Raw genomic sequence first — 144,179 nt, 5'->3', positions numbered from 1 at the left:
TGAGTGGTGAAACATTCTCTAGACAACAGAGCAATTTCAGTTGCCTTGATTTACTAATGCTTGATATACAATAACCTGGCTGACTGAGAACCTTCACCGAGATATCTGTCTGCCGATATTTCCACTGATTAGTATCCTGCCATACCTTTTGACTGCTTTTCTCTGACAATTTTGGTTCGAAACTTCTTAATCAGCCCTCCTATATTTTTGCCCAAACCTTTGTTATCAAGTGGAACTGATTCATGTGAAATGCCATTAATACAGTCCTCGAGTCAGAATAACACCCCTCCCCACCCGACTACTTTCCTCTGTCTTCTATGGCCAGGCCAGTTTTGAATCTAATCTACCAAGTCATTATAGATCACATGTGCTTTGAATCAGAATCAGCCTACCTTGAGGGACCTGGACAAATGCTCCACTAAAGCCTAACATAGACAACATCATCTGCCCTATCCTCATCAATCATCTTTGCTATGTCCTCAAATAACTCACTCAAATTCATTAGACATGCACAAAGCCATTAGTGATCTATCAAAATCAGATTTAAACTTACTAGACCTAGCATCTATCATTGTTCATGGACTATTTATGCTATCTTCTGCAAGCGGAAGTAATTCGTAACTTCCTCCTCAGAAGGCTAGCTTTAATCTTTAGATTCAGCTACCCTATTTCCAGATCCTCTGTGAATAGCAATGCTTTCTCTCAATCTAACCCAATGGTGTATTATAATATCTTGGTGGCTTCAATTAAACAATGCCTTTGCATGATTCATAAAATTCACAGTACACGTTCTTCAGCTCATGATGTTGTGCCAAACTTTTAACCTACTCTAAGATTAATCTAACCCCTATGGCATTCCCCCTATACTTTAATCACTTTAAAATTATGCCCCTTCATATTGGCCAAAAAAATTTCTCTTAAGGCAAGTTATCACTTTGGTATATCTAGCCTGTGTGTTCTCAAAAGTGAAAGGATCTTTTTACTGTGCAAGTGCAAGCATTCCAGAAGTCCTTTAACCATGACCAGGTATGGCCGGAGCATTATCTCACTTTCTTTAAGCTTGAATTCTCAAACTAACAAGGCCATCATTCTTTAGGGTTTTTGATCATTTTCTCCATCTGACCATTACATTTTAAAAACTAATTACATTTGATTCCAGTTAATTGCACTATTGGTTAATCACAAAGCCAGTTATTTGGGCCAACTCTTAAAGAACAAAAATGAATTAGATAATACCTGGGATTCATTTGTTTATGTGGGACACTATCACACTTAATTGGGAGAGATGACTGCTGCCAAATAGTTTCTAACTTGTGTCAGTCGCACACACATTAGACAGTACACCATCCCTGGAGCAACAGTTTTTAAGTAGCATCAGTTGTGTGTGTTTATTTTTTAAAAAGGAGTTATTTTTGTCACTGGCAGTTGGCAAGAAGTAAGCAGTAAGATAATTCAGAACTGTTTTTCTCACTGCAGTTTCAAGCATTCAAGCTTGGAGAAGCCAAAAATATCCAGGAGTGAAGACAATTCCACTATTTCAACAAGTTAGGAACTATAATATATTTGAAGGTATTGCCAAACTGGAATGATAGGGCTGAGGAAGGGGAAAACAAATAAATCAAAGATAGCGTGAAAGAGAGATGATGGAAAGGATAGGCAGGAGATGAGGCATAATCACAGCCAATGGGATGAGTTACAAGGCAATGGAAGCATGGTGCAGTTAAAACAGAAAGCAACAATTACTGGACTGAAAATGTTATATTTGAATGCATGCAGCATAAGAAATAAAATGGACGATCTTGAAATTCAGCTACAGATTGGCAAGTATGACATTGTGGCCATCTCTGAAACTTAGCTAAAGGATGGCTGCCATTGAGAGCTGAATGTCCAAGGGTATACAGTGTATCAGATAGATAGGTTAGTAGGCAGAGATTGTGATGTGGCCCTATGTATAAGAAACAATATTAAATCAATAGAAAGGGGTGACATAGTGTTAGAAGGTGTAGAGTCTCTATGGGCTGAGTTAAGAAATGGCAGAGGTAAAAGTACCCTAATGGCAGTTGTATTCAGGCCTCCAAACAGCAGCTGGGATGTGGATTACAAATTACAGCAGGAGATAGAAAAGACATGCCAGAAAAGCAATGTCATGATAATTGTTGGTGATTTTAACATGGAAGTAGATTGGGAAAACCAGGTCAGTACTGGACCTCCAGAGAGAGAATTTGTAGAACATCTAAGGGATGGGCTTTTTAGAACAGCTTGTTGTTGAGCCCACTAGGGGATCGGCTGTGCTGGATTAGGTATTGTGCAATGATCTGGAGGTGATAAGAGAGCTTAAGGTTAAGGAACCCTTAAGGACGTGTGCAAAGAAGTGGCAAATGAAATACAATGTTGGAAAGTGTGTGATCATGCCATGCACTTTGGTGGAAGAAATAAACAGGTAGACTATTATTTATCTGTGGAGAGAATTCAAAATGCAGAGATGCAAAGTGACTTGGGAGTCCTTGTGCAAGATACCCTAAAGGTTAACCTCCAGGTTGAGTCGGTTATGAAGAAGGCAAATGCTATGTTGGCATTAATTTCTAAAGGTATAGAATATAAGAGCAGGGATACAATGTTGAGGTTCTATAAGGCACTCATGAGACCACACATGGAGTATTGTGTGTCGTTTTGGGCTCCTTATTTTATAAAGGATATACTGACTTTGGAACGGGTTCAGAGGAGATTCAAGAGAAATCTGTGGAATTTGTTGCAACAGCTGTAGAGACAAAGTCATTGGATGATTTAAGGCAAAGGTAGATGGGTTCTTGATCAATGGATATGGGGAGAAACCAGGGGAGTGGGGATGACTAGAAGAATTGGATCAGCCCATGATTGAATGGCAGAGCAGACTCAATGGGCCAAACAGCCTATTTCTACTCCAATATCTTATGGTATTATAATCTAATTTTCCAAGCTACAACTTGTGCAAACAACATCTTGTGAGGCACTTTATTAGATAGCTACTGTAAATAAAACTAAATAACATCCACTCCCTGTGTACAAAGGCATTATCCATCTTCGTCATAACAAATTACCATATTAGGTTTTCATTCCACCTTTCCCATCTCACGTCCTTTGGTGCCAAGATGGTAGGAGCATCATTCTGGTGTTTTCATAACAGCCTTATTCTCACAGGTAGCACATACTTTATAATGACTCCATAGTCATCTCTTCAAAAAGTCTGTTCAGCCATGACTTACGTTTCACAAGTCCATGGGGGTCTATCGAATCAACTAGAAGTAAGCAAGAAATTTATTTTGACTATCCAAAATTTATGACTGCTGGATTTTGCTGACATATGTTAAACAAACCAGATTGTAACTGTCTGCGTTATCTTTCTTAACTTTGTTATATGCTGTTGCAATATATAGAAATTTTCAATCTAAACAGATGATTCTTGAATTGATAGAACTTGGGAATAATGGGCAAATCGAGCTGGATTCAATCTGGTGCCTGGGCTGAGGAGAGTAACCATCAGCCCACCCCTACCCATACTTACCTAGATTGGACAAGTTGTCTCTCTGCCACAGGGAGGTGAGTGGCTAAGTCACTGGTCGCAAGTTCTGCTCTCACAGAACATCCTGACAACACTTCAAAAGGAAATCAACGTAGGGACTCCTTCAAAGCTTGTCAAATTTTGCGAGTTTATAAATATCACCAAATATCAGCCACAGTTAAGAACATTAAAAGTTATCATATGTATTTTACAACATTTCAATTATAAAAATAAAAGCAATTTAAAACAGCTAAATAATTAAAATATTTCAGTGAAATATAGTACTTAAAAGTTAATTTTTTTCCCTCTTGATTTTCTGACTGGGAATGTCCTTATAAGTGTGTATTCCAATCCCATTCCTGATCTGACTAGTATCAGATCCCAGAAGTAGATTCAGCAGCTTAACATCACTCGGTTCATCTTGGATCCAAAGAGCAGTTTTGATTTATTGCTAAGCAGCTGAAAGCCATGGTTCCCTTCAAAATCATCACCTGCCTGTTAATACAATGCACACCACTTTCTGCAAAGTTCCACCTATGCTGTTGCAGCTTAATTTGTGACTGTAAATTGCCCCTTGCATAGGCAGTTAGGAGTTTATTGTTATGTAGAGCATAAGCGCAATAACAATCTTACTTGCAGGAGCATCACCAGCATATATTCGGTTATTTCGAAAAGGTGAGAGAGTGAGTTGGAAAAAACATCTCAAAGTTCAAAGTAAATTTATTATCAATGTATGAATATGTTACCATATATTACCTTGAGATTTATTTTCTTGCAGGCATTTACAGGAAAAATAAAGAAATACTATAGAACTTATGAAAAATACACATAAACAAATACTGAAAAACAACTGAAGAGCCAAAGACAAATTATGCAATAAAACATAATGTAAATGTGAACATGGGACAGTACAGTACAGTACAGGCGCTTCATCCATGGTGTTGCATCAACTTTTTAACCAAGTCCACTGTCAATATAACCCTTCCCTCCTACATAGTCCACCACGAGCCTATTCTAATACGTCTGCCTCTCCCATCACCCCAGCAGTGTGTTCTGCACACCAATCAGAATCAGGTTTATTATCACCAGCATGTGACGTAAAATTTGTTAATGTAGCAGCAGCAGTTCAATGCAATACTTAATCTAGCATTGAGAAAAAAAAAATCCATAATAATAAGTAAACAAGTAAATCAATTACATATATTGAATGGGTTATTAAAAGATGTGCAAAAACAGAAATACTGTATTTTAAAAAAAGTTAGGTAGTGTCCAAAGCTTCAAAGTCCATTCATGAATCAAATGGCAGAGGGGAAGAAGCTGTTCTAGAGTCGCTGAGAGTGTGCCTTCAGGCTTCTGTATTTCCTACCTGATGGTAGCAGTGAGAAAAGGGCATGCCCTGGGTGCTGGAGGTCTTTAATAATGGATGCTGCCTTTCTGAGACACTGCTCCCTGAAGATGTCCTGGGTACTTTGTAGGCTAGTGCCCAAGATGGAGCTGACTAGATTTACAACCTTCTGCAGCTTCTTTCAGTCCTGTGCAGTAGCCCGTCCATACCAGACAGTGATGCAGCCTGTCAGAATGCTCTCCACAGTACTATAGATGTTTTTGAGTGTATTTGTTGACATGCCAAATCGCATCAAACTCCTAATAAAGTATAGCCACTATCTTGCCTTCTTTATGACTACATCAATATGTTGGGACCAGGTTAGATCCTCAGAGATCTTGACAACCAGGAACTTGAAGCTGCTCACTCTCTCCACTTCTGATCCCTCTATGAGGATTGGCATGTGTTCCTTCGTCTTACCCTTCCTGAAGCCCACAATCAGCTTTTTCATCTTAATGAAACTGAGTGCCAGGTTGTTGCTGCGACACCACTCCATCAGTTGGCATATCTCACTTCTGTATGCCCTCTCATCACCACCTGAGATTCTACCAACAACGGTTGTATCATCAGCAAATTTGTAGATGGTATTTGAGCTATACCTAGCCACACAGTCATGTGTATACAGAGAGTGGAGCAGTGGGCTAAACACACACCCCTGAGGTGTGCCAGTGTTGATTGTCAGCAAAGAGTATATGTTATCACCAATCCACACAGACCATGGTCTTCTGGTTAGGAAGTGGAGGATGTAATTACATAGGGAGGTACAGAGGCCCAGGTTCTGCAATTTCTCGATCAGGATTGTGGGAACGATGGTATTAAATGCTCAGCTATAGTTGATGAGCAGCATCCTGACGTAGGTGTTTGTGTTGTCTAGGTGATCTAAAGCCGTGTGAAGAGCCATGGAGATTGCGTCTGCCATTGACCTATTTTGATGATAGGCAAATTGCATTGGGTCCAGGTCCTTGCTGAGACAGGAGTTCACTCTAGTCATAACCAACTTCTCAAAGCATGCCATCACTGTCGATGTGAGTGCTACCGGGCGATAGTCATTAAGGCCTCCCACATTATTCTTCTTTAGTACTGGTATAATTGTTTGCCTTTTTGAAGCAAGTGGGAACTTTTGCCTGTAGCAGTGAAAGGCTGAAAATGTCCTTGAATACTCCCACTACTTGGTTGGCACAGGTTTCCAGAGCTTTACCAGGTATTCCATTGGGACCTTCTGCCTTGCGAGGGTTCACTCACTTTAAAGACAATCTAACATCGGCCTCTGAGACAGAGATCACAGGGTCATCAGGTGCAGCAGGGATCTTCACAGCTGGAGTTATATTCTCCCTTTCAAAGTGTGCTTAGAAGGCATTGAGTTCATCTGGTAATTGATTCATCACTGCCATTCATACTATTGGGTTTCACTTTGTAGGAAGTAATTGCAGTCTTGCAGTCCCTGTCAGAGTTGCCATACATCTGATATCACATCCAACCTCATTTGAAATTGTCCCTTCATCCTTGAAATAGCCCTCCGCAAATCATACCTGGTTCTCTGGTTTAGGCCTGGGTTGCCAGACTTGAATGCCACAGATCTAGCCTTCAGCAAACGACGTACCTCCTGGTTCATCCATGGCTTTTGGTTTGGGAATGTACAGTAAATCTTTGTAGGCACACACTCATCCACTCAGGTTTTAATGAAATCGGTAACAACTGCAGCATACTCATCCAGATTCAAAGATGAATCCCTGAATATGGTCCAGTCCACCAATTCACCTATCACTCTCTTTGTAAAAAAGCCTGCTTTTGTCATTTCCCACTGATATTTTCCTTCAAACACCTTGAAGTTATGCCTTCTTGTATTAGGCATTTCCGTCCTGAGAAAAGCCTCTGGCTGTCCACTCTAACTAAGACTCTTATCAACTTATACACCTCCATCAAATTACCTCCCTTTCTTTCTTTTTAAATCTTTTTATTGATTTTCAAACAAAACATAGTAACAATAGAAATACAGAGAGATTGGGAATACAAAGTTACTAGAGCAATATAAACAAGTATAAACTATTGATAACACGAATGTAACAAATCTCCCAAACTCATCCTGTATTTATACAGTAAGAAAAAGCCCCAAATTGAAAAAATATATTAAAAAACTAACTTGCAAACTGAACTGAGAAAAAAAAGCTGGGTTATTATGTTATAACAGATATAAACAGTAGTGTCAATAACTCTGCTCCTCTATCCTGTTACAAAATTCCCGTAAATGGATCACTTACCAGCAAAGATAGGGAGGTCCGTTGAAGTCTGATGGTACTATTTTTTAAAAGTATTTATTGATAAAGGGCACAAAAAGAAGATTAATGCAAACATACAGATAATATACGTCGTCAATATTAAATCTAAGCGCGGGTATAATAATAACCAATAAGACATAACTCTATCGTTGTTACTGTATTGTCCGATGGAAAGATAAGTCACTATCAGTTCGTTCACGCTGCAGCGTTTTGGGTTTAAGAGAGCGGCGGTTTAAAACTTGCCCAGGTCTTTTATGATGCCAATCCGTTGAGTCAGGGGAGCGGGCTTCCCCGTTGTTAGATAAAAGCTGTTTTCCGTGGTTCCAGCCACCGATTCCAGCCACGGAATGGAACGCACGTGGCTTCCTTCAGATGACTTCCTGCTGTTACGTGGTCGCTTAACGTTTCTTCTGGTGCGCCTGAGGGGTTGTTCCTACAGCCCCTCTTTTATTCTGACTCGCAGGGTCGTAGATGTCAATCAGGTTGGGGGTGATGCAATCTCTCCCTCAACCAGCCCACTTTGCCCGAGGGCATTCACGTAGCAGAGCATCTCAATCCACAAATCTGTCTCCAAGAGACAATGGCCATGTCCCGTAGCTTTACATCGCTATGGGGGGGAGAAACGTGACATCCTGCACGTCTCCCCCTCATGTCTTGGGCCCCCTTTTGACTCAACCCAACAGTGATCTGGCGATTCTCATAAAGGAAGGGGCTACGGACGTAACAATCCAAATATTTAAAGGTAATAGAAGAGGTTCAGGGAAGGTCGATTTAGCTCATATGAAAGTGTTGCATAAATGGTCTCCAGGTTTCTTCAAATTTAATCAAAGTGTCAAAAATAACATTTCTGATTTTCTCTAAATTTAAACAAGATATAGTTTGGAAAAACCATTGGAATGTAGTTGGAGGATTAATCTCTTTCCAGTTCAATAGAATGGATCTTCTAGCCCTTAATGTAACAAATGCAATCATCCAACAAGCTGATGGGGATAAATAACTATTATCCACCATTGGTAAGCCAAAAATTGCAGTAATAGGGTGAGGATGTAAATTAATACTCAACACTGTTGAAATAATACCAAAAATATCTTTCCAATATTTCTCCAAAAGAGGAGAAGACCAGGACATGTGAGTCAAAGAGGCTACTTCGGAATGGCATCTATCACAGAGAGGATTAATGTGGGAGTAAAAGTGAGCAAGTTTGTCGTTAGACATATGAGCCCTATGCACCACCTATCAATGCATGTTTAGCACATATAGAGGAAGAGTTAACTAAATGTAGAATTTTCTCCCATTTCTCTGTAGTTATGAAAAGTTGAAGTTCTTTTTCCCATTCATTCTTCATCTTATCTGATATATCTGACTGCATTTTATATCATATCATAAGTGGTTGCTATTAAGCCCTTCTGATAAGAGTTTAAATCCAAATTTTTTTTCCGTGAATCAAATTACATCTCATCCAAAGAGAAAACCCCAAGCTTGTTCAACCATTCCTCATAAGACATGTTCTATGTCCTGTAATTCCTCTCTGCACTCCCCTTAAAGCTTCCACATTCTTCCCATAATGAAGCAACCAGAAATGGATATAATACTCCAAGTATGGTCTAACCAGACTTTTATGCAGCAAAAGCATTACTCCATAGCTATTGAACTTAATCCCCTGAATAATGAAGAACCAACACAACATGTACCTTCTTAACCACACTATCAATTTGCACAGCAACTCTAAGGAATCTATGAATGAAAGCCCCAAGATCCCTCCGTTCCTCCACATTGTTAAGAACCCTGCCATAAACCTGTATGCTGCCATCAAGTTCAACCTTCCAAAGTAAATCTCTTCACACTTTTCCAGGTTGAGCTCAGTCTGTGACTTCTCAGCCTAGTTCTGCATCCTATCAACATCCTTTAGTAAACTACTGTATGACAACCTTCTCATTATTCACAACACCACCAACCTTTGTGCCATCTGCAACTTCCTAATCCACTCTTCTATTTTCACAAAAAAAAACTCACAAAGTTCAGGTCTCCCAGAACAAGTCTCTGTGCAACTCTCTGGAGTCCTGTCTGATCCTTACTTCTTAAACCTTTAGTTTACTTCTTTCTTCCTCTTGACTAGATGTTTCACATCTCTTGTTAACCATGAATTCTTCCCACTGTGATCCTTTCCCTGCCTCAATGGGACAAACAGAACTCCATGCAAGTGCTCCTTAAGCTACCTCCACATCTCTGCTGTGCATTTCCTTGAGTATATAAATATACGCACTGAAGTTACTGCTCAATACCATTATAATCCACCCTACCCCAATTAAATATTTTCCCTTTTTTCTGCTCCTCTTCCTCTCCAAGGTTATGGTAAAGGCCCTGGAGTTGTGGTCACTGTTCCTGAAATACTCACCCACTGCGAAATCTGTCACCTAATCAGGTTTCTTGCCTAGTTGCAGATCTAGCATGTAGACAGGCCTCTCTCCTATTCAGCCTGTCTACATAGAGTGTTAGGAATCCTTCCTGGACAAACTCCATCCCATCTAAATGCTTTGCACTAAGGAATTGTAAAGAGTCCTTGAAAGTGAGACTGTAGGTCATTGAATCAGTACAGAGTTGAGGCGAGTAAAGTTATCCAGTCAAGTTCAGGAGCCTGATGGCTACAGGGTAATAACCATTCTTGAATCTGGTAGTGTGGGACCTAAAGTTTCTGTACTTCTTGCCTGATGGTAGAAGCATGAAAAGAGTATGACCTGGATGGTGGGGGTCTTTAATGATTGATGCTGCTTTCTTGTAGTAGAGCTCCATGCATACATGGCATTTCCTAGGATAGATCCTGATATGATAAACAAATAAGAAATTTAAAGCTACTGACCCCTTCCACCTCTGATAGCCTAATGAGGACTGGCTCATGATCTTCTTCCTCCTATAGTTGATTATCAGCTCTTTGGTTTTACTGACACTGAGTGAGAATTTGTTGTTGTGTCACCACTCAACCAGATTTTCAATCTCCCTCGTGATTCATCACTACCTTTGATTTAGCCAATGACATTGATGTCATCAGCAAAACTTAGATATAGCAATGGACCTCTACTTAGCCACACAATCATAGGCAGAGCAGGAGTAAAACATGTGGTTAAGCACACAGCCTTGTGGTGCACCTGTGCTGATTAGTAATTGTTGCCAATCTATACTAACTGGGGTCCACCAGTGAGGAAATGGAGGATCTACAAACGCTTGTAATTGCCCAGGTCTTGGAGCTTAGTGATGAGTTTCTGAGGGATGATGGTGTTGAATGCTGAGCTGTAGTCAATGAGGAGCATATTAATCTATAATATGCATCACTGTCCAGATGCTCTAGAGTTGAGAGAAAAGAGAATGAAATGACATCTGTTGTTGACTTCTTGTGACGTTAGGAAAACGGGAGCAAGTCACTCAAGGCAGGATTTGATATGATTCATGACCAACCTCTCAAAACACTTCATCACAATGGATGCTAGGGCTACATTCATCTTGAGCACCGGTATTATTGAAGCCTGTTCGTATTAGGTGGATACCTCAGACTGCAGACACGAGAGGTTGAAGATATCCCTAAACTCTTCAGCCAATTGAATAGCACAGGGCTTCAGTACTCAGCCAGGTACACTGTCTGGGTCAGACGCTTCTCACGGATTCACCCTCCTGAAGGATGCTCTTATGTTGGCTTCAGAGCCTGAAATCACAAGGTCATCGGGGGCTGTGGATATTCATGAAAGTAACTCCACGTTCTGTCAGCCAAAGTGAGCATAAAAGACACTGCGTTCATCTAGGAGTGAAAAATTATTGATGTTTATGTTGCTTGGTTTCACTTTGTAGGAGGTGATGGCATTCAGTCCTGTCAAGCATCCCTGTGTGATTCAAGTTACATCTGGAATTGCCACTTTGCAATTGTATGATGGCTTTTCAGAGATCATACCTGGACCTCCTGTACTCTCCTAGGATGCCAAACATGAACATTACCAATATAGCTCTCAGCAGATTATGACTCTTAGTTCATCCAAGGCTACTGTTAGGGGAAGATCCTGAACGATCTTGTGTGGACACGCTTATCCATGGATATCTTTAAAAAGTCTGTGACAACTAAGAGACTTTCAACATGGCCCAGTTCACCATCTTAAGGTAATGCTGTAGCCATTCCTCAGCTTCCTGTAACCACTTCTTTGTTGTCCTTATCTCCGGTGCCTTGCTGTTTAGAAGGGAGGTCAGATTTTACAAAATGTGGTCAAGAACTGGAACAGTAGGCATTCTTGATGGTAGTTTAGCAATGATCAAGTATGATGGGTCCCCTAATGCTATTGGTGATGGTATAGATGGTAGAGATTTCTTCAAGCCAGCTTGACTGAAGTCCCCAGCAAGGATGTGAAAGGCATCTGTCATAAGGTGGGCGCTGGGAGTGGACCCAAATGCAAGACAGACACTGAAGTACTAGGAACTGGACTGGACTAGAGTTAGGGACAGGACAGGACACAGACTTGGAGCTGGGACAGGAACACAGACTTGGGTGAGGATTTTAACTAGGAAACCAGGACCAGGACAAGGAACTGGGAACTAGGAGCCTGGGCTCAGACTCCGAGTCAGAGACTGGACAAGGACCCAGAACCTGGGTCATGACTTGGGCTCGGACCCCGGAACTAGTCAAGGCTGCAGGACTGGACATGGAACCTCTGCACAAGACGAAGCACATGGACAGGACAAGAATACAAAGCCCTGTCTGGTCTTGAGAGAACAGGAACATGGAGCCTTGGTCTTGAGAGAACAGGAACACAGGGACATGGAACACAGAGCTGGGACCCCGCCTTAGGAACAGGTCTTGGGGCCGGGTCTCTACACAGTTAAGACCCCTCCTGGGGAGCAGGACATAGAACCAGGACTTGTACACAGAACACAGAAAGACAGTTCCCAACCCAAGGTAGCAGCAAACAGCCGGACCTAACTAGTGAAGGTGTGGCCACAGAGATGGTTCCCAACACAAGGTAGCAGCAAACGGCCAGACCTACCTAGCAAAGGCATTGACACAAAGACAGTTCCAAAAGACAATAGACAGTTCCTTATCTAGACATAGCACGGCTCTGGTCTTGCTCCAGCAGTAGAACTTGGCAGCGATACAGGGAGAGGAGGAGGAGGAGAATACCTTCTAAAACTGTGTTTCTACTGCTGGCCACATGTTCCTCATAGTCCTGCTTCAAATCTCCACATATCCATGGGACACCTCATATCCATGATAGTTAGTCCCTGTTATGAGTGATGAACAGACCTGAGTCTGTTGGAGTGAGTTGGAGTCTGTTGTTACAGGAATTCGATATTAAAATACAATATGTAAAGGGGAGTGACAATGTAAGTGCTGATTGTCTATCCAGATGTTAATTTGAAAATATATCTGTATTACTCTTGTAGTTAAACCCGCTTCTGTATTTTGTTAAATTCTGTAATTCAGTAATGTGCTTTATTAGTTAATTTTCACTTCGGTAAAAATTTCCAGAAGTATGGGGGTGTTATGAGTGATGAACAGACCTGATGGACAATGGGGTGCAGAGTTAACCATTCCCAACCCCCCCCCCCCGAGAACTACGAACTATTGCTGTTGATATGCTGCTCATGATAGAGAGAGGCGAAACACAGGCACGAACATTCGCTACAGATAAGAGAGAGAGAAACTGTTGAGTTATTATGACTCTTCCTGGATTATTTACTTACACTACAAGGGCGTTACTTTGCTCATTAACATTCCCCAGGAGACTGCAGGAATGGGCTGATTTGACAAACACAGTCATTCAGAGTTGATGGATAGCTGAGACCCCGTTAGCAGGGATACTAACACACCAGTCAGGCACACCAGTGGACACTGATTGAGTGTTGGAACCCACGGGAAAGGTGGTGGGCTTTGGAGACTGAACTAGGAGATCGGTCAGTAAAGCTCACAGTGTTACAGCAGGGCTGGTGGGGACTTGTGTGTGTGTGTCCACTCATGCCAGAGTGACAATTCCACCACAGAAGAACGGTCTAGCAGAAGGATGGAGGGGTCATAGCTGAATGACCACCACAATAACAGTGCAACAGAATCAAAAGGCAACAGGGTTTGCTGACTGCAGCTGCTTAATCGCTCTCTCTCTCTCTCTCTCTCTCTCCAACGATTACGATACAACTAGCATAACTACCTCAGCACTCATGAACTGAACTGAACTTTATACTTTTCTATGACAATTCATTTAACCCTAGACATTGATAGAGCTTGTTTATTATTGCTTATTATTATTCCTACACTTTTAGGTTTATTACTGCTAATTTGTGTTATATGTATATTTGCATTATTGGTAATGTTTTGCTTATTTTACTAATAAACACTTTTGAATATAGTGTCACCAGACTCCAACGTATACTTCTGTCTTTGCTGGTCTGACACCCAGTTATGGGGTACATAACAAATTGTGGGCTTGTCCGGGATTTGATAACAAAATTGTGGGGCCAGTGAATCGGGAAAATAGTCCCTTTTATGCTCTGGCTGTGTAGATAACCAGAAGGGAAACCAGCAGAAATGGAAATAGACAAATTTCTAAAAAAAAACACATTAGAGGATGCCAGGAAGGTGGGATTGGTGAGTGTTGCGAGACGATTGAGTCTCTCGGCGGTGAAACTGGCGATGAGAAAATTGGAAATACAGAGAGCAATAGCTGACTATTATGTATCCCAAGGTGTATTTCCATTGGGGGCATTGGACCTGTTCCCTGAGAGGAAACCAGCCAAGGGTGAGGTTCAGTTACAGATGGAACAATTAAGGTTGGCTGAGGAGGACAAAAAGAGGGAGCATGAACTCCGGATAAGGCAGCTGGAGGTAGAGAGGTAGAGGGAGGTGGCTGCAAGGTGGAGAGAGGAGGCTGAAAGGGAGGAAGAAGAAGCTGAAAGGCAGAGGGAGGAAAGAGAGAAAGAGAGGCAGCATGAGCTGGAAATAGAGAAGTTAAAGGTACAGCAGGGAAGAGACCGGGCTGCAGACCCAAATGAGGGGTTCAGGATTGGTCAGGAGATCCAGTTGGTACCTCCATTTGAGGAGATGGATGTCAATAAGTTCTTCCTCCATTTTGAGAAGGTGGCTGTGAATCAGAACTGGCCTGAGAGTAAATGGGCTGTTCTGGTACAGAGCGTATTTAGGGGGAAGGCTCAGCAAGCATATTTGGCATTGTCCATGGATGGGTCTAAGGATTATGAGGAAGTAAAGAGGGCTGTACTGAGGAGTTACGAGTTGGTACCAGAGACATACCGGCAGAAGTTCCGGAACTTGAGAAAGCCGTGGAACCAAACGTATTTAGAGTTTGCCCGTGAGATGCAAATGTATTGTGAGCGTTGGTGCGCCTCAGAAGGGGTTGTTGGAGATTATGATAAACTGTTACAGTTAGTACTGATGGAGCAGTTCAAAGGTTGTATCCCTGAGAGTATGAAGACGTACTTGGATGAGAAGGAGACAGAGACTCTGTCTGCAACTGCCAAGTTAGCAGACGAGTACGTTTTAACCCACAAGTCAAAGTTTTCCTCAAACAAGAGCTACCTGAGAGGCAGTAGGGACAGTAAGGAAAGTCCACCGGCTAAGGCAGAGAATAAGCCGGGAGCTAGTGGAAAAGGTAAGTAGGAGGAAAAACAGGCTGGCAGGAAGGTTCCCAACTTTACATGTTATAATTGTGGGAAAGCTGGTCATATAGCATCTAAGTGCTTTGCTCCGAAGAAGGAGACGGGAAAAGGGAAAACAGCAATCCCTACAGGTTGCATTGAGTCGGTCAGCAGATTGATGAGGAACGCAAAGGTAGATAGAGCACAAGAGGGGCGTGAGAAGTTTATCTCGGAAGGGACAGTGTCTGTGAAGGAAGGAGAAACCCCAGTTCCAGTGCGGATCTGGAGAGGTACTGAGGCTGATCAGTCATTGATTCTAAGGAAAGTGGTAGATTTCTGTCCTGAGACTGAGACTGGGGAGGTTGTGTTAAGAGGTATCAGAAAAGGGACAGAGGCTGTACCTTTGCACAGGATATTTCTGAAACGTTCCCTGGTATCTGGACCAGTCAAAATAGGGGTGCGGTCGAAACTACCGATGGATGGTATGGACGTCCTACTTGGTAACGATCTGGCAGGTGGTGACGTGTATTCAGCAGTGAAGCTGACAAGTAAGCTTGTAAGTGCTGAGGACCCGCCCACAGATTCCAACCCTTATCCCGCATGCGTAATCACTCGCAGCATGTTTAGAAAGGTGGCTGAGAAAGGAGATAGTTTAAATGAGTCCACTGTTGATTTAGCGGAGACATTTTTGCTGACCTTGTATGAAAAAGGGTTACCAGATGAGATGGAAAAGGATAGTGGATCTAAGGAGAGTAAAGTAAATGAGGTAGAACTACCATTAGCAAGGAGGGAGTTTATAAAGGAACAGAGTCATGATGAGGAGCTTGAGGTGTTGAAAGAATCAGCTCTTTCTGAAGTAGAGATTGATAAAGAACCAGAGGGCTACTGTCTGAAGGAGGGAGTGTTAATGAGGAAGTGGAGGCCGACCGCGGTGCCAGTCAATGAGGACTGGGCGGTGGTACACCAGGTGGTAGTTCCGAAGGTTTATCGGGATGAAATTTTGAACTTGGCTCACAAGGGACCTCTAGGTGGAATTTGGGAGTAAGGAAGCCAGTAGATAGGGTTATGAAAGATTTTCATTGGCCAAACATGAGGAAGGATATTGTTGACTATTGTAAAAGGTACCATACTTGTCTGGTGGTAGGAAAGCCAAATCAGGTTATTCCTAAGGTACCCCTCAGACTCATACCCACCTTTGGGGAGCCTTTTTCCCAAATCATCGTGGATTTTGTGGGTCCTTTGCCTAGAACTGCGAGCGGGCGACAGTATGTCATGACCATGATGTGTGCTGCTACTCGATTCCCAGAGGCTGTGTCCCTGGGGAACATTAGGACTCCTGCGGTGGTAAAGGCCCTCATGAAATTTTTCACCACGTTAGGGTTACCTAGAGAGATACCGTCAGATCAGGGAAGTACCTTCACATCCCGTGCATTTCAGCAAATGTTGACACAGATAGGAGTTAAACAAATTCTAGCCTCTGCATACCACCCAGAATCTCAAGGACTGTTGGAAAGATTCCACCTGACTTTAAAGACCATGATTAAAACTTACTGTCAGGAAAACACTTGAGACTGGGATGATGCATTACCACTTCTGTTATTTGCAGTGAGGGACACGGTTCAGTAATCTCTGGGGTTCAGTCCATTTGAGCTCGTTTTTGGTCCACTCATGCCAGAGTGACGAGTCCACCACAGAAGAACGGTCTAGCAGAAGGACGGAGGGGTCATAGTTGAATGACCACCACAATAACGGTGCAACAGAATCAAAAGGCAACAGGAAGGTTTGCTGACTGCAGCTGCTTAATTGCTCACTCTCTCTCTCTCTCTCTCTCTCTCCAACGATTACAACACAACTAGCATAACTACCTCAGCACTCATGAACTGAACCGAACTTTATACTTTTCTATGACAATTCATTTACCCCTAGACATCGATAGAGCCTGTTTATGATTGCTTATTATTATTCCTACACTTTTAGGTTTATTACTGCTAACTTGTGTTATATGTATATTTGCATTATTGGTATTGTTTTGCTTATTTTACTAATAAACACTTTTGAATATAGTGCCACCAGACTCCAATGGATACTTCTGTCTTTGCTGGTCTGACACCCAGTTACGGGGTACATAACATCCCCTACTTGAAGCATCTGTTTTTATATTCATTCCTTAACAAATCAAATGTTACATTCCAGTGTCATTTGGCTATAAGTCATGTGTCTAACCTATAACACCTTGTTATTGGCACCTCTGATCCAGGCCAGCATCCATTTATCGCTCTCTTCCCAGCAAGTGACTATCGAATCGGTAATTTATGACTCTTTGTTCTCAATCAGCAACCAGCTTGAATCATGCAGAACAGATCCAGAGCCCAACAGTCAAAAACCTGCATGTTATTTCCAACCAAAGAACACCTCACAAATAACTTCTTATTTGGTAATTAACCCTAGTTCAGTAGATTACCTGAGACATCACTGTGTCTGCTTTAAAGCACTGATCAAGCCAAATGACTTGAATAAATGAAATTAATTTATTTCAGTCAGTACAAACATAACAAAAAGAATCATTTACAACCATGATTTCATAGGACTAAATTACAACAAAAAGCATAGATATTCTTTAAAACAGACCAAAAGGCTGAAGCTACAGCTTATTATGCTTACCCCTCTTAATTATACAACAACATATTTGGCATCAATCATCACATCAAAAACAAAAAATCTTTTAACACAAAATCCAATTCCAAATATCATTTATTTACATTACTCACATTCATTTTAAATCATGTAAATTATTTGTTCATTAAATAATTTCTAAATAATGTTTTAAAATTGTGAAGTGTGGTGCATGTTTTTAAATTCTCACTACAACTGTTCCATAGATTCACCCCTTTGACTGAAATACAATGATTTTTTACATTTGTTCTTACCCTTTGTTTTTGAAAAATACATGTTCCTCTCAAATCATGTTGACTTTCTCTCATTTTAAACAACCTTTGGATACTTTGTGGGAGCTGTCCATTTTTTACTTTATACATAAATTGAATTATTTTAAAATTTACAAAATCTCTGAAATTTAAAGTGTTTAGTTGAATAAATAGTGGATTGGGCAGCTCATAATTCCCTGTCTTATTTACAATTCATATAACTTTCTTTTGGAGTAGAAAAATGAATTTGTATGTATTTCCCCATACCTCTGCACAGTAAGTCATATATGGGACTATAAGTGAATAGTATAATGTATACAAAGATTCCTGATTTAGGAAATCTTGCACTTTGTACAGTATTGCAATAGATTTTGACATTTTTGCTTTGACATAATTTATTTGTGGTTTCCAGCTTAATTTACTATCTATTACCATTCCTAAAAATTTTGTTTCAAATACCTTATCAATTTCGACATCATTTATTCTAAGTTTACTATATGAGTTTGGTACGTGGTTACCAAAGAATTTGGTTTTACTTAGATTCAGTGATAATTTGTTAGTGTCAAACCATTTCTTTATAATTCTTAGTTCCTTCTCCACTGTATCCAAAAGTTGTTTCAGATGTTCCCCACTGCAAAATACAGTTGTATCATCAGCAAATAATATACATTTTAATATCTGAGACACCATACATATATCATTTATATACAAAGTGAACAGCAATGGGCCAAGCACCCCCAAAAGTTTTGAATTTGAGTTGTTTATATGTACATACTGATACCTGTCTTCCAAATAACTACGTAACCAGTTATGTTGCACCCCTCTAATACCATATCTTTCTAATTTTGTTCATAATTATTTATGGTCAATGGTGTCAAATGCTTTTGTTAGATCAAGGAATATTTCCTCTGTGTATTCATTTCTTTCTATAGTGTTTGATATTTCTTCTACAAAATTTATTAACACTATTGTAGTGATTCTGTTTTTTTCTGAAACCATATTGCTGTTCACAGAGAATATTATGTTTTGTTATAATATCACTTAACCTTCTTACAATTATTTTTCCAACATTTTGGAAAACTCTGAGAGCAAAGAAACTGGTCTATAGTTTGAAAATACATGTTTATCTCCAGCTTTGTATATTGGAATGACCTTGGCTATTTTCATTTTGTTGGGAAATTCTCCAGCAATCAAAGACTGATCACAAATATGAGTCAGTGGTTTCACAACACAGTCTATGATGTTTTTTTCAATTAAATACATATCATATCCATTCCAATCTGTTGATTTCTTGCTCTCTGGTTTATATACTACATCAATTTTTTTAACCCAGTTGCTCTAATAAAGATAGTGTAAGTGTTTATATTGATAATAATACTATTTACTCCATCTTTATTGCTGGGTTCAGTAATTGACTTAGCTAATTTAGTTCCCACATTAGCAAAAAATATCATTAAACCTATCTACAACCAAGTTAGTATCCTTAATTACCGTATTATTTTTTGAATTAAAATAACATGGGTATAACACCGTATCCTTTTTAATAATTTCACTTAAAAATCTCCAAGTATTTTAATATTATTTCTAGTGTTACATACTCCATGGGTAAAGTTGGAAAAGCAAAGTTCCTTACAAAGATTGATTTATTAAAAGGGTATTGGTTTGTTCCATTGATGGATAGAGGGAGAGAGAGTTCAGCATTTGTAACCCCATCTGAGTTATAAGAATATAATGTTCTTCCATTTGGGATGAAGAATGCCCCAGGTACTTTCCAACCAATGATTAACACTGTGATTCAGGGGTTAAAAGATACAGATGCTTATATTGATGATTTAGTTACAGGAAATGATACTTGGGAAGCACATGTTACTACGGTGAAGAAACTATTTAAAAGACTTTCAGAAGGTGACTTAACTATTATCTTAGCTAAAAGTGAATTTGGGCATGCCACTGTGACTTACCTTGGTTCTGTTGTAGGTTCAGGCTTGGTTAAGGAAATACATCAGCCTCCAATTTAGCAACATAAATTTGAATGTTACAGGAGTATAGTATTTTGATAACTCATATTAAAGGCAAAGGTAATGTGATTGCTGATTGTCTATCTAGATGTTGACTGTACAATGTAACTTTTTTTATGGAATGATATTTTAACATTTGTAACACTTCTATTGTATAGTAATTTGTAAGGTGCTGTATGATAATACTATGTATATTGTGTATGTTGTAAATCTTATATATTTGTGTCTTTATTTTTGTAAATAGTTAATTGTTAAAATTTTGTTCATGACAGACCAATTTTTTTGGAGGGAGGTGTTACATACCCCGTGAGTATCTTGTGACTGGTGAGCTTGCTGTAATGGCCTTGTAATGGTGGGGTGATGTAATTTCCTGCTAGTGTGAGGTCACATGATGTAATTTTCCTGCCAGTGAGAGGTCAGGTGATGGCCTGTTTCAACAGGTATAAAAGGGGAAAGCCTTGCTATGATGCAGGTCAGTTCATGGTTTAATTTATCAGTCACTCCGTTATGCTGTATATTCGTCTCATAACGCAGTTTTGTTATAAAGTGGAGTTTTACTTTCTTCCTTATGTCTCGAATGTTATTGCCGACAGTCTCGCCAAATGCTGCCAGTTTTGATTCCTACCTTTGCAGTCCAGTCAGAGAGTGAAGAATTTATTGAAGAGCAGAGATCCGAAGGATCAAGTAAAGTTGTTGTCGTCAACAGTAATACAGGGTCGACCTTATTGAATCCTCATTCAGAAAGTAGTAACCTGCATCCGAGATAGCTCCTGCATTGTGGAAGCAGAAAGAGCTGGACGCAGCATTTCACCAAGTAAAGGTCAGTGCCTTTAAGCCATTTTATTTCCTTCGCCGTAAATCCTTCGGGCAAGGCATATTTCGGCTGGGATCAGCAGTAACGTCACGTCTTTGAGGAATTCGTTACTTCAGGGAAGTCTCTCCTAATTGACTGTGTAAATTATTTCGACTCTTGCAATTACCACTTTTAAGAACTGTATTCGCATTTATCGCTTTAAGAACTGTTCGAGTTGCTGTATAGCCGTTAACTTCCAGTTAAGTTAGTTGTTTGTTTACTTTTGTTTTTTTTTATTGATCAGTGTTTAATAAATGTTTTATTTGTTTATAAAAAACCTGTCTTGATTCTATATTCATTGTTGCCGTATCATAATACTAGTATTCTCCAACAAATTACTATAATAACTCCTTTTACTAAAACTCATGATACTTGTTAACTTATTTGTATTTAATTTCAGCTTCCTTTGTTCTATGTTTTAAGAATTTCTTATGTAATAAATTTTTCTTTTTACAAGCATTTTGTATTCCCTTTGTTAACCAAGGCTTATCAATATAGTTCTCTTTGTCAACATTTTTAACTAGTGGGCAATGCTTATCAGACAAATTAGTTATTACAGAAACAAATGCTTCATAGGCTTCATCTACATCATCAACATAAACTGTATTCCAATCTTGTTTAATTAACTCCTCCTTAAGAGTAAGCATTCGGCACAGACTAGGCCAAGATGGCCTGTTTCCATGCTGTAATTGTTATATGGTTATAAGAGATTTAATGTACCTTCAACATGGAAAACACAGTCACTTCATAAAATGGCAACCTCTTATGGCAAGAACAAAGGAAATTGGTCTGCCAATTTCCACTGTCCATGATTCATTTGAATTCACTGATTTGTAGACTGGAGTTCTTCCAGATCAATAACCTCTTACACCCAGACCACAGAATCCATTCCCTTGTTACCTTGTCTCAATTGTTGTTGTTGTTCAATCTGACTTACCTTGCGGCAATATCTTTATCAGCATATTTAGAAGATACTCCATACCTCTTGCATCAGCTTCCACGAGTCCTCAGTATCCATCTCAGTTTGTAAATTACCAGTCATATAAATCCCATTCTGATCCTGTATCTCTTATAGATAAAACTGTTTAGGAACACCTCCTAAAACCCAGCTCAGAATGAGCACAGGTCACATTTCCATTGATAGCTTTGCCAGAAAGATACAAGAGCAGATCATCTATTACAGGTAATCTCATTCAGAACAGGTTCACTATTTAAAAACCTTTGCTTTCCTAACTGCACAACCTGTTGTCAAAATCTAGCCTATACAATATAAGCTGCGCATGTCTTTTTAATTTTTGATTTGTCTTTTTAACTATACAAGACTTGTATTAATGTCTGAAATGGTAGACAAAAGTTGAAATACTTTCTGTCTCATGTTTTTGCAGATTAAGAATTAGAGGTGAGCATCATCTCCTGACTAACTTATCAATTTTATGCTCTGCTTAAGAAACACCCCAACGTAAGACCCTGTAGCCATTCTGTTAAGTGAAGCTGTGAGAACAAATTTACAAGTTATTAAAGGTTGGTGCTGATGGCACACAACTCAGGCAACCCAGTTTCAGTCATGCCTGGAGTGCTCATAAGTGAAGCTTTCCTCATTATCCCATGTGCTTTGTTCCCTGGTGCTCCAGTTTCCCAAATACATATTAATAAGTAAATTGCCCCAGTATAGGGTGGGTGAGAGGAGAGTTGGAGATCAGTAGGTTGGAGTGATATGACAAACTAGGTTACAAGGAAATAAAAGGTAAGTTGTAACTAATAAGAATACTCTAAGAGCAAAGACTGCAGTGGCTGAATGCCCTGCTTTTATATCACAAGGATGCTTGAGAAATATTTTAAAATGCACATAGTCCTGCCTATGCTATTCACTATTTCATAATCAGTTTTGAGTTACTAAATGTAAATTCAAGAAGTTAATAGTTTAAAAGGTTCCACCTATAAAAGTAAATTCCTGTCCTTACATTCTCCTTCAATGTAACAGCAAACATTGTATAATTCCAAATCAGTCACCCTTCACTACATATAAACAGTGGGCATTGATGTAAGTGATAGCATGGGAAGACACCACTGTGGGGAAAACAAAAAATAAGGAAGTACTTGCTTATGCATTCCTGTTCTAAATACATGATATCCACATTAATTGTGCAGATTATAAAATCAAGATTTGTCATTAGTCAAGGGCATGAACTTACTCTTATGGTTAATAATCTCCAGAAATCCAATTTAATTCAAAATGGTTTTTAATGCATGACTAGTTATAGCATAAACTCTTTGATTTCCTTCATTGAAAAACTTAAGGTTAGCACTGATTAATAGGTGCAAAGGTATAAACAATACCAAACACACCACAAAATCAATCAAAAATATGTCTCAACTCATATTATTCTGAAATGCAGCTTTATCATGGGCCAATCCTCCCCACCATTGAGGGCCTCTTCAAGAAGGCGAGATCCATCACTAAAGACCTGCACTATCTGGGATATGTCCTCTTCTCATAACTACCATCAGGGAGGCAGAGGTATAAGAGCATGAAGACCCACACACAACAATTCACTGCCATCATAATTCTGAACTCTCCATGAACCCATGACACGATCTCCTTTATTGCACTAGTTATTAATTTTGTTTGTTTACAGTGATTTTATGTCTGCCCACTACTGCTGTGCAAAATGACAATTTGCACATCATGTAAAACAGTGATAATAAACTTCTTCTGATTCTAAACCTTTTGGAAGTTAGCATCTGTGGGGCCAAAGTAGTGGTTGATGTTTAGGCTTGTGGCACTGCACCTGTTCTGGACCTGATGGAATGCACCCTTGGGTTCTGAAGGAAGTAGCTGGAGAGATTGCGGAGGCATTAACAATGATCTTTCAAGGATTGATAGATTCTGGCATTGTACTCAATGACTGGAAAAATGTTAATGTTACTCCACTGTTTAAGAAGGGTGGGAGGCAGCAGAAAGGAAACTATAGATCTGTTAGCCTGACGTCAGTGGTTGGGAAGTTGTTGGAATTGATTGTTAGGGATGAGATTACAGAGTACCTGGAGGCACAATGATAAGATGGGCGAAAGCCAGCATGGTTTCCTGAAAGGAAAATCCAGCCTGACAAACCTACTGCAATTCTTTGAGGAAGTTACAAGCAGGGTGGACAAAGGAGATGCAGTAGGCATGGTGTACTTCGATTTTCAGAAGGCCATTGGCAAGGTGCCACACATGAGGCAGCTGAGCAAGATAAGAGCCCATGGAATTACAGGGAAGTTACTAGCTTGGGTGGAGCATTGGCTGGTCAGCAGAAAGCAGAGAGTGGGAATAAAGGAATCCTATTCTGGCTGGTTGCAGGTTACCGCTGGAGTTCCACAGGGGTCGGTTTTGGGACCGCTGCTTTTTACAATGTATGTCAATGATTTGGGCTATGGTATTTGCGGCTAAATTTGCTGATGATACAAAGGTAGGTGGAGGAGCAGGTAGTGTTGAGGAAACAGAGAGACTTAGGTAGTTTAGGGGAATGTGCAAAGAAGTGGCAAATGAAATACAACGTTGGAAAGTGCACGGTCATGCACTTCAGTGGAAGAAATAAACAGGTAGACTATTATTTAGATGGGGAGAGAATCCAAAATGCAGAGATGCAAAGTGACTTGGGAGTCCTTGTGCAAGATCCCCGAAAGGTTAACCTCTGGGTTGATTCAGTTATGAAGAAGGCAAATGCTATGTTGACATTCATTTCTAGAGGTATAGAATATAAGAACAGGGATGTGATGTTGAGGTTCTATAAGACACTCATGAGACCACACTTCGAGAATTGTGTGCAGTTTTGGGCTCCTAATTTTAGAAAGGGTATACTGACATTGGAGAGGGTTCAGAGAAGATTCAGGAGAATGATTCCAGGAATGAAAGGGTTACCATATGAGGAACATCTGGCAGCTCTTGGGCTGTAATCCCTGGAGTTCAGGAAAATGAGGGGGGATCTGTGGAATTTGTTGCCACAAGTAGCTGTGGAGGCCAAGTCATTGGGTGTGTTTAAGGCAGAGATACATAGGTTCTTGATTAGCCAGGGCATCAAAGGGTATGGGGAGAAGGCAGGGGAGTGGGGATGACTAGAAGAATTCGATCAGCCCATGATTGAATAGCGGAGCAGACTCGATAGGCCGAATGACCTACTTTTGCTCCTATATCTTATGGTCTTACGGACACAAGCACCCTGACCCACTGAGTTCTTCCAGCTGTTTGTTTTTTAGCTTTAAATTCCAACGTCTGCAAGTGTTTACATCTCCACGATTCCTAAATACTGCCAATTATTTTTCAAGATAATACATAGAAATAAATGTATATTCAGTATATTAGGGCTCAGGTGAAGCTTCAGTGAACTTATTCCTGAGAAAGGCACTGCTATAGAAAGATTTGAATCATATCAGCATTCTTTCCTGGAGTTTCAAATTGTAAAGGGGAATTCCATTGAAATGTTTAAAATGCTTGAGAAAGTGAGAGTGTATGTACTAACTTGAAAACAAGGAACTGGGAGTGAATGCCTCTCGATCAAGGTTACCACTTAAGAGTGTGCCATAAAGAAATGTCTTCACTCAAGGTCTGTGAATTTTCAAGGGTGCACCAAACCCTGCTCAGCTATTACTATTGTGGCCATTATACTAGATTGGTCCCAAGCCCGGTGATACCTAGAGTTTAAAATGTAAATGCGTTTTTCAAAATGGTTCCTCTGATTTACCCTTTTCTAACACTCTATTCATTTCTAGATCTTTAACCTTTAAGCTCTGTGTATTTCTCCACTCCTAATGTCTTGATCATTTTCCATGTTTCAGCTGCCTTAGCTCAGAAAATCCCCCCCCCCTAAAGTTCACTTTCTCTCTTCTGCTTTATAAACCTTCTTAAAAACCTACCTTTTGACTAAATCCTTGGACCCTTGTTCTATTATTTCATTACTTACCTCTTATATGGTAACTAGGAATGTTTTGCTATGTCAAAGGTTTAAAACAATACCTTTCTACAGCAGGGGTGCAATTGTAGAACTGTACAACTGCTGTCTCACAACTGCAGTGACACAGGTTTCTTTCTGAACTCTGATGCTATCATATGGAGACTGTACATTCTCCCTGTGACTGCATGATTTCTTCTCTGTGCACTAGTTTCTTCCCAAATGGATGCAGGTTGGTAAGCTAAGTTTTAGGTGAATGATCTTCCAGAAGAACCATATCCTTCTCATGGTTTGGAGGCTTGCTTGCCTCAATGACCTGCAGAGCTGTGTTAGCTTGAGTCAGGGCCTTGTGCTTTGGCCCTTGGTAGTGTCACCCAAGTCAAACAGGTCAAAGGGTAAAGGCCAGACTAAGATGGCCCACCATTCCTCCAGGTTCAGAAATTTGGCTCTGGTCTAACAACCCTGACTGGTCAAAAAAAAATTGTTATGGCAATAGTGATGAAACAAACTTCCATTGCATCACTAAGCACAGCTGCATAATAGGCTTCTTCGGCACCGAAATCTAGGCCTGGAGAGATTTGCTGCAGTGGAGCCCAGGTCCTGGTGCAAGGTACTGTCCACTGTCCAGGCAATTTAAATGCTGGCCCAAATAGACTGGGGGTGGAGGGGGGTCCTCTTTCTGCGTCATTAAGTCTTTGAGTCTACCTTGGCTGCTGCGCTTCATGTCTGTAAACTTTGTGATGAATTGTCCCACTAATATGATGAACTGAATACTAGGCTTTGGGCTGATCCAGGGATTTTGGATCTATGAACTCATTTTGCTTTGGAATGTTGTTGCTGCTCCCTTCCGTTGTCCAGCTGATTTATGTTTTTATTCTCTTTCTCTGTGTGCAGAGAGGAATAGAGTAATTTTTTAAAAAGGGTTCTTTCAAAATTCTTGCTTTGTGGCTACCTAAAAGCAAACAAGTCTCAAGGTTGTGTAATTTGTTCATTCTTTGATCATACATGTACTTTGAATCTTTGAAGTAAGGAAGTAGATGAGTGATAGAATCAGAGTTGAAGGGAATGAGGGGAGTATAAAATAAAGATCAGCACAGGCTTACCAAGCATAGAGGCTGGTGGACAGCCCAGCAATCAAAGATGTTATTTCTGTGTTGTGTAACTATCACTTATTGCTGTGTGATCCAACAAGGATTTTTTTTAATGAGAATAAAATGGTAAAGTTTCCCAAGCAGCTTCCACACTGCCAGGAAAGCTAAACTTACCAGTTGATCACATGCTCATCAAGTAAATGCTCTCAAACTTTGAAATGTAAGCTTTTAATGGTGATTTCAGTCTTTGAAATGCTCCAGTCCCCAACATCAGCATTAAGAAGAGAAAATTAGACATAGTGAGAAGTTTAGGAAGGCAAAAATGGGTGATGAAACACTTTTGGAGAAGAATCGCAAGGCATATCAAACTTGTGTTAAGCCAAAGTGAATAATCAAGGAGAGGTAGATCCACTCAAGTACAAATGAAAGAATTTGTGCTTTGAGTCAGAGCAAGTGGCTGAGGTGCTAAATGAATACACTATGTCTGTATTTCAAGGATTTGGAGGATAGTGAAAGCAGAGTGCACCATGCCAATGTCCCAGCACATTTTGAGGTTAGGAAGCAGGTAGTGCCGGGTCTTCTGAAAAGCATTAAGATGGATAAATCAACAGGGCATGTATCTTAGAATATTGAAAGAAGCAAGTGAGGAATACTGATGAGGTTTTGATAAAGATCATTGTGCACTCTCTAAACACAGGTGAGGTCCCAGAGAACTTGAGAGTAGCAAATTTTGTGCACTTATCCAAGAAGGGAAATGCGAATCAGAATCAGAATCAACACTGGCAAATGTTGTGGAACTTGATATCTTATCATAGCAGGGCAGTGCAATACATAAAAATGTGCTATAAATTACAAAAGGTATAAATTACCTTATCTTATATATGAACATTGACCAGTGATCAATCGGGAGATTAGAAGCTTGAGGGGACGTATTTCACCCAGGTCAGCTGACCAGGTGTAAAAGGCAGCAACTCACAGCAGTTTTTTTGGAGCTTTGACCGAAAGAGAAAAGCTTCAGGTAGAGTTTCCCCCCACCCTTCCTGACATTTGCTCAGTTAGAACAGTAGAGATGCCAGGCAGGAAAGTGGAGTGGATCTCTTGCAGGATGTGGGAGGGCAGGGAGACCTCCAGTGTCCCTAAGGACTACATCTGCGAGAAGTGCATCCAGTTGCAGCTTCTAACAAACTGCATTAAGGATTTAGAGTTGGAACTGGATGAATTTCAGATCATTTGGGAAGCTGAGGGTCTGATAGATAGGACATATTGAGAGGCAGTTGAACCCAAGATGCAGGACATGGGGAACTGGGTGACAGTCAGGAAGAGGAAAGGGGTTAAACACCCAGTGCAGAGTACTGCTGTGTCTATCTCTCTCAACAACAGCCATGTCACTTCAGATACTGTTCGGGGGGGATGACATGGCAAGGGAAGGACACAGAAGTCAAGCCTCTGGCACCAAATCTGATTCTGCGATTCAGAAGGGAAGGAGGGAGAAGAGGCGATCTGTGGTGTTAGGGAATCCATCAGGGGAACAGAAAGGAAGTTCTGTGGACAAGGAAGAGATTCCAGATAGTATGTTGCCTCCCAGATGTCAGTGTCCAGGACATTTTGGATCTAGTCCTCAGCATTCATAAGTGGGAGAGTAAACAGCCAGAGGTCGTGGTCCCTGTAGGTACTAATCTCGTTGGTAATGTTGAGGTTCTGCAAAAGGAGCTCAGGGAGTTAGGTGCTAAGTTAAAGGACAGGACCTCCCGGGTCATAATGTCAGGATTGCTAACTGTGCCATGTGCTAGTGAGGCCAGAATTAGGAAGATTATACAGTTTAGTACTTGGCTAAGGAGTTGGTGTAGGAGGGAAGGCATAAGATTTTTGGATCATTAGTGTCTGAACTTGAGGGGGTCTAATACCCTAGTGGGAAGATTTACTAATGTTGCACAGTTGGGTTTAAACTAGAGTTGCAGGGGGATGGGAACTAGAGTGCCAGAACAGTTAGTGGAGGAATTGTGGAGACAGACGTTAGTGAGACTGTGCTGTCTTTACGACAGTTATTTAGTTTATAATATTTTTGCTCAGTAATTCATTCGATAGTATTTTCTAGTTAGAATTAGAAGTGTTCAAAGCATATTCATTGCATGTAAAATATATCGGCATGCGATGACGTCACATCCGGTTTCGCCGCGTCTTGTGGGAAAGTACCGGTTTGAAATTAACGCGAGGGTGGGGGCTCACCACGAGGCACACCTGAGCAGAAGTTGTTTTGCAGGCATTAGAAATCACAGTGAGAGCAATGCTGTAAGTTAATAGATAATCGATATATTGAACTAAGATGTTAATGCCGATCCTGTTAAAAGTAACGACGGTCGATAATGTTTATGCTTTCGTTAGTTAAAGAGTTGCAGATAGTTTGCATTGAAGTGTATTTAAAGTAGTCAATGGAGCAGGTAAACTCTGCCTGTATACTGCACTTTAGTGTAATGTAGTTATAGTCACCTTTGCAAGTATTTACAATTGAAATGTGATATTAAGGAAGGAACAAATACTGTATCAATCTTGTATTGTTTTATCAACAGTTTTCACCATATGTTAATGTGAAGAGTGAACAGTAAATGGTTAATCTTACTGCGATCTGGTTTGCATTGACTGTGGTTTATCCGGACGTTAAATTCGGCGTTCGTTACACCCGAAGGAGAACGTTACAGTGAAAAAGCGGCATTATCAGGTGTTCCAAGTGCTGCAATGTCAGCTCGATCCGGGATCAAGTCGATGGCGCCCAGCGACAAGGGCAGTAGAGCTACATCAAGTAAGTCCACCCAGGCAAGAGCCAAGGCAGAAGCCGCCAAGGTGCGACTGCGTTACGCCAGACAAGAAGCAGTTTTGAAAATGGAACAGGCCACCAGAGAAGCCAAAATCCAGAAGGAAAGGGCCGCCAGACAAAGAGAAGAGGCCGCCAGAGAAGCCGAAACCCAGAAGGAACAGGCCACCAGAGAAGCCGAAATCCAGAAGGAACAGGCCGCCAGACAAGCCGAAATCCAGAAGGAAAGGGCCGCCAGACAAAGTGAAGCGGCCGCCCGAGAAGCCGAAACCCAGTTGGAAATGGCAAAAATATCGACAGAGTTGCAAGTGCTGCAGATAGAAAGAGAAGAAGAAGCTGCCATGGCGGAAGCAGAGTACATAGAAGAAGCTGAAGGGTCGCGTGATCTGACCGCAGTAAGATCTACTTTAGAAAGGACCAGACTGGAACGCACAAGCGACTATGTACAATCTCAAATAGACAGGCAGGCTCATCTCCCCTCTCCATACGTATTCGATAACTTCCCCAGCTACGAGGAACCTCAGAGAGTCACGATTGCATCACATCCATACGAGGAAGGAAATTTACCCTCACGGCTCCGTGATGAAGTCAAGAATGAAAGAACCGACAACGCTCCTTCACCCCCACAACAGGACGGCGGGGAGGGAGAGGTTCACTCCAGGACAACAATTGTCAGCTCGAACTGTACAGAAGTTTGCGGTCAAACTCAGTCAAGCCGTTCTTGTTCCAAGATCTGCCTCACTGAGGTGTACCCTAAAGAAGCACAACAAGACATTACCAAGCGTAAAGTAACCGACGAGACGCTAGGTCAGTCAGTTTTCGTTCAAACCGAGCACGGAAACAAACTTGCACAATCAGCTCAAGATACCATTTCTTTAAAACCCAAAGACACCAAGGTCTTCAGAGATGAAGCAAATAATGGGGTTGCCCCATTGCCTTTCAGAGAACCACGCCAGCGCTCACCAGATAACAAAGAGCAGGCAGTCAAACGGTTCACGTCCTTACGGAAAACCCGGAAAAGGAAACCTGAGATGCAGCAACGCACCCGATTGACCCACGAGGTACTGTGCACCCTAATGGCAGAGGTCACAGCCATTATAAACGCACAATCACTCCTACCTGTGTCTTCTGACCCAGAAAACCCCTTCATACTTTCGCCATCAACGCTCCTTACGCAGAAGGCAGGAGCTCCTCCTCCACCAGGAGACTTCTCAGACAAGGATTTGTACACAAAGCAATGGAGACAAGTCCAGGCTCTGGCAAATCAGTTCTGGTCTCGCTGGAGACAAATATATCTACCTTTGTTGCAACAGAGACAAAAGTGGACAGAACCCCGCAGGAATCTTCAAGTTGGAGACTTAGTCCTGCTCAGGGACAAGCAAATCGCCCGCAGCAGCTGGCCAACGGCCAGAATCACTGCTACATTCCCTAGCGGGGATGGACATGTCGGGAAGATCGAATTGAAGACTACCGACCAAGGCGATGTGAAAATTTACCAAAGGCCAGTTACAGAAGTTATTCTACTTCTACCTAATGACTGATTAAGAGACTAAGTTTGTACTCTGTTCATTATGACCTTACGAAGGTCAAGCAGGGAGTGTGCTGTCTTTACGACAGTTATTTAGTTTATAATATTTTTGCTTAGTAATTCATTCGATAGTATTTTCTAGTTAGAATTAGAAGTGTTCAAAGCATATTCATTGCATGTAAAATATATCGGCATGCGATGACGTCACATCCGGTTTCGCCGCGTCTTGTGGGAAAGTACCGGTTTGAAATTAACGCGAGGGTGGGGGCTCACCACGAGGCACACCTGAGCAGAAGTTGTTTTGCAGGCATTAGAAATCACAGTGAGAGCAAAGCTGTAAGTTAATAGATAATCGATATATTGAACTAAGATGTTAATGCCGATCCTGTTAAAAGTAACGACGGTCGATAATGTTTATGCTTTCGTTAGTTAAAGAGTTGCGGATAGTTTGCATTGAAGTGTATTTAAAGTAGTCAATGGAGCAGGTAAACTCTGCCTGTATACTGCACTTTAGTGTAATGTAGTTATAGTCACCTTTGCAAGTATTTACAATTGAAATGTGATATTAAGGAAGGAACAAATACTGTATCAATCTTGTATTGTTTTATCAACAGTTTTCACCATATGTTAATGTGAAGAGTGAACAGTAAATGGTTAATCTGACTGCGATCTGGTCTCATTGACTGGTTTATCTCGACGTTGAATTCGGCGTTATTAGTACACGCGAAGGAGAACGTTACAGAGACCTCAGACAAAGTCAGGGATCAAAAGGTTGAACATGGTGTGACTAGTGTCCTGTGTATATTTCAATGCTAGAAGTATCATAGGCTCAAGGCATGGATCAATACCTGGAATTATGAAATTGTAACCATTTGTGAGACTTGGTTGCAGGAGGGGCAGGACTGGCATCTCAATATTCCAGGGTTCCATTGTTTTAGATGTGTTAGAGTGAGAGGGATCTAAGGAGAAGGGGTGGCATTACTAGTCAGGGAAAACTTCATGACATTACTCCATCTGGACAGACTGCAGAACTCTTCAGTAAGGTGTGGTGGGTGAAACTGAGAAAAAAAAGAAAGGTATGACCATATTAATGGGGCTATATTACAGACCAACCAATGTTCCTAGGGTTTTAGAGGAACAAATTTGTGGAGAGAAAGCAGACTTGCAAAAAAAAAGTTAAGGTTGTTATAGTAGGTGATTTTAATTTCCTACATATTGACTGGAAATCCCATATTGTAAAAGAACTAGATGAGATAGAGTTTGTGAAATGTGTTCAGGAAAGTTTTCTTTATCAGTACATAAAAGTCCCAACAGGAGAATGTGTACTGCTGGATCTGCAATTAGGGAATGAGACAGGGCAAGTGACAGAAGTTTGTGTAGGGGAATACTTTGCATCCAGTGACCGCAATGCCATTAAAATAACTATGCAAAACAATAGGTCTGGTCTGTAGGTTGAGTTTCCAAATTGGAGAAAGGCCAATTTTGATGGTATTAGAAATTGTCTGGCAAGTGTGGATTGAACAGGCTGTTTTCTGGAAAAGGTGTGCTTGGTAAGTGGGAGGACTTCAAATTTTGCGAGTACAAAGATTGTACGTGCTTGTTAAAGGATAAAATAATGGTAAAGATAACAAGTGAAGAGAACCTTGGTTTTCAAAAGATATTGAGGTCCTGGGAAGGAGGGAAAAAAAGGAGGTGCATAAAACATATAGGCAAGTAGGAACAAATGAAGTGCATACAGAGTAGAAGAAATGCAAGAGACTTGAGAAAGAAATCAGGACGGCTAAAAGAAGGCATGAGTTTGCTCAAGCAAACAAGATGATGGAGAATCCTAAGCGATTCCACGGATATGTTAAGAACAAAAGGATTGCAAGGGACAAAATTGGCCCTCTGGATGATCAGAATGGTACTCCATGTGTGGAGACAAAAGAGGTGGGGGAGATCTTAAATGATTTGTTTGTATTTACTCAGAAGATAGACAGAGTCTATAGAAGTGTGCAAAGTGTTATCAACTTCACAAACCCTGTACAGAATACAGAGGAGGAAGTGTTTGCTATCCTGAGGCAAATGAGAGTGGATAAATCCCTAGGGCCTGACAAGGTGTTCCCTCAGACCCTACAGCAGGCAAGTACAGAAACTGTCAGGGACCTAGCGGAGATATTTAAATCAGCCTTAGTGACAGGAGAGGTTCCAGAGGATTGGAGTATAACCAAATATTGTTCCGCTGTTTAAAAAGTCTCTAAGCATGAACCAGGAAATTATAGGCTGGTGAGTCAAGCATCAGTTGTGGGAAAGTTATTTGAAGGTATCCTAAGGGACCAAAAATATAAGTATTTGGATAGTCATGGACTGATTAAGGATATTCAGCATGGCTTTGTGTGCGGTAGGTCATGTCTAACCAATCTTATAGAGTTCTTCGAGGAAGTTACCAAGAAAGTGGATGAAGTCAAGGCAGTGGATGTTGTCTACATGGACTTCAGCAAGGCATTTAACAAGGTCCCACATGGGAGGTTGGTCAAAATGGTTCAGTCGCTTGACATTCAAGATGAGGTAGTAAATTGGAATAGACATTGACTTTGTGGAAGAAACCAGACAGCTGTAATAGATGGTTTCCTTTCTGACAGGAGAACTGTGACAACTGGGATGCTGCACTGGGTCTGTTGTTGTTTGTCATCTCTATTAATGATCTGGTTGATAAAGTGGTTAACTGGATCAACAAATTTGCAGATGACCCCAAGATTGGGGGTATAGTGGACAGTGAGGAAGGCTATCATGGCTTGCAGAGGGATTGGCATCAGCTGAAAAAGAAGGCTCAAAAATGACGGATGGAATTTAATGCAGACAAGTGCAAAGAATTATACTTTGGTAGGACCAGCCAGGGTAGGGCACTGAGGAGACTGGTAGAACAAAAAGATCCTGGAATACAGATCCATAATTCTTTGAAAGTGGCATCACAGGTAGATAGGATCGTAAAGAAAAATGATTTTGGCACATTGACTTTCATAAATAAAGGTATTGATTACAGAACATGGAATGTTATGTTGAAGTTGTATAAGACATAGATGACACCTAATTTAGAGTATTGCACACAGTTTTGGTCACCAACCTACAGGAAAGATGTCAGTAAAGGTAAAAGAGAACAGAGAAAATTTACAAGGATATTGCTAGGACTGGAGGACCTGTGTTATAAGGAAAGGTTGAATAGGACTCTATTCCTTAGAATGTAAAAGATTGAGAGGAGAGTTGATAGAGATATGCAATATTATGAGGGTCATCAATAGGGTAAATGCTAGCAGGCTTTTTCCACTCTGGCTGGGTGAGAATACAACCAGATATCATGGGTTAAGGGTAAAAGATGAAAAGTTTAAGGAGAACATGAGGGAAAATTTCTTCACTTAGAGGATCATAAGAATGTGGATTGAGCTGCCAGCATGAGTGGTGTATGTGAGCTCAGTTTTAACATTTAAAAGAAGTTTAGATAGGTCCATGGATAGTAGGGGCATGAAGAGCTATGTTCCCAGAGCAGGTTGATGGGAGTAAGCAGCTTAGATGGTTTCAGTATTGATTAGATGGGCCAAAAGGCCTGTTTCTGTGTCGTACTTCTTTATGACTTCATACACTTTATGTATACATTAAAGTACTTACACTATATATATGTATACCACTGATACAAGAATGATTATTTGAGTTACTGTCACCTTCCTGTCAGCTTGTACCAGTCAGGCCATTCATATTAACAAGGCATTTCACCTACATAACTGCCATTGATGGTTTTTTTTTAAATTTTGTTTTGCTTTTTGTACTGTTCTCTGTAAACTCTAGAGATTGTTAAACATGAAAACCCCAGGAGATCAGCAGTTTCTGAGATACACAAAACACCCCATTTGGCACCAGTAATTATTTCACCGTCAAAGTCTCTAAGATCTCATTTCTTCCTCATTCTGATGTTTGATCTGAACAACAACTAAGCATCTTGACTGGACCAGATAACAAAAGTGACACATTCCAAAAACAAAAGAAACAATAATAGTAAGAATGAACAAAGACAGAGTGGAATATTATCAGCAGCTACACCCGTAATATACGGTACCAGGTTCCAAAGATGAAAGGCTTTCTATAACATTTTTTCCTTATCTCTTCTTTCACATTTTCAACAGAAGCCAAATTGCAAAAGTATGTTTTAGGTTGAAAAATGTTCTGCACTCACAGTCAAGAAAGAATTGATGACAAAGGAGAGAGAATGATTCAAGCCCAGTGCCCAAGTGTGTGAGCAATGGTTGTCACATCTGTTTGGATCTCACAAAAGATAAAACAATTCAATATTAGGCCTCATAATCCAGAGTAGTTTGCTGCTCAAAAATCCAGTCCTGGATGCCAAGTCAAGTGCAAGCAAAGTGGAGGTCTGCAGGGAACTCAAAAAGTCTAAACCAAGGAAGATGGGAAGACAATTCTATTCCTTCTATCTTGTTATGTTTTGTAATTCCAAAACATAAACTAATTGAAAGAAAAACATTGAGCTGGGAAATAATGGGTCCACTTCATTTAGCTTCCCTTTTAGTGAGGCACTCACATATGACATGGTGGTGTAATGATGTATGTAGGCCAATCGTGCATTTCTTACCTACAGTGCCTTGAAAGCTGTGTCTGGTTGACGGTGGGGGTGGGGGTGACAGTGAGCAACTGTCTGTGATCTTGCCAGAGATGTCAGCTCAGACACACAGGGACATCAATTTTCTTCATTCAAAACTCTCCATATTTGCTCTGGTAGTGTGCTGTGGGTCATTTTCCTGCTGAAAGTGGAAGATCCTCCCCAATTTAAGCTTTCTGGCAGAGACTAATAGGTTTTTATCCAGAATCTCTCTACATGTAGCAGCATTCATCTTCCCATCAATCCTGACCAAATTTCCAGAAAAGCATCCACAAAGCAAAATGGTACCTCCACATTACTTTACAGAAGGGATGGTGTTACCTAGCTGATGCACACTATTAGATTTACATTACATGTACTGCTTAATGTTGAGGCCACAAAGTTCCTCTTTAGTCTCATCCTGTTATTAGATGGAGATGGAGTCTAGCTGCTTACACAGGCATAAACACCGAACAGCAAACAGGAGGAATCCTGACACAGAGTCTAAACTTAGAGCCTTGACACTGTCTTGACACAGAGCCCTGACTCAAGAGAAACAGAGTCTGATAGGTAAACCTTGAAGCAGGAGCTAGATTTAGAACAAACAGTTCTAAGCAGTCAGGGAACATAGTTATCTCACAGGAAAAAAGACCAACAAACTGACAACTAGTGGTTGCGACGCCAGGGTTCTTATGCTGCAGTTTTTGATGGAGACCAGGTGTGCTGTCATCAAAGTGAATTAGCAGTAAATGGGAAATTAATGATCAGAAACAAAGCATAATCAAAGGAAATTAGGAGCAAGATAGGGGATTAATGATCAGGACCCATGACACATCCACATCCTTACAGTATCTTCTAAGTGACACTTTGCAAAGTCATTATGGGCAAAGGTATGCTATTTTTATACAGGGTTTGTTCCTTGCCACTCTTCCAATAATAACATTTTTGTGTAAGGCCTCAGAGATTGTAGAGCCATGAACTTCATCTCCAGTTGCAGCCATTGATTTCTGCAGCTCAGTTAAAGAGACTGTTGGTATCACAGTAGCCTCTCTTACAAGTGCCATTCATTTCTTGTATATGTTTGGAGGGGCAGCCTAACCTAGGCAGTGTGGCTGTGGTTTCATGATGGACTGCACTGAGCTCCAAGGTATGTTCAGTGCCTGTGGACTGGAATTATACCCTTCCCCCAATTTATGCTTCTCTTATTATCATTTCCCTCGCTTGTCTCAAATGTTCTTTTCCCCTACTTTTGGTTTGGTCTGTTGAAAATCTAGCATACTATTGGACCTCACAGAGAGAGGGTGCAATTATCCTTAGGAATTCATTCAAAACTGGTCACTCTCCAAATTTCTACTTCAACAAACTGGGTGAGTTGTTAAGGTAATACAATATATTGCACCTGAGAAAATTTGGCACAAAGAGGATGAATACTTTTTCAGCCTCACAATTCTGTTTTTTTTTTTAATTTTTAGTGAATTGTTGACAGGTATTGTAATTGTTCTTTTGACTTGACATGATGTACAATGTTTTGTAGATTAGCTCAAAAAATCCTATATATTTTAAATTTAGAAAATGAGGCAGTAAAATGTGAAAGTAGTTGTGGGGCTGAATACTTTTTCAAGGCACTGTATAACCTGTATTAAATTAAGTAAACAATCAAAGGATGCTTAACTCAAATATGTAATCCTATTCCTAATTTGTATGTTCTAATGTTGTAAAAGTTACTTTGCAGTAACTTTCCACTTACTGCAAATTTCTCTCAAACTCCACAAGTCCACACACCAGACATCCAGATATTAAACCAACTTTCCCCTCACCTCCACGTAAACCTTTCACAGATCCTCATTGCTCAACATCAATTCATGCCTTATCATTCAATATCTGTAAACTCGCTAAGCACAAAGCACAGTGACTAATTTTTTCAGTCCTGATGAAAAGTCTCGGCTCAAAATGTTGACTGTGCTCTTTTCCATAGATGCTGCTTGGCCTGCTGAATTCCTCCAGCATTTTGTGTGTGTAGCTTGGATTTCCAGCAACTGCAGATTCTTTCTTTTGTAACATAGGATATTACCTTGTTCCTTTCAACTTTAATTGATTGGGAAAAAAATGCCAATTTTATCAGAAAATGTAATCAGTGACTGAACTGTAATGATATGAATTGGCTCCAGGTCAATAGCTGAAATTTCCAATGAGGATAGTAATTTTTGTATGCATTCATGACAATATTGAGCCAAAATCAAACCTGAGTATTGATTCATTAAAATATATCCTCAAGTCTTTTGGTATACAAGGATTCTTATGAAGGGAAGTCTTGATTTAGGTATATGATTAATTGACCTAGAGTTAAACTATCAGTAAAGTTGTCCAGTTTTAAAGTTTCCTCATTCTATTCAAATCAGATGAACACATGCAGGAATATAAATCACAGCAATCAGGAAACCCTCAGTGAGAACGTAGGAATGTTGCGACAATGAAATACTTTTATTTCCTTGCTGTTCTGACTCCTCTGTTCATGGGTAAGAAATGCTTTCCATGCAAGTCATTTGGATTGCAATTAAGAAAAAATATTGCCAGAAAAAAATAATGCTTGTGATTTTTTAATGAAATATGGAAACAATTTTTGAAGTGTATGGTATTTTTGTTAAAGTACAAATAACTTGTTTAAACATTAAATTCTTCAAGGAACACTGATCTTGAACTGAGTTGCACTCAAAAGCTGAAAAACACTTGTTTTATTTAAAAATCTATAGTATTTTGCCTTGTTTACTTAAGTATTATGCTTATCTTTCCCTGTCTGATATATTCAGCAGCTTGTGCTAATTATGTCGTGAAATATGTGCTTGTGTATAGTGAGACTAAAGGTGTTTGCATATTGCCAAACCTGGTTATAGTGTGCATCAAGACATTACGCAAGACCTTTGCAGAGTTATTGGGATATTTTAATTGAAGATACTTTTATATTCTATGACAGAGAATTTTTCATTATGGAATAGTAATCAAATTATTATTTTCATGCTGGTTCCATATAATTATAAAATGTAAAACTTAATATATATTTCATTTTTAAGAATATTTATGTTTCCAATAGACTTCAAATGCTGTTGATAGTATGCAACATTTCAGCAAATAAGTTGTAATAAAGTTTCTTATTATCCATATATCTTGCAAAAATATAATAAGCAATTGTGTAAATTAGGATGCAAAAGTTTGAATGGAAAAGAGATTCTGTGAGGTGTACTGACGGATTTTATTTGATCAGGGAAGCTCCAGATGTATGAGTTTTAAAACATACAAAACCCAGCAAAATGCATTTAAATTCAAAACTTGACTTCAACTCACCAAGCCCTTTGAAATAAAGTAAGTGAAAAGAAATACCTTATATTTTTCCTCCACCTTTCTATGGCAGCAATTCTCCTTCAGTTGAATGGTATCTCCAATTTTGGAGCAACTCTGACCAGTGTGGCATTAGAAAGGCTGTGTCCTTAGTATAATGCTGGAAACTTCCAGAAAGACTGGGGTTAGAGACTTAGTACATCCGGAACTTACAGCTGGTGACTGGGAGCAGCTGAACGCTGAAGGTTTCCCTTGGAAATACCATCCACTTGCCTGTTACATTTTCACCCAAATTCCTTACTTCCAACCTTAGTCCAATAATATTTTAATTATCTACTTATACCAAAAATTGGGTGATCAATGAATTTGTTCTTGGATTTTCACATAGTCAATTGTGGGAACATTCCAAGATTTTCACTGAAATAAATAACTCTACGCCCTATGCTATTCATGGACAGGTTGGCACAAAATTTACATCTCTTTAACCTGTGAGATTCAAATAAAGTAAATCAGAATGTCCACCACCAGAGCAGCTTTATAGCTCTTGTTTCCTGATATCAGTACTATAAGATATTTCCAATGTGCTTGTAAATGATGCTCACAGTTAAATGCATTGATTCATATATTTCATGTTTAGGTGGGGTTAAATTAATGTTACAGTTTAGATAACGAAGAGACTGAGCATTATCATTAAGTGTCAAAACTCCAAAGTGGAATGCTTTTTACAGGCCTCTGAAGCACCAATTGCTTCACCTGTTAATCTAGGGCCAGCGAAGTGTAACTCCCTACTATGCACCATTCTCTCACTATTCACCCAAACCTCCCACTCCAAAGGAGATAAGAATTAATGCAAGAAAGATTTAAGCGAGCACAGCCAGTGGAAAGAAGGTTTGGAGAACTAAAAAACTTCTTCCTAGTCTTAGCTACAGGCTGGATACATAAAAATAGTGAAGTGCTAGCCCTGTGAATCCGCAACACAGATGTGTGCTGCAATCAACAGAGCTAAGTGATTACACAAACAACAGAAAAGATGCAAGATCTGCGGTCCTCTGCATCTGGTTGAGTGGTGGACAGTCATATGGCAAATGAATCTGTTATTACCCTCAACAATATCAGAATCCAGCAGGTAAATGCTAAAATCAAGACTGAAGCACTTGAAAACTTCTTCAGCCCCAAGTACCATGTGAACAGAATATCCACCATTATAGCAGTCTGCTACAAACCAGTTTGATTCCAATGTGATATTGAGAAAAAAAAGTGAGATCAACATCATAGCAATAGTGCTGAAGGCTTGTGCTGCAAAATAGCTTCAACTCCAGATGTTGCTCCAGTACAGTTAAAAATTTGTATTCCCCCATCAATGTTTAAACTAAGTCATATTCACAAAAAGCAAAGCAAATCCAAATGAGCTAAACACCATCCAATAAGCCTACTGTAGCAAGGTGCTGGAAGTATTGTCAGATGAACTCAGCTCCAGATCTTATCACAACCTTGGTCTCGTAGAATTTTAAAGTAAATTTATTATCAAAGTACATACAGTGGCATACAAAAGTTTGGGCACCCCCCGGTCACAGTAAAATTTCTGTTACTGTGAATAGTTAAGTGAGTAGAAGATGAACTGATCTCCAAAAGTCATAAAGTTAAAGATGAAACATTCTTTTTAACATTTTAAGCAAGATTAGTGTATTATTTTTGTTTTGTACAACTTTAGAGTGAAAAAAAGGAAAGGAGCACCATGCAAAAGTTTGGGCACCCCACAAAATTTGAGCTCTCAGATAACTTTTACCAAGGTCTCAGATCTTAATTAGCTTGTTAGGGCTATGGCTTGTTCACAGTCATCATTAGGAAAGGCCAGGTGATGCAAATTTCAAAGCTTTTTAAATACCCTGACTACTCAAACATTGTCCCAACAATCAGCAGCCATAGGCTCCACTAAGCATCTGCCTAGCACTCTGAAAGTTAAAATAAATGACGCCCACAAAGAAGGAGAAGGCTAGAAGAAGATAGCAAAGCGTTTTCAGGTAGCCGTTTCCTCAGTTCGTAATGTAATTAAGAAATGACAGTTAACAGGAACAGTGGAGGTCAAATTGAGGTCTGGAAGACCAAGAAAACTTTCCGAGAGAACTACTCATAGGATTGCTAGAAAGGCAAATCAAAACTCCCGTTTGACTGCAAAAGACCTTCTGGAAGATATAGCAGGCACTGGAGTGGTGATGCACTGTTCTACTGTGCAGCAACACCTGCACCAAATATGACCTTCGTGGAAGAGTCATCAGAAGAAAACCTTTCCTGTGTCCTCACCACAAAATTCAGCGTCAGAAGTTTGCAAAGGAACATCTAAACAAGCCTGATGCAGTTTGGAAACAAGTCCTGTGGACTGATGAAGTTAAAATAGAACTTTTTGGCCACAATGTGCAAAGGTATGTTTGGAGAAAAAAGGGTGCAGAATTTCATGAAAGGAACATCTCTCCATCTGTTAAGCACAGGGGTGGATCGATCATGTTTTGGGCTTGAGTTGCAGCCAGTGGCACGGGGAGCATTTCACTGGTAGAGGGAAGTATGAATTCAATTAAATACCAGCAAATTCTGGAAACAAACATCACACTATCTGAAGATGAAAAGAGGCTGGCTTCTACAACAGGATAATGATCCTAAACACACCTCAAAATCCACAATGGACTACCTCAAGAGGCGCAAGCTGAAGGATTTGTCATGGCCCTCACAGTCCCCCGACCTTAACATAAGTGCATGCAAGACAGCTTAAGAATCTCACGGAACTAGAAGCCTTTTGCAAGGAAGAGAGGGCAAAAATTCACTGCACAAGAATTGAAAGACCTTTAGCTGGCTACAGAAAGCGTTTACAAGCTGTAATACTGATGCACCATCAATAACTCACTCTGAGACGAAAAGGCGAGATATCCGCTTTTATTGATTGGAAGAAGGAACAAGCAGTGAGTGACCACCATGCTACATCCTGGAGACTGAGGGCCGGCTCAGGCCTCAATCGCCTTTATACAGGGGTCTGTGGGAGGAGCCACAGGAGCAGTCAGCAGGAGGCATGTCCAGACAGGTATATGTAGTTCACCACATTCACCCCCCCCCCCCCCTATTTTATAAAGAGTCCCCTTGTGGCAAAGTTTCTTACAGGTTAAGTCTATCAGGTGGTCGAACCTGTTGCTGCGATCTACGTAGCACTGGCTGTGATTGCACAGGTGCCGGTGGTGGTGATTGCACAGGTGCCAGTGGTGCTTGCACCGGAGACGGAGGTTGTGCTGGTTCCGGCCTAACTGGAGGTGTCAGCCCACTAGGCGTCACTGATCCCTCATGCATGTGCGAGGTGCTTGGTATATACGCGTACGAAACGCCCAGTATAGGGAGTTTCGTGAGGAGTCCGTGTAGGGCTCGGTGTGTGCGGTGTCACCTCGGGTACAGGGTTCATAGTTACCGGGGAGTGTTCAGGGTAGTGGTCTGCTGCTCCTGCGGGCGCCAGGTCACAGACAGAGACTGTGTCCTCCCGCCCATCAGGTAAGACCACGTAGGCATACTGGGAGTTCGCATGTAGAAGGTGAACCCTCTTGACCAGCAGGGAGTATTTATTACTCCTCACATGTTTCCGGAGCAGCACTGGCCCTGGGGACGTCAGCCAAACTGGTAGGGTGGTCCCAGTGACAGACTTACTGGGAAAAAAGAATAGGCGTTCGTGAGGGGTGGCATTGGTGGACGTACATAACAGGGAGCGGATAGAGTGGAGTTCCTCAGGGAGGACCTCCTGCCATCGAGAGACCGGCAACCCTTTTGACTTAAGGGCTAAAAGTGTGGCCTTCCACATTGTGGCATTCTCCCTCTCCACCTGTCCATTTCCCCGGGGATTATAACTTGTGATCCGACTAGTAGCAATGCCCCTAGCTAGCAGGTACTGGCGCAGCTCGTCACTCATAAAGGAGGACCCTCTATCACTGTGGATTTAGCAGGGATATCCAAACAGAGTGAAGAGCTGGCACAGGGCTTTTATGACGGACGTGGCAGTGGTATCAGGGCAGGGGATGGCAAAGGGGAACCGTGAGTACTTGTCGATAATATTGAGAAAGTAGACATTGTGGTCGGTGGAGGGAAGGAGGCCCTTAAAGTCAACACTCAGTCGCTAAAAAAGGCGGGTGCCTTGACAAGTTGCGCCGTTTCAGGACGGTAGAAGTGCGGTTTGCACTCAGCGCAGATTTGGCAGTCCCCGGTCATTGTCCTGATGTCCTCAAGGGAGTACGGCAGGTTCCAGGCTTTCAGGAAATGGTAAAATCGGGTGACCCCCGGATGGCAAAGATGTGCATGAAGGGCGTATAGCTGGTCGAGCTGTGTGCTAGCACATGTTCCCCGGGATAGGGCATCAGGGGGTTCATTGAGTCTGCCAGGCCGGTACAGGATATCATAGTTGTAGGTGGAGAGTTCTATTCTCCACCGCAAAATCTTACCATTTTTGATTTTGCCCCGCTGTTGTTTGCTGAACATGAACGCAACTGAGCGCTGGTCGGTCAGCAAGGTGAACCTTTTGCCGGTGAGATAGTGCCTCCAGTGCCTAATAGCTTCCACTATGGCCTGGGCTTCTTTCTCCACCGCGGAATGCTGAATTTCAGAGCCTTGAAGGGTACAAGAAAAGAATGCTACTGGTCTGCCTTCCTGATTGAGGGTAGCAGCAAGCGCGAAATCGGAGGCGTCACTCTCTACTTGGAAGGGAATGGTCTCGTCCACCGCATGCATCGTAGCTTTGGCAATGTCCTCTTTAATGCAGCTGAAGGCCGCGCAGGCCTCAGCAGAGAGGGGAAACGTGGTAGACTTGACCAGGGGGCGTGCCTTGTCTGCGTACTGGGGGACCCATTGGGCGTAATAGGAAAAAAAACCCAGGCACCGTCTGAGGGCTCTGAGGGTGGTGGGAAGAGGGAGTTCTAACAGGGGGCGCATACGGTCGGGATCAGGGCCAATAACCCCGTTTTCCACAACGTACCCAAGGATAGCGAGTCGGGTGGTTCTGCACACACACTTGTCCCTGTTATAAGTAAGGTTCAGAGCTTCGGCCACTTGGAAAAATCATTGGAGGTCGGCGTTGTGATCCGACCAGTCACGACCACAGATGGTGATGTTATCCAGAAATGTGGCCATCAGTCGGTACTGGTCCACCATCCGGTCCATTTCCCTCTGGAAGACAGAGACATCATTCGTGACACCGAATGGGATGCACAGGAAGTGATAGAGCCTGCCGCCCACCTCGAAGGCTGTGTAGCGGCGGTCCTCTGGGCAGATGGGGAGCTGGTGATAAGCGGATTTCAGATCTATTGTCGAGTACACCTTGTACTGAGCTAACTGGTTGACCATATCCGCGATGCGGGGTAGGGAGTACGCGTCAAGCTGCGTGAACCTATTGATGATTTGACTATAGTCCACGACCATCCTATTTTTCTGCCCAGTCTGAACAACAACCACCCGGGACCGCCAAGGGCTTGTGCTTGGCTCAATGATCCCCTCCCCGAGCAGCCACTGCACCTCTGACTGAATGAAGGCCCTGTCCCTCACGCTGTACCTCCTGCTTTTAGTTGCCACCAGTTTACAGTCAGGGGTCAGGTTGGTGAACAGTGATGGGGGAGGGATCTTGAGGGTGGAGAGGCTGCAAGTGGTGTCGGTAGCGCAGCTGTCGGCATGGTGCTGGGTGGGACGTGTGGTTCGGTGTGTGTGTGTGTTGTGTGTGTGTGTGTGTGTGTGTGTGTGTGTGTGTGTGTGTGTGTGTGTGTGTGTGTGTGTGTGTGTGTGTGTGTGTGTGTGTGTGTGCAGTAATGGGGTATATGGCGAAGTCCCACCAAACTAAGGATTCCTGACAGTGAGTGGTGGGAGGGGCCCGTCATATGCCATAGTCACACTTTCGAGGTGGCTCTGGAAGTCCAGCCCCAATAGCACAGGCGCACACAGTTGAGGCATGACCAGTAGCGCAAAGTTCCGATATTCTGTGCCCTGCACCACCAATGTCGCTACACAACCCACCCGGATGTCTGTGGAATGCGACCCAGAAGCCAAGGTGACCCTCTGGCTTACCGGCCGTGTCACGAGTCCACAGCATTGCACTGTGTCCGGGTCAATAAAACTCTCAGTGCTGCCCGTATCAAACAGGCATCTAGTCCTGTGCCCCTCCACCAGGATGTCCATCATTGACCTTGCAAGCTGGTGTGGGGCGCTTTGGTCGAGGGTTACGGTGGCCAGAGTTGAACTGTCGTCTTGGTACCCAGTAAGCATCAGTGGGTCGGGGGCGGGGCATGTTGACGCCAACAAAGATGGCCGCCCACATCCGGGCATGCAAGATGGGCAGCCACCACGTCTTACACGCAGCGCTGCTCGACCCCGCTCGTGGTTTAGACTTACATACCTTGGAGAAATGGCCCTTCTTCCCGCAGCTGGAGCAGGTCGCTTCTTGGGCCGGGCAGCATTTTCGGGGGTGCTTTTCGAGTCCGCAGAAATAACACAGCTCGGGCTTTTGCCTGGCCGCTGCCGTGGTCGGGTTCGGGGAGTTCGTGGAATCACAACTGGCAGCGGCATTGGCGAATTCGCTCGCGGGAACCAGCGGCGGCAGGGGATCGCGCGACTGGACAGCGTCAGCATTGTGCAGAGCAGCTTCCAGTGTGTCGGCCGGCTCGATCGCCGAGCGTAAGGTAAGATTGGCATTTTCCAGCAACCGCTGGCGCACGTACACTGACCAAATTCCTGTCACAAAGGAGTCTCATACTAGCAGCTCCGCATGCTGTTCCGCTGTGAGCGTTTTGCAGTCACAAGTTCAGACGAGTGTCTGTAGGGCTCGGAGAAACTGGGCGCATGACTCTGCGGGCCGCTGTCGGCACGTAGCTAAATGATGTCTTGCGTAGACGGTGTTCACCGGCCGCAGGTACTGTCTTTTGAGGGCGTCCAGTGCCCCTTCGTAGGTTGGCAGGTCTCTGATAAATGAATAAACTTTCGGGGTGACCCTCGAGAGGAGAATTCTGTGCATAACGGCGGGTTCAGTTGCACTAACCTCCTCCAAGTATGATTGGAAGCATGCAAGCCAGACTTCAAAGGCAAGAGCTGCCTCAGGGTCTTGGGGGTTCAAATCCAATCTTTCCGGACGTAAAACGGTTTCCATGTTTTAAAATTGATGCACCATCAATAACTCACTCTGAAACGTAAAGGCGAGATATCGGCTTTTATTGACTGGAAGAAGGAACAAGAAGTGGTTGACCACCATACTACATCCTGGAGACTGAGAGACCAGGCTCAGGCCTCAATCACCTTTATACAGGGGTCTGTGGGAGGAGCCACAGGAGCAGTCAGCAGGGGGGGTGTCCAGACGGGTATATGTAGTTCACCACAGATATTTACCAAAGGGAGTGTTACTAAGTACTGACTATACAGGCTGCCCAAACTTTTGCTTCAGGCCCTTTTCCTTTTTTGTTATTTTGAAACTGTAAAAGATGGAAATAAAAAATCTTGCTTAAAATATTAAAGAAATGTTTAACTTCATGCCTTTTGGAAATCAGGTCATCTTTTACTCGCTTAGCTATTCACAGTAACAGAAATTTTGACCAGGGGTGCCCAAACTTTTGCATGCCTCTGTATATGTTTCAGCATATACAACCCTGAGGTTCATTTTCTTGTGGACATGCACAATTAAATACATAATAGAATAATAACCATTATAGAATAAATGAAAGACAACACCAACTTGGGTTTTCAACCAGTTTGCAAAAAACAACAAATTGCTAACACAAAATGAATGAATGAATTGATTGGTTAATTAATTAATTAGCATTGAGAATGAGATGAAGAGTCCATAGGTTGAGAGAACATTTCAATGATGGGATACCTCAGGGCGATGTTCTAGGCCCCATCATCTTCAGTTTCTTCTTTAATGTTCTCTCATCCTTATAAGGGTCAAAGGTGGAAATGCTCATTGAGACCGGACAATGGTGAATTCCATTTATAGCTCTAAAACAAAATTATGAGGAGTATAGATAGGGTAAATGAAAGCAGGCTTTTTCCATTGAGATTAGGTGAGACTAGAATGGGTGAAGGGTGAAAGGTAAAATGTTTAAGGGGAATTTCTTCACTTAGAATGTGGAATGTGCTGCCAGCAGAAATGGTGGGTGCATGTTCAATTTCAACATTTAAGATAAATTTGGATAGGTATATGGATGGGAGGGGTATAGAGGGCGTATGAAGGGCTAAGGGCCGGGTGCAGGTCTGTGGGCCTAAACAGAATAATAGTTCAGCATGGACAAGGTAGTCCTCAAGACCTGTTTTTGTGTTGTAGTGATACATGTCTCTGTATCTCAAAGAGAACGATCAAGCAAGAATCTAAGCCAAATATGAAGCATTAAGATAATGATCATAATGGAGTAATTTAGGTCCAGTCAGGCAATCTCTTTATGTAATTTTAAACAGCATAAAAAATAAATATTTAAATCTCCAATCCATTCACTTCTGCAGAATTATGCACATTGCTAGATTTGACTTTGCTGTCACATTAACTTTGTAATTGCTGATGATTTTGTGTGGGTGATCTGTTAGCTTTTTTGTATGATAGAAGGGGTTTGAGTTTGCAAGTTTTGTTTACTTTTCCTTTTGCATGGAAAGGAGGATTTGACATTTTTTCTTTCAACAGCTTCTGTGGTTTTTCTGTATTTCATGGCTATCTGGAGAAGACGAACATCAGAGTTATATTGAAAATGCATACTTAGACAATGAAATGAACCTTTGTAAAGATGATTTAGTATAGAGAAACCTATCCTGTGTTTTTCTTATCAAGAGATTCTAAACCTTTAACGGCAAGAAAATTTGTATTGAAATACAAGCACCAAGATTTCATGGATTAATATTTGTGGCATTTATAATAAAATGCATTTATGTAATGTATATCCACAAATCTCAATGTCTCATTTTAAATCAGGTCCAGAGAACTCTGTACATTTACTGATCTCCAGCAGTTTGGAGGACACATCACACAAAAGCATTGGTAAGAAGCTCTTAATCTTCTGGTTAAATTTTCTGCATTTTTTTCTTTGAAGCATCTTTGAAGAATTGCTGCCACTGTATCATCATAGGTTGTTATTTCTTCTTTGTCATCAGGGACATGTTACACCTGGGGGGAAGGAGCATTCCGGACTTTTCAGAATGATTTTTTCTATTTCACATCAAAGTGCAACTTTGTTTTGAGTCGTCAGTGTAAGGGCCTTGGAGAGGACTTTAACATACAGATTCGCAGAGGCTATAATGGCAATCTGGAAGACATGCACATGAAAATTGAAGGTGTTTCTGTTATTATAAAAAATAAAACAATTACAGTGAAAGATATGATGTAAGTTATATTCAGATCACCCTCTGTGGGTCTATTTACCAAATTTTAATTCAAATATCTTGATTCTTTAATGGGTCATGCTAGAATTTCACATGAACAACAATGTCTTCAGAATTCCTGTTATCAAAGTTGGGTGTGATCTAATTTGCCATTGAATTGCTTGAAAGCTATTCGAATGTCACTAAGCCAAAAACATAAAAAAGATACCCAGTCATCCATGGTTATTGCTGTGAATGCCAAGAGATATATTTACTGTTTCTCAGATTCTCTTGCAGATCCAGATTAGAAAATAACTGCACACTATTGCTTTATAGAATACAATTGCCCTATGATGACAAAATCATCACTGTGCAGAAATATGGAGTTTACACGCGCTTTTCAAACAGAAAGCATACAATTGCTCTGATCTGGAATCAGCGGAATTCATTGTCGGTAAGACAAAAATTGGAATTTTCACTGTGGATAATATTATATCTTTATTTTTTTTCTACTTCTGAAGTACTAACCTGCAACACTCAACAAGAATTGCGTGCATTATGGCATCCAATTGTCCATTCTTCCCACTAAAAGTACAAAGGTGAAGTTCAAAATTATTTGAGAATGAAAGGTTGGGGTTTATTTTCAATACAGAACAGCTGTATTGCAGAGATAACACTAGCAAATCACAGAGGAGATGGTTAATGTGTGATGCACTGTCAACCAGTATCAATCACCACACAACATTAAGCAACTAAGATTGATTTCAGGCACAGAACCTGCATGTAACTATTCTTTGATGACTACATTTCACCTGAAGAAATTATTATTTTCTTATTAGGAAAAATGGCACCAGTTTCTATGTTCAATTCGAGTGATGCTTTTGTATGGAAAAAGTTGACTTTTTTTGACATATGATAGATATTTTCTGAGTCACATCCCCTCTTCATTCCTATATCATGAGTTGATGCAGTCTTGACAGAGTATTAACTTCCAAAGAATAATAATGTATCAACAGCCTATATTATGTGTGTCACTAACACGGTAACGTTTCACACCAGGCTTCAGAAGGAATTATTATGAATTAATGACTTCAGTTTTCAAAGAAGTAGGGCATTTGTAGAGGAGCAGGTAAAAGTACAGAGGAAGATCGTTTATAAAGGAAATTCCAGAAATGAGGGACTTTGCAGGTGAAGCATCTGAAATTAGTAATGAAAATTACCAATTGAAGTAATTAAAATAAGGAATAGATGATGTCCTTTGTTTCCATAATTCCAGTGTCTGTCATTATTATAATGGTACAATTAATACAGTGATACTTTTTAATCGAATGACAGTTAATTCTGCTAGGTTTCACTTGCATCATACACCAGGGTGCTCTCTTCAGTTACTTGACGAGGTAACCACAGCCTTTGGCCAGGAGCAGATGTTGTCAGGTGGTGCCCATCTTTCATAGACTGTTTCAGCCCTTAACCGCTACACTTTCCAGTTGGCGGGTCAGCAGTGGTGTCCGAGTCAGTACCCATCTGCTCCTGACTTCCAGCCCAACTCCTCTCACCTGCTCCATATCCAGCAAGAGGCTCTTTTGGCTTCATCCCCCATCCTGCGAGCTGCTTGGTTCTTGCTCTTTTCATCAAAACCCAGTGCAGACAGCAATCTCTCAGCTGACCTTGCTGGGAACCCTCTACAGCTAACCTCCACGGGGAGTAGCCACATCTGCCTTCCTTTGTCTCTGCACTCCTGGACTAAGAACTGGTTTAAAACCTTCCACCCATGTGAGCTCCACCATGATGATTTTCTTTTCTTCGGTGGGCCACAGTATGATAGCTGGTCACCACCTTCATGAACTGCAGCCTCCTCCCCACATCAGCCCTCCTCTGCCATGACTTGGCAGTTTGCAGCAGATTGGATTTAGGCCTCGTTGATATGACTAGCATGGCCCTCTCCTTGATGAAAATGACTGGCCTTTTGCCTCTCTGCCAACTGCACTCTTTTTACACCTCTCCCATTCCAGTGTGTCAGCAGGACCTTGTCATGACACCACCTATACTGTCCTCGTGTTAAAGCTGTTTTGCATCCTGACAGTATATGTGCCAGGAAACTCAGCTGACCACAAAGCTTGCAGTTGGGGTCCCCTCTCAGCCTCCATGTGTGCAGCTGTGATGGTGTAGGGAGAGCGTAATAGATGGGCCGCAGGAGGAAAGAAATGCGGAAGGGCTCCAGTCTCCAAAGTTCTGCCCAAGTGATCTTGCGCTTAGGAAGAAAGCGTTTTGTTTAGGCACTCTGTGACCCCAACTCCACTGCCTTCAATAACCGCCTTTCATCCTCACGGTTTTGTATCTCTGCCTGAGCCATGTCACGCCTATCCCTTGCACTTTCACTCCTCCATCATCGGAAGTGTGCAGAGTCGAGGCTTTGTCATCCCAGGCATGGGTTGCCGAAGATGCCTCTCAATTGCAGGGAGTTCACTGCCTGGTCTATGGCAGAGTTGATGTGACTTCGACTTGATTTATTAGAGCCCTTCCGTGTTACCAACACTTTGCTGCCTTGAACTCCTCCAATGGCAATGGCAACGGGAGCTGTAGCTGGCCTGATCTTATGTAGAACCCCTCTGAAGAAAAACTTGGGATCCCCAGCCACCTCCACAGGTACTTATTGACTTTCCTCACAATGCCTTCTACAGCGGTCATAGGGAACTCGTACGCTGTGAAAATCCAGAGCAGCCTTGGTAAAAGACCGTTTTGGTACAGCCATGTCTTAAATGTACCAGGGAGTCCGGTTTTGTCAATCTTCTTCAGCCACTCTTCAGTCTGCTTTACAGTGTCGGTGATGTTGGTGCCGTCCGTCATTGCTGCATGAAACCACTTTCCAGGACTTTTTACTGGTTGTCCTCTATGGGTGGCATGACTGCTCCCTGTACTTGAAGACTGAACTTGCTAGTAACCTTGCCCTTTTTGATCATCATACATCTGGACTTCCTGGCGTTGAAGGTCACCCTAGCCCAGGTAGCTACATTGTCCAGGGTTTCCAATACCCATCTTGATTGGACATGGGTTACAGTGGCCATGAACCCCCATATTACAGGTTCTCAGATCCCAGCATCCAATGCTGGGCCTTAGGTTACGTCTGCTGCTGCTGATATGAGTGTGGTAAACTATATATACCTGTCTGGACACACCCCCTGCTGACTGCTCCTGTGGCTCCTCCCACAGACCCCTGTATAAAGGCGATTGGGGCTCTGCTCCTCCCTCAGTCTCTGAGTTATTGATGGTGCATTAATGAGGAGGTTCATACTCATGACCAACAAGATGGGAGAGATGGTACAACCGATTGGAATTTCTTTTTGGAGGTCTTGCCACCTGGTTGTAAAGTGGGCTGATGTGAAACATAGCTTGAATCCTCCTAGGTAGCTGGTGATCATGTCTCGTGTTACTGGTGGGGTATTCAATTATTTAAGTAAAGTCTTTAATTTCGAAATCATTATTCATGCCCTCAGAGCATCCCAAAGCACTTTACAGTTGCTTTACATGAAATGTTTTTGAAATGTCATACAAGAAATGAGAAAGTCAATTTGTGCTCTTCCTGCTTTTGCAGATGGTAAGCAGCTAATTATCTTTTCTGAGGGAAAGATATTCCCCACGGAAAACTTACTTGCTCTTCTTAAAAGAAGTACAGTCACATACTTAACATTACATGAGAGAGAAAGAGGTTTACTGTTTTATTGAAGGAACAACTAACAGTGAGGCTCTGTCTCGGTAGTTTATTGGAGTATCAGCCTGGAATTAGAGCTTATGTCTCTCAGATCTGAAGATGACCTTGTCCCAAAGGTTCTTTGGAAGTCAAGGATGAGGTGAAAGTCTTATGGTAATGGCCATTTTATTGGATATTCTTCAAAGTAAAGATCAGATCAAGTCAGCGAACAAGGCAAAGAATGTGCTCTTGTGCTCTCCCTTTATACTGAAAATCAGTCTAATCTGCTCTAATAAGGGCATCTTCTGATAGCAACCTGGGAAAAGGACTATCTGAGTTACACTTCAGTTTTACAGACTAAGGTACTGCAGTAACACACAGCCATATATACCACAAATATCTAAGGGTTTATGGACAGCAAATGATTGTACAAGCTTGTAAGCTAGTATGCAGAAAGCTAAAACTCAAAACAAGAAATAACAACAACCTGTACCCTAATCCAACACATCATTAGAGTGTGAATGGAACTCACAATCTGATGATTTCAATGTAAAATACTATTGCTGAAGGATAGATGTCATTTTTCATTTGAGTGCCATAATTATTTAGTTTCATCATTAAATTTATCATCAAGAAATTATTTACATTTAAACAAACCACCAGTGGCTTATTTTAGTGAGTACTGATAATAGCTTATTAGCATATTCCTAGAAGGGTATCACTTACCATAACATATTCATAATATATTTAGAATTTCAACTTTTATCTACAGGTAATCCTGGATGCCAAGTATAAAAACCAAACATGTGGCCTATGTGGAAATTTTCAAGAACAAATGGGAATCAGTTCTGGTAATTAAAGCTGCTAAGTTATTAAAGGGTTAAAGGATACTTTGGCACAACACTCAAGCCTCTTATGATAGTGTCACGATGGGTGGTGAGATAAGCTTACTGAAGGACAAAGCTATTGCAGAATGTAATCCAGGATGTGATATTCTGATAAAGTATCAGTAGGTGCCAAATAATTATAAGCAATTAATTAAATTGTAGGGGGGTGGGGGGAGAAATAGACAATTTAAAGAGCCATAGAGCACCACAACATAGAACTTCAGTCCATCTAGTCCATCCTAGCCTAGTCATCTGCCTACTCCCATCTGCCTGCATCTGGTTTATAATCCCTCTCATCCATGCATTTATCCAATTTTTTTTAATGTTACAATTGAACTCACATCTACCATTTCTACTGGCAGCTCTTTCTACACTCACATTACCCTATGAATGAAGAAGTTCCCCCACAGAGATTTCACCTTCCACCCTAAATCTCTGACCTCTAGTTCTAGTCTCACTCAGCTTGAGGGGAAAAAAAACTCTGCAAGCATTCGCACTAACTCTACCCCTCATTCCACACTCTGCAGTAAGTGCAGTCCTAACCGTTCCTTATAACTCTGGTCCCAATAACATCGACATGAATTTTCTCTGCGCTGTTTTAAGTTAATATAACTAACATTTGCCTTAAGAACATGATAAAATAAAATACGGCAGCATTGGAAACTTTCAGGAATACAACAGTGCAATTACAATGTGAATTATTATCCTGGACCGAACGCTGTATGAGCTTGGATATAGAACTGATAAGAGCCACAAGTTAATACTGTAATTTAACATAGTGACACAATGCTCCAATGGGAAATGTGTGGTCATACAGCACAGAAATAAGCCCCTTTGCCCATCTCCAGCCATGCTGACTATGATGCCACCAAATAAATCCCATTTGTCCACATTTGGCCTATAGCCCATGAACCCTTCCAATCCACGTACTCATCAAAATGCTTTTTGAATGTCGCACATGTACCTGCCCCAAATACTTCCTCTGGAAAACTCATTCCGTATGCATACCACCCACTGCAAGAAGAAGCTGCCCCTCAGTTTCTATTTTTCACCTGTCACCTTCATCCTATGGCATGTCCTCCAGTCTATAGTTTCCCTTCACTTAGGACAAAGATTATGAGCATTCACCTTATTTATGACCCTTATGATTTTATACACATCTTTAGGGTCATCCCCAATCTCCTACACCCCAAGGGTTATAGTCCAAGCCAGCCCAAACTCTCCCTATAACTCAAACCCTGAAGTCCTGGCAGCATCCTTGGAAACCCTCTGTGCACTCTTTCTAGTTTAATGATGCCTTGTCCTATAATAAAGCAACCAAAATTGTACACATAGTCCATGTGATCTCATTAACATCTTGAACAACTCCAATATTCAGTACCTTGACTGATGAAGGCCAGCAAAGTGAATCCCTTCTTCATCACCCTGTCTACCTATGAGACTGCACTCAGAAAACTCTGTAGGCCTGCCCATTCACTGTTTGATTTCCCAAAATGCAACATTTAACTCATATCTAAATGTTTCATTTATTATAAATGACTGAAGGAACAGCTTAAAATTTCCTAATAAAAAAGTGCTGTTAGCATTTTGGAGATTTGCAGAACCTGGTATCTCATAGTATATTAAAGTATGAGAAAATCTGCAGACGCTGGAAATCAACACATACAAAATGTTGGAGGAATGCAGCAGGTCAGGTAGAATCTATTGAAAATAATAAACATTTTGGGCTGAGACCCTTCATCAGGACTGGGAAAAAGGATGAAAAGTTAGAGTAAGAAGCTGGGAAGGAGGGACGGAAGTTGGCAGGTGATAGGTGAAACCGGGAGAGGGGGAGGGGGAGGGAATAAAGTAGAGAGCTGGGAAGTTGATTGGTGAAAGAGATACAGGGCTGGAGAAGGTAGAATCTGATAGGAGAGGGTAGAAGACCGTGGAATAAAGGGAAGGGGAGGAGCACCAGAGGGAGGTGATGGGCAGGTAAGGGAAACAGGAATGGGTTTCGATGAAGGGGGGGGGGGGCAATTACCAGAAGTTTGAAAAATCGATGTTCATAATAGGTTGGAGGTTACCCAGATGTAATACAAGGTATTGCTCCTCCAACCAGAGTGTGATCTCATTGCGGCAATAGAGGACGCCATGGACTGATGCGTTGGAATGGGAATGGGAAATAGAACTGAAGTAGGTCGTCACCCCATAATCTCATAGCGTATATTCCTTTTTTGTCTGTGCAGATTCTAACGATGCCTTATATAACACTATCATTGCCAATCAGCTGGATGTTCTAGGCCAAGTCTGTGTTAGTGACAAGCCAACACCTTCAACATGCACAGCAGCTAAGGTAAGGTTTGATAATCAACTAAATTCTGCTAAACAATTGCTTACTGAAATTATAAACACTCTCTTCATTTCTGACTCTGTTTATAATTATGAATGTGGTAAATAGACTGGTCAGTACATCTTTAAAACAGATGAGAGATGTCTGGACATGAATGATTCAAATGGAAATTTCTGGCAAATTTCTGTCTGATGCCTGTCAGCCTTTAAAGAGCCAATGAATATTTTATAGGAGAGGGCATTGCTGTAATATTCAATAGTTCACAAGGACCAAGACATTATGCTTTGAATGGGCAATACACGCAATGTGCTGGAGAAGATCAGCAGGTCAGGCAGCATCTATGGATGGGAATAATAAACAGTCGACTCTTCAGGCTGAGATCCTTCATCAGGACTGGAAAAAAGCTGACAAGTCAGATTAAGAGGGTGGGGGGGGGGAGGAGGAAGAATTACAAGTTGGCAGGTAATAGATGAAAACGGGAGAGGGGAATGAGGTGAAGTAAAGAGCTAGAAAGTTGATAAGTGAAAGAGATGAAGGGCTGGAGAAGGGGGAATCTGACTGGAGAGGACAGAAGACCATGGAAGAGAGTGAATGGGGAGCAACACCAGAGGGAGGTGATGGACAGGTACAGAAAAAGGTGTGAGAGGGAAACAAGAAAGGAGAATGGCGAAGGGGGATGGAGGCAATTACTAGAAGTTCAAGAAATCGATGTTCAAGCCATCAGGTTGGAGGCTACCCGGATGGAATATAAGGTGTTGCTCCTCCAACCTGAATGCGGCTTCATCGTGGCTGTAAGAGGGCCATGGACTGACATATCAGAATGCGAATGGGAAGTAGAATTGAAATGGGTGGCCACCAGCAATGTGTCCTCTGGAAATGGTGTTTCTTGCAGACTCCCATGCTTTCCTTTGTACATGTAATCAGAGTCAGGGATTAGAGCAAATCAATGAGCCAGGGATCAGCGTGTCATGGCCTTTGTAGCCCAAGGTGCAGCGTGGAGTTAGAGGTTGCATTTGGTAGCGATGAGAATGTGGAGTCCGTGACCTTTGGGTAGGTTATATGTGGAGGATGGTGAGAGTAGGAAGCATGAAGACTGGATCACTCGAACAGCAGATTGCTGACTCAGGGTCATCATGTAAGGATTGCTAGCTTTGGGCTGAGGTGGGAGATGGTTTCTTTCCTGAGCAGTTAGATAAATAAACTTCATAAAGGGATGCAACTGAGCTGGGTTTCCAGAATCAGCTTTGAACCTATTTCAAAGAGACAGAGAAGTGGGCAAGACAGGCGCAGTTAAAGCTGCCTTCTGCATGTATGGACCAAGGACAGCAGAGACCATGAATGCGCAGTTGAAGAACAATGAGTGTCAGACAAATATTAAATGTTGTTGGCTTACCACTGCACAACACCAGGCTCTTGTGTGCTAGATGCCACACATACACAGGACCTAGTGTAAGAAAAAGCACACATCATGATCGATGTGCAAGTCTTCAGTTCCCTAATATGTCATACTTTTACTGAAACTGAATTATACAGTGCACAAAAAGAGTTGCTATTCAAACTTCAAAGTAAATTTGTTATCAAAGTATCTACATGTCACCATAAACTATCTTGCATTTATTTGCAAGTGTTTACAGGGAAAAGGAAAATACAATAGAATTTACAAAGCACTATACATGAACAAAGTCTGACAGACAACCAATATTTAAAAGAAGACACACTGCGCAAATTAAATAACTAATATTGTGAACATAAATTTTAAGGAGTCCATAAAAGTGAGTCTGCAGTTTGCAGAGTCAGTTCAGCTCACAGGAATTATTCAGTCATCTATAGAAGATTGAAGTCATCCACAGCAGTTTAGCAAGGTTGTAGGGATATAACTGTTCCTGATCATGGTGGCATGGGACCTAGGTCTTCTATACCTCCTGCCCAATGTGGTAAGGAGAAGAGGGCATTGCCTGGATGACGGAGTCCTCTGATGATGTATGCTCGTTTCGATTGACAGCCTTCCATGTACATGTGCACAATGGTGGGGAAGACTTTGCCTGGGATGAACTGGTCTGTATCAATCACTTTGTGTTGCATTTTCCATTCCCGGGTACTGGTGTTTCCATACTAGGTCATGATCCAACCAGATAGGATGCTCTCCACTGCACATCTGCTGATGTTTGTCAAAGTTCTTGGTGACACGCCGAATCTACACAAACTTCTAAGAAAGTCGGGGAGCTTCCGTGCCAAGATAGTTAAAGCTACTGACATACCCCACCTCTGTTCCCCTAAAGAGGACTGTCTCATGGACCTTCAACTTCTTCCACCTGTAGCTGATAATCAGCTCTTTGGTTTTGCTAACATTGAGGGAGAGGTAGTTATTGTGACAGTACCCAACCAGATCTTCAATCTGCCAATTATCACCACTTTTGATTTGGCATCAACAGTGGTGTTGTCAGTAAACTTAAGAATGGCATAAGTATGAAGTGGTAGAGCCAGGGACTAAGTGCTCATCACTTTGGTGCCCTTGTGCTGATGGTGAGTGTTGAGGAGATGATGTTGCCAAAGTGTATTAACTGCAGTCTGCACATGAGGAAATTGAGGATACAGTTGCGCAGGGAATAACTGAGGCCCAAGAGCTTGGAGGTTAGTGATTAGTTTCAGGAGCATGATAGTATTGAATGCTGAGCTGTTGTCAATGAACAGCACCTTGTCATTATACATCTTTGTTGTCAAAATATTCTGGAGCTGAAAGGTCTTTTGTTTTGTGGTTGTCTGTAAGCAGATGAATCTCAACGTTATATATATATATATATATATTCTGGTAATAATTTACTTCAAATTTTGAACCTTGTCAGTCAAACTGAGCATAAATGGCATACTGCAATCACTGCATCATGGTATAATAATTTGTTATATATGACTTTTAAAGATATGTATCAGTGAATTCTTCTTTGGAAAGGACCACTTCAGTGTCAATAAAAACCACAGAATGAAGGACAAGATCGTAGTTTCTCATTCTCCCTTCTGCTTTTCCACTTTCAGAGCTGCCTACCTCCCATATCATTGTACTTTTCCACATGTCTTGATACGTTTTCCTTAACTGGAGGATACCTGGAATTGTGTAAAAAGGATGTTTGTGCTCGTGGAAATAAGCAAGAATATGCATGTGACACTTTCGAAGAGCTATCCAGGCAATGTACAAATCAACCTGTGACAAGGTAATTATTTCATTAAGTTATCAATTGTTATTATGTCAAAGTTGAGAATGTAATCCTGTTACAATGGGCTTCACTGTGCATTGAGAAATGTTATTATTATTACAAACTTTGATGGCATTGTCATTGGCAAAGCTAATAATTTTGTCTCAAAGTATTTTTATCCTTCTCCTATCCAAAGGTGGTGACTTGAGCATTGTTAACCCCACCTTCAGAGGCTTAGGATGTCATGGAGTCAGAGAGTAATACAGCACAGAAATGGGACTGCTGGCCCAATGTCCATGTCCACCAAGATGCCCATCTAAGCTAATCCCAAGTCATATCTGTATCCTGCTGTACCTTTTAACAACCTTCTACATGCCCACAACTCCACAATCATTGTGTGATTTGTAAATCCACCCATTATGTCAATCCACATATTTACATTTTCATCCATGTCATTAATATATATCACAAATCCTGCATAGATCCCAGCAAAACACCACTGGTCACAAAGCTCCAGCCAGAATAAAACCCTTCAAAGGTTCGCTCTCGGGGTTTCACGACTGGCCATTATCCGATAAGCCAAAGATGCAGCCTAGGAGAACATCTTCCAAATTCCAGGATTCTGTGGCTCTGGAGGCAGGTGAACCAAAGATCGGTGCCTTTCAGGAATTCAGTGTGCCATGGGAGATAGAAGATCGAAAGCAGTGAGCTGGCTGCTGGCGATGTGCCCAGAGACTTGAGTTCATTGGGCACAGAGCTCGGAAAAAGCAACACAACGGACTTTTAACATTGTAGATCAGTGTTGTTAGATATGTCTCCCCTCTCACTGTGAAACATAGACATCTCTTTTTCCCTTATTAGGAGAGAGAGAGAGCCTGTGGTATGTTGAATACTGGGTGAACGAGTAGTCCTTGGGGTACTGCAAGCCTAAGTCTTTGCTGTTGCCTTGCTTATGTTGGAGTGCTAGGTGGGGAGTACTGATTTTTTTTGCTGGTGGGGGAGGGGGTATTGTTGCTTTGCTGCTGCTTACCAGTGGGGGGGGAGCTGGGGTGGGGGGGGGCTTTGTGGTTCTAACATTTAACTGTCATTCATTCTTTGGGGCACTCCTCTGTTTTCATGGATGGTTGTGAAGAAAAAGTATTTCAGTGATGTATATTGCATACATTTCTCTAACATTAAATGTACCTTTGAAACCTTTGAAGCCATGTAAGCATCCTCCACTTTGCATTATGATATTTGAGACACAGAATAATTGGGAACTCATATTGATATTGAATGAAACATAAAGGGCCGTGGCATCCAGTATAAAGGACTAGGTTGTCAGTATGCCTTCGTTTGGAGGGTCAGATCTGAAGAGAGTTCTTACTAACAAAAATGACCCAGACCGGGATTCAACAACTATCCTTGAAGGATAGGTGAACTCGTGTATTCTGGTTCATTTTAGGATGGAATTGGCACATTGGGCTCATCAGTGCATATGCTTCACGTGACAAGAGAACTTCTACAGTCTACACCAATGCTGGTGGGGGGGGGGGTTGAAATCCCTCCCCTTATCCCAGAATGAGATAAAATTATCCCGTATAACTTCATAGCAAAAGTCAGGAAGGACACAAAGCTCTAGAAAGGTGTAAGTATTAAAGAGGGAGTAGAAAAGCAAGCTTCACAAAAGTTCTTGAAAAGTTCTAGGAGAATGGGCTTACCATATATAATACCAAGTCCTTGTGGTCACAACCCCTGTATGTTCATGTGGGTTATTTCTTCAGCGGTTTGATCAGGGCACGTCTATGCAAGCGCATGGACGTCAGCCAGTGAGAACAGCGAGAAGAGTTTAAAAGGAGACACCTTATAGAGCAGTCAACTGAGTAGAGGGAGACAGAGTAGGAAGGCTTTGGCTCAAGGGGGCTTAGCTGTTAACAGGTCGAGGCGAGGTAGGTTATCTGTGTAGAATACAGACGGGATCTGTGTGAGGCTAGCGTGGTGTACTCGGTGTCAGATGTGGCAAGTCCGGGAGATACCCAGCCTCCCGGACGGCCACATCTGTGCTAGGTGCATCGAGCTGCAGCTCCTTAGGAACCATGTTAGGGAACTGGAGATGCAGCTCGATGACCTTCGTCTGGTGAGGGAAAGAGAGGAGATGATAGATAGAAGCTATAGGCAGGTGGTCACTCCGGGGCTTGGGGAGACAGTCAGGAGAGGGAAGAGGAAGACTCAGATTCTAGAGAGAAACTCTGTGGCTGTCCCGCTTGACAATAAGTACTCTTGCTTGGCTACTTTTGGGGAGGCACCTACCTGGGGGAAGCAACAGTGGTCGTGCCTCTGGCACAGAGTTTGGCCCTGTGGCTCATATGGGTAGGGAAAGGAAGGGAATGGCAGCAGGGAATCTATAGTTAGGGGGTCAGACAGGCGATTCTGTGGATGCAAGAAAGAAGTACAGATGGTAGTTTGCTTCCTAGGTCCCAGGGTCGGGGATCGCGTCCACAATATCCTGAAGTGGGAAGAACAGCCAGAGGTCGTGGTACCTAATGATACCAATGACATAGGCAGGAAACGGGAGGAGGTCCTGAAAGCAGACTACAAGGAGTTAGGAACAAAGTTGAGAAGCAGGACCACAAATGTAGTCAATTTGGGATTACTGCCTGTGCCACATGACAGTGTGTATAGGAATAAAGTGAGGTGGAGGATATTGGCATGGCTGAGGGATTGGAGCATGGAGCAGGGATTCAGATTTCTGGAACATTGGAACCTCGTTTGGGGCAGGTGTGACCTGCATAAAAAGGACGGGTTGCACTTGAATCCCAGGGGGAGCAATATCCTGGCAGGAAGATTTGCTGAGGCAATCAGGGAGAGTTTAAGCTAGAATTGCTGAGGGGTGTGAATCAAACTGAAGAGACGAAGGAAAAGGTGGTTGGCTCACAAATAGCGAAAGCTTGGAGACACTGCGAGAGGGAAGAGGGGCTGGTGATAGAGTGGGAACACGTTCAGACCGATGGTGAAGATGTGTCTTTGTTAATGCAAGTACCGGTAGTATATTGAACAAAGCAGATGAGCTTAGAGCATGGATCAGTACTTGGAGCTACAATGTTGTGGCCATTACAGAGACTTGGATGGTTCACGGGCAGGAATAGCTACTTCAAGTGCCGGGTTTTAGATGTTTCAGAAGGACAGGGAGGGAGGCAAAAGAGGTGGGGCGTGGCACTGTTGATCATAGATCGTGTCATGGCTGCAGAAAAGAAGGAAGACATGGAGGGATTGTCTACAGAGTCTCTGTGGGTGGAAGTTAGGAACAGGAAGGGGTCAATAACTCTACTGGGTGTTTTTTATAGACCAGCCAATAATAACAGGGACATTGAGGAGCAGATAAGGAGACAGATTCTGGAAAGATGTAATAATAACAGGGTTGTCGTGGTGGGAGATTTTAATTTCCCAAATATCATTTGGCATGTTCCTAGAGGGAGGTGCTTAGATGGGATGGAGTTTGTTAGGTGTGTTCAAGAAGGTTTCTTGACACAACATGTAGATAAGCCTACAAGTGGAGAAGCTGTACTTGATCTGGTATTGGGAAATGAACTTGGTCAGGTGTCAGATCTCTCAGTCGGACAGCATCTTGGAGATTGTGGTCACAATTCTATCTCCTTCACCATGGCACTGGAGAAGGATAGAAACAGACAAGTTAGGAAAGCATTTAATTGGAGGAAGGGGAAATATGAGGCTATCAGGCAGGAACTTGGAAGCATAAATTGGGAACAGGAGTTCAGAGGGTAATGTATGAAAGAAATGTGGCAAATGTTCAGGGGATATTTACATGGAGTTCTGCATAGGTACGTTCCAATGAGACAGGGAAAGGATGGTAGGGTGCAGGAACCATGGTGTACAAAGGCTGTTATAAATCTAGTCAAGAAGGAAAGAAAAGCTTAGAAAAGGTTAAAAAAACTAGGTAATGATAGAGATCCAGAAAATTATAAGGCTAGCAGGAAAGAGCTTAATAAAGAAATTAGGAGAGCCAGAAGGGGCCATGAAAAGGCCTTGGTGGACAGGATTAAGGAAAACCCTGAGGCATACTACAAGTATGTGAAGAGCAAGAGGATAAAATGAGAAAGAATAGGACCAATCAAGTGGGACAGTGGAAAACTGTGTATGGAACTGGAGAAGATAGCAGAGGTATTTAATGAATACTTTGCTTCAGTATTCACTACAGAAAAGGATCTTGGTGATTATAGGGATGACTTACAGCAGACTGAAAAGCTTGAGCATGTAGATATTAAGAAAGAGGGTGTGCTGGAGCTTTTGGAAAAGATCAAATTGGATAAGTCACCGGGTCTGGATGAGATGTACCCCAGACTACTGTGGGAAGCGAGGGAGGAGATTGCTGAACCTCTGGCAATGATCTTTGCATCATCAATGGGGAAGGGAGATGTTTTGGAGGATTGGAGGATTGCAGATATCACTCCATTCTTCAAGAAAGGGAGCAGAGTTAGCCCAGTAAATCATAGACCAGTGAGTCTTACTTCAGTGGTTGGTAAGTTGGTGGAAAAGATCCTGAGAGGCAGGATTTAGGAAAATTTGGAGAGGCATAATATGATTAGGAATAATTAGCATGGCTTTGTCCAAGGCAGATCATGCCTTATGAGCCTGATTGAATTTTTTGAGGATGTGACTAAACGCATTGATGAACATAGAGCCATAGATGTAGTGTGTATGGATTTCAGCAAGGCTTATTCAGAGAGTAAGGAGACATGGGATCCAAGGGGAAATTGCTTTGTGGATCCAGAACTGGCTTGCCCACAGAAGGCAAAGAGTGGTTATAGATGGATCATATTCTGTATAGAGATAGTCACCAGTGGTGTACCTCAGGGATCTGTTCTGGGACCCTTACTCTTCTCTTCATGATATTTATAAATGACCTGGATGAGGAAGTGGAGGGATGGGTTAGTAAATTTGCTGATAACACAAAGGTTGGGGGTGTTGTGGAAAGTGTGGAGTGCTGTCAGAGGTTACAGCGGGACATTGATAGGATGCAAAACTGGGCTGAGAAGTGGCAGATGGATTTCAACACAAATAAGTGTGTGGTGGATCATTTTGGTCGGTCAAATATGATGACAGAATATGGTAAGGCTCTTGGCAGTGTGGAGAATCAGAGGGATCTTGGAGTCCAGGTTCATTGGAGACTCAAAGCTGCTACGCAAGTTGACTCCGTGGTTAAGAAAGCATATGGTGCATTGGCCTTCATCAATCGTGAGATTGAGTTTAGAAGCCAAGAGGTTACAGCTATATCGGACCCTGGTCAGACCGCACTTGGAGTACTGTGCTCAGTTCTGGTCACCTCACCTCAGGAAGGATGTGGAAACCATAGAAAGGGCACAGAGGAGACTTACAAGGATGTTGCCTGGATTGGGGATCATGCCTTGTGAGAACAGGTTGAGTGAACTCGGCCTTTTTTCCTTGGAGAGGCAGAGGATGAGAGGTGACCTGATAGAGGTGTATAACATGATGACAGTCATTAATCGTGTGGATAGTCAGAGGCTTTTTCCCAGGGCTCAAATGGCTAGCATGAGAGGGCACAGTTTTAAGGTGCTTGGGAGTAGGTACAGAGGAGATGTCAGGGATATGTTTTTTTAAGCAGAGAGTGGTGAGTAAGTGGAATGGGCTGCCAGTGGAGGCGGGTATGATGGGTCTTTTAAGAGACTCCTGGATGGCTACATAGAGCTCAGAAAAATAGAGGGCTATTGGCAACCCTGGGTAATTTCTAAGGTAAGTACATATTCGGCATTTCCTGTGCTGTAGATATATGACAGAACACAGAGTGCCTGCATCACTCAAACTGAGTCAGGTATCAATAACTTGGATGGACTGCCTAATCCATTAGCAATGGAAACAATGGAAGTGCTTGTGAAAAACAACTCTCTCTTCAGACAGAATCTTACAGACTATCTGATGATTCCCTCAAATATTGGGAATTAAGCTTAAAAGAGCCATACATTACCTACCGTGAGTCCAACATAATAAGTAACTGGGGCAGCACGGTAGTGAAGTGGTTATACAACATTTTACAGTAACTGTGACCCGTGTTCAATTCTGGCTATTATCTGTTAGGAGTTTGTACGTTATCCCTGTGATTGCATTGGTTTCTTCTGGGTCCTCCAGTTTTCTCCCACAGTCCAAAGACCCGACAGTTGGTATATTAAATGGTCATTGTAAATTGTTCTGTGAATAGACTGGGGTTAACTTGGGGCATGCTGAGTTCTGTGGTAAGATGAGTCTATTGCTAGATCAGCTATGATTTTATTGAATGGTGGAGCAGGCTCGATGGGCCAGATGCCCTACTCCAGCTCCTATTTCACATGTTCTTATGAAGAGCCAGAAAGATCTGTTCCATGCTGTATGTAGGTGGATGGATAGATAGATAGAAAGTAAGTGCCATCAACTTGATGGCATAACATGATGAAAGCTTGCAAATGGCGGGACTGGTCCTGAATCCTGTGGAATAATCACTTAATTAAAACCACTGAGAAACAATGAAATTATATACAGTATAAATGATAGAAATAACACATTTCAGATAAAGAAAAAATACTTTAATAATGTGACTCATTTATTAAAAGTCTTTATTGTTTATAGTGAATATGAAGACCCCCTGCAGAACTTTTGGGAACAATGGAGATCAAAGGTTGCATGTGGTAAGAGTTAAATCAATAAATATGTAATATTAATGCTGAAATATATAACCCTATTCTTGAAGCATTCTGAGATTTACACAAACGTATAACTTGTCTAACCAGTAATCCCTAGTTGTCCTGGAAACCAACTCTACAAGGAATGCGGCGCTCTGTGTGTACCCTCTTGCTCCGACCCAGAAACACAGCAACAATGTGACAGATGTGTGAATACTTGCGAATGCCCAAAAGGTAACTATCTAAAAAAAATTCAACACCTACGCTCTGTCCGCCAGAAAAGGCGGGATCTCCCAGTGGCCAGCCATTTTAATTCCACTTCCCATTACCATTCGGACATGTCAGTCCATGACCTCCTGTACTGTCACAATGAGGCCACACTCAGGTTGGAGAGCAACATCTTACATTCTGGTTGGTTAGCCTCCAACCTGATGGCATGAACATCAATTTCTCAAACTTCCAGTAATTGCAACCCACTCCTCACCATTCCCCCATTTCCTTTTCCTTCTCTCACCTCATCTCCTTAACTACCCATCACCTCCCTCTGGTTCTCCTCCCCCTTTTTTTTCTTCCATGGCCCTCTGTCTTTTCCCATCAGATTCCCCCTTCTCCAGCCCTGTATCTCTTTTATCAATCAGCTTCCCAGCTCTTTACTTCACCGCTCCCCCCTCTTGGTTTCACCTATCAGCTTGTGTTTCTTCCTCCTTTCCCCCCAATTTCTAACTCTGACCCATCATATTTTTTCTCCAGTTCTGATGAAGGGTCTCGGCCTGAAACGTCAGTTGTGGTCCTTGCCATTGATGCTGTCTGGCCTGCTGAGTTCCTCCAGCATTTTGTGTGTGTTGCTAAAGAAATAATAAATGTTCAGTCATTCATAATAACACATAAATCAAGCATCCTGTTGAGGAAAAGTTATGCTTTTAGAGATGTAGACCTTTGGTTAAATTATATTCCATTTGTCTGTTTTGATGGTTAGTAAAGACTGACAGACATTATCACTCAAGATAGGTTACACTGTTGCTATAGATAAATATACACTGCATGTAATTGATGTACAGCCCATACTACTTATAGTGGGCTAATTGGTATCATTGCCACATTCTCTTTAAAGATAGCAAGCAATTCAACTGGGAACATACCTGAAAGTTGATATAAGACCATAAGATATAGGAGCAGAAGTAGGCCATTCAGCCCATTGAGTCTGCTCCGCCTTTCAATCATGGGCTGATCCAATTCTTCCAGTCATCCCCCTCCCCTACCTTCTCCCCATACCCTCTGATGTCCTGGCTGATCAAGAACCTATCTATCTCTGCCTTAAATGCACCCAATGACTTAGCCTTCACAGCCACTCATGGCAACAAATTCCACAGATTTACCACCCTCTGACTAAAGTAATTTCTCTGCATTTCTCTAATAAATGGATGTCCTTCAATCCTGAAGACGTGCCCTCTTGCCCTAGACTCCCCTACTATGGGAAATAACTTTGCCATATCTAATCTGTTCAGGCCTTTTAACATACAGATTGTTTCTATGAGGTTCCTCCTTATTCTCCTGAACTCCAGGGAATATAGCCCAAGAGCTGCCAGACATTCCTCATATGGTAACCCTTTCATTCTTTGAATCATTCTCCTGAATCTTCTCTGAACCCCCTCCAAAGTCAGTATATCCTTTCTAAAGTAAGGAGCCCAAAACTGCACACAATACTCCATGTGTGGTCTCATGAGTGCCTTATAGAACCTCAACATCATATCCCTGCTCTTATATTCTATGCCTTCTAGAAATGAATGCCAACATTGCATTTACCTTCTTCACCACCAACTCAACCTGGAGGTTAATCTTTAGGGTAGCCTGCTCAAGGACTCCCAAGTCCCTTTGCATCTGTGCATTTTGAATTCTCTCTCCATCTGAATAATAGTCTGCCCATTTATTTCTTCTACCAAAGTGCATGACCATACATTTTCCAACATTGTATTTTATTTGCCACTTCTTTGCCCATTCCTCTAAACTATCTAAGTCTTTCTGCAGGCTCTCAGTTTCCTCAAAACTACACGCTCCTCCACCTATCTTTGTATCATCGGCAAATTTGGCCATAAATCCACTAATATGATGAGTAAAATCAGAATGAGCAGAGACTGCGACTTCAAAAAAATCAGTGCCTACTCACAATAAGATTTAAGTTCTACACAAAAATAGTGTTGTAACTTATCAACACACACAAAATGTTGAAGGAACTCAGCAAGCCAGACAGCATCTATGGAAAAAAAGTACCGTTGATGTTTTGGGCCAAGACTCTTCGATAGGACAATTTTCTTTTGTTTGTAACTTATCAGGAAATTTATTACTGAACTTTAAAATAGTCTGGAAGCTTTGATAAAATGCCAACCTTCCTCTCAGTTGCAATAACAACGGCCACAATTATTCTCAATTGAAGAGAAAGCCAGACTCTCTGTTGGACCAAGATGCCATTGTTTACTTATTTTATCCAACCCAGGCACTGTCCTCGATGACATAAGAGGATCGGGTTGGTGCATCAAAAAAAGTGCGTGTCCTTGTGAATATGGTGGAAAGATTTATGAACCTGGACAAATAAGAAACACTTCTTGTCATACATGGTAATTACATCAGATCTCAGATTTTTCATATAAAAGCACTGAATTATTTGCTAACTTTCTAATGGTTACATTTTTCTTTATTAGTATTTGTCATAGTGGAATGTGGAACTGTTCAGACATCAGCTGCCCTGGAAGATGCAAAATTGAAGAGGGATCTCACATAACAACATTTGATAATAAATATTACACAATGAAAGGAGATTGCTCTTACTATGCTGTTGTTGTACGTAAGATCTCATTTCTCGTGCTATTAGGGAGGCAGGAAAATAAGGCAAGATGTGTCCAAAATTAGGCAAAGTTCCATCTATTTATGCTCAATTTTGATTACTTAGGCAGCGGAGCATACCTTTAAGGAACAAAGGGGGGGTTACCTTTATTATTTCTGAATTTCCAGTGCCTACAGGGAGTGAAAATCACGTGTCCAGTAGATGCATATTTAACAACAAAAAACTTAAAATATACATTAAATAGTTTTAATAATGTGTAAAATTCTGGCATGCATCGAGGATGCAAGCAAGATATAGTATCCTTTCATGTATGTATATTCTTGTGCATGTATATTTGTGTATAATCAAACCTTAGGAAAGTAATCCTGACAGGAAATCCATGACTAATTCCTAACTATGAGGAAATAATTAATAAAACCAGGGAAATTGAGGAGAAACTTCTTTAATTTGAGGAAATTAAACTGCAACAAGTTATGTCACTTTGAGTGGTTGTGGCGAGAGGCATGAATACACTAATGGAAAGTAAAAACCACATTTATGGGAAAGAACAAATTAGGGTGAGAAATATTTGAATTAAGTATTACCATCGAATTGCCTCTTTTAAAATAAATAACAGTTTCACTAAATTCAAAATTCTTAATTATTTCCACATAGACAATTGCACTACAACGCATTTTATAAAAGTACAGTAAAAATGATTTATAAGCTTTAAACTTCATACAAATTTAATTAAGATGCTGAAATTTGGATTTGTTCAGAGTTTGGAGTCAATAATATATTAACTCACATATCAACTTGACAGAATACATGTTTTTGTGTTTTATAGTTTTACGCAGAGACAAATGCATGGAATGTAGTGATTGAAGTGAGGCCATGTCAAATTGCATTCAAAGAGACGTGTTTACATCGTGTGGTACTCTCCAACCAACAGGTGAAAATATATAATTCTATTTAATCATATCGTTTCTGTTTGTGGTGTGTTTCAGAAATTACAAAACAAATATTCCTTTTCTTCTCTCTCTTTTGTGTAGAGCCGTTATACACTTACTAGTGATGGTAGTGTTTACTCTGATGGGAATAAAGTTGGTCTTCCCCTTAGAACAGGTAAAAGAAAATAATCTTGTTTCACTCACTAAATAAATAGCAACAAAACTAACAAAATGTTTATCTGTTTCTCTTTTTACAGCTGATATAATAATATTTCAACAGTCTTCCATGTTCCTTCAAGTGGCAACTGCATTTGGACTGAAAATGCAAGTGCAAACATCTCCCCTCATGCAGCTTTACATCTCACTGCCTGAAGTTTTACAAGGTCACACAAGAGGTAAAGTATTTAATTCTTCCAAACTGTACCTGACTGCTAAATCAATGCATAAAATTAACTCCCATTGAACACGTGGAAAGAGCACTGGACTGTGCTCTAGAATAATGCTATTCATATTTCCCTCTTGACTGTGCATGTATCAGTCCTGTCACAGTCTCTCACTCCGGTTTCCCCTCCCCAATACATTCAGCCACCTGTTAGTTTCTTACCATTTCAATTAATTTGTGAACTGTCTAAAACATGAATTATTGGCCTTTATTTTGGTAATACAATTTATTTATTTAGAGATACCATGCAGAATAGGCCCTTCTAGCTCTTTAACCCACCCAGCAATCCCTGACAACCCCAATTTAACCCTAATCCAATCGTGGGGCAATTTACAATGTCTAATCAACCTACTCAGTACAAACTCGGACTGTGGGAGGAAGCTGGATCTCCGGGGAACACGCATACATTCCACGAGGAAGGTGTACAAACTCCTTCCAGAGGGCACTGGGACTGAACTCCAAACTCCGACTCCCCACACTGTAATAGTGTTGCACTAGCTGCTATGCTACCATGATGCCCAATTATGTAATTATTTCTTTTCTTTTCAAATATTTTTATTATTATTATTATTCAAAAATACACAGGTACATCGAAGTAACAACACTTACAATGCCTCAAAAAAATTATCTTAAAGATTGAAAATTTTTGTGAATTAAAAAAAAACCTTACTAAGCAAGAAAAGTGAAAGAGAAAAATAACCCATTGGAGGTACAACCTTGGAGCCATGCGTCATACAGAAAGCTTCTAAAAATAAACATCAAACCGCCAACAAGAAGAAAAAAAATATCGAAACAAAATTTACACTTAGATCGTGGAGGAAATCTTTCAGTTAACTGAAATGATAGTAATGAGCAAATGAGCCCCATCTCTTCTCAAAATCAAATAAGGGTTCAAAGGTTCAACTTCTAATTTTCTCCAAACTGAGACACAGCATCACTTGAGAGAACCGTTGTGACAAAGTAGGAGCTAATATATCCTTCCATTTCAACAAAATGGCCTTCCTAGCTATCAATGTAACAAACACAATAACATGTTGGTCAGACAGAAAAATACCATGAATATTTTGAGAAATTATTCCAAAAAGCACAGTCAATTTATTAGGTTGTAAGTTGATTCTAAGTGCTTTAGAAATTGTCAAAAAGACTGACTTCCAGAACGGTTTTAATATAGAACATGACCAGAACATATGTGTCAGTGTAGCTATCTCAGTTTTACATCTATCACAATACTTGTCAACATTGGGAAATATTTTAGAAAGTCTCTCTTTTGTCCAATGGTAACGATGTACAATTTTAAATTGAATCAGTGAATGACTAGCACAGACCAAAGAAAAGTTAACCAATTTCAAAATCCGCATCCAAACCTGCCATATAAAAGTCAAATTGAGTTCTCTCTCCCAATCCTGTTTAATCTTAAGTAAAGGACACTTATCCCATTGTAATAATAAATTATAAATTCTTCCAGTAGAACCTTTCATCAAGGGGTTCATTTTCATAATAGTGACTAACAAGTCAGCCACCAATATATAAGGAAAATTACTTAAATATTTTTGTAAAAAAGTCTAACTTGAAGATATTGTAAAAAGTGTGAATATGAAAGAGAATATTTATTGACTAATGGTTCAAAAGACATCAATCTGCCTTCTTTAAATAAGTCCAAAAAAAACTTAATACCTTTATTTTTCCAAAGTAAAAAAATTGGATCACTCCAGGAAGGTTTAAAAAAGTAATTATGATAAATTATACTACAAAGTTTAATTTTTTTAAGCTTAAAAAAATTGCGGAACTGGAGCCAAATTTGTAAAGAGTGCTTAGCCACAGAATATAAATTTAAATTAGCAACTTTAGCTAATTGTATAGGTAGAGCAACTCCTAATAATGAAGTTAAATAAAACTGTTTCACAGCTCTCAGTTCCAGGTCTACCCAGACTGGCCAGTCATTTCTATCACCCCAATATAACCAAAAGGACATATGTAACAAATTAACAGCCCAATAATACATTCTTAGATTAGGCAAAGTGAGACCTCTGTCCTTTTTCAACTTTTATAAAAGATTTTACTGATCCTTGGTCTTTTATTAGCTCAAATAAAAGATAGAAAGATAGAGTCAATCTGATCAAAAAATGTCCTAGTCAGAAAGACAGGAATATTCTGAAATAAATATAAAAATTTTGGTAAAATCATCATTTTAACTATATGAATATGACCAACAAGTGAAAATGTAAGTGGGCTCCATTTACTAAATAAGTACTTCATAGAGTCCATTAAAGGAGGAAAATTGGCTTTATAAAGATCCTTATATTTTTTTGTGATTCTGACACCTAAATATCTAGAAGAAGCCGTAACTTTGAAAGGAATATTGTCATATTTAGAGACAACTTCATTTAAAGGAAGTAATTCACTTTTACTAAAATTTATTATATATCCTGAAAAATCTCCAAATTTGTCAAATAATTTTAGCAAAGCAGGAATAGATTCTTCAGGCTTAGGTATATATTCCAATAAATCATCAGCATAAAGAGGGATCTTATGCATGGTCCCATTCATAAAAATCCCATGAATATTTCTAGCTTCACGAAGACCAATAGCAAAGGGTTCTAATATTAAGCTCAATAACAAAGGACTTAATGGACAACCTTGTCTTGTCCCCCGTGATAGCTGAAAAAGAGGAAACCTAGTTATTGGTGACAACAGTAGTAACAGGAGCTTTATATATCATTTTAATCCAATTATTAAAATTAATACCAAAACCAAATTTTTCTAAAACAGTAAGTAAATATTTCCATTTCCATGCTTTTTCAGCATCCAAAAATATGACATGTTGTGGAGTTTTAGAAGAGGGCGAATATATAATATTAAATAATCTCTGAACATTTGCAAAAGAATAACGACCCTTTATAAAGCCTGTATGATCTTTAAAAATAATTTTACCCAAAAGACTCTCCAACCAATTGACCATTATCTTTGAGAGAATCTTAGCATCAACATTCAGTAATGAAATAGGTCTGTATGAGGCATGATCAGTAGGATCTTTATCCTTTTTGAGGAGTAAAGAAATAGAAGCTTCATAGAAAGTAGAGGGTAAGTCACTTTTCACAAAAGAATCTTTAAACATCTCCAACATATATGGAGAAAGCAGTTTTCCAAATTTGTTATAAAATTCTACAGGATAACCATTAAGTCCTGGGGCCTTACCAGATTACATTGAAAAAATAGCTTTATGGATTTCAGACTCAGTAATTTGGGCATCAAGAGTTTTTTGATCTTCAGCAGAAATTTTAGGGAAAACAATCTTTCGTAAAAACACATTCTTTTCAGAAGAATCTACTGAAGATTGAGATCTATGAAGTTCAGTATAAAAATCTTGGAAAATCTTATTGATTTCTTCATATCCCGAGCCAAGGTACCATCCTTTCTATGAATTTTCAAAAATTGCCTTTTGGCTCCATACAATTTTAATTGAAATGCAAGTAATTTATTATTTTTATCTCCAAATATATAAAATTGGCTGTTTAACTTAAGTAGATAACCTTCGACTGGATGAGATAATAATAGATTATATTGTGATTGAAGTTCCACCCTTGTTTTAAATAAGTCAATATTAGGGGAAACCGCATAGACATTATCTAAATCTTTAATTTGTTTTGAAATTTTATCTAATTCTGCTTTTGTCTGTTTTTTGAGTTTAGCTGAATAAGAAATAATCTGACCACATAAAAATGCTTTGAATGTATCCCAAATAATTAATTTGGATATACCTCCTATATCATTAAAAAGAAAAAAAATCTTTTATGTGGCTTTCGATAAAACCGATAAAATCAGAGTTTTGTAATAAAATCTGAGACGTGCCGTGTTGGACGGACAAACATGACATCGTCAAACTCAAAGGACAAACTCAAAGGTGCATGATCAGATATAGCAATAGCGTCATATTTACAGTTTTTAACATTAGGCAAAAGGTGGGGATCAATTATAATATAATCCATACTCGAATATTTTTGTAGACATGCGAAAAGAAGGAATATTCTCTATTATCAGGGTATAAATGCCTCCATAATTCGATCAACTCAAAATCAATCAAAAAGGAGTTGATAACTGATGCAGAGCGGTTTGGAAGTCTCTGATTAGTTGAACTCTTATCAATCATAGGATTTAAACAGTTGAAATCCCCACCCATTATTAACATATACTCATTTAAATCTGGCAATAAAGCGAATACTTCTTTTAAAAAAAAGGATTATCTCAATTGGAAACATACAAATTAACCAAAACAACCTTTCTATGACAAATCACTCCTTTAACAATTAAAAATCTACCATTAGAGTCTGATTCAACATCCTCTTGAGAGAATATATTAGATTTAATAAAGATAGATACGCCCTTAGTTTTACTTTGCGAAGTAGCATGGAACTGCAGACCATTCCACCATCTAAAAATCCTATTTTGATCTCCCGCCTTGATATGTGTCTCCTGAGCAAAAATTATATCAGATTGGAATCGATTAATAATTTTAAAAGTCTTTTTTCATTTGATAGGTTGATTCCAACCACGTACATTCCAACTTATTACATTAATCCATTTGACTGCCATAGTATAAATTTATTCTAATTTTCTTTATACATGCACAGAGCACATACCAATACACCAATACAGGATTATCAAAGATGGCGATGAGGAATACAACCATATAGAAAACACACATGCTCCGGAACCACGCAATGGGAAAAAAACTCCTAACTCTAAATCCACCCACCCTCCCAAAAGCCCAAAAAAAGGCAAGCAAACTAAGATAGATGCGAAGCCATGGGCTGCTCTGTCGGTCTCATCCCTCCCCCCAGCGAGTGCCTGTACACAAAAAATAAGATGACCTTGCAAGAAAGACAGTAACGTCTCAGCAAAGGCAAGTGTTTACATTCCGTCATGTATTAAACAAAAAAGAACCAAAATAATATAATCTCTTAAAGAGAAAAACCAGCGCCATCTTAAATTAAGCTTTAAATCTCTAAGAAAACTATTAAATTCAGTTATATATCACTATAATAAAACAGATTTTAAAAAGAAGGGTTAATAGTATATTTAACCGAACTAAATTTTACAGAAATACTAATTAGTAATATCATAAGTAACTAAACCCTCCCGGATATATATATATATATAAAGAAACCCTATTAATAGGAAGGAAAACTACCAGTTAGTAAATTAAGAAACAACAAAAAGAAACACCAAAACCAAATATTAGATAAAAGGAACAAATCCCTTTATCCTCTTTTCTCAGTCAAATATCTAACTTGCCATTTAAACAGTCAAACTTGAGCCATAATCTTCTTTCCAAAAAAAATCCAATAGGATATTGTAGCGATGTACTACATACAGAGTGAGAGACAATGATGCGCTGTCAGTAAGTCATTTCGAGACTAGTTTATTCAAACCTCATGGCGCTGGCATTTAATCCCTAGCGCCCGCCCACTCAGGGTGGAAATGATGTCAGAAGCGCATTACCAAAGTCTCTCCCCGTGCACTGGCTATTTGTGAGCCGGTTTGCCTGCGCAGAAAGTGGGTCGCCACATAACACCCCCCCCCAGAACCGGCGATACACCCCCCCCCCCCAATGTCCACAGTCCGGATCAGCCTCTGTTTGGGAGGTCCGCCTCTGTACCGTGGTACCTGAACCTTGACCGGCTGCGCCAAGACCACATGGGCTAGTTTGAGTCGGTCCACCGTTAAAACCTCCTCTTTCCCCCCAATGTCCAGAATGTACGTGGACCCGTTGTTGTTGATCACCCTGAACGGCCCCTCGTACGGCCGCTGTAGCGGTGCCTGGTGTCCGCCCCTTTGTACAAACACAAACTTACAGTCCTGCAGGTCTTTGGGTACATGGGTCGGGGTCCGTCCATGCTGTGAAGTCGGTACAGGGGCCAGGTTGCCGAGCCTTTTGCGTAGCCTGACCAGGACTGCTGCGGGTTCTTCCTCTTGTCCCCTTGGGGCTGGTATGAACTCTCCTGGGACGGCCAGGGGCGCGCCGTACACCAACTCGGCCGATGAGGCGTGCCAAGGCTTCCTTGGCTTTAACAAAAGCAGCCGCGGCCTCCTCGTCCCAAGTAATGTCCTTGCCTTTACCCGACATCAGGGTGCACAAAGGGCGCATGATACGGGCTGCTGAGGGGAGGAAATGGTGGTAGAAGTTCACCATACCAACAAGCTCCTGCAGGCCTTTGACCGTGTTGGGCTGGGCAAAGTGGCGAATCGCGTCTACCTTGGCGGGCAGAGGTGTTGCCCCATCTTTGGTAATCCTGTGGCCCAGGAAGTCAATAGTATCAAGACCGAACTGGCATTTGGCTGGGTTGATCGTGAGGCCAAAATCACTCAGGCGGGAGTAGAGCTGGTGGAGGTGGGACAGATGCTCCTGACGACTACTGCTGGCTGTGAGGATGTCATCCAAATAGATGAACGCCAAGAATAGATGAACGCCCAGGTTGCGTCCCACCGCATCCATTAGCTGCTGAAACGTCTGTGCAGCATTCTTCAGGCCGAATGGCATTCGGAGGAACTCGAACAGGCCGAATGGGGTGATGAGTGCTGTTTTGGGGATGTCTTCAGGGTGCACCGGGATTTGATGGTACTCCCGGACGAGGTCTACTTTGGAAAAGATTCTTGCCCCGTGCAGGTTTGCTGCAAAGTCCTGTATGTGCCGCATGGGGTAGCGGTCTGGAGTTGTAGCCTCGTTCAGTCTGCGGTAATCACCGCATGGTCTCCAACCCCCGGCTGCTTTGGGCACCATGTGCAGTGGGGAGGCCCATGGGCTGTTGGACCTCCGTACAATCCCCAATTCCTCCATCCTCTTGAATTCCTCCTTCGCCAGGTGGAGCTTTTCCGGGGGGAGCCTTGGTGCGCGGGCGTGGAGGGGTGGACCATGGGTCAGAATGTGGTGCTGTACCCCGTGTCTGGGCATGACTGCCGTGAACTGCGGTGCCAGAATCGATGAAAAGTCCGCCAGGATTCTGGTGAATTCGTTGTCCGACAGCGTGATGGAGTCCAGGTGTGGGGCCGGCAACTTGGCTTCACCCAGGGAGAACGTCTGGAAAGTCTCGGCATGTACCAGTCTTTTCCCTTGCAAGTCGACCAGCAGGCTGTGAGATCGCAAGAAGTCCGCCCCCAGGAGTGGTTGGGCCACCGCGGCCAGTGTGAAGTCCCACGTGAACCGGCTGGTGCCGAACTGCAGCTGCACTGTGCGGGTGCCGTAGGTCTGTATCGTGCTGCCGTTTGCGGCCCTCAGTGTGGGTCCTAGCTTCCTGTTGCGGGTGTCGTACCCCGTTGGGGGCAAGACGCTGATCTCCACTTCGGTGTCGACCAAGAAGTGGCATCCCGACTGTTTGTCCCAGATATACAAGAGGCTGGCCTGGTGGCCAATTGCCATAGTCATTAGAGGCAGCTGACCCTGGCCCTGGCCCTTGCAGGGCGGGCGACAATGGCAGGTTTCTGTGCCCCACCGCTGGTGGTAGAAACACCACTGTTCACTGTCCTCCTCACTCCTACCTCTGTGTTGTGCGCGCCCCCCTGCCAGGCCTGGTCTGGTCTGCTGTTGGGCGCGTAGCCTGGTAATCTGACCGACAGACGCCACGCTCTCCCTCTTGGCTTTCCACAGCACATCTGCCCAGGCCGCCACCTTCCAAGGGTCACTGAAATCCGCATCAGCCAGCAGCAGATGTATGTCCTCGGGCAGCTGCTCTAGGAACGCTTGCTCGAACATGAGGCAGGGCTTGTGTCGTCAGCCAGGGCCAGCATCTCGTTCATCAACGCTGATGGCAGCCTGTCTCCCAAACCGTCCAGGTGAAGCAGGCGGGCACCCCACTCACGTAAGAGGCCAAAAGTCTTAATGAGCAGCGCTTTGAATGCTTCATATTTGCCTTCTTCCGGGGCAACTGTATGAAATCTGCAACCTGGGTGGCCGTCTCCTGGTCAAGGGCACTCACCACGTGGTAGTAACGTGTGGAATCAGAAGATATCTGCCGAATCTGGAACTGGGCTTCTGCTTGGCTAAACCACACGCGTAGTCGCAGCGTCCAGAACATCGGCAGTTTTAGCGAAACTGCGTGAACAGATGAAGAGTCGGTCATCTTAGGTCCAAATCCCGTTTGGACCGTCGGGGTCACCAATGTAGTGATGTACTACATCAGAGCGAGAGACAACAACACGCAGTCGGTAAGTCGTTTCGAGACTAGTTTATTCAAACTTTGTGGCGCTGGCATTTAATCCCTAGCACCCGCCCTCTCCGGGCAGAAATGACGTCAGAGGTGCACTACCAAAGTCTCTCCCTGCGTGCTGGCTATTTGTGAGCCGGTTCGCTTGCGCAGAAAATGGGTCACCACAATATAATAATAAGCAGGTTTTCTTATCCTCTTTTATTAATTTCTCAATAAAATATCCAATTAGCCTTCATATATCTTCATATATCTTTTTAAACTATGAATAATATACAAATAATCAAACAGCTTTTTCAGATAGTTCATTCGGTAGTAACATCAGTGACGGTGACAGGTATAGCCTGAACAAAATCCAGCACGGCTTTGGGGTCGAAGAAAGTACGTGGAGAAGAATTAGGAGGAAAACTTTCATTCTTGTTGGATATCTCAGAGTTGGAAATAATTTCTTATCATATGTTTGTTTCATTACCGAAACAAATCTTAATCTTTGTTCCATTACTTCTTTCGGGTAATCTTCATAAAAACAGAGCTCAGACTCGTTAAATCTGAAAACTCTCTGTTTTCTTGCCTGCCACATTATTTGATCTTTAATCTTAAAGTGATGAAAACAAACCAAAATAATTCTTGGTCTGCTTGAGTTTTTAAATTTCTAAAGTCTGTGTGCTCTTTCAATAGCAGGCGGCTTTGATAAAATAGTCAGAAATAAAGTATGAAAGAGCTTACCAAAGTAAACTGTTAAATCTCCATTTTCAGCTGCTTCTTGCAATCCAACGATTCATATGTTGTTTTGGCGAGACCTGGTTTCTAAATCTATAATCTTATGATATTTTTGCAAACGGGTTGTAGTTTCAGACAATTTCTGCTTGGATAACTTCAATTCCTCTTCATGTTTAGTAACTTGAGTTTCCACATCTTTAAGATTTCCCAGAAATAACTTCATTTCATTATTATTCTTTTCCAGTTGATCTTTAATTACTGTATTCTGTTCTTGAATTAAATTCAATGTCCAAACAATATCTTCAGCCCATGGTGGCATTTCATTAGATCTTTCCTTCGGCATCTTTCCTTTTCCATTCCCTCTGTCAGTAGATTCATGCAAATTCTTCCCACTTCTCATAGACATATTACTCCCCTTCAAGAATCAGCAATTAAAAATTATAAATTCAAGATTTAATCTGGGGGGGAGAGAGAGAAAACTAAGAGCAGCACAGAATTACTGCTACTCCATTGACAGACAGAGGCGGTGTCCCCATGTAATGATTTCTTAATGCATTCTATATAAATAGTAAATTGCTATGTTTTAATGCATTGCATGTTCCAATTCCACGTAAATTTTAATTATCAAGGATCTGATAAAAACCAGATGGTACCAGAAAGCTAGCAAATACATATGCATAATCTCAGTATGTTTCACATAGGTAATAAAGCAGGTGGAAAATTATAATATTTGTAGAGTTGCATTTCATAGGTAATTTATTTTACTTTTTTAAGTTGTTGGCTGAAGAATAAATATTGCATAGGATGCCTAAAAGTTTGCTCTTCTCCTTTTAGGAAAAGCACCTTGAAATTGCTTGCTTTTACCCCAGAGCCCTGGTTTTAATGTCTCAGTTAAAAACATAATCATTGATGATATGGTCCTGTAATGATATGGTAACACACTAGAATACATCTCAAAAGTGACATTAGAATCCATAACATTTCAACCCAAGGGCAAGTGTCCTACCAACTAAGATTTTGTTGAAAGCAGAGCCACTCAGGTGGTAAAAATTAATCTTGTAATCACTTTAGCAATGAATCAGATTAAAAGACATGTTCATGTATCATTCTAATAATATATATTTTCCATTTCGCAGGTCTATGTGGCACCTTTAATGACAATGCAAATGATGACTTCTTATCTGCATATAACATTGTGGAAAATGCCCCTCTTACTTTTGCTAATTCTTGGGCCGTTGAAAACAACTGCCCTCCGCCGATCACACCTGACCCATGCATTAGTTTGGAAAATGGTAATACAGCAAAGAATTGTGCTTTTTAATAATAGAAAAATAGTTTTATTCAGCTGCATTATTTGAAAAAATTCCTGGCCAATTTCTGTCCTGCACTGAAGTTAAAGCATCCTACTGACAACTTGCAGTCTCCATGGGTAGTGACAAGCCTGATGTGTAACCTTAAATGTAGGTCACCCTTCAATAGTCAGTTCATGAAGTTCTCTCTCACACTGCCCCTTTTGTATAATACCTTACAGTCACATTATTTTCTGTGTGAAACATTTGCTTCAAAACATGAGATTAGTTATATCTAGTTTTCTAGTTCTTCTCAACCAATATGTTACATACAGGTTAGCTCGTCAAACAAGCATCTTACAGCATCATTAATCTTCCTTTGCTCAAGAATTTTCCCTGTTTTTCTTAAGCCAGCCCCAGTGTAGTAGTCTGAAGACAGTTTTATTGTTCACCAACGTGTTACAGTACCCAAGGAACTAAGTAAAAAGACAGTACCAGGAAAGACAGATTCAAATATTGATTGAACTTCCTTCAACTCATGGAACTATTTCAGTTTCAAAAATAAATGAAGCCAAAGCAGACATACTAATTTCTGCAAAATCTCACCATAAACACAAGAGATTTTGCAGGTGATGGAAATCCAGAGCAACACACACAAAATGCTGGAGGAACTCAGCAGGTCAGGCAGCATCTATGGAGATGAATGAAGAGCTGACATTTCAGGCCCAGACCATTCATCAGAACTCACTAAAAGCCTCACCATCTGCATTTGACCCATGAGAGTAATCTTGATGTCCTCTCCATCTATTAAAACAGTATGGAAATATTCTGGCGTCCCTGTCTTCTGGGCAGTACAAGGCCTGAACAACTTCATCTCAGTGTTCTGCAAGTGACACCAACAATGAAATATGGTTCAAGCTTCTCCATTTCTTCTGCTGCTGGAATGACCTCATTAAAATTTCAGACTCTGAGCTGTTGTTCATGACATTGTTCAAAACAAAAAGTAGGTAGAAAAAAATACAGAGGGCAGAAGCAGTACAGTAACCTTAGGTATAGAATGGGGAAGAAAAGACTTTGGGTATTCAGGGCAAAAGAAACAAGAAGTTGATTAGAGGTAATAGAAAGAAGATCATCGTGGGACATTACGGAAGTGAGTGATGAAAGGTCCTGGAAATGAAATGAAACTCTGGTGACAGTTATTAATGGGAAGAGAAAATAAACATTAGACTTCAGAAGGGAAGAGCAAATTGAGTGGAAAGAAGGTACTATTATAAACAAGGCGAAAAAGAAGAGAGCTCAAAAAGCTTTGAAATGGGACCAGTATCAACACGTGGAAAATAGTAGTGCGTGGGATCAAATACTTGAGGTGGTCTTAAGACGTTTGGGTAGCAGGGGGAAAAGTGATATGTGCCCAAACTCTCCATTCTCTGGTTTATGATTTCAAAATGTCCATTTAAATCAAAATCTATCCCATCACAAACATTAGTTAATAATCACAGAAGAATTTATGATATGCCAGCAGATCTTTCCTCTCCACATCTCAGGTTTTTCTATGGAAAGAAAAAAATTCACAATATTATAACTTGCATTGTGAATGGGAGTTGGAACTAAATGAATCCTTTAAAAGGAAACTACTGTCCATTATGTTTATAGGCTTACTTCTATAATAACCATTAGCATGTACATTTAGAGGGCAAAGGAATTAATTCAAAATTGTACCAAAGGCACAAAACCAGGAAGTCAAATGGTGCAGTGGGGATGTGCATGAATGTTGAGATTTTATTAGAGTAAGATTAATTTGTTTTAGTTATTATATTTGAATTAATTCTTAAAACATGGTGATTAAAAACATCTGTTACTAAACTTGATTTGCAGAACACTATGCCGAACAGCACTGTTCCCTTCTCAAAAATCCAGCAGGTGCCTTCTCAGTATGTCACTCCACAGTGGATTACATGAATTACTACCAGGTAAGGTTCCTGTGGAGGAGTTAATATTGGGAAAACCATACAAAGCATTTGGTTGTGAAGCCAGTAAAAAGACTTCAATGCCTTATTCACCAGCAGTCCCATACTCACCCATCATCTATCACAAAGGAAAAATGAAATCTATTGATAAAGAAAAATTCCAAAACACCTTACAATTTAAAACATGTCAAAAGTCGATGACTGTATATTTGTGCTTGGTGCTTGCCGTTCATGCACCTTGACTTGTCCTTGTGTTCCTATGTGATATTATCATCTATTATTTACTAAGCACAGTTTTTGACATGTTTATATGTGGATTAGACCACAAGACCACAAGATACAGGAGCAGAATTAGACCATTTGTCCTATTGAATCTGTCCCATTCTTCACGACTGATCCATCTCCCTCTCAGCCCCAATCTCCTGCCTTTTCCCCATATCCCTCCATGTCCTGCCTAATCAAGAATCTATTAATCTCTGCCTTAAATATATCCAATGACTTTGCCCCTACAGCTGTCTGTGGCAACAAATTCCAGAGATTCACAACTACCTAAAGAAATTTCTCCTCCTCTCTGTTCTAAATGGACATCCTTCTATTCTGGGACTGTGTCCTCTGGTCTTGCATTCTCCACCATAGGATTCACCCTCTCTACATCTACTCTAACAAAAACTTTCAACATTTGATAGGACTCGAGCACCTAGGCTTGTTCCAGTGTTGTTATGTGATTAGACACCACTGCCATCATGCACTATTTAGATAACCTGTTGGTACAACAATGAGAACAATGAGATTAATTAGGCTAATTTCCATTTTTCCAGATGTGTGTGGCTGCTACCTGTGCCTGTGAGAATATCAATGACTGCCTGTGTGCAGCATTGGGAGCCTATGCCCATGAGTGTGCTGCTAATGGTGTCATCGTGAGAAACTGGAGAAGTAAAATTTGCAGTATGTTGAGAAGATTTGAGTTTTGTAAAAGTTTTCACTAGTCTTAAAGTCCCTAACCCTAAACTGGTTCAACTGAAATGTATTTATCAGCCTTTCACAAATGTATTGATTAGCCTTAGGCTACGTCCACACTACATTGGATAAATCCATAACCGAAGCTTTTTCTCTTTGTTTTGACCCTCCATCCACACTAAAACAGTGTTTTCCTCCCCCAAAAAGGAGCTTTTCCAAAATGCCCTCCAGAGTGTGTAATTTTGAAAATGCCGGATTGGCCAGAGCAGTGTGGATGGGGTAACTGGAGAAATCTAAAAACACTATCATGATGTGCCGGAACAGATCGTGACGGCAGTGTGCCATTTCATTGTTTTCTTGAACACAACCTAACAATTTCAGAACAGACAGCAATGAGACTGAAGCCAGAAACATTAGAAATGTACTCACCAAATACTTTGACCCATAACCTACTGAATAAATAAGTGTACTCACTTTGCCCCGTTTTCTGTCCTTGCTCGTATGAAGGTGGTTTACCTATTTATGCAAGTACTTCTCTGACAATAGATCTGTAACAGCCTAATGTAACATTGTATGGAAGTACAAGATAATACTGATGCAGACATGTTTTATACATTTAACAAGTAGCTTTATTAATGCAACAGAGTTAGTCAGTTTTTCAATGTTCATCATCAACTGGGTCATACTGTCCGTGAACTCCCTGTCGGTTGCCTCCATACGCTCCAGTATTTGGTTTTTTTTTAGTTTTAAGTCCTCCTGCACTAGAGCCAACAGCTGTCTGTTGTTTGAGTTTTTCTAGTTTGTAACTGAACTAACGTGCACCAAGTCTTTCACGGTAAGATTCAACAACAAACATGTTGCTTGTTTTCGGTAGATGTGTCCTGCACATGCGCGGTAGGAGGAGGTTCGCTGAAATATCTGTTTTAATGTGGACAGAAGTATTTTCAAAAACGCTTAGTGTGGATGCCGCTCGTTTTTACGTGAAACCGGCATTTTCAAAATTAACCAGTCTATTGGGGATGTAGCCTTAGCTGTAAGAAGCTTTACAGGCGCTCAGGCACCATTTACTTTCATGTCTGTGTTTGGTTCTTGCCTTTCAAGCACCTTGGCTTGTTCTAGTGCTTCCATGTGATGTAGACACCACAGCCATCATGCACCATTCCAAAAATAGAATATAGAACATTACACCACAACACAGTCAACTTGCCTCATGATGTGCCAACCTTTCAACCAGCACCATGATCAACCTAACCCTTCCCTCCCACACAGCCCACCATTTTTCTGTCATCCATATGCCTATTCAAGAGTCACTTAAATGTCCATAATTAAATCTGCCTTTACCACCACCCCAGGCAGTGCATTCCATGCACCCACCACTCTCCGAGTAAAAAAAAACTTGACTCTGACATACCCCCTATATTTTTCTCCAGTTACCTTAAAATTATATCCTCTCATATTAACCATATCTGCCCTGGGGTACATGCCTCTTATAATCTTATGCACCTCTATCAAGTCAAGTCTCATCCTCCTTCACTCCAAAGAGAAAAGCCCTAGCTCAGTCAACCCATCCTCATAAGACATGCTTTCTAATCCTAACTGCACCTTGGTAAATCTCCTTTGTACCCTCTCTAAAGCTTCCATGTGCTTCCTATAATAAAGCAACCAGAACTGAACACAAACTCCAGGTGAGGTCTAGCCAGGATTTTACAGAGCTGCAATATTACCTCACAGCTCCTGAACTCAATCCACCAACTAACGAATGCCTTCTTAACCACCTTATCAACGTGCAGATATGGATGCAGATCTATGGATGTAGACCCCAGGATCACTCTGTCCTACCCACTACTAAGAAGCCTGCCGTTGACCCTCTATTCTGCCTTCATGTTGACCTTCCAAAGCGAATTACTTCAAACTGTACTAGATCTGCCACTTCTCAGCCCAGCTCTGCATCCTGTCAATGATCCACTGTAACCAATGGCAACCTGCTACACTATTGACAAGACCATCAACCTTCATGTGATCTACAACTATGTTTGCTCAAATTATCAAATTCAACTATACTTACAAAGCTTCTTAAATGTCGTATTACAACTGTGAAAAAAACCATAGTGGAGAACTTGTGTGTAATGGGATAACTTGGCATCAAAGGTCATAACCTTTTGAAGCCAAAGCATATGACAAGCTAAGACCATTGCTTCTTTTGAATCATATTTAGCCTGAAGTTTGCTTAATTATTATCTGGTTCTAGATGTATCATGCAGTAACTCTCAGGTTTACCAGGATGACATGAGAGCTTGTAACCGGACCTGCAGGTCACTGTCAGAGAATGATTATACCTGCAAAATTAAAGATGTTCCAGTTTATGGATGTGGTTGTTCTGAACAGAAGTATTTGGATGAACATGGAGTCTGTGTGGAACAGTCGAACTGCTTGTGCTATTATGAAGGATGGCTTATAGAAAATGGTCAGAGTGTTAGGAAGAATGGCACCCTCTGGTAAGTATCTTTTAATTATTTAACATTATGGAAAATAACTATTAAATACAGCTGAAGCATAATTCAACTTTCATTTTAAATGTAGCATTTGCCAAAATGGACATCTGCATTGCAGGAAGAAACCAGACCCAGAACCTCCAGGTAACCATCATCTCTCTGGTACACAAATTGTGTAAAATACTAAATTAATTGAAAAACCATTTATCAGGTACTTTTTGACCATTATCTTCTTTAGGATGCAAGGGTGGTAAAGTAATGTTTGACTGCACAAACGGAACGGCTTCTTCATCTGAAGACTTGTGTAAAACGACATGTCGAACTCTAAACATTCCATGCGTAAGTGACTTTCACATTCCTAGTTAAAAGAACAGTCGGAGGCAGCCAAGCGAAGCAGCCACAGGTTATGGATGAAGAGAAGTGATGGCAGCCGGGCCCTATAATGACCCATGGGTGGTCAGATGTGAAAGGGGGTGGGGTGCATCTGGGACACCAGGTCACACTGTTGAGCCCTCTGGAGATGTAGTGGGCTTAAACTGATGAAACATCTAAGAAGGGGGGTGCCCATCTGATGACCCCTGGGAAGCATCTGCCACCCACAAAGCCACACCTCAAGATCTCAATGCTATGACCCAAGTTAGGATCTGCTTACCAAAGGGATTGAAACAACTAGTCCTATAAGCTCGAACAGAACTGAACCTACTAAACGTATGGAACAGTAAAATGAATGATTAGGCCGAATGTTTCACATTAGTTATCACAATTACATAAATTAATATTGTAAAGCAAAATTATTGTCCTGATGCCTTGCTGATTCTCAATTCAGAGAAGCTTATAGCTAAAAGCTCTGTGACCTAAACATAATACAGTGTAATAAAATCAATGTAATAAAATTCTGTTAGCCACTGTCTCGATGAAAATACTTCCAACCAATCGCTCATTTTAATCTGTTATGACAGAAGAGTTCATGTGTCCCTGGGTGTGCCTGCCCCCACGGTCTTGTTGAAGATGACAATAAAAACTGCATTTCACCTGAAAATTGCCCTTGTTTTTATCATGGTGAACTTTATACTACCGGAAAAACAATTCAAAAGGACTGCAATAAATGGTAAGATTACATAAACATCAGCAGAAATACTGAAAACCATGTGATCTTCTGAATGTACTCACCATGACTGTGCTCTCTTCATATTGCAGCACGTGCCAGGGCGGCTTGTGGAGCTGTACCAATAAAATGTGCCCAAGGACTTGCGAAGTTTATGGTGATGGCCACTATATAACCTTCGATGGGAAAAGATATGTCTACGACGGAAATTGTGAATATATTTTTGTTGAGGTATATAAGCTTCATATGCTATTTCCATAATTCATAACAAATATGACTAAATACACATCAGTAACAAAAGAGAGAACACTATCAAACTCAGTTCAGTTTTTTATGATTTCCTTGATGGACTAATAATGGGGATGCAGAATAAGTTTAAACTTTTGGAGCTCAGAAAGCAGAAAATACTCCTGGTGATTTGTGGCCTACTCTAATGAAGTCACACTGCATATTACATGTGCATTTCATTTATTTATCCTTCACTAAAATTATCATACAAGATCAAGATACAAAGTTAAAAATGAAAACTCACTGTGGCAAGGCAATATTCCTGTTGTATAAGGAAACATAGGAAGAAAAATTAAATGACAAACTTCCTGGGGAACTGTGCTAAGGCTGATTCATTACTAGTTAGCTGTATAATCTTTGAACTGAATATTTACACAAAAAATATGATTATTATTGGTGATAAGTAACTTATGCTATATCCAATTCCGATGGCTGCGCTTAGGGGCAGCTAATAAGCTCTTATGGCCCATGAACATAGTTTCATAAGATGCTGTATGTCACAGGACTTTATGCTGGAGATCCAAATGCAAATATTATTTGTCTTACTGCGACCAAAGCCTTGCTTTATAATTCCTACCTACCTACTTACTGCCTGTGAAACCGCTGGTGTTTAGGGCAGCAGTGAAGTTCCTCCATCTCTGGCATTGTTCAGGGCTTCCTTCAATGTCTTCACTACTGTCAGTCATGCAAGTCCCGTGTGGAGACTCAGAATACTGTCGCACTCAGATGTGGAAGGATTCTTCATTGCTGTTTGTGTAACAGCTTTGTTATCCAGTTGGGGTTGTTAGCCCCTGAACCTGGAAGACCAGTGGACCACTCTTAATCTAGACTCTACCCCTTAACCTGCTTGGCATGGGTAGCCCTACCAAAAGCCGAAGCATAAAACCCTGACTCCAGCCAGCATAACTCTTTGGGTCATGGAGGCATGCAAGCCTCCAAACCGCGACAAGGTTGTACTCCTCTTGAAGGTTAATAATTCTTGTTCTGGATTTATTACTTTACTCTTAGGATCAATGTAATCGTCAAGAAGGCACTCTCCAAATTCTCACAGAGAATGTTCCCTGCTGTGAAAGAGGAATGACATGCTCGAGAAACACCAGAATTTTACTTGAGGTGTTATTTCTTTTTAACTTTCATCACATATTTTCTGCATTGGAATGTTCTTACAATATTTTGGCAAGAAACATGTATCACTGGACACCAATATTTTATTCTGTTTGTACAGGGTAAGGAAATTATTCTAACTGATAACCGAGTGGTGACAACTGAGAAGTTTATGAATGATACACAATGTACAGTGAATTCTTATTCACTTCATACTGTTGGACTCTATTTGATCCTTGCCTTTTCCAATGGCATCACTGTGATATGGGATAAAAACACAAGACTTTCAATCACACTGGACTCAAGATGGAAAGTAAGTATGAATTGAAAACTAAAATATTCTTCTTTATTCTTGTTGATCATGACAAGAAACACACTAAAAAATGAGTTGCTAGCTACCAAAGAGTTTTATTGTTAGTAGGTTAATTTGGTCATTGTGTTACGAATGTGGAGCAACTCTGAGGGGCCGAAGGGTGCAAAGTCGCCCCCTCCTTTTTGAGAATCGCAGGATCGCTATTATTTCGGGTCTGAGACCCAGGAAATGAGAGAGATACACATTATGTCAATAATGAGAGAGGGAGACGCAGGATCACAGCAAAGGCAGTTGTTATAGACAACGCAGAATACACAAGGTTTGGAAAGTCTCCTAACAAAAAGCAGAACGGAACCACTGATTACTGCTATTGTCTCTTGGAGAAGGAATTGTGTATTGAGTACTGTACTATTCATTGAAACCCCTCAAGGGGCAACCTGAGTGGTCTGGTTGAGGGATTGCATCATCCCAACCTGATTGACACCTGAGACCCCGTGAGTAAGGATAAAAGACGGGTCTGGGGAAACTCCCCTTAAACACACGAGGAGAAATGCTAGAAATCCAGTGACAGTGTTTTATAGCGACGCTGGTGAGAGCTCGTGTGTGTCCTCCCTTGCCTGGGTGGCGGGCTCATCACGGAAGAACGGTTTAGCTAAAGGAGAGGTCATACTTGAACGGCCACAACAACGAGACACCAACGGATCGAAATCATAAAGGAAGGTTGGCAAAACATTTAGCGATAACTGTTCCCATTCTCCTATCTCTCTCTCCAACAATTGCAACACAGTGACAAACAAATGACGGCAGCCTGTGTGAACTGAAGCGAACTTTATATTTCCATCGGACAATTCATTATCCCCTAGACAACGATAGAGCTTATTTCTTATTGATTATTATTGTACCCGCACTTTTAGGTTTAGTATTGATGACGTATATTATCTGTATATTTGCATTGATATTATTTTTGTGTATTTTTACTAATAAATACTGTTGAAAATAGTACCATCAGACTTCAACGGACGCCCCTATCTTTGCTGGTAAGTAACCCAGTTACGGGGTTCGTAACAACTGTAAATTGTCCCATGATCAGGCTAAGATTAAATCGGAGCGGCATGGCTTAAAAGGCCGGGAGGGCCTACTCCACCCTGTTTCTGAATGAATGAATGAATAACTTAAATAGATAAAAACATTCAAAAAAATGTCCTTGAAAATTATTAAATACATTTTATATGCAGTACTGTGAGAGGCAGGAAATTTCAGTAATTTGATTTTGAAATGAAAATGCTATAATGCTCTTATCTTCAAGATCCTTAAAAGACTATACTTCACTCAGGATGTTTAATACAGCTACAATGATCAAGAACTTCCAATAATATACTTACCAAGTCATTGTTGGCACAAACTTTCTCAATTACACTTGCCAAATGAACACTAGGTGCAAACCATAAATAAATGCCTGCAGTGGATAATCTGTACAATTAAACAGATATAAATGTGCAAATGATAATTCCCAAAATTTATTTTCATAATGTAATATTTCTATTAAAGAATAGAGTGTGTGGTCTATGTGGGAACTTCAACGATGATGTCTCAGATGATATGACAACAAAAGGGAATTCCTTGGTGTCTAACGCGGTGGTTTTTGGAAACAGCTGGAAGTCCATGACATGCTCAGATACAGTCAATCAAACATCACCGTGTGAGAGAAACCCATATTGTTCAGCATGGTCATTGAGGAAGTGTGACATAATTAAAAACAGCATGTTTCAATCATGCCACAGCAAGGTACGTCTGCTGAAAAAACCTGCTTGATTTGAGTTGGGGATCCGAAATGATGTCAAACATTAATTCAGATATGGTCACAAAGCTCCTTGAAAGCTGGAACTTAAGAAGGGGAAGAAAAGAAGCATCACTATAAATCATTTCACAGTCTCAGAGCATCTTAAAAGTATTGTAATGTCATGAAGTACTCTTGTACTATCGAGCATATTTGAAAATATGGAAATAATTTTGTTATTCTGTATATGCTTATGATTAAACAGGAACTGCGAAGTGTTCCATTTTCTTTAATGATGTTGCTCGAAAGATAATTATTATCTGGCACGACAAGACAATCTTTATTTTTCTCAAATAATGCCAGTGGGTGTTTTATCTCCTCGCAAAACAGAAGAAGGAGTCTGAACTTAACATCAGCTTGGACTAGTCAGAGGGCTAGTTTTCCAGCAGTATAGTAGCACTACCTCACCACACATGCACACCTACCCACTACCCAATGCAAGCAAACACCTCTTCCCTCCCATGCCCCAATACATAATCCCCATACCTTTCCACTACACTGCACTGAAATTACTGCCTAACTATGCACTCAAGAGACTGGAATTGGTTTCTAACTTTAACTCATTTAGAGTCAAGGCAACTATCCATGAAATCAAACTGGCGCCACACAAATAATATTAGCCATGTTTACTTGTATTGTCCTCTGACAAAAAAGATAAAAAAGCACTCCTTTGAATTTTATCTCACAGTTGTGTTATATTTTACAATTCTTATGTTTATTTACCTTTTCAGGTTGACCCAACTCCATATCACAAAGCTTGTGTTGAGGAGGCTTGTGCCTGTGATTTGGAAGGAAAATACCTGGGATTCTGTACTGCTGTAGCAATGTATGCAGAGGCTTGCAATAAGGCGGGTGTGTGTGTTGACTGGAGAACGCCTGATCGATGTCGTAAGTCCAAAGTGCCTCAATAATAGAAGGGCCATTTTTCACATTTCTTAATAACAATATTAACAGCAAGTGAATGCATCAGATGAGTTTTTTATAAAATAGATTATCTTAAAGTAATCAATTATATTTGTCATCTGATTCCATTTTTAAAAGCTGAACAGTTTTATTATACGACTTGATTAGATGGTTACATTTATACTTGAATTAATTACTGGTAATAAAACATTAACCAGTCAGTACCTTATATTGCAGCTGTGTACTGTGACTATTTTAACACTCCTGGTGATTGCAGCTGGCACTATAAACCATGTGGAACTTTAACAGCAAGAACATGCTCCGACCATGAAATTAGAAAGAAGTTTTCAGCAGTTCTTGAAGGTTGTATATAAATTCTAACTTATTTGTTGTTCATTGTTGAATCGTAAGTGTATTCCAGCTGAGAGGATGCATTTCTTAAAACACAGAGGAGTTGAGAGATTCAGGAAAGAATTTAGAGTTGAAGCCAGGATCAAATCAACTTTTTGAACGGTAGGACATGGTCAAGGGATCATCAGGCCGTGTGCGCTCCTGAATACCAAGACAAATCTCGGCTTGTCTGCGGAGCAGTGCATCTTGCTTGGTGCAATTAACTACCTTGCAGAATAGAATTGTTCTGGCACATAGACGGCTGAATATTAAAACAACCACTCAACAAACAATTGTAGCTGCTTAAAGATCAGTGACAGTGAACTAAATTAAAAGCAGCAGAGTACATAGCTAAACTGCAGGATGTACAGATCTGATCACTTGAGCAACTTACTTGGTTAGAAGTAGTGGTTTTTAAATTACAATGTGATAAATGTGTAAATGTAAATAGAATGTAATGTGTAAAAGTCTTAAGCACCTACATGTAAGCTGGGGTGCCAAAGAACTTTGCACAGTACCGTAATCAACTGTGATCTTTTCAAAGGGGTTTAGTCATATTTAATACCTGTCAATGGCACAGATCAATCAGTCCACATCATTGTGCATAGTATGAAACACTATCTAAATACTCTGTTGTAATGGTGCTACAAAAATTAAGTATGAAAATATTTCTGAAAGAATCAAACTTTAAAAATATCATTTATGGCATCCAGTAGGAGCATTTAAATTTCACACTCTCAGGATGTGTATAAGTACGTCACAGCCAAGAAGATACTTCTAAGCAAGTGTTACTTATGTAGCATAGGAAACAGCAGTGTATTTAAACATCAGGCTCCCATAGACAGCAGAGATTACAAGCAGAGAATTGATTTATTTGAATATATTTAATATAATTTAATACTATTTTCCACATAATTATTAGTTATAATTTAAACATAAACATATAAAGCAAAAAAGGTACAGGAAGGGGTTCACAACCTTTTCTTATGCCATAAACTGATACCATTAAGCAAGGGGTCTGCGGACCCCAGGTTAGGAACCCCTGCTACACCCAAGCAAGCTGAATCTGACAGAGAAAAGGCCTCACTGCTCATTTCCTACATTACTCTTAATTTTGTTTCAAGCTTCTTGGGTTTACAAGTTTTCATTTGCTTTCTAATAGAATTAATTTGGGAGAATGTAACAGGAGAATTAGTGAATCATGTAGATCTTGTTACTTTCTATTAAATATAGGTTGTTATGCACAATGCCCTAAGGCTCGTCCTTACCTGGATGAGAACACAATGAAGTGTGTGAAGTTGTCTGATTGTACTTGTTATTATAATGGGGAAATATTGAAACCTGGTGAAGAAAGAAATGACTGCAGAAATTGGTAAGGATTTACTTAATAATATTTTCCAGGAATAAATTAGTATTTATTTGTAGCATAATACAATTTTAGAACTGCAATAAAGATTTATCTAAATAGGAAGATGATGTTTGATACATTAAGTTGCCAAACTTCATGAAGTGAAAAGGAGGGAAGCAATCTACCAATTCCTCTTGCTAAGAGAGATAATTTATCATGTGCTTTTTATGTGCTAACTTGATTACATGTGGTACCTTCAAAATGAGGCTTCATACAGAGGTCTCATTTGTACTAATATACGTACTGTGCTTTGCACCTTGGTCCCTGAAGAACGTTGTTTCATTTAGCTGTATACATGTGTACAGTTGAATCACAATAGACTTGAACTTGAAGATAAAACATCAGTATGTAATGGTCTGGGTTGATCTGACCCAAAAGACCCAAACTAATTTCCATGTCTAGGAGATGTGGGAATAAGTTTACAAGCACAACAAAGTAACTTAAACCTAATTTATTATCATAATATAGAGAGCACAAATAAACCATACAAAATACAATAAAGTTAATGACAAATATTCAACAAGATTTAAGCGTTCATTATTCTTGGTCTTCACTTATCATTGATTGTCACTGTTATCAGGGGAACTCCAAATTCTGGGTCCATCTTAGATACTGGTCACAATGCCTCGGCCTAGGTGAAGCCCCAAGAACTGAATGAAAGGTGCTTCAATGAATAAGGGTTCAATCCACAAGCATAGCAAGACACACAGAGACAGGCATACTATTTGATCTTTTGTTCTCATGCCACTAACTCAGCATGGTTTCTTGCATTCAAACAACTCATGTGTTCATCGACAAACATTTTTGTGTCACTGTGCCTGATGCCAAGGAAGACTCCAAGAGTTATCAGCAAAAGTTAGACATAAACAATCATACAGTCTTTAACTTGTGCAGACACCTTGACACCTTACATACTGCGAGTGCACAAAGAGTTAAATTGTCATTTGGAGCTGTTCAGACTTTCATCCAATATTTGATCAGATTTACTACACCACAATACGCCCCTTTAAATGTCTGAATAGACCTTCTGCTTAAAACGAAGAATACATACTAATATCCCTTGGATGATTGAAAACTAATATTATCACAATTATTAATTATACAGATCCAATTACTAACTGTAACATTCACATTAAAATGTATGTCCTCATCCTTAAGGGGCATTCACAACTTCTTGCTAACAATTAAACAGAATGAATAAGATTTATAAACATCACATTGTATTCAGGCATACAAGAGTTAGATTACAATTATAGGCCCTCAATTAGCACAACTAACGCATAATCACATAATGTACATTTTTCATGAAACAATAATACTATTTTCATAAATCACAAGGTTATCAGTGGCTTGTCAACTCCCCTCAAAAGAAGTCCAATATCCAACAAAACACAAGACAAGCATTAAAACAGAACAAAGCAACATTCCAGCAGGAACATTTAAAAACAAAAGCCGAGAGATAGTTAGAAATATTTTCATTTTCTCTGAGTCTATTTATTTTTATCCACACACTTTGGTTGGGTCTGTCCTCGTACCATCACCCACTATGCATTTCCTTGTCTGTCAGCAATAACTTCACCCTCCACTGGAGTGGAAGTCAAGTATATCACAAACACTGTACCCCCACCCCCCCCCCCCCCCCCGAAGAACTGAATCGGCTCTTTATCAGCTCGTTCAGTTGTGCCATCAGGAACAAAAGGAATAAATTGTCCTGTCATTAACAAAAGGGGAGTACGTTCAAGGGGTGATTGTTCAAATTATACAAAGGATGGGGGAAGAACAGGTAACCATCGAGACCAGGTATGGGCAGGAGTAAGTAAGCAAACTTGTTATTTTTAATAGGCCATTCATTCATTCAATCAGACCACTGGCCTGAAGATAATAGGGGACATAGGGGATCCAGGTACACCATTAAAAACAGCCCACTCTTGTGCCCTGGAACCTGTAAAGTGTGAACCATTATTTCAAGGGGATTACAGTATGCAGAAAAGAGATGTTCTAATCCCTGAAGGGTACCACCCTGGTTAGCTTTAACAGTAGGGATTGCCATAAAAAAAGAGGAGTCCACCATAGTGAGAATGTACTGGCAGTGCTTCAGTAAAGGGAGGGGACCAATGTAATCTATCCGTCAAATCTGAACAGGAGCACACCCACAGAGAATAGTAGCCAAGGGCCATTTTATAAGCAGTCAATCCCTAATTTCTAAACATAGTCCACAATTCCCAACCACAGTACAAGCTATATCAGTGGGAAGAATAATCCTTATGGCCTAGACCACTCCATGGCTCCCTGTACCCCCAAATAACCAGAAGATTCATGGATCCACCAAGCAAGGGGGTTGTGATCAATGTATTAAGGGCCTCCGAAGCCTCCTCTTCAGAGGATCCCTGCAATAGCACATCATCTACATAGCAAGCTACACAGAGAACTACTCAGTGGGGTATCTAAGGTATGGCAGGTATGGCATGTGCCCTGGGCGCCACTGAGCAGCTTCTATTCAAGTCAGAAAAGCCATTCTCAGATAGGGAAAAAAGAATTTTCTTCAGATGTATGATCTGTCTTTGATTATCATGGGTGAGAAGCACTAGGATCGCCTTATTTCAGAAGACCATGAAACGTTTCTTCACGAAGAAGAAGGAAAGTGGAGCTGAAGGATGGAAGAGACAGAAGTTGGAGGCAGAGGAAGCCAAGAAGTCAAACAGGTTTTTCATGCCTTTCTTTGAAAAGCCCGGAACAAGTAGTTCCACACGCTCCATGGAGTCGCCTGCACCTGCTACGTTTGTTAGAATCCGAAGGTGGATCAGGATCAAGTGCGTCAGAAGCCGAGGAGGAAGTCAAGTCAGATAAATCCGAGTATGATGAGATTAAGAGTGAGGCTGCCACGGAGAACGTGGACATGATGGGAGGGGAAGACAATGGTGATGGTGGTGATGTTGAGTTTATTGACAAGATTTTACCTGACGAGATTGAACGTGATGACACTGAACCTAGTGAACTGGATGGTGTCAAAGACCCTCAAACTGTCATACCAGAAGTGATTGAACAGCATGACATTGGACTTCTGAAGCTCGACAAGGATACTGGAAAAGCAATTCTGCCTGATGCGTTGAGAACAGAAATAATAAAGCTGGGTTCGAAGTACTTCCAGAACAGTGAGGGCATTTCCTACCAGCAAGTAACCGCTCAATGAACCAAACTTAGTTCAAGAGGAAATTGAGAAATGGTCGTGGTGAGGAAGTGACTCACTCATGGCTGGTCTATTCCCCTTCTAAAAAGTCTGCATTTTGTGTCTGTTGTCTTCTCTATTCCCGGTCAGACCATCAATCCTCATTGATGCAGGAAAGTGGATTCAACCAGTGGAAAGCACCTGAAAGGATTAATGTTCATGAAAATGCCAAGAATCATTGGGAATGCTTCACACAGTGGAAAGAAATGGAAAGAAATTTAGCTGGAAACAGAGGAGTTATTGACACAGTATTTCAGTCATAGATTGAGAAGGAAAAGCAAAAGTGGCATGATATCTTAATGAGAATCCTTCACTGCATAAAATTCCTTGCGACTCAGAACCTGGCTTTGCAAGGACACGGAATCATTTCAGCTAGACGATGACTCCAATGTGGGAAATTTCCTTGGCTTACTGAAATTACTGGACATCTTTGACTCATAAAAGTCATAAAAGAACACCTCACACATTTGGAAAGTCATCCTAGATCCCCACATCATATCTTTCACTGGGTGTCCAGAACGAATTCATCCACATGATGGAATCCACTGTTCACCAGAGTTTACTGAGAAGCATTCGTAAAGCCAAGTACTATGGTCTCATGTTTGACTCAACTCCTGATCAGGCACACGTGAGCAGATGTCAGAAGTAGTGAGGTATGTGGAAGTTGATTTTGAGAGGGAAACATTCCGTGTTAGAGTCCTTCCTTGGTTTTATTCAGATAAGCCAGAAGGATGCAGAGAGCTTGGTTGAATACATCTTGAAACAGCTAGAGAAGGACGAAATGAAGCTACAAGATTGTCATTCACAGTGCTATGACAACGCGACTGTGATGGCTGGACACAGAAGTGGTGTTCATCAAAGAGTAAGTGAGAAAAACAATCTGGCAGTGTTTGTGAATTACGACAATCACTCACTCAACTTGATGGGTGTACATGCAGCTAAGCAGGCTAAAATGATGGTCACATTTTTTAAGAACCATCGAAGCTCTCTCGTTCAACACAGCCCCGGGAAAAAGTCAAAAACGCCGTGCCTGTGTTTGTTAAGTCAGAGCCCGAAACCAGGTGGAGTGGAAGGACAGAACGGAAACAGTGAAGCCCATCAACAAGCACCTTGAAGAGATACTTCGGGACACGATAGACAAGAAAACGAGACCAGTGAAACAAGAAGTGATGCAAGGCCGCTGTACAACCACATGTTGAGTTACGATTTTCTGGTTTTGCTAGGATTTTGGAAAAAAGTACTCATTAGCATTGACCGTATTCAAAAGAGGCTGCATTACCCTAGCATGAATTTCCACGATGCTGCCCTGAATTTGAAAGCCCTCCGAGATCATTTTTATGATGAAAGAGAAGTGTTGGCCAGTGAGTCACTCGAAGAAGGAGTCGGTCTTTGTCAAGAATGGAATATTGAAGTTGAAAGACGTCAGAGACAAAATAAACAAATGGTGAGAACTCGAGAGGCACTGGGTTAACAGCTAAGGAGGAAATGGAAAGAGTCATGAAGGGAACACTCAACCATCTTCACAGAGAAATAGACGAAAGGTTTGCTCATTTGCATGACACTGACGCCAAGTTTGGGTTTCTTCTCGAAGTCCAGGGATTGAGTTGCAGCTCCGACAGTAACGACCTAAAGAAGAAGTGCAAAAATTTGGGCAAATTGTACAGCTCTGATGTTGATGGACAGCAGCTATATGAAGAAATTTTGGATTGCAGAATGTTGCTATCAAGGCGGGTCAACATGAAAATATCAAGACCTGAAGAGCTTCTTGAATTTATTGTTCAGTATGGAGATGAGAGTGTCTTCCTCAATCTTTGCATTGCTATTCAGATAATTCTAACCATCACAGTTTCCATCGCCAGCTCTGAGAGATCATTCAGCAAGTTAGAGCTAATACTTTCATATCTGAGCGCCTCCATGGGTCAAGGCAGACTCTGATCTTGCTCTGTTGAGTGTAGAAAGAGAAGAAACTGAAAAAACTGACTTTGATCCTATCATAGACCAATTTGCATCAGTGAAAGCAAGGAAGGTGCAGTTACAATTTTCATGTAGTGCCATAATTTATTAATTAAAAGATTAACGAGCTTGATGTATTTTTGAGCTGATACTATGGTAAATCTATCTAAAAGATGGGTACATGAGGAAATCTGCAGATGCTGGAAATTCAAGCAACACACACAAAATGCTGGTGGAACACAGCAGGCCAGGCAGCATCTATAGGGAGAAGCGCTGTCGACATTTCGGGCCGAGACCAGGGCGCAATTTCAGTGCTTGCTGTAAGCGCTCTTTTCCATAGATACGCCTCTGCCTGTACCACCACACTATGGGAAGTAGTCGTACTGTATATATATCCCTCTGGAAACCATGTACTGTATAGGTGAACTGGAGGACATTCCATCTAAAAGCAAACTGAGATTGCTCAGCAATAGAGATGGAAAAGGCAGCCTGAGCCAAATCAATAACAGCATAACTATTATTCCCAATCCGATGTAGGGGCCACTGAAGTGCAACCAGTCCCTTTGAGCTATCAAATGCAATCCACAATGCTCACAGAATAACACATAAAGAATGCCAGTAGGTACTATACACTGTCATTTTTTTCTCCCTTTAGCAGAGACAGAAACATTTCCTTCTACTTAAAACGGGAAGAGGAGTTGTTGATACCCACTGCTGAGACACAGCCGTCAGTTGCTTTGCAGCATTCCGGGATTTAAAAGTGGCCTTACCCTTCACCAGTTCCTAATCTATATCTGACCCTTCAAATTGGTCTGCTAGTGTATGCAACAGTCCGACCCTCAGCTGGCCCTAAAAGAGCCGAGACGCCTTTGCGCCGTCCCCATTCCATCAATCGGCTGCACAGCGTCAGGGCCGTTTTTATTATTATAAATGGCAGATTGTACAGGTATTGCCATATCCAGAAGGCATGAAATAGCCTCAGAGGGTCCAGGGACACCGAGATGCACCCTAATCCAAAGCAGCAGGATAGCGAGCAGGAACAGCGCGTATTAGCGTTGCCCATGAGGAGAGTTCAGCTCTGTCAATCTGACCAGCCCACAATTCAGTCAAGACCAATGACTCCGTCATTAATAAATCCAACCAAGAAAAAAACAACTGAGAGGTGGGTGAATCAGCTGGGTAAACCTTCCCCTGGCCTCTGACTCAGCCTTTGGGCTAAATCCTATAATTTGGTAGTAATGTAGTTATGGATAGTGTTCTCAGTGGCGGTAGGGGCAGTCGCAGCAGGTTTGATTTTGTTCATCTGCATTCCGGCGTTCCTCTTTAACTCCTACACATTTGAGGGAGCACGGCCTGGATTACATTGCTCTCGTCCCCGCCCAAATCATCATCATTCCAGATATCCCCATCCCAGGCATCTGGATCCTGCAGGAGCAGAGATTGGACCTTTACAGGATCTACGGTCATACAACTGCACCGCCTGCGTTATTTGCATCACATTCGCCATAGCAACTTGTTTAACGCTCGGCTTGTTCTTCCGCTGCGGGTGCCGTTTCATTTAAAACAGTGTTCTGAAGACACGAAGAGTCCAACTCGCGCTGCAGTGGCGGAATTTTCTCAGTCTGCTGGGCTCTCACAGTATTTGACTGTCACTGCACAGTCATAAAATACAGTACACTTGAGGGAGAGAATCCCGCTTAAAGGGAAAAGCTACATGCTTAAAAGCATTGCAGATGGAAACTTAACATCAGACATTCAGCAAATGCCTTCTCCCAACATCAGGGAGGAAGTCATTTACACAGATCATTAGAAGGTGACCTAAACCCTTCAGAGTTATCTGTCCATCTGGGGTCTTGATAAGTCTGTGCTACAGAACAGCTCGACTTGCTTGTTACCACCACAGGTTGCTGGACCCTGCTCGCAGTGCCAAAGGTGTATGGGCCGGGTTGATCAGACCCAAAAGACCCAAACTAATTTGAGTGTCCAAGAGATGTGGTTAAAAGCATGCAAGCACAACAAACTAACAAGCCTAATTTATTGTCATAAAATAGAAAGCACAAATAAACCAAACAAAATACTATGTAGTAAGTCATAAGGATTTCCACAAAGGTTTCAGGGCTCACAATTCTTAGTCTCCACTTGATTGCTGCTGTCACTGGGGGACTTGATTGCCGCTGTTGTCCAAATTCCAACTTGTGAAATCACCCTGGGTACATCCTAGGCACCAATTGCGATCGCTAGGTCTAGGTGAAGTCCCCAGAATTGAGCGAAAAGTGCCTCAGTTATGTAGCGGTTCAATCCACAAGTATAGCAAGACACAGAGACAGACAAATTATTTGATCTTTTGTTCTCATGCCACTAACTCAGCACGGTTTCTTTCATTCAAGCAACTCCTGTTCATCAACAGACATTTTTGTGCCACTGTGCCTGATGCCAAGGAAGACTCCAAGAGTTATCAACAAACGTTAGACATAAACAATTATACAGTGTTTAACTTGTACAGACACCTTAACACCTTACATACTGCGAGTGCACAAAGAGTTAAAGTGTCACTTGGAGCTTTTCAGACTTTCATCTAATATGTATATAAAATATATATTGGACAAAATTTAATACGCCACAACACACAGTAATTGTAAAGTTCGTTGCATCTTCATACAGAAGTCCCATCAATGAACTCTGACCTTAAAGATTTAAGATTAGCTTTATTTGTTAAATGCACATGGAAATGTTGAAACATACAGTGAATGTGTTGGTATCTGCACTGTTGTATATGGTAACATTTAAGTACTTTGAACTTTAAACTTTGCACTGTTATTCTGCCAAGTCATCAAAAGAAGTTCCAGTCAAGCTTTTTTTATTGTTACTTAGTTTGTCTGAAAGTACTTACCTTCCCAAATAAAAACTAGTCATGAGACCTTGTATTTTCCTCCATGAGACTTTCTCAATTGGAAACAATCAAAACAAACTCACCACTAAGGAAATATTTTAGCTGCTAAGTAATTATTCTGCTGATGATTTGTTGAGGCTGAAATCATGACACTTACTTTTTTCTGTTCCAGTACCTGCATTGAAGGAAAAATAATCTGTAAAGGTAATTTTAGTAAAATATGAATGAGTGATTGAATGGATACTATTATCCTCCAAGCTGTTAATTTAGTATAAGCCTTTTATGTACTTAATCCCTCTGCAATGTTAACAATCTGTGTATGGTTAAGATAAATGGCAATCTGTCAATCAACACAGTCTGTAAGGTGTAACCATTGCTGATTCAATAGATTTACAAAAAGAATAGACAACTAATCGGTCACAAAAGCAGCCACGTTAAATTTCTCAAATTCAAACATCATGGCATGCTCCAACTATGGGAAAGAAAATATTACTGGACCTGCTTGCATGTGCTTATTACCAAGAATCCTCAATATTGATTGGGATTATTAATGAGACAATTTCAGTTTTCTCAGATTAATTGTGTAGATTTGCCTTGGCATCAAAAAGTTGGAAAAGTCAAAGTTCAAAGCACATTTACTATCAAGTATGTATAAATTATACAACCTTGAGATTCATCTACTTACAAGCAGCCACAAAATAAGAAACTTGAAAGATCCCAATTTTAAAAAATCTATGCCTAAAGCACAGAAGAGAAATGATAAAAACAAGCAACATCGTTCAGAACAAAAGTCAATAATGTTCATACTATAAACGTGGATGAAATTATGTGTGGCAACAATTTCAGCACTTAAGTTCTTTGGGTGAACCTGTCACAGTGATTAAGCCCAGGAGTTCATAAGTGCCTGCATTAGCCAATGTCCAGTATGTTTACCAACTTCATCATTATCATCTGGCAATCCACTGCAGATGCTCAGCATGACAAGAGTGCTTAGACACAGCTGATGGTATTAAATTGCTTAAATGACATAACACATGACTGCATGGGTTTCCTCCCACATTCCAAAGGCGTTTGGGTTGTAGGCTAATTAGTCACATTATGTCCGCTAATTGGGCAGCACAGGCTCATTAGGCCAAAAGGGCCTGTTACTAAGCTGTATCTCTAAATAAATATAAGTAACTAAATAAAACACTCATTCTCAATCAAAATCTAGCACTATAACTTTAATTAACAAATGCTATTTTATATCTCAAGATTCTAACGAATCATAACATGCCCTTGTCCTATAGAATGTCAAATAATTTTAGATCAATATTTGTCCCTTATGTAATCCTATTTAAGGTAGTGTTCAGTCTTATCCACAATATTATTGCTGGTGTTCTTTAAGTTTAAGTTAAAGTCCATCCTGACCCATATAGATTCATCAGGCCGGTGCTCATGGCGTGAAGTGACTGAGGGTACGAGACTCACGCCTTCCCCCCCACCCCCCGGATAAGACGCCAGTCTATCACGAGGTTGACCCCCAGCATTTTGCCAGTACTCATTTTCAGCTGGGTGGACTGGAGCAATGTGTGGTTAAGTGCCTTGCTCAAGTGAACAACATGCTGCCTCGGCTGGGGCTCAAACTCACAACCTTCAGATCACTAGTCCAATGCCTTAACCACTTGGCCACATGCCACACTGGTGTTTTTTAAAAGTTACCCTTAATGTTTTCAAAGTTTCATTAATTCAATCCAAGTTTCGAAATGCAGATTAATAACAGAAGATGTTGAAAATACTCATTGATCAGATAGCATCTGTGGAGAGAGAATAAGATGCAACTTCATCTACTAAACTTGCATAAGGATCAGTTAGAGTTAGAAACAACAATTTTTAAGTAATGGATGGATAGAACAATCTCTCATGTAGACTAATATCTGAGAAAAACTGAATGAGTTAAGTGGTGGTGATACTGGCTAAGAGATAGAGGCCAGAGAATGACAGAACATAACAGATTTATCTCAGGAAGTTTCTTTTTATTTATAAAACATTGTCATGTTGCTGTTTAGACAATCCTACTACAACAACGGAAATATCAACAATTGTGAGTCTTCCTCCCACAACAACTGAAGAGTCAACAGCCACAAGTCTTCCCACAACAACCAAGACATCAACAGCCACAAGTCTTCCCACAACAACCAAGACATTAACAGCCACAAGTCTTCCCACAACAACTGAAGAGTCAACAGCCACAAGTCTTCCCACAACAACCAAGACGTCAACAGCCACAAGTCTTCCCACAACAACTGAAGAGTCTACAGCCAAAAGTCTTCCCACAACAACCAAAGTATCAACAGCCACAAGTCTTCCCACAACAACCAAGACGTCAACAGCCACACGTCTTCCCACAACAACTGAAGAGTCAACAGCCACAAGTCTTCCCACAACAACTGAAGAGTCTACAGCCAAAAGTCTTCCCACAACAACCAAAGTATCAACAGCCACAAGTCTTCCCACAACAACCAAGACGTCAACAGCCACAAGTCTTCCCACAACAACTGAAGAGTCAACAGCCACAAGTCTTCCCACAACAACCAAGACGTCAACAGCCACAAGTCTTCCCACAACAACCAAGACGTCCACAGCCACAAGTCTTCCCACAACAACTGAAGAGTCTACAGCCACAAGTCTTCCCACAACAACCAAGACGTCAACAGCCACAAGTCTTCCCACAACAACTGAAGAGTCTACAGCCAAAAGTCTTCCCACAACAACCAAAGTATCAACAGCCACAAGTCTTCCCACAACAACCAAGACGTCAACAGCCACACGTCTTCCCACAACAACTGAAGAGTCAACAGCCACAAGTCTTCCCACAACAACTGAAGAGTCTACAGCCAAAAGTCTTCCCACAACAACCAAAGTATCAACAGCCACAAGTCTTCCCACAACAACCAAGACGTCAACAGCCACAAGTCTTCCCACAACAACTGAAGAGTCAACAGCCACAAGTCTTCCCACAACAACCAAGACGTCAACAGCCACAAGTCTTCCCACAACAACCAAGACGTCAACAGCCACAAGTCTTCCCACAACAACTGAAGAGTCTACAGCCAAAAGTCTTCCCACAACAACCAAGACATCAACAGCCACAAGTCTTCCCACAACAACTGAAGAGTCAACAGCCACAAGTCTTCCCACAACAACCAAGACGTCAACAGCCACAAGTCTTCCCACAACAACTGAAGAGTCTACAGCCAAAAGTCTTCCCACAACAACCAAAGTATCAACAGCCACAAGTCTTCCCACAACAACCAAGACGTCAACAGCCACAAGTCTTCCCACAACAACTGAAGAGTCAACAGCCACAAGTCTTCCCACAACAACCAAGACATCAACAGCCACAAGTCTTCCCACAACAACTGAAGAGTCAACAGCCACAAGTCTTCCCACAACAACCAAGACGTCAACAGCCACAAGTCTTCCCACAACAACTGAAGAGTCAACAGCCACAAGTCTTCCCACAACAACCAAGACGTCAACAGCCACAAGTCTTCCCACAACAACTGAAGAGCCTACAGCCACAAGTCTTCCCACAACAACCAAGACGTCAACAGCCACAAGTCTTCCCACAACAACTGAAGAGTCAACAGCCACAAGTCTTCCCACAACAACCAAGACGTCAACAGCCACAAGTCTTCCCACAACAACCAAGACGTCAACAGCCACAAGTCTTCCCACAACAACCAAGATGTCAACAGCCACAAGTCTTCCCACAACAACCAAAGTATCAACAGCCACAAGTCTTCCCACAACAACCAAGACGTCAACAGCCACAAGTCTTCCCACAACAACTGAAGAGTCAACAGCCACAAGTCTTCCCACAACAACCAAGACGTCAACAGCCACGAGTCTTCCTACCACAACTGAAGAGTCAACAGCCACAAGTCTTCCCACAACAACCAAGACATCAACAGCCACGAGTCTTCCTACCACAACTGAAGAGTCAACAGCCACAAGTCTTCCCACAACAACCAAGATGTCAACAGCCACAAGTCTTCCCACAACCACTAAAGTATCAACAGCCACAAGTCTTCCCACAACAACCAAGACGTCAACAGCCACGAGTCTTCCTCCCACAACAACTGAAGTGTCAACAGCCACAAGTCCCGCTACCACAACAACTGAAGAGTCAACAGCCACGAGTCTTCCCACAACAACCAAGATGTCAACAGCCACAAGCCCTTTTACCACAACAACCAAAACGCCAACATCCACAGGTATATAGATAAATAATATTGTTTGAAAATTATATGATAAGACTCCAAAGCCTATCCAGAAAGGCACGGGTGCTTCTCCCAATCATTTTAATGCTTTCAGGTATGGATACAGAGTATGATATTCACAGCCTCCTTTGTTCATTCTAACTTTTGTTTACCTCTCTAGCATGAACAGTATGTAAGGAATCCATGCAGCTAAATTTCTTTGGTTGGTTTAACCTTATATGCCATTTAAATGTCGAAAGTGCCAACAAATTCATAATCTGCCTAGTTAAATCAAATGATGTACCTAAAAATAGTACCTGAGAAAACAGTATGTTCTTTCAAGACAATTAAATACTATGCTGTCATTTATGTAGGAAAATTTGCTTGTATGAAGCAGAATCCCATGAATTACAGCAAGGTATGTGTTTTCAGATGTTAGCAGAGGGATAAATATTTATCAGGTCATTAACTGATCTATTTTTCTTAAAGAAAATGCATGGAGTCATTTAAATTCACTTGAGAAGTAAAGTCACATTATATGATCTTGTGAAGATGACAACTTCATCTTACATCTTTGCCATAAATGTGATTTCAATGCACGGCCTTCAGATTTGAGAATAAAAATGACTCAACACCAATGTTCCCTCGAAGACGTGCACGCGTGCACACACATCTTTTGTTACCACCTCTCAAAGGAATTTAAACTATACACAAAAGTTGTCACCCTCTACCTCATTGGCATTTTAAGTATACCTCACAATTGTACACAATCACATTTCCTTTTCCAATTTCTGATGTGGACAGTGTTGAAAACATGGAGTTTGCAATGATTTGTTTGCAGAGTTTAGAACTGGTTTATTTATGCTGTTTTATTGAAGTAATTATTTACTGCGCACTTCATGTTGTCACTGGGCAAAAGAATTGCACAGCATCATATTTTTGTGCACACTGGTTATTACAAATTAGTGGGAGCATTGCTCAAAATCATTGTCTCAAAAGCTAGAAGGGTTCCACTGTGAAGCTTCATTTCTCTTGTGCAATACAACTGTCCAGTTTGCAAGCTAATGGTCTGTTTACCCAAGACACCAGGCAATTGTAGTCAACTCAGTCAATTCTCAAGCAGTGCATTAACAGATACAGTTAACTCTTCAGGTTCTAGAACCTTCACTTCACTTTGCTGAGTGTTGGCAGCATTTGTTGGCTTTTCTTAAAAATTTCAGATTTCCCACATCTGCAGTTGTCCCAATTTTGGGCAAAGTTTACAGTCAGCTCCAGAGACTGAGCAATGGCCATCCACAGCAGGGACTGGGCAAAGGTCATCAACTCTAAGACGTTGGCAACAACCATGCCCGATTCTGTATCCTAAAAAAAAGAAAAATGCCTGATATGCAGAGAGCACATCTGTTTGCAGTTCCCCTCCAGTTCACACAACATACTAACTTGCAAATATCTCTCTGTTCCTTCACTTTTGCTAGATTTGATTTTTTTTACTTCCCACCTCAAAACCTTAAGAAAGTGCTCACAAAAAAAGGTCTCTTCTTTCTCAAAGGCATTTAAGACTTAGGCAATAAGTCCTGGCTTTGCTAGTGGATCCTTAGACCAAAAGATGATTTTAAAATGCCTGAGAAGTCAGGTAATCACAATCAGCCATGGAGCTGGACATGTAATCTTAGTCCAGGCTGGACAAGGAGCCTCATTTGGGGCATCACTTTGTAAGACTGAGTGTTACTTGACTGAAGTAGATAGCAGTGCACCGGAAAACTTTAGAGTACTTCAGATTAAGGATGAATCTTGTTGACTAATGGCCAACAGTTGTGCCTCTTGGACTGTCAGAGAGCTGACAAATTGTCAAAGACTATTTTTGGGATGGGCTTTCATTTTACAACACCAGAAACCTCAAGATGTCATGCAGTTGATAGGGTAGCTTAGAAAGCGTATATTGTGTTTGGCCTTCATTAATCTGGGATTGAGCTCAAAAGCCCCAAGTTAATGTTACAGCTCTATAAAACGTTGATTGGACCACACGCTATAAAGTGTTGATTGGAATATTGCATTCAGTTCTGAATGCTTCATTATAGGAAAGATGTAGAAACTTTTAAGAGGGTGCAGAAATTTACCAGGATGCTGTCTGGATTACATAGCATGATTTATTAGGAAAAATTGAGTGAACGATGGCTTTTCTCTTTGGAGTGAAGGAAGTTGAGAGGTGACTTGATAGAAGTGTACAAATTGATAAAAGGCATACATCAAGTGGATAGCTAGTGAAGTTTTCTCAGGGCAAAAATGGTTAATACCAGGGGGCATTAATTTAAGGTGATTGGAGGAAAGTATAGGAGGGATGTCAGAGTTAAAGCTTTTTGATTTATGTAAATGACATGTCCACAATATGAGATTGCTTTCTTGAAAAACTCAGATTTCTCTCTTTTTGCACACAGACCATACTCACTCAGACTGGTAAGCTATTCACAAGGTTGCAGTCACAATGATGTCATCAAAATAACATTGGGATATCTTGCAGCACCAGGTCCATTGCTCTTTGCCAAATTGCTGGAGTTGATGAGATGCCAAAGACAAAATGACTATACTGGAACAGTTCCTTGTAAGTGTTGATTGTGAGGAACTTCCTGCTTGACTCTCCGTTCTACATTTGTAGATAGGCTTGTGACAAGTCAATCTTTGAAAACCATTTCCCACTTGCCGAAGATTCAGAGATGTCTTCTATTCGTGACGGGCAACACTGCATGGTAGGCAGCACCAGGTTAATGCTCACCTCAAAATCCCCACATATGCAAACGGCTCCAGCCTCCACTTTGTTGATTTCCGAGACAATGCGCATGGCTCAATCACTCCACTCAGCCTTGGAGGGAATTCCAGATGCCTCAAGCTCTGCAGTTCAGCATCGACTTCAGGACACAGTGCATGAGGCACTGAATGCGCTTCGTGGAATCTTGTTGTTGCTGCTTCATCCAGTTCAATTCTGGCCCTCATGCCTCTGAGTTTACCAATATCCTTCTCAAACACCTTCTCATTAGCATTAAGCATCTTGCCAATCTCTGGTTAGCGCCACCATCTGAGCAGCCATTGCCTGTTGATGCCACACTGGCTACTTTGACTGAGTGCCTGTCTAATTGCATTTTTCTCAACCATTCACATCTGAAAAGTGATGGCCCTCCACTTTTCAATACTTAAAGCTCTAACTGTTGTGTTTGGCCTCCATACTTCACATTTACTTGTAGTTTCCTTTGGGAGACACTTGTCCGCCTGTGTAAGTCTTTAGCATCACTGAGGTCTTCTCTATTGGTATCTTAGAAAACAGTCTGTTGCAGTCAGCCTCTGGAATTAGGGACAAAGTTCACCCTGTATCCAGTTCCATTTTCAGTTTTACATTGCACATACCTTTGCAGTTCTAGGCATGACAATTCACCTTTGTAAGACTCTTATTATGTCTGATTCTGTTTTATATTTGGTAACTTTATGCATTTTTTGTGCTTGAGACTGTTCATTCAGTTGTGATTTTTGTCTGCCTTGCACATTCTCTCAATGTGACCTTGTCTGTGACACTTTGCAGACTTTTTCTTTGAACCAATTGTCATTTGCATCATAGGAAGATTTGCCACATTGATAATATCTTTGGCTTTTTGCACCAATCAGAGACATGTTGTGCATTTTGCATTCTAATCTCCTTTTCTGTAGTTCTGCTGCATCATTTGCTGCAGTCTCTAACAATATTGCAATGGTGAATACTAGTTTTAAAGTTAGGTCCCTTTCGGACAGTAGCCTCCTTTGAATGCTTTGACAATGCATGCGACATGCAAGCCTATCCCTTAATGCATCAGAAAGTCCATCTCTAAAGTCACAGTACTGGGAAAGGTTGCACAGTTCCGCAGAGTGTTCAGAAATGCTTTCATCCTTTGGTTCCTTTTGTAAAATATAAATCTCTCAGATATAACTAGCTGTTTAGGACTCAAATGATTCTGTAAAATTGTAGCAATTTCATCAAATGTATTGCTTGCTGGCTTTTCAGGGGTTCCTAGGTTGTGTAAGAGGCTCTACATTCTTGGGACCATTAGGCTAAGAAGTGTAGGAGCTTTCTTTTGCTCCTCCATGCTGTTTGCATTTTGTCAACTTTCCTGAATGAAGCCATTGCTACGTATTTTCACTTTGAATTCAGCGCGTAGACAACTGATCGATACATAGTTTTAAGAGGAGTTGGGGGGGAGGTGTCTGTGCTCCAAAAGAAACAGATCCATACATTACAGAAAGCAACAGGACTTTTATCACTCAAAACAATTTTCAATTACTATCTGTTACCATTTGGTGAAATCAAATTTATGCATAATAAATTAATAGAAAACTTGAAATACTCAGTTAAATCTGAGAAAGGCATTTTGTAAATATTTCCTTTAATTATGTTTTCCTTTTCTCATTTCTTACTACAGAAGGATGTTCAACATGGTCAAAATGGTATAATGAAAATACGCCTAGTCTTCAAATGAGATCAGACACTGAATTATTGAATCAATTGCCTAAGCCATTATGTCCGTACCCTAATTCTGATATTACTGATATTCAATGTGAAGCTGTCAAATTTCCTCAGATTCCAATAAGTGAGATGCAGGATAATGTGACATGTGATAAAGAGATAGGCCTTGTTTGTACCTATAATCCAGAGACATCTAAAGATTTGATGTGTTTGGACTACAGGATTAGAGTTTGCTGTGTTCCTTATACACCAAGTCCCAGCAGTGCAGCACTCACAACAGTCATGACCACAAACAACACAGTCCCAACAACACCAAGCACCACCTCCCTCCAAACATCTGAACCAAGCTCCGTCACCTTGACTCCAACCACCATCACAACCACCCTCCTGACAACACAATCTACCTCCACAGTAGCCACCTCCATCCTGACTACAGTAAACAACACCCTCCCAACTACACTGACCACCTCTGCCCCACAAACGTGTGTAGCAGATTCTAAACCTACATGTCAGAAGTCTTGGATAATTCTCAGTGAAAACGGCTGTGAGAAGTGGGATTGTTATTGTAAGTACATTTTATATACAGTATTACATAAATTAACTTCCAATTAAAATATTTATTGAATCATTGACTTGTCTGTCTGTACCTAAACAATTTTTATGCTTTCAGGTGAATGTTTAATTTGGGGAGATCCTCATTATCTCACATTTGGTGGCACACAGTACAATTTCTTTGAGAACTGTACTTACATCCTTGTGGAAGAACGGGTGCCAAAATACAATTTTTCCATACTAGTCGATAATTATTTTTGTTTTCCTGGCATCGACTTATCTTGTGCAAGACAGTTGACCATCCTTTATAATGCAAATTCTGTAATTATCCAGACTAATGACAAGAGACGTGTAAGTGAATTATTACTGAACAACAAATGCTTATACATTGTCTGTAATTGAATTGGTTCATGACTCATCACAAAACAGTGAGGAACCTGAAAACAGAAGTCTGCGAAACGAGATAGGTTTTAAGGATGAAATATAGAGATCTGGGAAAAGCTAACAGAGCATCCATGGGTGTTTTGTTTTGTAACTGCTGAACATAAGACAAATTGAAAGCAAAAGCACGGAGCCGGGAATAATGCATCTTAGTTAATTTTAACTTCAAGTGAGGCAGGCACATTTGACATATGCCATCCATGTACTTTAACATACAATACATCCCACAGTGCATTTTGTAAATAACAAAAAAATGCTTAGTCAAATAATATGTTTACAATATTACTCAAATATTATTAAATATTAAATACATAACAATGGGAGATCCAAGCATGGTGCTGTTTTAGGCTATTTTACCAAAAGGGGTGATGCACAAATATGAAGATGTAGGAGCACCATTTTCTTGAGGGATGCTATTATTGGAGATTTTGGGTGAGGTGAGGGAGCATAGAGGTTGAGACAAGCCACAGAAGTCATTTAAGAAAATGTGAAATACAAACATTCGTATTTTAATTTGGAAATTCATATAAAGAGCAAAGAGAAAGCAGAACTTAGAGCAAGCTGGCATCTATTCAGCCATTCAAGTACCAGAGGAGATTACATTTAGTTCAGGGTGACATATATCAGCTGTTTAAGGATTTGTGATGTTTATCTTTACAGATAACTTTTGATGATAAAGTTGTGACTGCTCCCTACAGTTCAAATGGAATTAACATACAATCAGAAAATGAAAGAATATATATTGCTATTCCTGACATCCTTGTGAACATAATGGCCTCCGGAAATACCTTTCAAATTAGATTATCACAAAAATACTTCCTGAATAATACTCAAGGACAGTGTGGTAAGTCTGATTGATGTAATGGAAGATTAAATGAGATGTTAAAACATTTATTAGCAAGGTTGCTAGTGTCGTGTAGTTTCTCTCAAACTGACAATAGCATACCTTCTTCCCAAAAGGCTCTTGCTTGGATAATGCAGTGGACGAGTGCAGGAGGAGGAGAGGGGAAATAATGCCCACAGACTGCTGCCACATTACTGCAAATGACTGGAAGGTTTCTGATCCGAATAAGCCATACTGTGAATCAGCTCCTATGGATTTGCCTTGTACTCCTCCTCCAATTCCCCCTCCGCCTTGCGAACCAAAATTCCCACTTTGCAACTTACTTTTAGAAAAGTATGTGAACTACTTCCTCTTTTTTATTCAATGGAAATCAGTAAAATGTCAATGACTTTACCTGCTAAAGGCTAATGTACAGATGAAGTTAATGTGGTTGCAGCAACTATGATATATCTAACAACTTCTGAATGCATTTATTAAAGCAGAAAACTACTTCCAAACCAATACTAAAAATTGCCAAATGACATAACAAAGATTATTTCCATTCTGATAAATCTCAACTGAACTGCACCAGGATTCTGGATTGTAAACCGCAGCCAAATGTCCACATGCATCAGCTGTAGGGAACATCTGGCATGGAGCCCCTACTGCTTATTTTGCTTAATTGTTTCCAAAACGACCACAGGATATCAGAGCAGAATTAGGCCATTTGGTCCATCGAGTCTGCTCTGCCATTTCATCATGCTGATCCATTTTTCCTCTTATCTCCAATCTTCTGCCTTCTCCTTGAATCCTTTCATGCCGACTAATCAAGCTGTGGCAATGAATTTCTCAAATTCACCACTCTCTGCCTAAAGGAATTCCTCCTCATCTAAAAGGATGACCCTCTGTTCTGAGACTGTGTCCTCTGCTCTTAGACTCCCCCACCACTGGAAATATCCTCTCCACATCCACTCTATTGTGGCCTTTCAACATTCGATAGTTTCAATGAAGTCACCCCTCATTCTTCTGAATTTCAGCAAGTAGAGGCCCAAAGCCGTCAAACACTCATTGTATGCGAAGTTTCCTAAATTTAATAAACTTTTCTAAGTTTATTAAATGAATCCTCTAAGTTACATCTGGTAATTCCAGCCTTCAAGTTCATGGAAACTTCACAGAAAAAGTTCATTTTAAATTTCCTGTACTGATTAATAAACAGTTGAAAATCAGTATAAACTTGAAAATTATCAATTATATTGTCTTTAACAAACGTTCCAGAATCCATTTGATAATGCAGCTTCTAAATCTTATTTTTACAAAATTGTAATGTAATGACATTTGGTAAAAGTGTTTTTCAGCCAATAAGTGGTTTTATTTAAGGGGCAGAAGATACTTATTGAATACCTTTAATTTTAAACTGTCAGCAATGATTTGAAAAAGCTAATCTTTGGAATAATTCTTTCTCCGCCGAATGCCCAGTTGATAATTCAACCCAGTATTTCAACAAATCATATAACCTATAAGAATATGATTTGCTCTGTTTGTTAATACAGCTGACCTCTAGAATCATGGTGTAATTCAGCACAAAGTAGGTTTTCCAGCCAACAATAACCTAGCTGCCCATTGTCCCTATCTACATTAATCCCATTCGCCTGCAGGTTTGTAGATTTCTAACCCTTGGGAATTCAAGTTCTTGTCAGAATGTTTCTTATATGCTATGAGAGCATCCAGCTGTGTTATTACTTCTGACAGCACACTGAAACTGCTCTGTGGATATTTAAAAAATTATCTCTTAGTTTCCTTTAAACCACTTACTCTCACATTAAACCCGTGCCCTCATGATTTTGACACCCCCACCATACAAGATTCTTACTATCTATCCTTTTGCATAATTTTATAAGATCATAAGATATAGGATCAGAATTAGGCCATTTGGCCCATTGAATCTGCTGCACCATTTCATCATGGCTGATCTATTTCCCTCTCAGCGCCAGTCTCCTGCCCTTTCCCCATTTCCCTTCCCCATATCTCTTCATGCCCTGACTAATCAAGGATCTATCCTCAGCATTAAATTCAATATACCCAATGACTTGGCCGCCACAACCACCTGTAGCAATGAATTCCACAGATTCACTACTCTCTGGCTAAAGAAATTGTTCCTCAAATGTATTCTAAATGGATATCCCTCTATTCATCCCTCTATTCTGAGGCTGTACCCTCTGGTCTTAGACTCTCCCACCATAGGAAACTTCCTTTTCACATCGACTCGACTCCATCAAGGCTTTTCAACATTGAATAGGTGTCAATGAGATTCCCTCTCATTCTTCTGAATTTCAATGAGTACAGGCCCAGAGACTACAAACACCTCTCATTTGACAAGCCTTTCAATCCCAGAGTCATTTTCTTTGAACCCTGTCCAATGACAACATATCCTTTCTTAACTAAGGGGTCCAAAACATCTCATAATACTCTGAGTAAGGCCTTATCAGTGTTTGATAAAGCCTTAACATTACACCCTTGCTTTTGTATTTTAGTCCTCTTAAGATAAATGCTAAGATTACCTTTCTCACCACCAACTCAACCTGCAAATTAACCTTTAGGGAATCTAGCACAAGGTCTCCCAAACATGAGGACATCTGCAGGTGCTGGAAATTCAAACAGCAAATTCAAACTGATGTAACACTGCATTTTGTGTGTGTTGTTTACAAGGTCTCCCAAGTCCCTTTGCACCTCAGTTTTAAATTTTCCCTCAATTTAGAAAATAATCTATACTTTTGTTTCTTCTACCAAAGTGCATGACCATACACTTCCTGACACTGTATTCCATCTGCCACTTCTTTGCCCATCTTCCTCATCTACGTTCTTCTGTAGCCTCTCTCCTTCCTCAACAACACCTGCCCCTCCACCTATCTTTGTATCTATCAGATCACTCCTTCAGTCTCCTTCACTCCAGGTATACCCAGCCTATTCAATCTCCTAATCACTGTAATTCACCAATCAGGCATCATCTATTCTGCACCTTCTCCAGCACAGTCACATCCCTCCTTTAGCATGATGGCCAGAGATCTGCATAATACTGTGCGTGCCTTGTTTATAAAGTTGGTATACAACTTCTCAGCCCATCCATGCAACTTCCAATGAAGGAATACATCCCCTGTCTTCTTCATGTTTTTATTCACCTGTGTTGTCACTTTTAGGGATACCTGGATGTGTATCCTATGCTACTTTTGTCCGTATTTTCTAGAGCCCTACTGTTCACTGTATTAGGCTGTTGCTAAGTTCCATTATTTATCCGCTGGTTCCGTATACCAGGAGGCAAGTCCATCAATGGATCATGTCCTCCCAGGGACTGACTATTACAATAAACCACACAAGTGCAAGTTAGAATTGTGTTTTGCTGATATGTGCCCACTTGGGTCTGACTGCTCTAGAACCAGCCCACAAATTGCATGCTACCCGCACAATATATAGGGCCAGATAATTTACAAGCAAGTGTATGAATGATGAGCTTGAGTAGGCCACTCACCCATCAAGGCTGCTCTGACATTTATTAAAATAAATAGTCTTTGGTAATCTCAACTCCAAATTCCTATTTGCTCTCAAACAGCTGAGTATCTATCTTAAAAATATTCGAAGGTTCCACTTCATTGCCCTTTGAGGAAGAGAGTTTCAACACTCAAAGTGATCTGGAGAGCAGTCCAGTTAACCCTTTCTTTTTAAATAGTGACATATAATTCAAGATTTTCCTTAAGATAAAAACCCTTTCCCACAACTACCCTGTAAGGACGCTTTAGGATTTTATATCTTTCAATCACTCTTACTGCCAGTGGATGAGCATCCAGTGGTGCATTCCTGAGTGCACTGGGTGAAGAAATAGTAAGGATAAATTATGTCTCAGTCTCTTTATATCTAAATAACATCTGCAACATGTACAAAATATACTTAACTTCGCTTAAATGTCATTCCTATTCATCAGGCAAGAAGCCACTTACTCCTTTATTATAAAAGGTGGGATAGGTGCTATGAAACTCATCCAGGAGTCAAAACTGGGAGTAAGACAATGGTTAGCAGGGCATGGTGGGTCACACAACTGATAGTTATGTTTATCAGTGAACTCAAGGAAATTTAGCCTGTTAGGTTAAACACTTCAAATTCATTCTGAGGATGAAGAACAATTACCCTTACATTTTCTCTTTTCTGTTTACATCATAGACCATTTGAAAAATGCAGAAATCTTATTCCCCAGGAAGTTTACCAGTATTACAACTCTTGTCTCTTTGACCAATGCAACACAAATGCTACAAAAATTGCCTGTGCCAGCTTACAAGCTTGTGCCCTGGCTTGTAGAAGCATAAGCATATGTGTTGACTGGAGAACATTAACAAATGGCTATTGTAGTAAGTATTAAATAATTGTCATCAATATTCCAAATGTGACATGTTCATTAAGAAAGAATCACAAACTTTTCTATCCAGAAGGAGTTGATAACTGGGATGTTTTCATGTAAAATGAAGCTTCGAAAATATAGACTTCCAATATTCTTTAAACTAAATTAAATTATTCTAATGGTCACAATGTCTACACTGAAACTGATTATCTGAATTTTGTAAACTTGCCATCCTCTATGAATTACTGCATTGTGGCAGTTGGGAGATGAACACAGAATTTGTATTTAGAGTTTATTATTCCTGGCAACATTTCTTAGAGTTTGAGTGAGGAATACAGCAGCCTGTATCCTCCTGCACAGCCAACGCAAGATTCTGTACAGCAGGAGTACAGAATGAGATGTGAATCATTTGGCTTGATTTAGTTCATTTTGTCAGTGAGGATACAACGTGCGGCATGAATATCCAGACTTTGATGTGCAGCGTTCTGCACCTCAGCTACAGCTGACGGTTAAAGGTGAGCTTTAACTTGAGGATGTTGATGCACAAAATAAGTTGCCAAAGAAAGTCATTGAGGATATGTCACTGACAAATATTTCATTTAAAAAAAAGGTCAAATGGCAAGATCAGATATTTTATGATTTATTACCATTCAGATACTAACTGAAGTTTATAATTACCACAACAATAATACAGATTTATTTATTTATTTTAAACTGATACAACACAAATGGAAACCATTCAGCCAATCAAGTTCACACTAGGTTGTGGAGAGCAGTGCCATCAGACCCATTCCATTCCCTTTTCCTCAACAGCCTTGCAACTTGTTCTCACGCATGCCCATCAACTCCCCTCCTTTTTTGCCTCTTACTTGTGTTAAGAAATATATCAGCAAATATCTGGGATATGGGTGGAAACAAGACTACAGAAAGCAGTGGATTCAGCCATTCCTTCACAGGTGAAACCCTCCCCACCATTTAGTATATTTACATGGAGCACACCCACAGGAAAGCAGTATTCATCCTCGAGGCCCGCACTATCCAGGCCATGCTCTCTTCTCACTACTATCATCAACTAGGAGGTACAGAGCTCTTAGGTCCCACAGCACCAGCTTCAGAAACAACCCTACAACCACGAGTCTCGTAACTACCGTGAATAACTTCATCCACCACTTTTATGAACTGATTCCATGATCTAAAGACTCACATTCAAGGATTCTCAACAACTCATGTTCTCAGTATTATTTTCATTTGCACATTTTGTTTTCTTTTTCACATTGATATCTTAAAGCTTTTGTTTATGTTTGGTAAAATTCTGTTATATTTCTTTTTTCATGTAAATGTCTGCAAAAAAATGAATCCAATGGTAGTATATGGTAACATATATGCACGTCAATAATAAAATTACTTTGTACTTTGAATCATAATACCAGACAGAAATGCAGGTAGTCGCAAGGAAACTCCTTACAGACAGTACACAGGGTCTGGCTCAAAACCAGATGCATGAATCTGTGAGGCAGTACCAGCTGCTACGTCACCAGTTTATCACTGGCACATAATTGCTTGTTGATATTTATCAGAGTACTTTAATACTAAACATGTCACATTTTTATTTGCTTTTCAAGAATACAGCTGCCCAAATTGGATGGTTTACGAGCCTTGTGCAAGTCAGGACAATAATGACTTTGAAAACAAGTAAGTATAAGTTGTCAGCAATGCACTGAAGGAACTGTCTGCTGATTTTCTATATTGAAAAATGGCTTTTAAGCCATGTTGAACAAAGGTACATACAGTATAACCATAAATATCTCTGTTACTACAGAGAAGAAATTTAGCACAAAACTATTTCTCAGAAAAAAAACATACACTACACAAATTTTATTTTTAACAGAAGAAGACCATTAGATATAGGAGCAAAATGAGACCATTTGACCCATCAAGTCTGTTCCGCCACATCATCATAGCTGATGTATTTCCCTCTCGGCCCCAATCCCCTTCTTCCTGTATCCCTTCATGCCCTGACTAATCAAGAGTCTATCAATCTCTATCTTAAATATACTGATGACTTGCCCTCCACAAATTCCACTGATTCATACTCTCTAGCTAAAGGATTTCCTCCTCATCTCATGATATAAACAAACTGCAATGGAATATTCCAGATTTTGTTCACTAGTGAGAAGTTCATTCATGGTGAACAAGTGGTGCACCTTCAGAAGTATCTTTGAGGTAATGAAATCAAATGACTTTCTTGAATAATTTTCCCAAATAGAGAAAAGTCTGGAAGCAGTCAGCAAGTCTGTAGACAGAGAAAAATAATTAATATTTCATGCCAATAATTCTTTGTCAAAACTGGAAATATTGTAAAATCAGTGGGTTTAAACATGGAGTGGAGAAAATGAGGAATACCTGTAATACAGTAAATTAGAGAACCAATTTCTAGTTAAGATGAAGGATGATTAACTCAAAACTTAAGCATTGCTTCTCATTCCATAGATCCTACCTGTCCTCTGAATATCTTCAGAACACTTTGTTTTATTTCAAATTTTCTAGCATCTGCAATCTTTTGATTCTTAGTCTGGTTAAACAGTATGATGTTAACTGGATTAAGCAATGTGATAGCTTCATAGATTTTTTTAAATACCATTTGAGGAGAATACATTGGACAGAATCATGTCGATCAATGCAAGCATTTCATTAGCAAACTGTCAGAATTTACCCAAACAAGGTACAATTAATTTCAGCAATTTGATGTACATATAACTAATTACTTAAACCTCAAATATGATAACAGCTGTCAAATCTGCCAGTATGTTATGTAACTGGACTCTGCGTGAAGTCCAATGGTGAAGCATGGACTTGCTGAGAGATGCAAATATTTAAACTGGGGAATCCACATATTGCTCTTGGAGCAGGGCAAAGAGACAGTCTGACATCTTCTGACCTGGCACACATTCTGAAACCCATTCACTTCCATGGAGGTTTTGCAGTTTTGAATCAGAATGATAAAAATGAGTTACATTAAAAAAACTTGTTTAACTTAATTAAAGCATAATGACAACATCTTTAATATATTTCATTCTACTTGAAAATTTTAACTCATTTTATTTCATCTTTACTCATTGTTAAATGCTTCTCAAAGAATCCAAATTTAAGCAGCATCAGCTGTTTGTAAGTTGATAGGGGAAAGGTTTGTGTGTATTGTGGGTGGGGGTGGGGGGAACCTTGGTTAATGTCAAAGGTTTCCATACTATTCTTTTGTTCTCCTTTTGCATTATTTATATATATTGTTATTATAGTTTATAGTATATTTTAGATATTCCACTATTTCCACTGTAGCAAAACAATAAATTGGACGACATATGTCAGTGATAATAGACCTGACTCCAAATTCAGTGTGGATCCCTGTGCCGGTTGCTATGTACCACATCACATAACCCAACTATTTTATCTAAAACCATAGGTCTATGTGTGGCATCACTTATCAGGACACTCAATAAATTCCTTGGATTGAACTACAAAAGGTGGGGCAATGGCTAATTACTGTGGTGAGTGCAGTAGTAGTCCTACTGATCAAATTCTGTGCCAGATACTCCTACAATAATTAAGGAAAAATGTCTCCCTACCTTCCCAGTGATCCACATTACTATTCCAATAATCCAACATCTCACCTGTACCTTCATGATGCAGTACTGTACATCCTGTTTGACCATAACCCACTAACATTACATTGCAGACAAGAGAAAATCTGCAGATGTTGGAAATCTGAGCAACCCACACAAAATGCTGGAGGAACTCAGCAGGTCAGGTAGCATCTATGGAAAAAAGCAAAGTCATTGTTTTGGGCCATAACCCTCTGGCAGGACTGGGGGAAGAAAGCTGAGGAGTAGATTTGAAAGGTGGGGGAGGGGAGACAGAAATACCAGGCGATAGGTGAAACTTGGAGGGGAGGGATGAAGCAAAGTGCTAGGAAGTTGATTGGTGAAAGAGACAGAAGGCCATGGACAAAAGAGAAAAGGGAGGGAGGAGCACCAGAGGGAGGTGATGGACGGGCAAGGAGATAACATGAGAGAGGGTGAAGATGGGGCGGGGAGGCACTACTGGAAGTTTGAGAAATTGATGTTCATGCCATCAGATTGGAGACTACCCAACCCAAGTGTGGTCTCACTACGACATTGAAGGAGGCCATGGATGAACAAATCGGAATGGGAATGGGAACTGGAATTGAAATGAGTGGCCACTGGGAGATCACACTTGTTCTGACAGGCCGAGTATAGATGCTTGGCAAAGTGGTCTCCCAATCTACGTTGGGTCTCACCGATATACAGGAGGGCACACCAGGAGCATCGAACACAGTATATGACCCCAGTAGACATTAGGTGAAGTATGTCACCTGTTTGGGGCCCTGAATGGTGGTGAGGGAGGAGGTGTAGGGACAGGTGTGGCACTAGTTCTGCTTGCAAGTATTAACTTTGAAGCCACTTTTACATTCACCAGTTTAATAAAAGTGCTATTTTCATTTCTTTCAAACAAACCTGTTTTTCAGCAAGCTGACACGTAACCTGAAATTATCCCCCCTGTCAGAAGGTTGTGTTTGTCCAAATGGAACGATTCTTTCTGAAAACAGGACTGCATGCATTCAATCGAGTGAGTTGCTTCATTTTTAGTTAAAAAAAAAGCACAAGCCACTTGATCAACAGTAAACTTTAAGTAAACTGATATTTAATTAATGATTAATTCTATTTGCAATTTGTGGAAATATGCTGACAGTAAGGTAATACTCTGTTTTACAGGTTGCACAGACAGTTCAGGAAATAGAAGATATGTAAGTGCTTTTTTTTTCAAACCACTACATAATTTAAAAAAACTTTATTCACAAGAGATTTTGCAGATGCTGGAAAACTTGAGCAATATACAAAAAATCCTGGAGGAACTCCACATGTCAGGCAGCATCTATGCATAAATTTTTATCAGGATTGGACAGGAAGGGTGATGAAACCAGAATAAGAAAGTGGGGGAGGGGATGGAGTAGAAGCTGGCAGATGATAGGTGAGACGAGTTAAAGGTAGATTGGGAGAAGAGGGCAGGATGAAGTGAGAAGCTGAGAGGTGATTGGTGGAAAAGTTAACGGTCTAAGAAGGAATCTGAAAGGAGGTGATGGTGGGCCTTTGGAGAAAGGGAAGGAGAAGAGTTTCAGAGGAAGTTGATGGGTAGGTGAAGGCAAAAGAAGGGGTGAGAGGGAAATGAAAATGGAAAAGAGGGAGTGGCAGAAATTACCAGAAGTTAGAGGAACCAATGCTATACCATCAGGTTGAAGGCTACCCAAATGAAATATGAAGTGTTGCTCTTCCAGCCTAAGTGCAGTCTCATTGGGGAAGTAGAGGAGGCCATTAACAAACATGTCAGAATGAGAATGAGGTTAAATGAAATGGGTTGCCACTAAGATGTCAAGCCTTTTGTTGTGGATTGACCAAAGGTGCTTGATGAAGCTGTTGCCCAATCTATATCTGGTCTCCTCGCTGTAGAGGACCAGTAGATGACTCCAACAGACCCACCAGTGAAGTGTCACCTTGCCCAGGAGGACTGCTTAGAGCCTTGATAGGTGGTGAGGGAGGAGAGGTGCACGTGTGGCACATCACACACAAAATACTCGAGGAAATCAGCAGGCCAGGCAGCATCTATGGAAAAGAGCAACAGTCAACATTTTGGACCAAAGCTTTGCCTGGCTTTTCATCAGTTACATGGAACAGTCCATGTTCCAAGCATGCACTGGTAATGCTCCCAATCTGGTTCTAAGCTACAATGCATTGGTACTGCTTCCTGTGACACATGCTGAGTTCATCAATTTCATCAATTTTACGTGACATCTCCCACCAATCACACCCCCCCCCCAGCTTTTCACTTCATCCCCCCTTCTCTACCCATCCATTTTCTTCCCCTCAACTTGTCTCACCTATCACCTGCCATGGCGCATGTCCAGCTTGCGGAGATAAGTGGAGAGATGGTGGGGGAGGGGTGGGGGGGAGGTGCTTAGTGGTAGGATCCTGTGGTAGATGGAGGAAATTATGGAGAATGTTGTGCTGGATGCTGAGGCTGGTGAGGTGTCAAGGGGAATCCCATCCCTGTTAGGGCAGCAGGAGGATTGGGTAAGGGCACATGTGGGGTAAATGGAAGGAATTCAGGTGAGGGTAGATGTGCATTGATGGTAGAAGAAGGGAAAACTGTTCTTTGAAAAAGGAGGATTTCTCAGATGCTCTAGAATGGAAAACCTTATCCTGAGAACAAGTGACAGGGTGGTAAGAGGTATATTCAAGAGAGCTATGAGAGTCGGTAGGTTCATGAAAGGTATCAGCAGAGATGGATACAGATCAAGAAAGAGGAGAGGTGTCAGATGGACCAAGTAAATCTGAGTGCAGGCTAAAGTTGATAAAATTGCCAAGCTCAGCATGGGTTACAGGAAGCAGTACCAATGCATTGTAGCTTAGAAAGAGTTGGGGAGCATTACCAGTGTAGGCTTGGAACATGGACTATTCCATGTAGCTGATGACGAGAAAGGCATAGCTTAGGCCCATGTGGGTGCACATGGCTAAACCGTGGGTTTGGAGAAAGTAGGTGAAGCTAAAAGAGAAATTATTGAGGGTGAGAACCATTTTGGCCAGACGAGGGAGGGTAGTGGTGTTGGGGAACTGGTAAGATCAATTGTCCAGAAAGAAGTGGAGTACTTTAAGGCTTTCCTGATGAGTGTTAGAAATGTATTGAGACAAGATGTTCATAGTATAATGAGGTGATCAGGGCCAGCGAACTTAAAGTAATTGAAGTGATGGAGAGCAAGTGAAGTGTCATGGATGTAGATAGCAAGGGACAGGACCAAGGGGGACAAAGTGGAGTCAGGGTATGCAGACACCATTTCAATGAGGCATGAGCAGGAAGAAACAATGGGCCTAATAGGATAGTCAGCTTTTGTGGATCTTGGGTATGAAGTATAAGCAACCGGTTCAGGGTAAGAGAACTGTGAAGTTGACAGCAGTGGTTGGGAGATCTCCAGAATCAGAGCTTGATGATGGTGTGGGACAATGGTCTTATTCTCCTTAGTGAGGTCCTGTTCAAGGGGTAAGTAAGGGGAGGTGTGTGAGAGGTGCTATCAGGTCTCAGCAATGTAGACAGAACAAATAAATTATATTTATTGTATCACACTGAATTTATGAGCAAATGTTATTTGGCATCTAAAAGGCTTAAAAGTTGAAAGATTTGGAGATTATAACATTATAAGCATTATAATATTCATGAAATCTGCTCTCCATCATAACCACATGACAGGACAAAATTCTCCATGCCATCTTAAGCCTTACATACTGTTTGGGTCAAATTTGACCCGTTTTGACATTTGACAGTGGTAAAAACATGCTACATGCCATTTTTTAGCCAAAATTTGATAGCTTTTCCTAAAGTGACCCAAAATGTGCAAAAATGAAAATATTTAAAAATTTTATACTTTTATACATGTGCTACAAATTTTTGTACGTTGAGGCTGTTCCAGGTCAAATTTGACCCGTATCTATTGAAATGGACTTTAGATCTCTGAAACATTAATTAAGGATTAATCGCCCATTTATTCATGTCATTTAGGCTATTTATACATTCTAAATCAGATTCAGATTCAGATACAGTTTATTGTCATTTAGAAACTACAAATGAAATACAGTTAAAAAATGAGACAACGTTCCCCCAGAATGATATCACAAAAGCATATGACAAAACAGACTACACCAGAAAATCCACATAACGTTTGGCAATCCCCAATCCAGAGTCCGGGGAGGCTGCTGCGTATTAATATCGCGCTACCATCTAGTGCGTTCCCCGGAAAGGAGCTCCAAATCCACCAGACAAAAACAAGACCAAAAACCAAAGCTACAAGACCTGCACAAAACCACATAATTACAACATGTAGTTACAACAGTGCAAACAATAGCATAATTGATAAAAAAAAACTATGGGCACAGTAAAAATAGTCCAAGATGTTAAAGGACTGTAAGTTCAAAAGAAATCACCACAGTTTCCACAAGTCCCCAGGGTCCCGACAGACTCGCCATCCCACGCCGGCAGCAGAAGGGAGTACCCCCGCTATGGACTTCCAAGGCCCCACCTGATGCAGCCTCGCAGATGCAGCACACGATGGAAGCTCCGTCGAAACCAGCCTCGCAGACACAGCACACACTGAAAGCGACCTCAGTCCGTCGAACCTCCGAGCCGACGACCATCCCCTCCGGCACAGCTTCTCCGAGCACCATCCTCTGTCGAGCGTATTAAGACGGCCCCACCAATGGCCATCGGCAACGCGACCCCGAGGACTGGGGGCCTGTTCTTCCCAGCAGAGTCCTGGACCTCACAGCAGCAGCAGCAACGAAGGTCTTCCTGGAATTTCCCAATGTTTCTCCGTGCCTCCACGTCCTTTTTCAATTGATTATGATTGCACATGTAAATAGATATTTGGCATAGACACTTGTTATGAGGGGATTCTTGGGCCAGGTCAAAATTCACCCGGACTATACTGTGAAGGTATAGAATATGAACAGGCAGCCTGGGTTAACTTGTATAATGTAATTGCAAAAAAAAAAACACTCTGGAAACAACACCTTCTCTTTTTTAGACACATTTATATTGAGGTCTATGAATATGGTGAACAAATGAATCAGACTTGAGACCTGGGAGGAATGCAGTGCAGATGACGGAGAGAAGGGATAATTAAGATCTAGGCTGGGAAGGAGACTTGGAAAAACTGCAGAGAGAGAATTGCAACATCATGGCGGAATTATGGAAATGAATAAAGATTTGTAGCTAGAGATAGAGTTATGAGAGGAAAGTGTTCTGAGAAAGATGACAAAGCCTTCAAGGCTGTGAGAATTTGAAGAGAAAAGAAGGGAATGAGCTATCAGGAATAGAATAGGGAAATAATTCAGAGAAAGAGTTGAGAACCCTCAAGGGATAGGTGTATCCATGGGAAATTTGAAACATGAAGGCTTGATCAGAGGGGAGATTAGGATCTGCAGATGTGGGAAAAGAAGAGTTCTGGAACAGAATCAAAACTCGTAAAATTGTAAGAATGGAGGTTAATGAGTTCAAATGAACTTTTCTCAGAAAACCTCCTATTTTTGGACGGTTTTATAGTCAACAAACACGTAACAACTGGACCTGAATCTACAACTCTTGATGCCTACAGCACACTCATAGCATCATTAAAGACCCATCCCATTCTAGATACTGTCTGTTCAATCTCCTGCCATCTGGAAGAAGATATAGAAACATCTTAGACAACACAATAAGAACTGATAAACAACTTCTTTCCGGGGGCTGTTGTGGAGATGAATAATGCTACACCCTGGCTTGCCAATAGCCTTTGAATGTTATGCTATATCAAAGTCACTTGTTGCACGTAAATATGGGATTTCTTTTATTAAGCCATACCACACGCATTGTAATATCTGTTTTACATGGACTAGAGTAACATAGTAATCTCGTTGTTTTGAGCAATAACAATAAGGTTCTGTTCCATTCTATAACTATATAGGCTGGTAGAGGAAGAGTGAATTGAGTGATTTTCCATTTGAGTTCCAGTCATGATTTAGGTCCCATTCTTTAGACTAATGTACTAGTAAATACTAAAACAGTTACTCATAATTAAGAAGTTTTTTTTTAGATTTAACACATTTTTACCCTAAGGCATGCTGCCAAAACATTTTTTCTGCAAATAAGCCCTGGAACACCAGGATATGATGAATACTGGGATATCCAGAAATTGCTTGTGAAGGAAGCACAAGAAAGCAAGATATTTCCATGTATAGTCCAATGAAATTTCTCAGTGGCTTACATTTGACTTTGTTTTTATTTGGAAACTATATGACACCTTCTTCTGTATGCTTCATTCCTAGGAAGGAGAAATATGGAGAAATTCCCCTGATGAATGCATCTTCCAGAAATGCATTAAATCTCAAGTTGGTGTCACATTTTATTTAAATGTGTTCTGCTTAGTACATATCAGTGGGTTGATAAAATTTAAAAAAGTAACAGAAATGCTTGAAGAACTTGAAGAAAAGGGACATACTCATGGACTCTACAACTCAAGCTCATTTGCACAGCATGTCTTCTTTCGTACATTGGTCAGAGAGGCATAGGACACTAGAGCACAGAAAATGGCCCTTCTGCCCATCTAGTCAGTGTCGAGCTATTAATCTGCCTGGTCCCATCCACCTGCACCAGGACCATAGCCCTCCATTCCCCTCCATCCTTGTAACTATCCAATTTTTTCTTAAAATGCTGAAATTGAATCCAAATCCACCATTTCCACCATGCAGTTCATTCCACCCTCTCACTATCCTCAGCAGAAAAAGCCTGCTTACATTTACCCTATCCTATACCCCTCACAATTTGGTATACCTCTATCATATCTCCCGTCACTTTCATACACTCTAGGGAATAAAGTCATAATCTGTTCAACTTTTCCGTATAACTCAGCTCTTCAATTCCTATCAATATCCTTGTAAATTTTCTCTGTATTTTTTCAAACATATTGGTATCTTTCCTTTAAATAAGTGAACAGAATTGCACACAATATTCTAAATCAGGCCAAACCAAAGTCTTGTACAACTTCGACACTACATCCATTTCTTGTATTCAATACTTTAATTTATGAAGGCCAAAGTGCCAAAAGCTTTATTTACTACCCTGTATACTTGTGACATCAATTTCAGAGAATTATGAATCTTAGTCCCAAATCACTCTGTTCCAGTGCACTCGTTGGTGCCCCACCCCAGTTTGTCCTCTCAAAGTGTAATACCGCAAACTTCTTACATTAAATTTCATCATCCATTTTTTCATCTCACTTTTTCAGCTGACCTAGATCCACTGCAAGCTTCCTCACTGTCTACTATGTCCCCAATCTTCATGTCATCACAAACTGGTTAATTACATTATAGGCCAAATCATTGATATAGATGACAAACAACAACAGGCTCAGCATTGATTCCTGCTGTACACCCAGTAGTTACAGGCCTCCAGTCAGAGAGAGAACTGTCTACTATTAATCTCTAGCTTCTCCTGCAATGCCAATGGCTAATCCAATTTACTGCTTCTTCCTGAATACCAAGCAATTGTAGTTTCTTGACAAACCTGTCAAATGTCTTGCTAGAGCCCATGTCGACAACATCCACTGCCTTGACTTCATCAACTTTAGGGGTAACTTCCTCAAAAAAACTCTGTGAGATTGGTTAGACATGATCTACCACACACAAAGGCATATTGACTATCCCTAATCAGTCTCTGTCTATCCAAATACTTACAGTGCAAATCTGGTCCCTTAGAATACCTTCCAATAACTTACTCACTACTGATGTCAGGCTCACTGGCCCATAATTTCCTGGCTTATTTGTGGAGCTACTTTCATTGCCCACTTTCTGTATAAAAACTTACACCCTCTCAACTTATATACATACACTCTGGTATTATGCATTTCAACCCTGGGGAAAAGACATTGTCCACACCTCTCATAATCTTATAAACCCCTAACAGATCTCCCCTCAGCTTCTGTCACTCCATAGAAAACAACCCAAGTTTGTCCATCCTCTTGTTATAGCACATGCTCTCTAATTCAGGCAGCATCCTGGTAAACCTCTTCTGCACCCTCTCCAAAGCCTCGACATCCTTCCTATCATGGAGTGAACAGAACTGTATGCAATACTCAGGATGCTGCCTAACTATAGAGTTTTATAAAGCTGTCACATAACTTGCTGACTTTTAAATTCCATACCTCAACTAATAAAGGCAAACACGCCATTTGCCTTCTTAGCCACCCTATCAACCCGTGTAGCCTGTTTTATGGAGTTAACAACTTGCACCCCAAGATCCCTCTGCTCCTCAACACCTAAGGATTTTACCTCTGCACTCTCTCTTCAAATTTGACCTACCAAGGTGCAACAATTCACATTTGGCCAGGTTAAATTCCATCTGCCATTTCTCCATCCATACCAACTGATCTATATCCCGCTGTGTTCTTTGCCAGTCACCTATACAAAGAATACACCAACAATCTTCCTATCATCTGCAAACTTACTAACTCACATTCGACATCTTCATCCAAGTTATTTATATATGTCACAAACAGCAGAGGTCACAGAATAGGTCCCTGTGGAACACCACTAATTACGGATCTGCAGCTAGAATAAGTCTTTTTGACCACTACCCTCTGTCTTCTGTGGTCAAGCCCATTCTGAATCCAAACAGCTATTTCACCATTGATTGCGTGCACCTTAATCACCTGGATGAGACGAGGTCCATGAGGGGCATTGTCAAACCCCTTATTAAAGTCCACGTAGACAACATCCACAACTCTATCTTCATCAATCAATCATCCTTGCCACCTCATCAAAAAAAACCTAATCAGAATCAGGTTTAATATCACTGGCATATGTCTTTAAACTTGTTCAAGTTAGTAAAATATGACTTGCCCTGCACAAAGCCATGTAGGCATCCCTAATTAGGCCATGGTTTTCCAATTACTTATAAATCCTATCCCGAAGAATTCTCCGCAGTAACTTCCCTACCACTGATGTGAGACTCACCACTTTATAGTTTCCAGTATTATCCCTGCTTTTCTTCTTGAATAATGGAACAACATTGGCTACTCACCAGTCCTCCTGGACCTCACCTGCAGCTAGAGGGGGCACAGAGAAATTGGTCAAGGCCCCAGAAATCTCTTCACTTACCTATTAATTCTCTCAGCACTGATCTCCCTGTCCCCCTACACTCTTCTTCTTGGTAAATACTGATGTAAAGTACTCATTAGCAACTTCACCCGCATTCTCTGCATCCAAGCAAATGGTCCTCCCTTTATCTTTGAGTGATCCTACCATCTCCGTAGTTATTCTCTTGCTCCTGATGTATTTCTCTTTAATCTTACTGGCCAAGGATTTTCATGGCCCCTCCTGGCTTTCCTAATTCCCTTCTTGAGTTCTTTTCTGGCTTCTTTACAATCCTCAAGAGCTCTGTTTGATTCTAGCTTCCTAAGATTTATGTACTTTTCCTGTTTCTTCACCTCCTTCATCACCCGAGATTCTCTTACCTTGAAATCCTTGTCCTTCCTTCTGACTGGAAGATGCTTGGCCTGTATTCTGTGCAGTTGGTCTTTAAACACCTTTCACATGCCAGGCATGGACTTGCCCAAAAAAAGCTGTTCTCAATGAACTCTTCCTTGTTCCTGCCTAAAGCTCTCATAATTTGCCCTGCCTCAATTTAATGCTCTCCCTCAAGGTCCACACTTATCCGTATCTATAGCTATCTTAAAACTTAAGGAGCTGTAGTCTCTGTTGCCTAACTACTCACCCACTGAAAAGTCAGTCAGCTGTCCAGACTCATTACTCAACACCAGATCCAGTACAACCCCTTCTCATGTTGGACTATCTACATATTGATTTAAGAAACCCTTCAGAATTCACACCTGTTCCATTTAAACCAGTTGCACTATGAAGGTCCCAGTTTATATAAGGGAACTGGAAGAGCCTAAAAACAACCCTATTGTTTTACACCTTTCTTTAATCTGCTTGCATTTCTGTTCCTCAATGTCCCAGTGGCTATCGGGGAGTCTGTAGTACAATCCCATCAGAGTACACCACAGTTACATCCATTAGTTTTTTACCCTCCTGGATGGTCTTTACTACATCCAGCTCTCTCCCTGACCTACAGCATCCTATGTGTAAAGTGTTCAGGAGCTGAAATTGGGTGCACTTCCAGCAGATGTAACCATCAGGGACCCCGTCAGGTACGCTGAAAGCCCACATCTCACAGGAGGAGCATTCCACCACATTAACCATCCAGCCTACACTGAACTAAGGTTTAAGGGTTTATAGACATAAAAAGAGCTTACCTGTTCTTAATTGTGTATTTTCCCTGACACCTTTGAGTTTTGCGCTCTCTTCACCTTTACTCACCAAAGCCTGAGCCCTTGAACACTGGTACACTCCAACATCGATTATATTGTGAATGCCTGCAAGAAAATGAATGTCAAGGTAGTATATGGTGTCATGCATTTCAATGTCCATCATCACCAGTGGCCTAGTAGCATGATCACAGGCCAAACTGGCAAAGTACTGAAAAACATACCAGACTGGGTCTGTGGCAACTACTGAACAAAGAGGAGGGATAAACCAGCCCCACCTTCTACCTGTGGAAAAATGTATCCATTCATTACAGTACGGTAAAAGTGAGCAGCTTGCATTCCTTTTTCACACAGAAGGTGCCCGGCATCACTAAATGGGCTAGATTCGGAAGCTGCTCAAAACTGGCCAAAAATAATGTAGGGACTACTTGAAAAGAAACAAAAAGTCATTGAGAGGCTAAGTGAGAGAGTATCACACTGTATGATGTGCTTCCAACTAACTGAATTCCAAGTCAAAAAAATGTTTAATCCTTTATTACAAACCAACATTAAAATCATCTGACTCTTCCGTAATTCACGTAAAACAAAATTGAGTGAGATGAGCATAATTGAATCAAATTCAAGTGAAGATGAGTAGTCAACAAAAAAAAATGCACTCCCTCCTCTCTATGTCGCCGTGCAGGTGAACAGAGGATTAAATTCATTTATTCCTACCGCCACATTACAGCGTGCGCCACCAGCCAACTGCTGCCCAAACCACATGAGGATGCACAATACAAATACATTACAGACACTCAATAGATACGTGGCTCCTACTGATAGTCTACTGCACCTAATGTATATGGCCAGAATTTGTAAACATATGGCCAGGCATATCCCTCACTGTATCACAACTATAAAACCATGGAATCAGCTGTGGTTCAGAAGGACATGCGGCTGGCAGCAGCAGGATACCTGAGAGGAGGTGCCACCCCAAGCGGAGCTGCAGCACAGGACTATGTGATTGTCGCGTAGTAAAACGAGCATGTCAGATATATTGAAGCTTACTTTTTAGGCTGAGACAAAATGACAGGGCGATTTGATTAAGATTATCAGGATTACGTGGTTTTGTTTGTTGGAGCTGCGGAGGGGTGTGGTGAATTTGTGAAAGGTAAGCCTGCTTGAAGTTTTCAAGGAGAAAGGTGATGCCTATGAAATCATATTTTAACTGAAAATGACAAACTGTACCTAATTTGCAAGTATTCTTATGTTTCCCTGATTCCAGTGCTATTCATATTCTGATAAAGTTTATGGCGTTTACTAATTATAATTTTTCACTGTGTTTAGACAAGAACAATTTGGGATCGAGTTCACTGCTGCAACTCATGTTTATTGAAAGAAGGTATTCACGTGCCATCTTTATTCCCAGTTATAGTTTAAAGCAGTTGCAAACTGTGACAGGCTCGTGTGTTTCAGCTGGATTCTAGTGTGAGGCAGAGGATTGTCTCAAAAAGTTCCGTCATTCTGGAGAGCAAAATCACTACATCCAGTACAACAGTCATTAGTAATCTCTCAGATGTGAATCCTTGTACATCTGATTGCATTTGTTCTCATTTCTTCTCACACTATTTTTCACACACACAGCAGATTTCAACATCTGGCTTTTGGAACTATTAACCCAAATTCACACTTTAAAGCCAAGGAATTCCTTTTTGTATTTAGGGTGGGAGTTCCTCAATTTCACTCTGGGAAACAACTCATCTGCACCCCAATCACAGGCCACTTAAAGAAAGTGGGTGCAGCATGCAAGCTAACAAAAACATTTCAATTGAACCACCTAGCAGCCTCTGTGATACCTCTCTAGCGACAGAAAGGAAATCCTGAAAACCCAGCTAAAATACTCAATGCAAATATTAATTAATCGCAGATTACTTTCCCTCCAGCCTTCATAAAATGATCTAGCTACCTATACAGCAACTGTTATCTGGTGAACAGGCCCGAGGCTAAGTCGACCTAATTCAATTGTTTCTTTCCCCTTCCTTCTCCATCCTCAATAAACCCTGCTGCGGATGACAAATCATACAAATTTTACAAAAGTTGCAAGTAGATATATTATGTACGTGTTGGTCCTTTGTTTCAATGTTGAGTTGTTTTCAATTATACTCTCATTCTAATAATTTGGGCACCTGGGAGAACTCCCCCACTCATCCCCTTGATAGAGATGGGACACAAATTTCATCTATGTCCAAAAATGCCTTGGTGGAATGGAATGGGTCTGATGGGGATGCTCTGAAAGCCAGGATAGCAATGGGCTTCCTTTTACATGTGAGAAATAGAGAAGAGTATGAAATATAAAATGAAAATTACCCCTCACTGAAATGCGACCATTGAGCCAACAATGCTCTGGGTCTTTTAGTGTCTGTCTGGAATTTTAGTGTACACACATGTCAAATATATCCGATTAGGTTAACCATGGAAACAATAACCAAAAGTATCCAGTTGGTTCAAATAGTACTTTAATATAAACAAGTAAAAGTTCAGTACAATATATTCTGTTTGATTTATTTAATGTTTATAATTTGAACATGCAGCTAAAATTTTCCTCTATGTACCCATATATTTACCTGTGGTGCCACTAAGCTGAATTGGTAATCCCTACCTGGGGTCTTTCTATTCTGTAAAGGACAGTACCATATTGAGCAAGGTTCATTCATTCAGGTTATCTGAGGGAGTAAGAGGGTTAAAAAATGACATAACTTTAAAACTATAATTCCAAGTAAACCCATCTCCGAACTCCTAGACCTAAGATTCAAAACCTCCTTTTGCAACTGGATCCTTGACTTCCTGACCAACTCACCATTGTCAGTATGAATAGACAACAACCCCTCTGCCATGATTCTCCTTAACACTGATTCGTCACAAAGCTGTATCCTTAGTCTTCTACTTACTTCCCATGTCTGTGTGGCCAGATTCTTCTCTAATTCCATCTACAAGTTTGCTGGTGAATGCCATAGAGGGCCAAATCTCAAATAACCATGAATCAGAGTAAAGAAAGGTGAAAGAGAGCCCAGTGACATTGTGTCATACCAAAAACCTTTCCCTCAGTTTAGCAAAATAAAGAGCTGGTCATCGACTTCAGGAAGGGGCAGTGCACATTTTCTTGTTTACATCCATGCCACAGACATCAAAAGGGTTGAAAGATTCCTAGAAGTGAATATCACCAAGAGCTTGTCCTGATCCAACCATGCAGACAATAAAAACAACACACCAGTACCTTTATTTCCTAAAGAGGCTGAAGGAATTTGGCATAGCACCTTTTGATCATCACAAATTTTTATAGATACACCGTAGAAAGCCTACTCTCTAAATAATCACGGCTTGGTATGGCAACTGCTCTGTCCAAGACCAGCAGAAACTGCAGAGAGTTATGGACACAGCACAGCACATCATGGAAACCAGCCTCTCCTCCGTTTACACTCTGTTTACACCTCACTGCATCTAAAGTAATCAGCATAATCAAAGTTCCCTTCAACCCTGGACATTCTCTCTTCTCCCCTTCCCATTGGGCAGGGGATGAAAAAGCATGAATGCATGTACAATCATGCTTAAGGACAGATTAAAAAAATATTGAATGTTATCCTAGAATGAAAAGATGGACTCTTGAACTCACAAGCTATCTTGTTATGGCCTTACACCTTATTATCTGCCTGTATTGAACTTTCTCTTTAAACGAACACTTCATTTTGCATTCTGTTATTGCATTTTCCTGGTAATATCTCAATGCACCGATCTGATAAAGTAATCTGTATGATAGTACAACACAAATCAAAGTGTTTTACTTTACCTTATACAAGTAGTGATAATAAACCAATTTACCAAATCCCTTTTAATTTGATTTTCCCTTCTCCCCACTTTGAAATGTCTGCAAGAATTATATGGCTTCATAATAGTCTTCCAATTCTATTAGTCATTATCCTCCATCACAGTTGTCATCCATAACATTTGTTGGAGGATAATATTATATTTTATGTTTTAGTTAGTTGCTCCTTGGGAGTCTACCTAACCAAACTAATTTCCTTTCACTTCCCCCTTCTACTAGATATGTTCTGCTATATAAGTTCTATAATGGCAGTTGTTTTGCTGCAAGTAGAAGCAGTTTGTTTGTGTTTTTCCTATTTTTAATATTGACTTGATTTTAATTTTCTTTTCATAGACGCTTGTCAGTTGTTGGTTTATTCCAAAAATGTCACACAGACAAAATCAGGCTGCTTGGCAGAAATTCAGTTGGCAAAATGTCAAGGTAGCTGCCCTGGAAAGGTTGAGTAAGTACTTTTTAGAATAATTGTAGGTGGATAGAGATTACAAAGAGAAAAATGCCTGGGAAAATGTCAAGCAGAGTTGCAGAAGGTGGCATAGCACAAAATTGTTCAACATGGAAGAACTGCAGGCATAAAAAGGGGACAAATTACACAATATAAAAGTCTGAGTAGATGGCATTACGTAATGTGAAATTGGATGGGCAGTCATAATCAGAGGCTGGGGTCATAGTGAAGAACAAACTTCACACAAGCCAAGGATGTCAACCAGAACTTCCAGGATTAAAGCAATATTTCAACTTAGTTTGCCAGTTATCTTTCTGACATTTTTCAAGCCCTCTCCAGCCAAAGGAAAGAGCATAAGAAGGAGAAGTAGACTATGAACGTCTTTGAGTTTGCTTTGCCTCTGATTTGATGTTAACTTCTGCTGCACTTTCCTTTTTGTTCCTCATAAGTCACAATGATTTATCTTAGCCTTCATTCACTATCCAGAGGGGCAAGGTGATGATGTTGAGTTAGATTCCTCATCCCAATACAGGAAAGATAATTCCCTTTTATTGAACTATCAAAACTTCTTGCTGTTCAAAGCAAAGTTTGAAATTATACACACCAAAAATGAAATCACTGTGAAAAGTCATGTGAATCCCACATCAGATTTCTGATATGCAGGTTGAGAAAAGAAAAGAGCTGCTACAAATCACAGTTATTTAGTTTCATACTTTAATTATTCTGGTGTGTTCATTGTATTTTAAGGTATTTAATTTTCAGCTGACATCCAACCTATGCTAAAATTCTTTGGTTCCTATTGATTGATTTTACTTGAACTAATACACAATTTGCCACTCTCTTATTTTCCAGATTTGACACTGATACTAAAAGCATGATAAACGAATGTAGTTGTTGCCAAGCTACCAGGACTGAAAATAGGACAGTGAATCTCGATTGTGGAAAAGGAGTCAGCATGCCCTACAACTATACTTACATAGCAGCTTGCAAGTGCAACAGTAACAACTGTGATAAAAATACACTAGCTTAATTGAGCTCAATTCCTACCATCTGTTGATCCTCTAATATAAAATTGCAACCAATCTGCAGTTAACTTTAAATGATTTTCTTGATATAGCTTTGGCTGGTAAACCCTTTTTAAAAAATAAGGTACTTCCACCTGATCTTATAAAGAATCGTGGGATCTATGCAATTATTTTGTTAAGATGATACATCACTGACAGTTACTAAAATCAATAAATGCACGGAAAGAAATTTTATCTGATGTATGTCATTCTTTCAGACTTTCAGCTTATTAGAAAAACTGGAAGCACTTAGTGGGTCAAGCAACTGCTGTGGGTAAAGAACCCAACATAAAACATTAATATTGTTTCTTTATGCACAGATGCTCTCTTTATTAATTAATAATGACTTTGTCTTATTAATTGCTCAGATTTGAGTTATTTTCAACAGCAATCCAGTAAAAACTATCTGATAATAAAAAAAAAACTGCTGGAGTAATTGAGAGGGATCAGTGAAGGATAAAGGTTGAGATCATGCTGTCACTTGTTAAAATCGGCTGGACAGTGCCACAAGTCACATTTTCAATAGGTTGCAATGGTAAACAATGTTACTTGAACTTTATATCTCAGCAGCAGACAAGTTGAAGAATGCAGCATATGGAGAATGGAGGATTAATAGAAAAAGCATTGAACAGGTTGAGTACTTTAACATGATAACAGCAATGGGAGCTGGGCAGAGCTGCATAGAATGGAAACAAAAGCAGAAAAACAGCCTAGACCAGGATTAAAATGATATGCTTGAAGCATAGTTCACGATGGCAAAGTTGCTCGCAGTTTTACTGAACCCAAGATAGTAGACGGGAAAATTGGCTATGCAGCCTATTTACCTTTCTGCAATAGTCTGTCTGGAATTATGACCTCGGAGACTTTGACAAGCAATATTTGATCTCAGTGACAATGTTAACTCAAGAGAGGAAGAATCAATATTTAATAGCAGTTTAGAGAAATTAATAGAAGGAAATTGTGTTTTGTCATCTGCTCTTCGCTAACAATTAGTAGGCAATCTAAATGTAGATAACATCATCGGATGATTTTGTTGCTGCTTAATTTTATTTGTCATTAGTCTGTCAAGGCATTATTTGTACTAATTTAGCCAGCCAAGCAGCAAGAACGTGGCACATTTCTGCTGCAATTGATGAAACTCTGTGAGTCATAGAGACTCAAAATGGAAACACTGAATCCATGACAATCATCATTCACGCTAATCCTGCATTTAACTCCTCGCAGATTCTACCTCTCACTTAAGGCAAATTTACAGTGGCTAATTAGCCTACCCTCCCACATGTCTTTTGGTTGTGGGAGAAAACTGGAGCACCTGGAGGAAGCATGTTAGTGGTCTTCTGCTGCTTCAGGGTTCAACATATTAGACAATAGACAATAGGTGCAGAAGTAGACCATTCAGCCCTTCGAACCTGCAACGCCATTTTGAGATCACGGCTGATCAATTGCTACCAATACCCAGTTCCTGCCTTCTCCCCATATCCCTTGATACCCCTATCCATAAGATACCTATCTAGCTCCTTCTTGAAAGCATCCAGAGAACTGGCCTCCACTACCTTCCGAGGCAGTGCATTCCACACCTCCACAACTCTCTGGGAGAAGAAGTTTTTCCTTAACTCTGTCCTAAATGACCTACCCCTTATTCTCAAACCATGCCCTCTGGTACTGGACTCTCCCAGCATCTGGAACATATTTCCTGCCTCTATCTTGTGCAATCCCTTAATAATCTTATATATTTCAATCAGAGATGCTCTGCTTCACACTACTGTGGATATTTGAGTTACTGTCGCCTTTGTGTTAGCTTGAATCAGTGTGGCTATTCTCCCCTGATCTCTTTCATTAACAAGGCCTTTGTGCCCATTGAACTGTCACTCACTAGATGTTACTTTTTTGTTTCTCACATGATTCTCAGTAAACTCCAGAGCAGGGTTTCCCAACCTGGAGGTCCACAAACCCCTTGCTTAATGGTATTGGTCCACAGTATACAAAATATTGAGAACTCCTCCTCCAGAGATTGTTGGGTGTAAGAAACCCAGGTGATCAGCAATTTCAGAGATACTCAAATCACCCTGTCTGGCACCAACAATCATGCCCGGTATGAAGAACAACTGAAATTCATGACTATGTTTGCATCCTTTTGTGCATTAAGTTGCTGCCACATAATTGGATAATTAGATAATTTTATTATCAAGCAGGTGTACCAGAGTACCTAATAAAGTGGCCACTGAGTGTATATTTTTATGTAGATGTTATATATTATTTCAGGTTTCTGCTCAGATGGGGACATGTTATGATCAGGCTTTTAAAAAGATTTTTATTTCTAAACCCTTTTTTGTTTCCTTAGACTCTATTATTTTGTCCTATCTGTGGAAGAATAAGCATTCTAGAATTAATAAAGTTTATCTTCAAAAATCTAAAAAAGAGGGTGGCATGGCCTTACCTAGTTTTCGTTTATACTACTGGGCAGCTAACATACGTTGCACTACCTTTTGGTCCTTTTTCCATAGCCAATCCAAGTGCCCTAATTGGGTAGCAATGGAGCTGAATTCCACTAAAGATCTATCTATTTCTGCACTTCTTGGTTCTGCACTCCCTAGCAATTTGTCTAGACAAACTTTCTCGGGTGCGACAGATATACGCTTGAGTTCGACTAAATGTTGAATATTATCTTTTGCTTCTCTCCTGGCTAGACATCTAATCCTCTTTAGATGGAGATATGTTGCCCCGCCCATGCATGCTCAATGGCTTAACGATATCACGTCCTGTTTAGACCTTGAAAAAATCCATTATTCAATTCTTAACTCGGATATAAAGTTTCATAAGGTCTGGGGATCTTTTATTGAGTATTTTCATAATTTTCCTCTTAATTAAGTTTTTTTTCCCGGTCCCTTGCTTTCAGCTCTTTTTTTTTGGTAGTAGGCATTATTATCTTCTGTTTTCAAGTGCATTTACAGTTTTGGGGGTTTGAATGTCCTGATCTATATTCTCTACATTTTGTCTTGGTTGGTCTGGAGTTTTTTTTGTTGTGGGGCTTGGGGAGGATACTAACTTTACATGACTTCAATTTGGGTGCTTACTCAATTATCTTTTTTTGTATTATATTATTATTGTAAGTTTATCTTGCACTGTATTCATTTTCTACTTTGTTTTGAGGTTTCTTTTTTATTTGTAGTGTTGTAGAAAATGCATTAAAAAAATCAATAAAAAAATAAGAAAAAAGGTTTTGCATTGCATTCTTCTAAATATACTAATCATAGCAGTACCTGTTTGCCATATGATTGTTGATTCCACAGTGTACATCATGCATGTCAGAGCTTCTGGAATCATATCAACAGGTAAATTCACAAGCCCTTTCAGTTACCATTTGATGAAACAGTTACTTTCTCCAAAACTGTTCCTGCCCCACCAGCATCATGACCATCGATGCCCCAATACCCTCACCTGTGTTTTCCCCATTCGCTTTGCTATATGTCCCAAACCAAAGTTTGACTTCCAGCCAACACCATATTCTCAAACCTCAGATATATTAAACCTGGGTATTGTAAACCAACATGTTTTTGCAAAGATAGACCCAAACAAAGAGAAAAGTTGGAGAAAGTTTGTAAGGCACCATTTACCAAGCAATTATGTAATGCATTCTCTTGACAAGACGAGAGTCTCAGCCTGAAACATCAACTGTTTATTCACTTCCATAGGTACTGCCGGTCCTGCTGTCCTTTTGTGTGTGTAACTCTGGATTTCCAGCATCTGCAGAATTTCTTGTGTTTTTGATTCAAATTCTAAACTTTTCTAAGAAGGAAGCTGGTCAGCCCCAGTGCAGCCTTTGACCTTGAGCAGCAGCACCAACTTTACCAGATGCAAATCAACACATAACCAAAAAGCCACTTAATTTTGGGATGGATGCCAAAATGTCTACAATTAGATACAGTACATACAGATTAACTCCATCAGCAGAAAATAATTCTGCATGTTGCCCAATACAATGCCTCATTTCTTTGTAAAACAGCAAATTCTTCCACGTGGAGCAGGAGAAATATCAGGGCAGCTCTTGATACTTTTTATTTTAAGTATAGTATCCATTATTTATGACAATGAAAACTGAAATCCTGGCAATGTGTAAAAAACTTGATGTGTATGTAATGAGCTGATATTGGAATCAGCGATGAGATAATGTGCTACATTGTAATTAGCTTTCTGAAGTGTTTCATCTTTGTTTCATTTCCCTGTACTCATTAGGCAACACAGGGGAAAAAGTGGTTGAAACTTCAATCATGTAATTGTACCAGGGACTATTAGTCATATTCTTACAGCAAGGAAGCAGGTACAGCACTCCACTGAGTCCATGCAGACAATTAAGTAAAGCTAATTACATTTCCCTGCAGTGGGTCATGACCTCCTATGACAGAGTATTTCAAATACTCTTCTGAATAGTTAAATATTGTGAGAGCAGCTCCCTGATCTGTGACCTGATACAATGAATTATGTATCTCAAACACCCTCTGTTCCTCAGATCTCTGACAAATCTCCTAATTCTTCTTCTTAAGCCCACCATCCCTACGGGGACGTAGGCCGCTGACGGCAGCTCACCAGAGTCTTCTGCCCTTGACCTGTGACTTCCACTTTCACCACACCACTTCATGCAGCTTCAAAGCAAAGGGCCTTCCTCTCTCAAGGATAAGGTCTTTGGAACTTCTGTTGGTGTTTCTGTAGCTCTGGGTTTTTAAGGAATAGGGTTACTAGTCCCATAACCCACCCTTCTCCTTTCATAGCCAGGCTTGGGATGATCCAAGGTGAAGTTTAAATCTCCTACCTCTTTCCTATGTCTTTTGGTCATAAATACCTATACTTCAGTCAGCTATGATTGAATGGTGGAGCAGGCTTGACCCTTCAAATAGCCTAGTTCTTCTCCTATGCCTTAGTGGTCTTATGGTCTTAATGGACAAGCTTTTCATTATCTTCTCAATGACATCACCCCAGTGCTTCAATGAAAACATGTATAGTTTATCCAATTTCTCTGACAGATGAAATATCCTATTCCAGTCAATCTCTTCTGCACTCTCTCCACAGCTATCACATCTTTCCTCTGGTACAGCAACTGGATTTGCACACAGTATTCCACCTAAGATCCAACTATGTATATAGTTGTACCTTAACCTCCCAACGAAGATATTCTGTGCCCTGGCTAATGAGGGCAAGAATTCCATTTGCCGCCTTAATCACTTTAACCACCTGTACTGCTGTCTCCCTTGGACGTGTTCTGCAAACTCCATCTGTTTCTGTCTGATTCCTTAAGTGATCCACCATCTAATGTGTGTATCCTAGCCTCATTGGTTCTCCTAAAATACATCAGATTTATCATCTATTCTTCTTTTCATCTTAACAACCCAACAAAATGGCTCATCAGCAGCACCCTACCATTCTCACTGTCAGCGATACCACCTATCTTTCTGTCATCTGTGAACCAGCTTATATCTCCTAAATTTCCAAAAAAAAAGAAGAAAATGCCCACACACTGAGCACTGTTGTACACAACTGTTCATGAGCTTGTGATAACAAGAACCACTCTTAATTATCACAAATATGAGAAAGTCTGCCGGTGCTGGAAATCCAAAGCCACGCATACAAAATGCTGATGAACTCAGCAGGTCAGGCAGCATCTATGGAAATGCATAGATAGTTGATGTTTCAGGATTATAATTGCTGAATTCCTCCACATGGTGTGTGTGTGTTGCTCTTAATTATCACTCCCTGCCTCCTTTCACTAAATAAATTTCAGACCCATTTTACTAAATTGGTCTGAATTCCAATGTTTTTTTTTCTTTTTTGACTTCTCCCAACAACACACCTTGAAAGCTTCAAATAGCTCATGTGCAGAACATCCCCTTTATGAACCATGCAGACTATCCCAAAATCAATGTCAAAGTCGAGTTTACTGTCATATACACAATTCCATGTATGCACAGGTGCAATAATAAACTTATTTGCAGCCACATCGCAGACACATAGCATCATATAAGCAGCATTGACAAGAAAAAGCATTAAATTATACTTCTTTTCCAAGAAACTACAAGTGGAATAAAGCAAAGTCTGTTTTAGTGTAAAGTGATTGAAGTTTTATCATGGTGCTAAACAGTAGTGATTAGGGTGTCACCGAATGGTTCAAGAACTGAATGATTGAGAGTAAGCAACCGTTGTTGAACCTGATGTGAGTCTTCAGGTTTCTGCACTTCCTCCCTAATGGAAACTAGCAAGAAAATCATTTCCACCCTCTCCCTTCCCCCCATACTGTATTTTGTAGATGGCATGCATATTTCACAGTGGGGAAGAAAGAGGGGACAGGTCATTATATCCATGCAGTAAGGAGACCTTATAGAACTGAAATGAAATAGTAATAAAAATCCAATGTTTACTAGAAACACAGAGCACAAAGTTAGTTCTGGTTGTTGCAATCAATCATCCCAAACCCAAAAAACTACAACAGGAATGTCTAAAGCCAGTATTCTAGGCTCAACCATGCTGATATAGTCGAAATCTTGTAAGTAAAGAGAATGAGGTGGCTTGTATTGAGAAAAATATATGAACATAGAACATATTCTAGGTTTGGAGAAAAACATTGGGGGGGATATTAAAGGTAGGATTTTTTTTACACAGAGAGTGTTATGATTGTATAGAATGCTCTGTCAAGGGGTGATGGTAGAGGCAAATACATTAGAGACATTTAAGAGACTCTTAGATATGCACATGGATGAAAGAAAATGGAGGGCAATATGGCAGGGTATGGTTAGAATAATCTTACAGGAGGCTTAAAGGCCAGCACAACATTGTGAGCCAAAGGGCCTATAGTGTGCTCTACAGGTTTTTATATTATGAGAGATTGGATCAATCTGCATTTCGAGAGGCAATACAAACCACATCATTCTACTTACTCACAAGGTTTACACTAGATCAGTAATCAACTTGGCTTTGTCAATGGGAAATTGTGAATCACAGATTTGATGGAGTTTTGTTTAAAAGGTGATCAAGAGGATTGATGACGGCATTGTAGTAGATGTTGTCTACATGGACTTCAGCAAATTCTTTCTTAAGATCCTGCATGGCAGGCTGGTCTGAAAAATGAGACTACATCCATGGGATCCAGAGCAAGCTAGCCAATTAGATACAAAACTTTTTTTCTAAGAATTTAGAGGGTGTTCGTGGATGATTGCTTCTCATATTGGAAGCCTGTGGCCAATGGTGTATGGCAGAAATCCATTCAGGGTCCCTTACTGTTTGTCACCAATATAAACAATTTGGATGAGAATGTCAGTTGTGTTGTTAGTAAGTTCATAAGTGGCAACAAATTTGAAGGAGAGTAGACAGTTAATCTAACATTACAGTATGATCTAGTTCAACTGGGAAAGTGTCTAGAAATTGAAAGAAGGAACTTAATTTGGACAACTGCAAATATTACATTTTAGGAAGATAACCAGGGCAGGAATTACACAGTAAATGGCACAGCCCTGGGCAAAGTGGTAGAACAAAACCCAGGGGCAAAATCAGAATCAGAATCAAAATCAGGTTTATTATTACTGCCCTACGTCATGAAATTTGTTGTTTTGCGTAAGCTGTAAATTGCATGCATAATAATAAAAAACTTACAAATTAAGTGAAATGAGTAGTGCAAAAAGAGGGTAAGACAAAAGTGAGCTAGTGTTCAGACCTGCTGAAGAGTCTCGGCCCAAAACATCAACTGTATACTTTTTCAGATGCTGCCTGGCCTGCTGAGTTCCTCCACCATTTTGTGTGTGTTGCTTAGTGTACATGGGTTCATTGTCCATTCAGAAATCTGATGGCAGAGGGGGAGAAGCTGATTCTGCAATGTTGAGTATTTCTTTAAGCTCCTGTACCTCTTCCTTGATGGCAGAAATGAGAAGAGGACATGTCCTGGATGATAGGGATCCTCGATGATGGATACTGCCTTTTTGAGGTATCATCTTTTGAAGGTGTCCTTGCTGCTGGGGAGGCTTGCGTCCACAATGGAGCTGCCTGAGTTTACAACTTCCTGCAGCTTTGTCCAATCCTGTGCCCCTCCATAGCAAATGGCAATACAACCAATTAGAATGCTCTCTATAGTACATCTGTAGAAATTTGTGAGAGTTTTTGGTGGCACACCAAATCTCCTCAAACTCCTAATGAAGTATAGCCACTGTTGTGTCTTCTTTGCAAATGCATCAATTTGTTGGCCCAGGAATAATCTTCAGAGACATTGACATTCAGGAACTCGAACTGTTCATTCCTTCCACTGCTGATCACAAGTACACAGTTCCCAGAAAGAGACAACAGAGTTTTACATGAAGTCTCAACTCTTGTACTCAATACGCTGACCAATTCCACTTGCTGCCTTCATCAGTCAGGGCATTGAGTACAAGTATTGGGATATCACAATACAACTGAACAAGGTGATATTGAGAATGCACTTCGAGTAGAGTTCTGGTTTCCTAGCTATGGAAAAGACGTCACAAAACTGGAAAGGGTGCAGAAAATTCACAAGGATGTTGCCAGGATTGGACAGTTTAAGTTATAATGAAACACTGGGGCTGGGGCAGTTTTTACTGCAGTGTAGCAGTAACCTTAGATGTAGATAAAATCATGAGGTGAATAGACGAGATGAATGTTCACTGTCTTTTTCCCTGTGTGAGGAGTATAAAACTAGAAGGTAGAAGTTTATGGTAAGACGGAAAAGATTTAATGATGATGTGAGAGACAAATTTTATCACAGAGAGGGCAACGGCAATATAGAAGGAGCCACAGGAGGAAGTGGTAGGGGCATGTTCAAAAGACCTTCGGGCATAGATAGGAAATGTTTAGAAGGATGTGGGCCAAATGGGACTACCTCAGGCAAGCACCTTGGCTGGTGTGGACAAGTTGGGCTAAATGGCATGTGACCATATGGTATAACTTTATGACTCTAACAGGAATTTCATCAAAGGTGAAGTCCACAAAATAAGATAAAAGTCCTGGAAAACTGGCCCCCTAACAAGAAACTGGTGGTGTTTTTAGGACTGGAGTAAAGAATCATATTGTAGTTACAAATACATTATCCAATTATGTGATCATTCTGGTTTCTTTCTTCATCACAATAAGGCCATAGAACAGGTGGATGCCTGTAGAATTATAGGATAGCTGATGAGGGTGCAAGAAATTGGAATTACCTTTGCCAATTAACCTTGCAACTAGTACAACTTTGTGATAAGGTTAGAAATGGGAATCCCTACATGGTCACAGGGAGAATGTACTAATGCCACACAGGCAACACCCAAGATCAGGACTGACCACAACACTCTAAAGATGTTCAAATGCAGCATTCACTACTGTGCTACTAAGTACAGTTCCCTGGGGATTGGCAGTATGGCTACCACGTTGTTTAACATTTTAATGATTTGAAGTGAATTTACAGGGCAAAATGTTCAAATTGGCAACATAATGAGGAATAGCTAATTGAGGGCAATAGACAGTATCAAAAGGCTGCAGGATTGGGTAATGGGTTAAATTTAATGCTGAGCATGAGACAATATCGAGGGTACAATTCTGAAGAGGGGCAGGAGAACTGGGGATATAAGTGGGAAATACTACTTATAGGATCCTTGCCTTTGAAAATCAATTCAGAATACAAGAGGGAATCAGTGATGATGTTAAAACACTCATTTGGGCACAGCTGGAG

The 144,179-nt window shown here is 40.6% G+C and overlaps 1 protein-coding gene and 1 long non-coding RNA gene across 3 annotated transcripts; one reads left to right on the top strand and one right to left on the bottom strand.

The window, feature by feature from the left end:
- Window positions 1-38,028: 38,028 nt before the first annotated feature.
- Window positions 38,029-134,672, top strand: LOC132403817 (mucin-2-like). 2 transcript variants are annotated; one of them, XM_059987534.1, is made up of 42 exons: window positions 38,030-38,106; window positions 47,874-47,939; window positions 48,053-48,281; window positions 48,596-48,713; window positions 52,720-52,798; window positions 55,063-55,169; window positions 58,197-58,372; window positions 64,970-65,028; window positions 65,131-65,256; window positions 67,514-67,634; window positions 67,719-67,857; window positions 68,688-68,792; window positions 68,893-68,965; window positions 69,048-69,185; window positions 79,287-79,442; window positions 81,315-81,409; window positions 82,225-82,351; window positions 84,612-84,858; window positions 84,944-84,999; window positions 85,094-85,194; window positions 85,815-85,963; window positions 86,053-86,191; window positions 87,257-87,361; window positions 87,474-87,665; window positions 89,214-89,450; window positions 90,234-90,390; window positions 90,643-90,768; window positions 92,029-92,167; window positions 100,445-100,476; window positions 102,321-104,531; window positions 108,956-109,564; window positions 109,670-109,902; window positions 110,653-110,836; window positions 110,953-111,169; window positions 115,025-115,209; window positions 116,822-116,891; window positions 119,740-119,840; window positions 119,987-120,018; window positions 125,120-125,182; window positions 130,444-130,498; window positions 133,310-133,418; window positions 134,271-134,672. In XM_059987534.1, exons 1-42 carry the CDS (start codon window positions 38,061-38,063, stop codon window positions 134,446-134,448), a joined length of 7,887 nt encoding a protein of 2,628 aa, XP_059843517.1. In that variant the 5' UTR covers window positions 38,030-38,060; the 3' UTR covers window positions 134,449-134,672. The 2 variants fall into 2 exon arrangements, with proteins under 2 accessions (XP_059843518.1, XP_059843517.1); XM_059987535.1 differs by lacking the exons at window positions 119,740-119,840; window positions 119,987-120,018; window positions 125,120-125,182; ... (1 more) ...; window positions 133,310-133,418; window positions 134,271-134,672 and adding an exon at window positions 118,930-119,338 and having other exon boundaries at window positions 38,029-38,106.
- Window positions 79,459-90,313, bottom strand: LOC132403822 (uncharacterized). Its single transcript, XR_009515360.1, has 3 exons — window positions 90,226-90,313; window positions 86,026-86,157; window positions 79,459-80,989 (listed from the first exon to the last, which is right to left on the bottom strand). It is a non-coding gene; the product is annotated as an uncharacterized LOC132403822 (long non-coding RNA).
- Window positions 134,673-144,179: the final 9,507 nt, after the last annotated feature.

Source organism: Hypanus sabinus, chromosome 13 (assembly GCF_030144855.1).
Source record: "Hypanus sabinus isolate sHypSab1 chromosome 13, sHypSab1.hap1, whole genome shotgun sequence".
Taxonomy (NCBI): domain Eukaryota; kingdom Metazoa; phylum Chordata; class Chondrichthyes; order Myliobatiformes; family Dasyatidae; genus Hypanus; species Hypanus sabinus.
Note: the sequence above shows the minus strand (reverse complement) of the source record. Positions and strands in the feature narration are given on the sequence as shown.

Excerpts from the sequence above, each read along its gene's own strand:
- LOC132403817 (XM_059987534.1), top strand. The coding sequence starts at position 38,061 with ATGAAATACTTTTATTTCCTTGCTGTTCTGACTCCTCTGTTCATGG. Across the intron at positions 38,107-47,873 it reads TCTGACTCCTCTGTTCATGG|GTCCAGAGAACTCTGTACAT; the intron begins GTAAGAAATGCT and ends ATTTTAAATCAG. Across the intron at positions 92,168-100,444 it reads AGAAATGACTGCAGAAATTG|TACCTGCATTGAAGGAAAAA; the intron begins GTAAGGATTTAC and ends TTTCTGTTCCAG.